Consider the following 144,179-nt stretch of genomic DNA (forward strand, 5'->3'; position numbering starts at 1 on the left):
CCACCTCCTGGGTATCTATGCAGAAGTGTTCACCCGCCTTAGTTAGAACTGCGCTGAGTAGTGGTTGGTTGTCTATAGTGGAGGCTACTACTGGAGGATCCTGATTAATGGGTGAATCCAAGGAGTAAATGTTGGCCTCCTGGTCTGGGTCTTCATTGTTCCCATCATAGAATTCGTCTAAGTCTTCATCCATAAATTGAGGATCAGATGTATCAAACAAAACATCCTCCTGTTCTTCTTCTGGATGGACTTCAGGGTCATACAGATCTAAAACGCTGCCCTGAGATTGGACATCAGTACAAACCCTCTTAGAAGGCAGTTGAGACAAAGGGGGTCAGGAGGTCCAAGGGGCTGAGGTGGGTGGGGTGGTCTGAAGGCTTAAAAGCTGTCCAGGGTGCTTTTGGACGATGTTTCCATGAAGGACATCCTACGCATAACCCTGTCGATGTCCTCCGAGGACCAATCTTTCGAGCTTGGAAAGACATCGGGCTCGGAGTTGGAAGGCCCATGTCTTCATTAGTGGGTGGGATAAGTTTAGGCTTAGGGTCTTTAGGTTTGCCCTTGAATATGCCTTCTGTATGGGAAGTTATGTGTCTTATGGCGTTTGTCCCCACCATGGGTCCCAGAGGAGAGTGAAACGGACTTCTTTGGGCCGGAGGTCTTGCTAGATGAAGAACGTCGAATTTTGGGTGTGGGGGCTGAGGTTTTGTCTGCGGACAAATGACCCTTGGGTGTTGTTATTCACGAGGCCCCTTGCAGTCTTTCGACCTCTTACTGTCTTTCGACTTCTTTGTCTTGTCATGCAGCGATCTGGATCGAGATTGCCCAGAGGACCGGGATTAATTCGACCGTTCACGGGGTGCCGAGCGTTGTCGAGTACTCGATTCCTCCATCGAGTGTCGACTAGGGGTTGTGTTTTGTGGTGTGTGTAACTGGAGCGCTACTGCCGCCGGGTGTGGTCCCCACAACATGGCCACCGGCCTGTCCTACGGGGTCGGGGGCTTTCGCTTGGGTAGCTACCGCTACTCGGTGCCCTCGCCGTCCGAAAGTGTGGCGTCGCTGCCATTGATGAAGGTGCCTTCCACTTCCATGGCCTCAAGTTGCCTGGCGTGGTGGGCCCAGCGCTTAGTGGAACGGTCTTTCAACGTATTAGGCTTGAAGAGCCTACAGGCTGTGATCTCTCAGGAGACAAAGGTTGCACACAAGATGTTGGTCTACCCAGGGGAATTTACGGTTGCACTTAGGGTAAAACTTAAATGGGTGTTCTCCATAATACTGGGTAAGGGTTATGGCAGCTGGGCGAACAGTGTAGGAAGGGGAGAATATGCATTCTACAAATAGCTTCCTAATAATAGCCTGCCCCCTCTCTCCCCAATGTCTGGGCACTGAAGCCCGGGGCGGCCTTCCAAGGCCGTTCGGTCTGTCGCGATGATATTCGACGGTAGTCTTCTTTCTGATTCTTCAGCGTAGAATTAAAAAGTCGAGGAAAGGCTAGAAAGAGAAACTATCTTAAGAAAGTCAATGGCTAATTTGCCTAAAGGAACTCTGCTATACGCGTCCATCTAGCATGGCATCTGAGGGACCTCGACGCGTGAGGGATCATAGGTACATTGGATGTCACACTAGGGATGGTATTACTGGCACGTCCTGTCGACGTCCCTTTTCGAATTTCAAAAACAACTGTAATACTCCGCAGCTTCCACTAGATGGTGGGCTATGCACAGCATGTGATCTAAGCATGTATATATAATATACATATATATAGTTTTGTTTTTTTAAATGGAGATTTACCATGGACTCAAAACCAAATGTATATAAGTAAACAGGTGGATTACAAAGATAACACTAACCCAAGAGTGCAAGTGCCTCAAACTAAAGTATTATATAAATATACAAATTACATTATTAAGTGTCAATGGAGGCAGTGGTGGTGCCAGGTTGAGGAGGGGGGGGGGGCGCACAGGAATTGCTCCCCGTTTAGGAAGAGAAGCTTAAGCCAAGCTTTGACGAGATCCATAGTTGGGCTTGCTTTGATTTTTGTAGGCAGTGGGTTCCAGTAGAGCAGGGCAAGTAGGAAGAAAGAGTATGCTAGAGCCGGCTCGGGGAGGGTATGGCACAGTGAGTTGGTGCAGAGGAGGATCAGAGGGAGTGAAATGGCAAGTAAACGGAGATAAAATCAGACAGGTACTGAGGAGCAATATTATGGATAGGTCTGTAGACTAGGAGAAGGAACTTGAAGAGTGGTTGTGCATAAGAACCAACCTGCATGTTGTTGGTTGGTAGAAGTTGGGGAGGTTGCAGACAGTATGGGTAGCAAAGTTGAGGCCTTTGTCTAGAGTGAGTGAGGAGTAGAGGGTTAGGCCAAGAAGTTGGATTGTACAGTACTCCAGTTAGCTGGTCACAAGAGTGGCGATTAGATTTTTTTTTGTAGAATGGTAAGAAAGGGACAAACTTTCTGACTGTTGAGGATGTTAACATGAACACTAGTGGTAGTGATGAATTTTTGCAGTTTGATAACATTGCAAGTCTAGGGTGTGAGAGCAAGAAGGCCAGGAAGGGTAGGGATGGGATTGGAAGGCAGGCGACAGAGGACTTTTTGAAGAGTTCGGCATGAGGCAGCGGAGAGCCATCCAGTGACTAATGCAGCGAGACCGTTCATAATCTGTTCCAGGATGGCTGGGGAAAGAAGACAAATATTTAAGTGTCATCAGCAAAAAGGTGATTGTGAAAGTCAAAGGATGAGATAATTCTCCCTAGGGCAAAGGTAGAGGATGAAGAGCAGAGATCCAAGGATTGATTCTTGCGGGATGTCAACAGGAATAAATGGTGGTAGGGGGCAGGGTCAGAGATTTAAGAGGTCCAAGAGATTTGAAAAGGACCAACCTTCTAGGTAGGAGGCGATACAGGCAAGAGCAGATCTGCAAAATCCAAAGTTCTGTGGAGTTAGGAGGAGAGTGGTCGACAGAGTCAAAAGTGACAGAAAGGTCCAAAAGAAGGAGTATAGAAGAGAGTTTAGAGTGGTGGGCATTAGAGAGAAAGTCGGAGACATGCATGAATGAAGTTTCAGTGGAGTGTTCACTATGGAAGCCAAATGAAAATGTATCTCCAAGGCCATTATCCATAAGGTAATTGGTGATCCGGTTGAAGACCATCCGCTCAAGGACTTTTGAATAACGAGGAAGAGAAACTGGGCGATAGTTTGCTGAGACATCATAGGGTTTCTTCAATAGGGGTAATGCAGTTGCAGATTTGAAGAAGGCAGTACAGAGTCCAGCAGGGAGAGAGGTTAAAGAGCCCAGAGAGAGAAGGACCAAGTGATTGAGACCAAGTCTTGGACCATTTGGAGGGCAAAATTGTTGATAGGAAGGCAAGATGGGTGCTACTTCAATAGGAGACGGGAATAGGCCAAAATTACCGACCTCACCAAAAGACCTAAAAACACACACCACGAAAAGTTTGAATGTTTTTTGTGGTTCGTGATTAGGTCTTTTGGTGGTTAGTTAAAAAAAATTAAAAAAGTTAAAAAAAAAAGGCTGCAGGGGTGACCCCCACAACACCCCGCTCACTACACTATACAGTATAGTGAACAGGGGTTGCGGGGGACACCCCAGCAGCACACCCGACTGAAGAAGAAAAAAAAAATTTCAAAAAAAAAAAAAAGACCCTGCGGCACCGGTTCGCGGCACCGGTTCCCAATCACGGAAGTGAAAGGGAACAGGCGCCGCAGGGACACCATGTGTCAGAATGAAAGGTAAGTAGTAGGGGGGGTGGGGGTGTGTTGGGGGTTTGTTGACAGTGGGGGTGTGTGCTTGTATGTATTTGGGGTTGTTTTACAATCGATAATGGCATGGGAAATGTACAAACATTTTTGTATTGCGTACATTTCCCATGCAGTCATTTCCGTCGCAGATTATTTACCCCCCGGTAAAATCACACAGATCCAGGAGACGTAGGGGAAGAGGTGGTGTACAGAGGGTGGGAGAGAGCAGGACTAGAAGAGGCTCACACATTTTAGAGGAAAAGTACTGAGCAAAGTCGTCACCTGAATTGGAGGAGGCAGTGGACATTGGCTCTGCAGGTGTAAGCAAGATTGGAGGGTAGACAAAGGTTTGCGGGGCGTTTGCAAAGAGATTAGGTTTTTGAAGGAGGAGGATTTGTCCAGTGAAGAGGTTGAGGCCACAAGGGATTTTTGTAATGTATCCATAATTTGCATCAGCGTTGTAGGTCACAGCATGTTTGTTTTGAGGGCCTGAATATAAGAGGTAATCCAAGGCAAAAGACAGGAAGGTGTGAATTTGAGAGCAGGATAGGGATGGTCAAATTGAGTCGTAAGTGTAAAAAAGCATGTCAGATGGAGCAAGCTGAGTGCTCGTTTCTGACATCTATGCCTAGCCTGCTGATGCAGGTTCAAATCTCAGTGGACAATGATATCAACTTATTACAACGCTTTGATGGCCTCAGGTGAGCTAGCGCTATGTAACAACTGGCATTATAGTAAGAATGAAGAAATCTGTCAACTGAAGAGGAATGAACATGGGAAGGAGGGAGTGCCTTACATCAAGGTAAGGGGCAGAAAGCCCTGCGTGAAAGTGAACAATGGAGTGGTCAGGAGAGTGAATTAGAAAGACAAGGTCAGCGGGTAGGCTGGTCATGGTCATTTAGGAGGGAATACATTCCAAGGCCGCTGGGTGCATAGGAAGGTTAAAAGTTACCCAGCACGAGCATGGGGATGTCAGTAGGAAGCGACGCAAGGAGAAGGGTCGGATCAGGGAAGGAGTGTAGAGGACTAGAGAACCAGAATTGAGGAGAAGAGTTGAAATGGCTGGCTGAGAAGCAGGTACAAGTTCTGAGTTGAGCTAGAAGGGAGCTATAAGTTAACCAAATGACATCTCCCTGACCCAAAACAGCAATGTTCCTTGGTCCTGTGAGGTAACCAGCTCTGTGGTGAATGGACAGTCAATGAGTAGAAGGCTCCATATGCATGGAAGCAGAAGTCTGATAAAGGGCAAGTTGTTTAAAGTCCTGGCTTAAGCATGGGGATCTGGCCGTATGCCCTTATACACCCCAACAGAGAGCTGCCCTTTGCGGCAGACTGAATAAGCAAGGCAGTGTGCCTCATGTTCTTCGGGGAGCCAGTCGCAGTGTTCCAGATGGTTTCCACACTTGCAGAGTCCTTGGTGTTGTAGACCCAGGAAGCATAAACAGGGCACTCGGATGGTGGAGAGAATGCAATGATGCATATTTATTAAATAGGTCAGTTTTTTTGAAAGACTGGACATCTTATGGATAGATATGTATTCTCTTGTCTCTTCTGTTGTCTTTTGCTCTAGTCACACATTTTTCTACTACTCATTGGAGGGGATACTAAGTTTTTGCCCAATGATCCTATATGGCTAGACAGACTTCTGCTGGTGCACAGGAGGAATTTGTTACAGGGCACCATATAAGCAGCAACATAAGAATAATTAGGATCTTGCCAAGAAAAGGATTACAGAGCGCTGTAACAACTAACCAACAACCAGGACCCCAAACGAAGACACCAAAATTCGGTACCCAAGGTAAGCAAGTTGCTTGCATGATCGTAATTGAGTACATACACTAAACCATGCACTTACTGCATTTTGCTACCTCCTGCGCACCAGCAGTTTAGACCAATCAATTTTCTCACATCCCTGACCCCTCAGAACCACATAAGTTTACTCACTTGTGAACAACAAAGGAAGAATCTTGAATTTGGACTTCAAGCTGATTAACATGTGTGTGCCAGAAATATGAAATGTATATACTAAAAGTGAAATGTTACTCAAACTGACATGCAAGAACTAAGTAAATAAAGTGCCTTGATAAAGACCATGGAAGGGTGAAACAATAGCACATGCAAAGAAATGTTGGCACAAAGGTTTTTATAAAGAATTACATCTCTCATTGGCATAACGCTTCTAAAAGAAATGATAAATCACTCACCAAGAAAAGTCACTGCAACTAACTGAATGACATGCACTAAGTGAAGTAACTTGTGTCTTTAATAATGTACGTGAAACAACTTGCATGAGCACTTTGTGAGGCAACCTGCGTTTGTGAGATGAACGTATAATATATTGAATAAAATCCAAACTTTGTATACAGAACACTAACAAGTGTGTACCTCACAATCATTACAAAAGTTGGAAATCTGTGAGGACAACGGAATTAGAAAGCACAAAGGCTTGCATGGGAACTAAACTTCTTACTCTTTTTACATTAGACCGACAGGTGAATATCGGTCCCTATTGAGCCATGCAGCCACTGACCGACTAAATTCGGATAAGCACGTTATTAAGCAGATCAACCAACAGAAAGAACCCCAAATAGATCAAAACCACGGGTAGGGCACACAGACCGGTACTATTCACCAAAAACAAGAACTACTCATCTTTAAAATTACCATTGGGCAAGTTAGGAAAGGGTTACAGAGCTTTTCACTGGGGCACATCGCCCATACATCAACATTGGCGAGTTCCACATCAGCAGAACTTTAAGCACAAATCACAAGGGAGGTACAGACACTGCTGATCTGGGAAGTGGCGTGAACTGGAACAACCCTGCAATGCTGTGTGGAAGTGCATCGTTTCCAGAGCAATCAATCAACATCAGTCAAGACGTGCTCCATCAAACCTGGCCAATAATACGAAAATTACTTTGGAATCCCTGAATGTCTGTCGCCCTGAAGAGACATTTGGACATATAGTGGATGGGGCTGTGAAAAGAGCATGCACCATCCAGACGAAAGGACCAGTGAACATGGGCCATACACCAATGTGTGGCAAGTGTGACCAAATACAATTCCTGAACGCTAGGCCCTTACAACAGCAACAACTGCACATCTTAGCTAAGAAGTGGCAAGGGCATGCAGTAGAGAACAGGATATCCTGGGATTAATTTGCAGCAGGTATCACCTTGCAGGGCACACTGCTCCTTCAAGAAAACAATAGTTGTGTTGAGCTAGCGTCTTTGCCTTCTGTAGCTATTCATTTTGTTTTGCAGACAAGAATAAAGTGGTACAATATCTCCTGGCCAGTGGTGTAGAAAAACGCTTCAATATTGCAGCTTGAGCAAGAAAGGACAGGAATGATTCCAAAAAGATTTCAGAATTTGTGAAGGCATACTGAAGGAAGTAGTAAGAATTACCGATGTACAGTGAGATTTGCATGTGCTAGAGGCTGTGTTTAGCAAGGACACCGTTTCAGATTACCACCTTACTACCACTTTGTGTACTTCCCATGATGTAATATGCTAGGTCACCAGTGAATGTTGATGCAGAAGACCTGACCAAATGGTGAATGCTGGACACTCCAGACCAGGAGAAATGTTTTATTATTCATCTACAATGCTACGGGAGAACTGTGATGAATCAAAAGGAATGACAAATTAAGCTAGATGCCCTGATGCACATTGAAATAAAGATTGGAATGTCTGGGAGCATTAAAGGCCTCCCTGTGTTGGCCCAGTTCCCCATGAAAACTTGGTTGCTTCTTTAACAAAGCAAGGGAATATGATGTGGTAAAAAACGATTTTGCATGGTTCTGATTGCACTAAAGCGCAAGGGAGTGTGGGGGATGAAAGGTCGCTTTTAAATGGGATGGGGCAGGAATTTCTCTTGCATGTGGACATATAAAGTCTCATGGCCAGGAGCAACAGAATACGTCACTACCGGAACAGAAAAGAAGGAAGGACTACTTGGGGATGAATGCAGCTTTTGTTTTGGCAAGAGGTGGGATAAAATGTGTCCAAAACTGTCCTTGATCATTCTTGGGTAGGTGATTAGTGCTCTATAAAAAAAGGTAAGCGGTCTGGAGAGTGGGTCAGGTCAGTCAGAGTCCCATTAGATGCAGGATGATGCAAGTCAGTTCATAAATACTGACGTTTGCAATCACCAGAAATTGCTGTGCAAGCCTGGTTCCCCCAAGAGAGGCCACGGTGTCCAAAATGGAGCGATTCTACAATGCATCAGCCTGGGTGATGGTATGCAAGTAGTCAGAGTTCGGTTTGTAGTCTGTTGGGGATGGGAGAGTTAGACAAGGTCCATGTGTGCATGGCATAGTTGGTGTGAGTATTCGTTTGTCAGAGTGGATGAAGAGGATCGGATTAGTGGTAAGAGGGCAAAGGCAATTAATATGGATCCTTCAGGAGATCATTTTGGTACATATTACACTTTCATGTAATGGTCCACAAACAGTTGACAGAGAAACCAGCATATATGGTGGGAATGACGGATCATGGTTGTGAAAGTTGTGTCGACCAACCCAATTTCAAAAATAGCAGATTCTAAAGATGTATGGTGGAGAGTCAGAAATCGTGTGTCAAGATAGCAGATGTTTGGTACCAATTTGGGAATGAAGAAAGAAACTGCAGGCAATGTTGGACGCTCCTTATCCATTTTACGTATAGAAGTCTAAAGAGGTTAAGAATTACCTACAAGAAAATACTACAAGAACACATATTGTGGCTGTATAACATCAGACAATCCTTTTATTACAAAAAATAAGCCTTTGGTCAATTAGTCAAATATTACATTGTGATGATTTCACAAGACATCTGGTCTCCAAAAAAAAAAAACACCTTAATTGCAACAGCCCAACGTTCACCAACAGAAAACTTTAGATTAGTGTCTTTTTAGCACTTGCATCCAGGTGGAAGCACCATTGGTAAGGCGTTGCTGGCAATGTAAAGTTCACTTGAATGCATTTGAAAACTAACTGCAGTCCACATTCTACATTATCTTGTGTTCACTTTTCCTCTTGGCCCTTTTTTGCATCTTCTAGGGCAGAGCGTATCCCCATCTTCTTCAGTTCCTCAACTAGGTCTCCATTCTGATGCATCTGGAGAAGGATATCGCAACCACCTACAAATTCCCCATTGATGTACACTTGAGGGATAGTTGGCCAGTTAGAATAGTCCTTAATTCCTGCAAGAAACAAAAGCCAAATAAGGTTGTTGCCTTTTAATTCTCAAGATGTGTCACAAAAGTTAAATTACTGTTTTAACGTTAACGTCACCAGTCAAATTAGTTTAATAAACATGTAACAAAGTTAAATGTGTGCATCCAAACTCTCCCCCTAACCTCCCCAAGATAACATACTATGCAGCAACCCACTGGAGGGAACCAATGTTTCAAGAGAATAAAAATTGTATAGTTCCCCAAGATTTCACGTTGTGAAACACTTGTGTACGAGCGCAATATAAAATAATATATCATACTTTAAAGAGCAATTTATCGCCAAGTTAGATGCCCAATAAAACTTCTCCACATTTCGAAGCCCCTCGCATCACCCTCTGCTCATGTACAGCACTGTTGCTTTCTAGGTAGGCATGCGCTGTAAGAATCTAAAACATACACAACCAAAAAAGTACAATAGATGCATCCCACTTACAAAGAGTCCACTTCCAATGTATTCGGATTTGGTAATTGTGACGTGGTTAATGGGTAGGGTGCTCGTTCTGGTATATTTAGTTTGGCCTGATGATGGTCGAATGACCATCTGGTAAACTGTAATAGTATTATACTTTAATGCAAACTGGAACACAAGTAGCACATTCGAAATATGGTGATGAGTATCGAATGAGTTCCCAATCCTTTTCAGGATCACTATGCAATTCCTCTGGTGTGTAAACCCTTTTCCTTCCACAGAATGTGGAATCGCAGGATGGATGGTATTGCAGTAAGGGTAGAACAGAGGTGGGTGGAGATTTGAATGAGTGGCACTAAAACCAATGACAGTGGAGTTAGGGGAGGGGGCCGGGGGGTGATATCAGTCAGCGCAGGTGGCCATACTACCAAAAGGTACATATTTTCATTCATGTTTACCAAGCACAGCAGTGCCACATGCAAGTATATCGAGACATGGTACCCTTCAACGCGGGAAAATAGATGCACGCAGCTCACGATCCAGGGAACCTTCATTTGTAGTGGTTGTCCACTTCAGTTGTTCCTACCACACGCCCCTGGTGGTGGCTTCAACCAAGGTTCCACAACCCTAACCTTCCTCCAGTACTAGTGGTCTGTCAATGCACAGCGAGCACTCATGAACCTCTGTCCCCCAGTTTCAGTTGGGACACAGGTTCTAGGTTAGCACAAGTACCTTTCCTCTCCCCACTCCCCTTACTGCATCCTTGACTAGAGATGGCACGAAATATGGACGGGACAGTATAACGTTTCAGGTGACTAGGAACGTTCCAGGACCATCATGAGGTTATGGCGAAAATATCAAATTAGTGACAGTTGATGCCAGTTGGGATGCCGGGTGACTTGAGAAACTTGGCTAAACATTTCCTCAACATCAGGGAGAAGCCTCAGCATTTCATTGAGAAGCATCAAACCGTGTATTCAATGTTGCCTGAGCTGGCACGACCAGCTCATGAAGAGAATTACACACCAGGTGGTTAGACAGATCGCCCTACAATGGCCAGCAGAAGATCATGGTATAGGGGATCCATTGAAACAAGTCCAGAATAGTTGAACAGCTATATATAAAATCTGCAAGGAGCTGGCCAACCCTGCTGCAGTCTCTACCCCTCGTGTTGCATCCCAGGCTCTTTGCAATGCCCTTGCCTCTCACTATCTCAAAAACCCAGGATATCCTGTCCACCCTCTCCTCCCCCTCTTCCTCCTCCTCTCCCATCTCCGTCTGTGCTTGCTGACCCTCCTTCAGCCACCCTCCTACCCTCCTTCTTGTGCTTTTCTCTTTTCTCCCCCGAGGTGGTCGCTAGACAAGTCCAATCTATGAAAGCCTTGTCAAAAAAGGTTCATCCCTGTTCCTCGAAAACCATCAAGGACCACATTGACACCCTTGCTCCGGCCCTTGCTGATTTTTGCAACCACTCCTTTGCCTCAGGATCCTTACCCTCCCCTCTGAAGCACTCCCTTGTGCATCCTCTTTTCAAGAAACCCACAGCTGATCCTTCTTGTCCGGCTAACTGTCGCGCAATTTCCATTACTCCCTTTCTGGGCACACTCCTGGAAAAGCAGGCCATCTCTCAGCTTAACCTTCATTCTGATTCTGTTGGCTGTCTCCATGACCACCAGTCTGGCTTCAGAGCTGCCAGAAGCACGGAAACTGCGCTCCTGAACATCCGAGAAGATCTGCTCTTCAACCTCGACTCTCTGACCTCACCCTACTCCATCTCTCTTCTGCCTTCGACACAGTGAATATCATCCTGCTCAACCGTCTCTGTGATAACCTGGGTATCTCACTGATCAGGCTCTGGCCTGGCTGACCTCTTCCACTCTGACCGACCCTCCCAGGTTCAACTTGAGTCGTTCATATCATCTATCTCCCTCTCTACCTGTGGTGTTCCCTAGGAGTCTAACCTCTTGCCCTGGCTTTTCAACCAAAGCCTGGCAACTCTCGCCCACTGCATTGCATTTTCTGCTCAAATTTCCAGTGCTACGCTCACGACAACTCATTTTCAGGCTGCCCTCGGCCACCTCCTCTCCCTCCCTCATCTCTGATTATTGCCCAACTGCTATTCAAGATTGGTGTGCCGCCAATGATCTTTGAATGCCAGCAAGATGGAAATCCTCCTCATCGGCACACCTTCACCATCCTTTCCCCTCACTCTCTGGCTGGCCTCCCTTGGCCCTCCTCCTACCCTCACCTGCGAGGCTAAGACCCTCAGGGTCATCTTTGACTCCACACTTTCCTTCTCCACCCTCATCTCTAAAAAAAAAGTAAAACCTCCTACTGCACCTCCTCAGAGGTACTCTGCCTTTCCTCTCCTTCCCCTAGAAGCTCATTGTCTAGGATCTGGTTCTCTGAAGGTTTGGACTATTGTAACAGCCTCTTTCTAAATTTACCTGCCTCTACTCTCAGCTCTCTGCAACTAATCCAGAACAGGACTGCGAGACTTGTCCTTGGCCTCACTCTCCAGCTCTGAAATTTCTCCATTGGCTCCCAGTGGATGCAAGGATTAAATTCACAACCCTCTGCATTGTCCACAAGGCTTTCTGGGGCCTGGGTCCAAAATACCTTCAGCTAACCCTCTGCAAATACCTCCCCTCTCAAGCTCTTCGTTCCTCTACATCCAACTCCCTCATGGTCAGTCGTTTTCCAAAGAAACGAGCTAGGGGTAGATCTCCGTCTTCGGCTGGGGCCTCCCTCTGGAACAGCGTCCCTGCCACTCTAAAACTTGAAGAAGAACAATCTCTGGTTCTGGAAGCACCTCAAGACCTTCCTTTTTGCTTCAGCCTTCGCTCCCCCTCTCGGCACTGTGCACCTGGCCACCCTCTGTCCTCTGGGCCCAGGTACCTCCTCACCCTGCCACCCTCCTGCATTGCCTCCGGGCCACCCCCTGCACTGGGTCTGTATCTGTACCCACAGACCCAGTTGGCTACCCTTGGATGTAGCAATAGTTGGGGACTTGTAATCAAACCAGTAATGTGGAAAAAACCATGTTTCTAAACATCTATCAAAGACGGTAGAAACCGGAAATATAGAAAAATACAATTTATTAAGAAGCAATGTAAAAAGCCACCAAATAGTGGTCTTCAAAAAGGGATCTGTATCTGTACCCATACAGTCCCCACCCCTTTTTCTTCCTGCACTAATCAGACCTATCCTGTCTGCTGCCTTAAACTCAGCACTTGCCACTTGTTGGCTGCACTACCACTGTTGGTTGCCTTTATTATTTATTTATTATTAATCGGTTTCTCCTTTGCTCCGCACTTTCCACTTCTCCCCCCTTGCACTTGCACATTCTCAATGTCACTGGGCCTAGTAAGATTGATGTTTTGTTCTCCCCTGTTGCCCCCCCTTGCCTTGCCGCGCTCTGAAACACTTGTGTACTAGAGATAGAAATAAAATATTAATTCAATCCAATCCCAAGGTATGTCTCAAAGACAGACTGGGGAAAAATAAGCAATTTCAGGCAGTAGGAGGGTGAATCCCCAGTTGGTCAGAGCAACTTAAGATAGCAGTCTCTGGCCTCTGCACTATCGCAGCTTGGCCCGCTACATCCAGTTTCATGAGGACTCCAACCCAAACTTGTTTAAAGATGCTGTGTGTGGATGCCTGGGCAAATCACTCAAGCGTGCCAAGAAAATGAAGAACATTTAAACAAACTCATGGCACTAAAGTTAGAAACATTACAGGGCCGGGGACCACTAGTGGGTAGGGATGGCTTTGAAGGGAGAGGGAAGAGGAACACCAACAAGGGCACCGAAATGTACACTAAATAAAAACACAAACTCACTATGTAACTCTTTATTCCCATAGACAAAGATGGATAATATGTGCAGTGTGAAGTTGATGAGCAAGCCATTTAGTTGACAAGGGAGCCAATTGATCAACCATTTGGTCTGACTTCTTCACTGACATTTCTTAATGCACAAAAAGTGAACGCAGGTGACATTTCAAAAACACCAGTTCCGCACTCAGTTTCTAAATCAATTTCGGTTACCCTAAGGCCAATCACTGAGAACAACAAGTTACTTACCCCTCGTAACATTCTTTCGCCTGGATGTTCTTCTCACATATTACTCATCTCAGATCCCCTATATCCAGCTTCAGCTGCTTCTGAACTTTAAAAAAAAAAAATCCCCTCGGCAGAGGGCGCTTTGTGTCGATGCAGTCGACTCGATGTCCCGCGAGGGCCTCCGTCTTGAGGATGACATTGAAGGTATATATGGACCGTGCAGCGCCCGTTGGCTCCAGTTCTGTTTTTTGGTGCTTTTCTTACAGTAGAACTACCAGCATTTATGTGGTTTAGATCATACCAGACTCTGAAGGAGCATAAACTGTAAATCACGAAATTCTACTGCGGGGTAGGCTGGGAGGGGCAATGAGGAATACGTGGGAGGAACATCCAGTCGAAAGAACGTTATCAGGGGTAAGTAATTTATTCTTCGAACAAATTGTGTCCTCCCATGTATTCCTCATCTATGATAAAACTCCCAAAGCAGTATTAGTTTTGGCGGAGAGAGTACGAATTTTGCAGAGTGGTTATGAACCGAATGAAGGACTGCTTTCCCAAAACTTCCATCCTGGCTTAAGGTGGAATCCAGGCAGTAATGCTTAGTAAAAGTGTGAATGGTAGACCAAGTGGCTGCCTTAAGAATATATATCTTTTATTGGAACCCCTCTTTGCAGATCAGAAGTAGCCATGCCCCTAGTGGAATGGGCTCCCAAGCTTTCTGGCGGCGGGGGGGGGGGGGGGGGGGTAACTTATAACAACCATGTAGACAAGGTTGTTATAAGTTACTCACTGTTGCGACTAACGTACTCCTAGTCCATAGTCCCCTTTCCTCCATACTGTATGGGCATCCCTCGCTAGGGACGGGAGACAAAACCTTTTTCACCAGAAATAAATCTTCTGCTTTAAATTCAGAGGGGGGCGCGGGCCTGGGAGCATGCGCTCTCCTGACTCCGCCCATCGGCGCCACGCCTCAGTCCCCATTGACACGTCAACAATATTACCATTGCCCAATGACAGAAGTTGTAAGGGGGGGGGGGAGTGGATGGTGGGATGTATGGAGGAAAGGGAACTTTGGATTAGGAGTACGTTAGTCACTATGGTGACTAATTTATAGTGACTCTTATGTCCCGTCCCCTTTCCTCCATACTGTATGGGTGATTACAACTGAATGTAGCCCCAGGGTGGAGAGGTGACCCTCCTTAAGAAAACAAGTTCCTTAATACTGCCTGCCCAAATGATGCGTCTGACCTGGAACCGGCATCCAAACATTAGTACTTGCAGAAGTACTAAGGAGTGGCCCGCGTGGCCGCCCTGCCACGGAATGTGCCTCTGGAACGCAACTGCTGCGACCTTAGCTCTAATAGCGTGGGCATGCATGTTCGCCAGAAGCGGTTTGTGCTGCTGCCCCCCTCATAAGCCTCCTTGATGGCTGAAAAGATCCACCTTGCTATAGAGGCCTTGGCAGCCTGATATCCTGGCCTTGACACCCCCCCCCCCCGAAGGTGACAGAGCCTCCGATTTGCGGAAGCTCTTAGTCCTGTCCAGATAGAATTTCAGAGCGTGCCTGACATCCAGACAGTGCAAGACCCTCTGAGCATCGTCCTTGGGGTCCGCGAAGAAGGTAGGCAACACTATCACCTCATTTCGTTGAAATGACGATACTACCTTAGGCAAGAATGCAGGATGCATTCCAAGGACCACCTTGTCTCTACGAAAGGTAGTGTAAGGCTCTGAAGCCACTACTGCTTGGATTTCGCAGACCCTGCGTGCAGACGTAAGACCTGATGTCCGCAGATGCCATTGGTTCAAAATGCTTGTGCGCCAAGGCGCCCAACACTACATTGAGGTCCCACACAGGGTGTGGCTTCTTGATGGGCGGGTAGAGCCTGGTGAGGCATGGCAGATGTCTTAACTACCGGGTTAGAGGATGAGAAGACATCTTCCTCAGTTTCGGCAGGCTCCAATGGCCACCCAATAGGTGTGGCATGGGTTAGTCTGCATCCTCCTCCTCCTCCTGCCCCAAACCCCTTTCCCCCCCACAAGTGTGCGAGGTGCACACAGAAGGATAGCACATCGTCCAAGTAAGAGGATCAACCTCCTTTGATTCCGCCCAGTGGCAAAACCTAGTCCATTTGCTCTTGGCACCCTGTATGATGTCTAGGTTATCCTGCGACAGACGCAGGTAGCTTAGTGTGACCTGCTCAGGAAACACGATGCGAGGGCCAACTTCTGCGGGCAGGGTGGATGACTCTGCCTTGCTGGTGCGATAGAAGAGGAGCTGGGCCCAATGGAAGGTGAATCGGCAGCTGGTCCGAGAGGCTGAGCAGTTTCAAGAACCATGGTCTCGCCGGCCACCACGGAGCAATCAGAATGATGCTGAGGTGTTGTGACTCCCTTATTTTGCAGATCACCTTGTGGACCGGGGAAGTGGAAGGAAATGCATATGCGCACATGCTGTCCGACAGTAGCTTTAAGGCGTCGCCCAGAGAACCTAGGCCCTGTCCCTGCCAGGACGCGAACTGAGGGCACTTCCTGTTGTGCCCAGTGGCAAACAGATCCACCTGGGGCTGCACCCATCTGCTGAAGATCCCCAGAAGGACTTGATTATTCAATTGCCATTCTTAATTGTCCGCTCCCAACCTGCTGAGCCTGTCCACCTACAGGTTTGACTCCACGGGAGGTGGATCACTGTCAAGTGTATGTTGTTGGCCAGAGCCCATTCCCACATGTTGACCACAAGGGAGCATAGTGAAGGAGACCTGGTGTCACCCTGCTTGTTGATGTAATACATGGTGGTGGAGTTGTCCGTCTGAATGAGGATCATCTTGCCGCGGATGAGCAGCAGAAAGGCTGGAGAGCCAGCCAGATGGCCTCCAGCTGTAGCCAATTGATATGGGCCTCCTGTTCCTTAACTGTGGATGCTGTGGTTGTCCAGAGTAGCTCCCCAGATCTCCAAGGAAGAGTCTGTGGTGATGGAGACCTGCGGTGCTGGTTGACAGAACGGTCTGCCTATCCTCAAGTTGCAGTACATGCTCCACCAGACAAGGTACTGGTGGAGAAAGGAATGCTGACGAATTCCGCACTCCTGACTCCATGAGTCTTCTCATTTTGAGCCGTGTGCAAGGCACTGCCAGTACACACGCCGCCATGATACCCAGGAGGTGCTGGTACTATCATGCTGAGGTCGCTGCTCGGCTGTGAAAATGATTTGTGGCCCTCTCGATGGCTGTGATCTTGTCCTCAGAGGGAAAAACTCTCGGAGCTCGTGTCCCAGATGAGTCACAGGAAAGCCAGACTGTCAGCTGCAGCAGTGACTTCTTGAGATGGAAAACCCCAATTCGTGCAACGTATTCATGAGCGCGGAGGAGGTGTGGTGGCCTGCCTCTGGGGAACTCGCACTGACGAACCAGTCATCAAATTACGGGTAAACATGGTGGCCCGAGTCCTGAGGACGGGCTGCCACTGCATTCAGCCTGGTAAAGACCATGGGGGCTGAAATGAGGCCAAAGGGTAGATCCTTGTATTGGAAATGGAAACCCATGACACCTCAGGAAGGATCGAGGAGGCTGCCAAATTGAGACGTGTAGGTACGTGTCCTTCAGATCCAGGGAGCACATCCATTCTCCCCTGCACAGTGTCTCTGCAGTAAGCACTGGCGTAACCATCTTGAACTTTTGAAGAGCAAGGGACAGGTCCAACACAAGTCTCAGGCCAGTCTAGTTCTTGTGTATGGCGAAAACCCTTGAGTAGAAGACCAAGCCCTGCTGGGAGGCTGGGACTTCCACTGCCTGACTCTATGAGCGATCAAATTTCCACCAACAGAGTTGTTAATTTATGATTGGTTATTTATAACGCGATTAATACCCAGAGGTATCCAAGTGCAGATTGTTGTCCCAATCTGTGGAGGAGAGGGAGGAACTGGTAGGCAGTAACCCGTGGACACTACGGATAGGATCCAGTGGTCCACAAACCTCATATGCCGATGAAGTGCGTGCAGGAAATCATGCCCCCCACCGGAGACACGCGGACCCCGGAGGGGAATGTCATGCCTTCTTTTCCCTCCGGGCTGAGGAGGGGGGACTGAAAGAATCCCTTGCTCCCCGCCTTGTGTTTGTAACAGTGCTGACTCGGAGAGCAGTCCGGCTGCCTGGACATTCGTTCCTGGAAGCCACGGGACCCGCCGAATGCCCACCCCTTGTTGGAACGCTGATGCGTCTCACTGTTAAGGACAGTTAAGGAGGATAGTTAAGGACTTCACAGATTGGGAATTGTTTTTCTTCTTATCCAGCTCCTCATCGGTGGTGGAATGAAAGAGGTTGCCACCCTCCAAAGGAAGGTCCAATATGTGTTCCTGGACGTCCAAGTTGAACTTGGTCGCCCGAAGCCAGGCCGTCCTCATGTCCGCGGCGATGCAGATGGCACGGCCCGAGGCGTCTATACGGGCAACGGTGGACTCCATGATGTCTTGCGCCACCATTTTAGCTTCTGCCAGCCCCATCTTGAAACGTGCCCAGCTGTGCACCGGAAGTTCTGGAAGAAGTTGGTGATTTCCCTCCAAAGCCTCTGATTTAGTATTTATTTATTTATAGTGCGCACCTAACCCTAACATCAAGAGGATTGCAAAGCTTGTTACATACAGAGGGATGAAATCCAGCTGAGGTTACATTGCTGGAGCATCATAGACAATTGAAGCCGGAGAGGCATAAGTTACAGATAAATATACAGATACAAAATGCAGGTTAGATCATGAATTGTAACTACGCAGATCAGTTGAACACCAATGTGTACAAGTTTACAGTCATAGTAGTGTGGTGCAGCAGGAGGGCGTTATATATCATGGTCCTTGAGCCACTGAATGGTCTTCGATCTGAATTGGCGGTAAGGGAGATCCTCCTTGCAGGTAGGTGGTAGGGAATTCCAAAATTGTGCTGCTTTTACAGGAAAGCTATTCCCACCCGACATTGTACGTTTAAAATCTGGGCACATGGAGGAGATTGGAGTTAATCTAGTGGGGCGGGAAGAAGCTGGTCTGGTGAATTTAGTTATAATAAGGTATTGAGGGGCTGCTTGGTGGAGGCATTTGTGGGTCAAAGAGACAGATTTGAGGAAGATTTTATCTTTCGTAGATAACCAATTGACAGATCTTCTGGTCTCAGAAATGTGGGCTTTCTTAGGGATGCTAAGGGCCGCTCTTAGGGCATTCTGTAGGATTTGGATTTTGTTTGTGATATATTTGTTGCAACCTACATATAACGCATTGCAATAGTCCAGTTTGGACAGGATCAAAGCCTTGGCTAGGGTGATATAGTTAGATGGTGAGAGGAATGGTATGGCTGCTCTGGTAAGTTTGCAAGTGTAAGATGTGGCGGAGGCCATAGCATTGACTTGCGTTTTGAAGGTGAGAGTGGAATCTAGGTAAAAGCCAAGGGTTTTGACTTCCTTGGCTACAGTGATCTTATTATCATCAATTACGAGAGAGGAGTAGCTTGGGTCTAGTTTGTTGAGGTTGTGCGAGGACCCTAGAATGAGGAGTTCTGTTTTGTCATCATTCAGGCATAGACCATGTAAGGCCATCCATGCCTGGATGATGAGGTAGACTTTATTGACGAAGGCCAAATCCTTGTCATAATCCCCCCGTCAACGGGATGTGGATCATCGGCATAGTTAGTGTAGGTGATACCCAGACCATCTAGATAATCGAAAAGGGGCTACGTGAAAATGTTGTACAGGGTCGGGGAGACGCAGGATCCCTGGGGCACACCACAGGTGATAGGCGATGGGTCGGCTGCTGCTAATGGGGAGAAGACTCATTGTGCGGTTGTTTAGAAAGGCTTGGATCCAACCGGTTGCCACTTGAGAGAAATGGGCTGCTTTTTGTAAGTGGTTGCATAGGATCTCATGGTCAACCAGGTCGAAGGCGGCTGAGAGATCAAGGAGTAGCAATAGTGCAGTCTTACCCTCATCTCTCAACTCATCAATCTGTGCCTTGAGATCTACGAGTGCGGTTTCAGTACCGTGTTGAGGCCTGAAGCCTGATTGTCGGACTCCAAGGAGATGGAAGTGTTCAAGGTAATGTTGGATTTGTTGATATGCTATTTTATTGAGGATTTTAAGTAGGAACGGTACTGTACTGCGATAGTAGGAGTAGCAGGGTCTAGATTAGGTTTTTTGAGAAGGGGGGAGGACCCAGGATTGTTTCAGGTTGTTAGGTACGGTGCCTGATGTGAATGACGAATTTATTAGTTTGGTAATAAATGGTGCGAGATCACAAGCCGCATCCTTTATAAATTGTGCAGGGCATAGGTCCCCGTGGCAATTCAAGGGTTTGATGGCAAGAATGACGTTTTCAACCTCTTTAGTAGATACTTTATGGAAGTTGAAGTGGGGATTAGGCGGCGCAGAGGTGTGCGACCGAGTGAGGTATAACGTTTTAGCGATCAGGATTCTAGATTTAGTGGAAGCGAGAAGGGAGTCTTTTTTAATGACTATCTTCATCTTGAGGGAGGTGATTTTGTTAGCAAAAGCATTTTGAATACCCGTGCACCAATTCTTGTCCTTGAGGCATGAGTCGGGTGCTTGGATAGGTGTTTCAACCTCTTAGTATTGTAAAGAGCTCTCTAGTGTTGGATTTCACTTGCAAGATTAGAGTGCTGTAGGACATTTGTTTGGCCAGGATAATTTCTTTTTTAATATTGGGAGGCTAGTGTACTGAGGTTTTTCGTTTTCTGAGGGATGTGATCTCCAGGTTTTCTCACAGCGTCGCTTTTCCTGTCCGAGGGCCTTAAGGTGAGGAGAGAACCAAGTGTTGATATGCTTTCGAGGTTTGCTCTTTCTGAACTTCAGGGGAGCTATGTCATCAAGGGATGAGAGCATGGCTTTATTATATAGGTCTACCATTATAAAGGGATCTGTGTGATCCGGAATGGCATTCAGTGTCGGTAAGATCAGTGGGAACAGGTTTTCAGGGGTGATGTTCTTTTTGTTTCTGGTCTGGACAGCTGGAGCTATACTGTCTGTTAGCACTGGTGTCGCCTCTAGTGTGAACGAGATCAGATAGTGGTCTGTCCAAGGCTGCGGAAGTATAGATGAGACCAGGACTGGGCAGTTATGCACAGCTAACCAGTCCAAAGTTCTACCTTTAGTAAGGGTGGGCTCTGATCTTCTGGGTGATTCCTAGTTCCTCTAAGGTATTATTAATTATTGTGGCATTAGCATCTGAGGGGTCACCAAGACCAAGGTTAAAATCTCCTAATAGGATACTTTGTGTGGTACTTTGTGTGGAGTTCTTAAGGTTATTTGATAGGAGGTTTGTAAGGTCTTCTTCAAATGATCCTAGAGGGCCAGGTGGTCGGTAAATGAGGTGAATGGAAATAGACTATTAGCTAAGGTAAGCTTAGCGGTTAGGGATTCGCATGATCCCGAGTTGGAGGGTGGCGAGAGTATCAATGAGAGTTTAGTTTTGGCTATAATGGCAAGCCTTCCACCTCGAGAGGTAGTACGATCGAGTCTTAGTAGGGTGTAGTCATCTGGTATGGCTAACATGATTGCGGGACCTGCTGCTGGATGGAGCCACGATTCAGTGATAGCTAAGAAATCAAGATCTTCATTAACTAGTAGGTCAGCAATGTCTGTTGCGGGGGCTACCATAGAGCGGGCATTTATAAGTGTGCCCTTGGTCCCAGGTTGTGCTAGTTTCAAAAGGTAGTGGCGAGCTTTTAGGAGTGCCATTCTTGACACGGATAGGCTAACGGAGATGTCTACTATTCAGTTGAAGAGGATGCTGAGAGAGGTTGCTAGTACTAGCCTTACTGTGGGATGTTTTGGTTAACGGGTCATAAAGCCTAGGGAGCCTGGCCCGTAATTTGAGGTTCCTCTGGAGAACAGGGTGAGGTGATCATATATCGGTTAGTATTAGGGGATTGGGGGTTGATTCATATATATGGAAGTGAGTTTGGTAGCATGGTGGGATATTGGGTGTTCGCAATATACAGTAGTGATCTAAGAAGAACAGTGTAAAGCGTTGGGAGGTGCATTGTCTGGGTAGGAAGGATCAAGTGCAGTGGAGATGCTGGTAATTAACATATGGCCGTGTAGCACCTAGGTTCAATTTTAGCACTAGGGCCTGAGACACAGTAATTCAAATGCACAAGAAAATCAAACCTGGAATCAATTGTAGCACTGGGGCCTGAGCGCAGTCAGAGTGATAATCTGGTACCGACACAATTAGCCAAAAGGTGGTGGCATAATGTCTAGCTCTAGTGCGAGGGGAGGAGAGCATAGGAGTAGGTGGCTTTGGGCGGCAGGTAGAACTGTTAGTGGAAGCAGAGAGCAATAACAGTGGTATACATCAAGTGTATGCGCAGCCTTAGGTTAGGCGAGGACAAATTAGTCAAAATAGGATATGGTGTATTTCTGTGACAGTAGGATGGACGTTTTTTTCTTTTACCTTGGCTTGGAGCAGATCCAGGGGGACTGGCAGACAGCATGTAACAGGCAGGGAACAGGCAACGGCCTTGTTGCTTGTGGGCCTTGCTGGCGGTGGGCTGGCTTTGCCTGCCGGCAACATATGGCAGTGAAGAGGGGTCGTTCAGCCAAGCCAGCGAGGGATGGGGCTGCAAGCTGGACCTGTTGCATTAGGTCAGGCAGCTGTCGGCCATCTTGTAGAGTCTACGGCCTTGTGTGCCGTAATGGCAGTGGATGGGCTCAGAAAAGGTATTTGCAGCCAGTTTCAACGTGGCTGATGCTATTTCGCCATAAAAATAAGGCTTTTTCCTAGGGTTCAAATTGCGGCGCGGGAGGTATCATTTTGAGCGTGCGCTCCTTTCAATGCGGTGCTCATCATAATGCACCCAGCGTCCTCGGGTGGTTTGGGCTCCTGTTGGAAGTCCGCTGCTCCTGATTAACAGTTGCGAGCATCGCAGCTGCATTAGACTGACGAAGGTGCAGTGAGGTGTTGGAATAAACCTTTCCATAATCCTCCAAGATCTTCTCCTCCTTTCCTAGAGGCGCCGAAGACGAGATAGCAGAGGATGGCTGAGGCTTGGAGTAGAGCGAGTCCACGGCAATCACCAACGTGTGTGGCTGAGGGTGTGCCGAGAGCTAGAGTGGATCCCCCTTGAATTGCCCGTACTTGGCGTTGAGGCGCCGATTAGTAGGCTGCACTGAATAGGGTTTAAGCTATCCCTTCTTGGCCAAGGCGACTATGTCCTTTTGCATTGGCATCCCCGTTCTGGCACGGGACGTAGAGAGGACCTCGGCCAGGCCGCCCACCTCAGGTTGTGGAAGCCTCAAGTATTTGGTCATACCTGCAAGTCTTTCATGGAAGGCCTTGGCTGAAGATGTGTCTGGGTCTCCCTCCTTGTTGGGGTCCACCAGGGTGTCTGGCTGGTGAGGTGCAGGAAGAGGAGTACTGGGTGCCAAAGGCTGAGGTGTGGAAACTGGAGCCATAGGCTGGTGTGGAACCGCCTGAACTGTAAATTGAAGGACCCGTAGTCCTGCGCAGGGGCCCGAGATGCTAGAGCCATGTGAGGAATGACTATAGGCGCAGGGACTGGAGGCAGCATGTCCCGGATCACATCCCGAAGGATGGTGCCCATCTGAGGGGACATCATGAGCAGGAGGAATTCCTCGAAAAACCGGTCTTCACAGGCCGGTGGGGTGGCAGGTGGTATTGATGGAGAAGCGGGCGGCTGCCGGGGCCTGTGCGTACTCTGCCTTGCTGGTTGTGGGTATGTCTGCCCAGCAACGCTGAAGGATAAGGAATGGTGTTGGACAAGCGTCCATTTTGTCGGGCTGCACGCCACGTGCCAGAGTTGTGGTGTATGCCTCGCTGGGCCCAGCCTCCTCCTGGACTCTTGGCAGTGGAGATTGAGGCCTACCCTACACCTCAGGACGAGGCCTGGTAGGCGTAGTGCCCTTGGCTGTGTCATCGGTAGTGCTGCGTACAGGCGCCCCCTCAGACATTTGGCCAGTACTAGGTCGTAGCCCCTCGGGTTGACACCAGGTAAAAACCTTGCAGTCCCTCAGCATGGTCTCCAGAAGGATCTAGCGACCCCTCGGCCAGGCGGCCGGTAGCTGAACAAGCCTCCGTAACTGTGCCGTTGTGAGAACCTGAACAGTCCCTGCCGCTCGGGGAAGTCATGGGAAAGGATTCGCCCTTGCGGGGTACAATGGAAGAAAGGAGCCCTACCCTGGGCCTTGACTTCTGCTTGGCAAAGTTCAAGTCCTCTGGAGGCGACTTCTCAAAGAGCTCTCTCCACCGAGCTGACCTGTTCTTCAGAGCATGTGGTGTAAACGAGTCACACGCGGTACAACCCTCCCAGCCGTGTTCAGGGCAAAGTCAGCGGAGGCAAAGAGCATGGTGGTCAGACGTAGGGAAAAGCCCCTCGCAGGCTGGACACCCGTTGAAGCCGGATGACGTCGACATGTGGCGGGGAGGAGCGTGGCACCAGAGGACCGAGTACTTGATTAAAGACAAAGACAGAATCCGGGAAAGAGCGCAGGGAATTACAAGGCCGAAGCCAAACCCAGGAGCGGTGGTGAAAGCGGTCCATTCCAGTCGATGCGGAAATGAGGACTGGGGAGTGGCGCCGGTGGGCGGAGCCAGGGGAGCGCATGCTCCCCAGGCAGCACGCGCACCTCTAAATTTAAAAAGGGGAAGAACATGTTTTCTGGTGAAAAAGGTTCTGTCTCCCATACCTGGCGAGGGACGCCCATACAGTATGGAGGAAAGGGGACAGGACATAGGAGTATGTTTACTTACAGCCTGTCCCAGTCTATGACCAGTGTATCCTATTAACAGTTTGTCATCTCGATAAAACTTTGACGTTCTTGAAATGTAGAAACTCAGAGCGCTTCTTGAGTCAAGTCGGTGTAACCTTTCCTCTTCCTTGCCAGGATGAGGTGGTGGGTAAAAGGTATACTAACTTTTGTACTAGATGAAAATCTGATATAATCTTGGGTAGGAATGAAGGTTTGACCTCAAGGACAAGCTTGTCCTTGTAGGTCTTAAAGGACATGAAGTGGTTTAAATGGTGCACACATGAGAAATTTCAAAACAAGTTTAAGGTCCCAAAAAGGAACCTGAAAAGGAGATGGAGGGAACACGTTAGTGAATCCCTTTAGAAATTGTACTAGCAAAAAGTATTTTAAAATATGGCTTTTCCTCAGACGAGCACTTGGAAGATGGCAAGCGCTGCCAAATAACCTTTAATGGTTCCAACCTTGGAGCCCCAGATTGGACAAATGTTGCACAAAAGATAACACCTTTGGTGTTTTGCATAGAAAAGGATCAACATTCTTATCCCTGCACCAGCTGCAGAATTTGTTCCAACGGCAGCGGTACAAAGATTTTGTTGCTGGCCTTCTAGCCGAAAGCAAAATCTCCATCAGTTCTTCCGGGAGGTCCCAATCCTTGTAGCTCAACCTCTCAGAAACCGTGCATGAAGGTTAAGCATGTTGACCTCTGGATAGAGAACCTGACCCTCCTCTCGCGAGAGAAGGTCCTCTCTTTGCGGAAGACGTTTGAGGGCAGATGGACATGTCCAGAAGGTCCGGGTACCACGTCCTCTGGCCCAATCTGGAGCAATTATGATCATGGATTTCCCGAACGTTCGGAACCTCCTGATCATGTGAGGAATGACGGGGACTGGAGGAAACGCATACAGAAGTGGAAACTCCCAGTCCACTACGAACGCGTCCCCTAGAGCTACTCCTGGGGAAAATGCCCCGTAGCAGAACAGTGTGCGCTTCAGGTTGATGCTGGTTGCGAACAGATCCACTTGAGGGGTTTGCCAAAGGATGAAGATTTATTGAAGGACTTCCTGAGTTAGACCACTCAGACTGCTCTGTCAGCTCAGAGCGTCGCCGCTGTATTCTCCACTTTGGCTAGGTGAACTGCCAATGACGAGATTCCTTCTTGTATTTCCCAGAACCAGAGCTGCATTGCCTCTCTGTACAGTGGTAGTGACCCTACTCCTCCCCTCTTGTTTTATTTATTAGTATTTATAGAGCGCGTTACAGAGGCGATACATGCTGGTTACATCTATACAAGACAGACGATTTAATGTTAACAGATTGTGCGTGAAAGGGACTTGGTTACATGTTCCATGTGCAATTCACAGAGTGAGCATAAACATAGCTTAGTTACAATGCAGGAGTGCTGGACGTAGATGGGCTGCGGGAGGTGGCAAGGTGGCATGGGGGCCATGCGAAGGCTAGTTTAACAGGGTGGGTTTGAGAGTTTTGCGAAAGGTGGAGAGAGGGTTCTGCTCTGAGGGCATTGGGTAGTGCGTTCCAAAGTTTGGGAGCAATGTGTGGGAAGCTAATGCCTCCTGCTTTTATTCTTTTGATGGGAGGAACGCCAAGTTGATTGGCATGGCGACTTCTCTTTGGGCGTGTGGCAGGGTCTCTGGTGATGGGGTCTGCCAGGTAAGAAGGAGCAGTGAGATTAATGCATTTATGCGCCAGGGTGAGTATCTTGAAGTTGATCCTTTCTTTGACTGGGAGCCAGTGGGCTGCATGTCTAGCCTGGGTGATGTGGTCCTTTTAGGGAAGCAGAGGGCAGCTCGGAGCACGTTGTTTTGTACTGTTTGTAGTTTGTTGAGGTTAAGGATTGAGGTAGTAGATGCCCATCGTGTTGTCAGTCATTATCAGGACATTCTTTCCCTGTACAGAGGGCAGAAAAGCCTTCAGCGCAAGTCTGATTGTTCTCAGCTCCAAAAGGTTGATATGTAGTTTGGACTCCGATGGAGACCAACGACCGCTGATTGTCAGATCGTTGGCTCCCCACCCCGCGAGTGAGGCATACAACTATTGTCATCTGCGGCCATGGTTGCCAAAAAGGTTCTCCCTTTAGAATGTGCAACCCGGTTTGAAACCTGAAGTAGCCCACTGAAGGGACCGCATTCTCAGGCGAGCCTCTGCCACCAGGAAAATGCATGATGCCATGAGCCCGAGCAACCTCAAGTAGTCGAAGGCCCGGGAGACACTGGGCACTCTGAAATTTGGTGACCATCTGCAGAATGTGTTGAGCCCTCACCTCGGATGGCGAGATTTTTCCCCCACGCCCCCAAAGATGTATCCAGTGCAGCACCAATGACTGCGTTTTTCAGATGGTATCATATGGACCTTCTCGTAATTGAGGGAGAAGCAAAGTCTGAAGACAGTGGCAGGTTGTTTGAGAGAACATGTCCATATCAGCCAATAGTCCAGGTAGGGGTAGACGTGAATCTCCACCACCGCCATCAGTTTGGTGAATACCCTCAGGCGGAGGTCAGCCCGAATTGCAGAACTCGAAACTGATAACGAGAAACGGCAACGGCGAACCACAGGTACTTTATGTTCTTGAGATGAATTGGCACATGAAAATAACCATCCTGTAGGTCCAATGACACCATCCAATCCTGGAGCTGGAGGGCCTGAAGGATCTGAGAAAGTGGGACCATCTTGAACTTGTCCTTCCTGAGGAACTTGTTCAAGCATCTCAAGTCCAAGATGGGTCTCAGTTCTCAGTCCTTCATGGGGATTAGAAAATCTGGAGAATACCATCCTTGGTTCCTCTCTGTTACAGGTTCTAGGTCTATAGCACCCTTCTAACAGGCTCAACATTTCCTGCAAAAGGAATGGATATGGAACCTTTAATGAATGGTTTACTGGTGGATCATTCTCTGAATGAAGAGGAGGCAGTAACCCCAGGTTATGGTTTTTAATGCCCAAGCATCTGAAGTAATGCCTTGCCATTCTTTCAGATACTGAGACAGTCTGCCTCCCAACAGGGTGTAGTGAGTCAAGACCTCAGAGGTTTTGAGGCGGGTGAAGCAGCATCTGATGGTAAAGGTGCTGCTGCTTGGACAGGGTTTGCACCTCTCCCTCCTTACACCACGAGGGAATCTTCTTTGGCCTCTTTGACCAGCCATTACTCTCACTCGTCCAACTGAGGAGTAGAAGCAAACGGATCTACCCCTCCAAGAAGGTCCAATGGGGTGAAAAGGTGGAGGCTGCCCGATGGCGGCACCTAGAGACTTGGCTGACGCCTTTGAGGTCTGCAGCTTCTCAAAGCTTCCATCAGCCTAGCTGGCAAAAATATGAGACCTGTCAAAGGGCATTTTAAGGAGTTTAGACTGCACGTACGGTGCAAATCCAGACTTCCTTAAACACGCAAACCTGTGAATCACAGTGCTTGCCGCCATGTCTCTGCTGATACTGTCAGCGGAATCCAACCCCGACCATAGAGACTCACACATTGCCTCTTACACATCTTTTACAATGGCCAGGAAGCAGTCTCTTTCTTCCCCTTTGGGAATATGTTCAGCCACCATGTATACACAGTCCCATAGGGTGAAGGTACATTTTGCAAGGGCACATGTAGAGTTGGCAGACTTGAGAGCCATGCTCCCAGCAGAAAAGACTTTGTCCAGGCGTCTATACGCTTATTATACCGATCTGATGGAATGGTCAGTTAGGCAGCTTGTTTGGGGGTACAGGTTGCTGCTTGCACTACCAGGCGTTCTAGTGTATGGTGTTTAGATAAATAGTTGGGGTCACTACTTGATGGTCTATACTTTTTGCTCAAATTTTTGACTGCCGGACTCGATTCTGGTGCTTCTCAGTTTGCACTTATTCTTTTTAATAGAGCAACATGAAATGCTAGGATTGGATCCCTTTGAGGACCTTTGTCCAGCATATCGGTGATGTCATCCTTTTTGAATGGGAGAGCAGGCCTGCTCCATCCCAGTTCATCAATGATGTTGGTCATGAATTGCCTGCAAGAGGCATCTGTGTTATCTGCCGGGTATGGCTTTCCAAATTCCAATTCTGGAATCGCAGTGCCCACCATGTAGTGGCTGATTGTTGCTAGTGTCAAAACATGATGCCTAAAGTAGAGAGCACTGCAAGTGGCCCAGGGAAGTTAGATGTCAAAGTTGCCAAGTTGGATACCGTTGAAAAGAAAACCCGGTGACAAAGGATCCAAGGGCGAGAAAACACCAGAGGGAGAAGAAACAGTCAAAGAAACTCCAGAAACAATCCTATTCGAGGAGTGACTCCAGTCATTTGTCTTCTTCCTCATCGAAGGAGGAGGAAGAGGAGGAAGAGGAGGAAGAGGAGGAAGAGGAGGATGCGGCGGCGACACTCCCCCCCCACAGTTTTGTCACCGGATATGCAGGTACACTTTTCCCCTCGAAAACCACTTGGCGGAAAAGTGGGAAGCTTTTCCCATCAAGATGCAGGACTTCAAGAAAACCGGTCCACCCGCTTCGGCTCCTTCGGGAGAGAGACCTTTGAGCCTGCTGGCTTTGGCAAAAGCATCTAATAAATACATTAATACATCCGTGAAGGCCTCGACAAGGGTTCAAGAACTATAGATGGCACTGACGTTCTAGTCGGCTCTGGCCATGAAGGACCTCCTCGACTTCAAAGTTTGCTCCAAAGTCAAGGAAAGACTTTAGATATTCCGTCCAGGGCATCTTCAATGAAGATGACGACCCCCGGTTCACTTCGGTTTTGAGCCCATGGGCCTCATGCCTGCCGAGTGAGTTTCAGGCTGAAACAAATAGGCTGGCTGACCTGGCTTTCATTTTACATGATACAAGTGTTCTGGATGCCTCCCTCAGGTAGAGTTTCCTCAAGGTGATACTCAAACCTACCCTAATGTGGCATATAGAAGGATGATGGCCAAGGTGGCAGACGCCTTAGGCTGGGCCCCCTCTGCAAGAGAAATTGTGGAATGTGATCTCAGACATTCTAGACACGGGCACACATGTTGAACCCATCCATCCCTTCCACAATGCCCTAAAAAATATATTTCTGGAGGATCTGTGGAAAACTTTCTGCTCAGGGCCAGCATTCCATAAGGATTTTACAAGGAAATAAGCTTCCGCCGACCGGAGTTCCTCACCATACATCCAACACATGACAGGGCAGCATGGCACTTCATGCTTCTTGCAAAGTAGACACACCTTATGGTCAGTTATTGCTGAGGTGGCAGAGCACATTCCTGAGGGGGAAAATGAGAGACCGGTTCTTAAATATTGTGGAGGATAGAAATGAGGCTATGCGCCAAGCCCTACAATCAGGACTTGACACAGCAGACTGTGTTGGAAGGCTATGGAGGAGAGTTCTGTGTTGAGATTTGCTGGCTATGTAAATCGGGTTATGCGCAGATGTGCAAGCGAAATGACTGCCTTTTGATTTTTTTTAGGTTTATTGGCATTTTCATCTGATACAGTGGATGCACAGCATAAAATTGCTCATGCATAACATCTTCCAGCTAATTCCAATAATCCAACAACTTTTTAGAAGAAAGGGAAATGGAAAAAGGGGAGTGAGGGGGGGGGGGGGGGGGAGGGGTCAGAACAGGGAAAGGGTAGAAAATAAAAAAAAAAATAAGAGGACCTGGTACCCAACCAGTTGAGCTAAGTTACTATGACAAATGTCAATTCAGAAATCAGCACAGCCTATTTCTTTAGGGGGTATAACGTATATCTGATTGCAATTCGCACAGCAGGAGGGATACTCTAGGCCTTTTGATGGGTCACATTTATTTGGACTAAAGGCAGATGATAGCCTGAGAAATTGCAGGACTCCCAGGCTGCAGCAAAATCCCTACGGGATACTGCAAGGTAGCCTGTTCAATCTTTTTTTGCAGTGGCAGGGCAAGCCCTTTTGGAATTACAGTTATAGCCCCCACCAGTCAAGGTCAAAGAGGTGTCTCTAGATTTTCAAGAGGCAGTGGCAGTAAAACAATCCCCCAGTGATGGTCTCCTCCCATATGGCCAGGGAAAGGCAGCCGCTACCCCATCCCGACCCTGACCCTGGGGGTGGTTTCAGGAGGGAGAATCATGGGGAGGAGATTAAGTAGCGTCACTCATCTGAGTCGCAGTATTTGTCACCTTTCTGTGAGGAGGCAACTCTAATTCCAGATTCTTTGATGGCATATTTGTATGCAACATCGGAGGTCGAACCCCATATGACCAACTTCTCCAAGTTTGAGCCAATTTGACGCATGAATGGCGTAGATTACGTAGCGTGAAGGCGCAAGCGAGAAATCTCAAGATGGCGGGTGCAAGCCTGGAACGACGGCGGCCTGGCAGCCCTGCCAAGGAAGAAAAGAAAATCTCAACCGAAACCCACCACAGGCCAACTGAGGGGGTCAGATTGGTGCCCCATATCACAATTGCTGTGCAACGAGGGCTCCCTGGTGGTTCAAGCTCACTGCAGGTCATGGTGGGCGCGATCATGTGAAGCAACAGAACCCAGTCAGGATCCACAAACATGGCTGCAGTGACTGGGCCCGCAGATGAATGGAGGTGGGCGTCGCGGGACATACGGAGGTGTGGAGTGGCAGTTTCCTCCCGCTCCCTCCCCCTCAACCCAGCCTGCGCTTGAGCGGCTGTTCAGGCAGACCCAGCACTGGTAATGCAGCAATCCACGGACAGTGGAGGAGGTCCCGGCAACAGCGGTTCATGGCTGGACAACAAGTGGTGGTTCCCCAGTGGAGCTGGGAGACAAAATTGCCACCTTTAAAGCAGAGGTCACGTAGGCACTGCTTGCCCATGTACAGGGTCCACAGAGCCACATGAGACAGCAGTGCCACCAATAGGGTGATGAGTGCAGCAGAATAGCGTGCAATTGAAATTAAGGCAGCTCTAGTTGCAGAAGGGGATAGAATGTGCTGGAAGAGTTTCCTGCCTGGGAAGACCGGTCAGTTAGTCTTGGTGCCCCCTGGATCAGAGGGGGAGGTGGGGTTGAAGAACTGGTTGCCCCTTTACTGCCAATTGGAGCATTGCCTGCCAGACAGCTCGCACTCACAGTTGAAAGGTAGCAGTGCTGCCGAAGTACTTCGGGAGTTGCAGAGACAGCCACAGGCTACCCCCCATCTGAAAGGTGCATGGCCTTCGGAGTAGGTTCCCGAGACTCTTAGATGACAACCGTCTGAGCGGGCTGAGGAGTGTGTGAAAGGCACTTGCACTGAAAGACTGATTTGTGGTACCAGACTGCACCTTTTAAGCTCCGTTGCACCTCACAATCATTCCAGGGCTAAGGAGTGAGCCTGAGCAGGTGCTGGGCCATCAGTGGTGGCAAGAAGTTGTGTGGAAACAAGGCGATTGCAGGGTGAAAGGAGAGCCTAGGAAACAGACGATGGCCAAGCAGCCAGGCACGCAAAAAGGGCCACTTTCAGGGGACACTAAAGCCATAATGCAGCGACAGGACACTCCGAACCGTTCGCAGCCGACTGCGTTAATTCTCCCCCAACTTCGAAAGCACCTCTGGAGGAGGTGGATCCTCCTACAAGGAGGATGGATCTTCAAAACAGGCTGGCAGAGAGGACTGTCTAGTCAACCATCTATCACAGGCTTGAATAAACGAATGCTGGCGGTCAAAAAGCGGGTCGATGAAAGCGGTCAACTGGGTCATGAGCAGGAGAAGTTAGCCAGCAGAATGGAGTCTTTGAACAGCAAATGGAATGGGTCGTAAATAAACAAGGACTCTGAAAACCTACAGCAATCTCAGATGCAGACTTGCAGGAATATGTGCTGGCCTCGTTTCAACATCTGCTGAATGACTCCATTACTGACAGCATCACACTGGATCGAACACACAGTCTATACCTCCTTTCAATAGAAGAGAAATCCGACTCCTGATGTGCTTACAAGGGTGCACTTCTTTCACACAAAAGATTATGAGGAGCCCGTCCGGTTTCTTGACTCCCCCATAACTCTATTCCAGGATATAGCACCAGCAACACTGATGAAACAAACACCTACGAGTGGTAATGAACTGGCTGCAAGATAAAAAAGGTATTCGCTGTACATGGACTTTCCCATGCGGTCTCAGGTTCAGCCAACAGGGCAAGGCATACCACATATCCAGGGAAGAACGGGCAGACTTTAGGGTGGGGGGGCGAGGGGAGGATGAAACACTGCGACTCTGAGGCGGTCTCCTCCTTAGAGACAGAAGTGTCCACCGCACATGGCCAAAAAGAAAGGATAGTGCCCGGGACGGCCTTATCCGAAGGGGACGGGACCTCGGGTAGCAGACGTAACCTGGAGGGTGAATCATGGAGCTATCTGGAAGGAATACGAAGAGGGGGAGAGGTATGAAATGTTTGGTCGGGTTCATGTTGCCAACGTAATTGAGGTTGTCTGGTCCACGAAAAGGGGTTAGAGGTGGTTGCACAAGGAAGCAGTGTGTGGGATGGGGAATTGGCGGGGTCTGGATTTGGTCCCTATAAACCCAGGGAGGTTTTACAGTTCCTGGTGAACTCGCAATGTTGCAAATTGTTGGGGATGAGGGAGTTATGGGTTGTTGGTTTTGAGAATGTTGGGATTTTGCTGGATCCTTAGAATCGTGGCATGGCTAAGACCTTATGAGGAGGCGGGACAGGTAAGGCTCCGTGGGGTACATTTCGCAGAGCTACAACACCTAGAGGATGGCTGATATCAATATAGTTAACCTGAATGTTCAGAGGCTCAATTCACACGCAAAGCGGCGCTCCAAATTAAGACACCTAGTTGAAGTTAAAGCCTTGGTAGTCCTTCCTTCAGGAGACCCATTTATTGACGATCGAAGCACGTATGAAAAAGCGTTCCCTCAGCAATAATATGCACTTCGAAGGAACAAAACAAAACACAGTAGCAATACTGATAGGGGCCACGCTTCGGTTTAAGAAGCAGTTCATGTCTAAGGATCCGTAAGGAAGATTCCTGGTATTTAAAAGGGTCATGGGGGTGTTAGGCAGAATCCTGTGCAGTGCCCTTAGGGACCACTACACACAATTAAGACTACAAGTGGCAATACAAGTTCACCTTTGGTACAAGCCTGTACTACACTGTTAAATTGGTAGCAGTAGTGGAGCAACCAGACTTATCTCAAGAGCAAATGAGCAGTAGTAGAGATTACACCAAGGACTACAATTACTGTGACTCAAGCAAACACTGACTCAAGGTTTTTGGTTAAAAAGTAAAAGTACATTTATTTTTAAACCATCATTTCACAAAACACCTCACTTCTATTAAATTAAAACCACACGCAAAATGCACTACACACAACCAATTCACTTTGTGCAGAACAAGTCAAGGTAAGTACCTTATGGTTTAACGGACCGGTGTTGTGAAACAAAAGACGTTACTGGTAATACATATGCGATCACTTTTTGACAGTAATGACAGTTTGGTCTTACTAAAGATACGCGTATCGGCAGAAAGAAATGTTAACGGGGTAAAAACACACTTAGCACCTGAGTTAGCAAAAGAAAGTTGGGGCAAAAATTGTAGGCAATACTTTTGTCAAGGCAGACAGAATCAGAGAACACTTGCTGATAGGAAGATAAAAGTCAATAGGCCTGTGCCAATGTCAAGTGGAACCGGGTTCCTGTTGTCGAGGATCACAAAGTCAGACAGTTCAAGATTCAACATTGCCAGGAGTACTTGGATATTGTCAGAGGAAGCAAAAGTTATAAGAGGGAAGGAAGACAAGGGCAAGCCTTGGGTGAGGAGAAAAGGGTTCACCCTAGTTCCTCGAAGCTGGACACAGTACCTTATTCTTTGAAGAAGCTGGTGCCACGGCAGTTGTTCCTGGTAGTTTCCTGCAGACTCACGGTTCCTGGAGCTTCAGTCGTGGGGACAAGGACAGCGTCTGGAGTGAGCTGCACTACGCAGGGATGAGGCCAGCAGCAGCGACAGTGAATAAAAGGTGCGCTCCTTTAAAAACAGGAGAGACCCTTCAGATGGCTATCCGGACCACTACAGCAGGGTGCAGCGATTAGCGATTTCGACCACAAAGAAAATCCTCTGGCTGTGGAAGATGAGCTGGTTGACCCCCACCAGGCTCAAGGGAAGAAGACTCGGACTGGATCTTCTCTAGTCGTTGAAGGGTAGATAGCTCTGGACTGCAGCAGGGCTTCACTGGGACTCGGTAGTTGCAGCAGCCGTCTTCTTCTCTTCGGTTCCTTGTAGTTCCAGTGGCGACTGACTTCCAGCCAGAGTCCTGCCTTTTATGCGAAAATCCCCCATTCACTCATCCTGGCTGTCAATCACGCAGCAGGGGGGGGGGGGGCTGTCCGGCCCGGACAACCACCTCAGCCAATCATGGCAAAGTGCGACTTGGGTTTCCTAGGATACCCTGTGCAGGGGGTGACTACACCCCTCCCTCACATACAGCCCACCTAGACACGCAGGCGCCAAGAGGGGGGCTTCTTTTCAGAAGCCCGCCAAAAGACAGTGAACAAAGAAGGCAAACCTGGTTTGCTGCGCAAAGTAAAACACAAGAGGGACTAACAAAAAGAAATGGCGAATAAACCCGACCAGAGCCAAAAGAAAGAGTATTTGGTCAAGCAGGTTTATGTTTGAGGCCAATATAATAGCCTGGAACAATACCACGTTTGTATAGTATAATCGTGGTAGAAGTTAGTGAAGATACCACTGCCACCAGCCAAGTCTAAATGTTAAAAGAGCAAAAACAAAGCTCAGAGAGGCACAGACAAAGGGATAGGCATTAACCCTTTCCAGTACTCCATGTAAGATGGGGTGTATTGGGTCTGTAGTTTTAAATGACTACATAAAGTAAATTACACTTTACCTGTTTCTGGGGGACAGTAGTGAGCCCCAGAAGAAAATGGAGTCAGTGGGAAGTCTCAAAGACAACCCTGTGTCACTGCACTGAAGGTGCAGTGTAACACACAAAAAGGTGGTTCTCATGGAGTGGTGTGCTCCAGAGCCCAAGATCACACAGACTGTAAAGATACACATGGAAAAACACATGTAACAGTGGGGAAAAGGCTCTCACTTACCAAGTGGAAAAAATAAACTCCAGAAATCCAGCAAAGCTGCTGGGTGACTCACTAGGTGAAGGAAATTATCCATAGAATGAGAATTCTCCCTAACAGGGGGTTCAAATGTTCACATTTGTCGCAGTCTATACCCCGAATTATCATTTCCTGGCTACGTTACTTCTGAAACTTAGGAGCTGGTGTGAGGGTCAGTTGGTACTGGGAGGTGACTTTAAATTGTTATGGACCCCACACTGGACAAACATTTGCCCCCACGAGCAATGATAACAGATTTAGGCCAGCCTTTGGTACCCTTTACTGACTTGGGATGAACAGAAACCTGGAGATTCTTTCATCATACCGAAAGTGACTACAGATTACTCAACTGTGCACAGGGGCTCCGAGATGTGGTCTTACTTTCAGCTACGCTCACACCCAAAGTTCTTGCGATAGAAATAGAGGTCCATTATCTTTCGGATCACGCACCTGTGAGCCTCCAGATTGAGGTAGCCAAGCCGGGGAAAATAAATAAATAATTAAAAAAAACATTGGGGGGGTGGATTGGTGAGTGTTATGGGATGCTGGTAAGGCAGTGACCCGGGACGAGTTTCCCCAAACAGCCTACCGGCATAGCATAGGACTACGACACAGAACTTGAGAGGGATGTTGGATGCAGAAACCCTACACACACAAAAGAAAATAATAAAAAAATTGGCATGGCTGTAAACACTACTGGTCCTGCCAAAAATTAGAGCACAATTAGAAGCCCATGTAGTGGACCGTTCGGCAAAGATGTTATTACAGACCAGGTAGACTTGCTATGTGTAAGTGGGCAAGACCAATCTTCTCTTGCCCTCTAAATTGCGGAAACAGAGGGCTCGTAGCTACATAACAGTTCCAGGAAACCACCGGAACATTGCGATGTGCTGAGTCAGACAAATTAGCGCTGATGGAAACATTCCATGCAGGCCCGTTGAAAGGCGAGAACATCAAACTGTTGTGCCAAAATACCCATCCTAAAAAGGTGGTGTTGACACGCATATTGGAGCAAGATAGGGCCTGTCTGGAAGGCCCCATCACAGCAGAGGAGAGGAAGTGGGTCTCGCTATAAGCTCCCTCCCGACCAATCAGGCTCCGGGTTTGGATGGTTCGGGAATGGATATTACAAAACCTTTAAGGAATGACCAATACCCCCTGTGACCAAGCTTTTTAATAGGATTAGAGAAAGCAGGATTAGAGAAAGCAGGACAATATCGAAGGGCATGGGAATATCCACAACATCACTGATAATTAAGCCAGGGAAAGACCCGATGGATCGTGCCAGCTATGTCCCACTTCTCTGCTCAATGGGGTTGCTAAGATATATGCCAAGGTCCTAGCGGGCAGATTGATGAGGGGCCTACCAAAAATTATTAACGTAGATAAGTCTGAGTTTATCCTTGGGAGACACGCACAGGACAACATACGATGCGCCTTAGATGTTATTGATTGGGGGGGCCAGGCAAAGGCAAATATTTTCCTTAGCGGCCTTTGATGGCAGGCAGGCTTCAAAAAGCCTAGATTGGGCGTTCCTGAGGCACATGCTGGTTGCGTTTGGCTGTGGTGTGGAACCTACACAGGTGGTGCTGGGCAATTTTCAAATCTCCAAAATTTGTGATCAATGGGCAGCTTACAGCAAGAGTGGAGATCAGACTTGCTACAAACCAGGTATAAATAATAATTTGACATTTATATAGCGCTACGAACCCTCGGGTATCTGAGCGCTGCTTATTATTACCCACGGTGTGTGGTGATCATTTATCGATCTCGGAAGGATGAAAGGCTGAGTTTGACCCCGCCGGGATTCGAACCTGCGTTAGCAGACTCTGCAGGATGTCAAAGCGAGCGCTCTACTCGCTGTGCCACTTGACCGGCTGTGAAGTATGCCCATTTCACTGTTAATCTTTTTCATGGCACCATGGGCAGCCCTAGTTTGACAGGAAGGGGTGGGGTCTTGGGGTGGATAGTAAGGGCGTGCTGCACAAAATCGTGTTATACGCAAATAACATGCTGTTATTCATGAAGGACATAATGCATACGTTACCCTGGGTAATCACGGCCTTACAGGATTTCGGGGAGGCATCAGTATTCATCATTAACTACACCAAATCAAAAGCCTTTAATATAACGGACGACTCAGGAGAGATAGTTCGGTAATAGTTACCTGCTGACCTAGGAAACCACATGGTTGGGCTACTTGGGGATTACTCCAACAAGGGTATATACAAGAAGTTTTATGGGGCAAATATTCCCCCTCTATGGAAACCGTTGATGGAAGATCTTACTAGATGGGATGCACAGGCGTGATCATGGTTCACCCGCATAGCAGCATAAAAGATAATCCTATTGCCCTGTCTCCTGTATGTGGTGAACTCTCTCCCGGTGGGAAATCCGTCCTAAAAGCTGAAAACATTGCAGAAAGAAAGCTGCTCCTTCATTTGGAATAAGAAAAGACCTATGGTCCCTAGGACAGTTTTCTTTCAATCACCACTGATGGTGTGGGTTGGAAGTTCCCAACTACGATATGTTATGACGGCACAGTTAGCCTCAATGCGATCAGGACGGAAGAGAAGGGCTGGTATAAACTTGAACAGGGAGCCACAACCATTCAACTGGGTGTGCTACACTCGATAGAAATGCAGTCATGAGTGCGGGGCTCCATGCTGGAAGCGACCAACAACAACCTGAAAAAAATTGCTGCAGGCTTGGAGCCTTACAGGATTCATACAAGGATGGCGTGCCGTTGCTTTTTTAGGAATGTAAAGACATTTCCTGTAGGGGAGGGAGAACGGTTCAGGTATTCAGAAGGTAGTGAGAAAAGCGTGCACAAGGGCACCATTGGGATTAGAACAGACTAAGAGAGGGAAGGACAGCGAAGGGCATCTCACAGCTTTATCAGCTTAGATAGGGTGCAACTGACTGACTTTCATATGTGGACGGATGGGACAGGGATCTGGGAACCACAATTCCGGTGGACGAGTGGGGACAGATTTGGAAGAGGGCCCATCAGGCGTTGAAATGCACGACTATTAAAGAGTTGGCCTATAAAATCTGTTACAGTTGGTACCAGACCCCACAGTGTATACATAAAATGAACCTGCAGTTAAAATCCCTATGTTGGAAGAAATTTGGGGGAAATAGACGATCTACGCGTTGTAGTCCAGCCTTAAATCCCAGTTCTTTTGGAAAGAAATATTGGGGCACATTAAAGCGATAGCGTGGGGAGCAGGAGTAGAGGATATTAAGGAATGGCGAGCTACAAGGGTCTGAGGTTATGCCACACTTGTTCTTTTGGGTTTCTAATTAGGTGGGGTGGGGGGTTAATTTGTTTACGAAAACCTTCATTGTCATTGAGGAAATATATGCCGATAGGTAACATGCAACCGTTTATTGCTGTGGTCTTTCTATTAATTGGTCTTCAGGATGTTTATGTCACTGGAACTAACTCTCAAATGGCATTGGTAACTAATAAAAAAGGTAAAAAATAAAAAGACAACAAAAACCAACACACTTCCAGGCCCGTCCCCTCCAGTGCAGCCCTTGTGGCAAAACCTCTCCCATTCGCGCCGGTAAGGGGTCGCACACGATTTTCAAGAATGGTGAAATACTACCACAGATGCATGGGCACAGCAGGTGGTTTCTCAGGTATACTGTCTCACCTTTTTAAAGTGCCTTCCAGATCACCTCCTGTTCCGGACCCAAGACTCCAGAAAGATGTTACATCTCTTCTGGAGAAGGGTGCCATAGACTTGGTACCACTACAGACGAGGAACTGGGGGTGGTATACTCATCTACCTTTGGGTGCCAAAAAAGGACAGAGGTCTGCAACCCATATTGGACCAGAGACCCTTCAACAAGTTCCTCAGGAAAGCAAGTTCAAGATGTTAACCCTCCTGCAGATCCTCCAGGGCCTGACATTCAGGATTGGGTGGTGTCAATCAACCTACAGAACACTTACTTTCATGTGCAGATTCATCCACAGCACAGGAAGTACCATAGGTTCGTCATAGGCAATAATCATTACCAGTTTAGAGTTCGGCTTTGCCACCGTCCGAGGGTTTTCACCAAGCTGTTGGTAGTAGTGGCAGCCAGTCTCAGGAAAGTGGGAATTCACGTCTTTCCCTACCTGGACAATTGGTTAATCAGGGTACAGTCTCCGGATCAAGCCCTGGATCATTCAATCGCACCAGCTTCACAGACTGGGCTTCTCCCTTATTTTAAAAGAAGTCACAATTGACACCTTCTCAAATGCTCCAATTCATGTGATCCTGGATTCTCCCACGGGCAAGGCTTTTACTCCCATGGACAGGGCTCAACGCATCCAGCAGATGGTCACCAGATTTCAGAACGCCCAGTATCTGCCAGCCCTAGACTTCAGTTGGTTGCTCGGCCACATGGCATCCTGCATTTTCCTGATGCCAGAGGGTGGAGGAGATTGCTCCAATGGTCCCTCGGATCTCAATGATTGCAGTTGTCTGACAGCACGGAAGACTTAATTCAAGTCCCGAACAGAGTCGCCCAGGATCTCCTGTGGTGGACTTGCTGGGAGACCGTGATAGGCGGAGAACCGTTTTTGGCAACTGGCCAGAGACGACCGCAGTAGCGGATGCATCTCTGAAAGTCTTGGCCACTCACCGAAACGAGTCAATGGCGAGCCGGGAAATGGTCCCTGGTGCAGACAAAGCTTCACATAAACCGATTAGAGCCGAGGGCAATCAGTCTGGCGCTGATGGCCTTTTTGCCCGCCATATAGGTGAAGACTGCCCGGATCATGATGGGCAACAGTGGCCATGCACTACATCAACAAGAGAGGCAGTGTAGGGTCACTTCCGCTGTGCAAAGAGGCGATGCATCTCCGTTCTGGGTGTTCCAGAACAAAATGTCTTGTCAACAATTCATCTTGCCAGGAATAAGACGACAGGCGCCCTGAGCAGGCAGGGCTCGGTCTCCAAGTTGAAGCTGTGCCAGGAAGTCATTCTGGAGATTCCTGCCCCCGCCCCCTCTCACCCGTCAGATCTGTTTATCCTGTATGGACAGTAAGTGCTGCCTTTGCTTTGCCAGGGAATTTCCCCAGAGAGGAGCGCTGGGGGACGCATTTGTGGTAGACTGAACTGCCAGCACCCCTATGCATTCCCACAGATTCCTATATTCCACAAGTAATCAGTAGGTTGAAAAGGTACGGAACAGCCATGATCCTGATTGTCCTGGACTGGGCCAGGAGAAGAAACAGAAGGGAAGACAAGAAACAGGAAATTAAACGATCAAACACGGAAAAAGTATTTTGATTTGATATATAGACCACATTTGTGGTCTCAAAAGAAATCGTTAACCCAATTAGTTTTTCACCATGCATACCAGCAGGAGGGAAATGGTGCAATTGGTTTGATCCAGTTGAATCAAGTGACTAGGTCACGGTTAAAGGAAGGTCTGTTTTGAGTTTATTTCAGGATGGAATTAGGTTGCTTAAAGGCATGGTCTAGTAAAATGTTTTATTGTCCCTACGGATCGGCCATGTTTTTTTAAGCCTACGTGGCTCGATTTTAGAAAACTTTCCTATGGACCTTACCCGAGTTTTCGTCCATTGAACGCACGCGAAAACAAGCACCAGGGAGCCGCCATTTTCTGATAATCCTATCTTTTCCCCGATCGCCCTGGCTGACCTGCTTTTGCGGCACTAAATCAATTCCCCCGCCCCTGACCCTGTCATCAGCAGACTCGTAACGCCCATTTCCCAACGCCAAAGCACGTCTCGTGTCAACATTCGCTGCGCTTCAGCTAATGACGTGTCGCCATGGAAATGGCAGGACGCCTCTCTCCTCAATAAGTATAAACAGACCGTTTCACAACACAGCAGCCGATTTTCGATTCCATTCCTCTCTGTGTTACTTAGAGTATTCTGTGACTCGTTTCAGTGCTCTGGTCAGCTACTTTCGCCGCTTGTAGCCCGTGTGAACAGATACCAGTACCACCGCTATAAATTATTTTAGTTTGTTTAACACACAATGGCTACAGTAACGCCCTACATGTACGAGCCCGTGTATACCGAGGAGGAACTACTGGAAAGGGAAGCACGCGAAAACGATGGGGATTCGGACGGCAGTTGGCAGGACAAATCAACAGATGAAGGGATGCCTGGCCTACATTTCGGAAGTCGAGCCACGACCGCAATGCATCACCGAGCTGCCAGACTTCAGGGCAGCCTGCCTCACACGGGCCGTGTTGAGAATAATGATGGTGCTTATGCACGAACTTCGAGCAACTGTTCGTCCTCGTAATCCGAGTAACGAGTAAGTATACTCTGCTTGTCATGCCACTCCTATTTCATGCTCTTCTACTATATTCAAAATTACATCTACATATCATTGTAACGCATGTAAGTCGTTGAATAGTGTGCATTGTCTAGATAGCATTTGTCCGTGTAAAATGCCATTAGTTACAAGAATTGTCATTGACAACAAACGTTTATTAAACCTATCTTGGTAATTTAAAAACAGTTTGTTTCATTCCTTTTCACAGGTGGTACAGGCTGGTGGCCTATCGTTCCTTTACACGGTGGCTTCACGGGAGGCTTGGACACCGCGTTCGAAGAGTGATACCCGCCTGTGACGTTCGTGCCATTAGAGAAACGTTCCCGAGTGACAGCGGTCAGTACAGGGGATTTTCTCTTGCTGTGCTGTAACCTGACCTGTATAATCTTTAAAGTCTTGTATTTTTGTGTCATGAAAATAAGATACAAAATAAAACACCACATAGATTTTAACAACGGTTGTCTCGATTTTTTAAATGAATCCAGTGTGTCTCCATTCAAGGATGGACGTCAGACATCTGTGCTCCGAATGGGTGAAGGTCTGGTTGCTGTGAAGCAGGGTTCTCACTATCAATCTAAACTAACATAACATATTCTCGATAATGCATGCACTAAAACACTTGTTCAAAGTCTTTCAGTAGGTTATGTCTCTATAAAAGTCACACATCTATACTAACATTTACCATTGGATTATACAGTCTTGACCACTGTAATACACCGGTTGAAGTGTGGGTCTGTGCTCACAAGAATCTCCGGTATGTGGCATTTGTTAATGATAAGCAACGATATACTGATGCGCGCTGGCATGGGGGGCTGTGACGGGCGCGAACGGCCAAGGTGCCAAACTACATGTACACTTCAAAAGGTGTCCCACGCCAAGGGGCCATCGGTCACATGGTCTCCTCAGACCCTGTGTCTCCAGGCAGGCCTCCCCTGAGGCAGGCCGCCCCCCTGCAATCCACATAAGTGTGTCTCCATTCAGCAGTCTTCCTGTGCCTTATCTGCACGCCCCAGGCCCATCCATCCCACCCCCCTCTATCAAAGGCGGTTCACACCCGGGGATGAGCGCTGGCATCGGGGGCTGTCAGGGGCGCGAAAGGCCAAGGTGCCAAACTGCATGTACACTTCAGAAGGTGTCCCACGCCAAGGGGCCATCGGTCACATGGCCTCCTCAGACCCCATGTCTCCAAGCAGGCCTCCCCTTCAAGCAGGCCGCCCCCCTAATACCACGACATACATACGTCATTCATTCACAAACACACCCCAGTTTCTAATACTTTAAAAACCACTCGATATGTCTCATGAGAACATCTTTGTGCTTTGCAAGTCAACTCTTGAACGTGCTACCTGGGAACCACTGAGATCTATGCTAATCTGCTCGTCGTCGTGCTATCCGTGAACTTCTGTGACCGCTTCGAGCATACCCATCAGTGCGCTACCTGTGGCCATCCACCTATTCTCCCGCAACATACTGCTCTGCTTGCTGAATCCAACTGTTTGTTGGTCAAGGTAAGGCCATGTATCCTGGTATATTTCGCAGATTTTTAAATTTCTATCTATTTTCGAGTAGAGTACACAATAGTGCTATGTTCATTGGTCTCATTGGTATTGACTTGAGTTTCCATTGCTATGCTATCAATAGATCTATTTATTTTCATCTGCGACTATTGTGATTGAATTGCATCCTTCGGGGGTCCAGTCAATAATGTTAGCATGTTTCCTTCTCGTGCAAGACAGAACATCCAAGGAACGAGTCACATGTTCAGATTTCAGTCACATCAATTATACATTTCTGCAACTTATGCAAATACTAAGCAGCACATAATGAACTGGTATAGTTCCTGCGACCAAAACAAACCTTGCATTGATCATTGTATGATTCATTTACTTTTGTATCAAATCTTTACTCTTGAAGATTGTATAATAATGTCGATATTTTCTTTTCAGATTTATCAACAATGCCTGCCTGTTCGATTAGCGGTTGCCCTTCGAAGACCCATGCGAAATCTGAAGGAACTACAATGCATGTATTCCCGGAAACTGTTGATCGAATAAGAGAATGGGTCAGACATTGCGGATATCCACTGGATGAGCTGGAAAGTAGAGTCCAACAAGTCTTAGAGGACAAGAGGGGTGATCGATACCGCATCTGCAGCCGGCACTTTTCCTTGGACATGTACACAACTTCTTGGGTAACAAAGAAGAATAAACGGCGAACGACACGGAAATTGCGCAAAAACGCTATTCCCACTCTATTCGTCCACATTCCGCCACCGGTGAGTCAAGTGTCCGGATTTAGCTTTCGGCCTTGCAGTAGTGTGTAACCGAATGGATTAATAGATATTGTAGGCGTTCTATCCCTTGTAATAATTTCGATAATGATGAGTGTATAGTTTTTTTAATATTGACATTTATCAATATATTCTTTTTCGATTTCATAACCCACAAACGCAATGTATGTATATATATATGGGGACAGGGAACTGTGCTGTATTGAGCATTTTTCAAGTATTCTGTCGGCTTACATGGCCATTTTTAATATTGGCATTTCATTATCAATCATTAATTGACCTTTACAACTTGACTATCCCTTGAATCTGAAGCAAGAACATTCTACATCCTTGACGTGGCCGCAGTTATCAACCACTTCTAGCGCATATCAGGTAATCTTACTAGGCTAATCCGCTACATACTTGTTTTATTCATGTCAAGTAATAGTTTTATTCTATCGTGTAATTATTTTACCGAATGTTTGGTTACTGCTTTCCAATTGATATACACCTTAGTTATCGTCCACTGGTGTTTGTTTTTAGTTATAATTAGTGTTATCCATACTAATGCAAGTAGTGTCTTTCAGGGAGATGCTGAAGCGTCCGCCACATCTACAACATTTCTAGATGTTTTTCAACATCAGGAGGTATGGATACTGACCGCTCCATCGAGCGTCATCATCAGAGCTGGAATTCTTGTCGTTTGATTGTTCTACACAATGTTTCATTCGTGGTTAGCCGTTGATAAGTACCTGTGCTGTCGACCCCAGGTGTGTGTGTGTTATGTTTTCACAATTGTAATCCTCACTAATGCAAGTACTATGTTTCAGGCAGTTGGAGCGTCAACCCCTGCACTTGATGCAGAGCCTGACATTCAAGTATACGAATCGGCGCAACAGCTTTCGGAAGTGCGCACTACATTTGCAAAATCCATAGATATTCTTCAGCAGCACGAGGTATGGGTAATGACAGCTCCATCATGCGTGATCATATAACGTGATTCCATTTGCTATACTTTCTTCCCTATTAACGCAATTGCTGTGTTTCAGGGAGACGACGGAGCTTCCACCACAATCACAACATCTCATTTAGATGATGCAGATGTAAAGGAATCGTTGAAATAAGTCGATGAAATGTGATCATATTTGGATTTTCCTTGATTCTTTTGGACAATGCATCATTTGCGGTTATCTCTTTATATGTACCTGTGCCGTCGACCCCAAGTGTGTGTTGTGTTTCCAATATTGAAAAGCATACTAATGCAAGTACTGTGTTTCAGGGAGATGCGGATGCCTCCTCTCCGATACAACCATTCATTGCAGTCCATGCAGAGCCAGAGGTATGGATACCGACAGTTCCATCGAAATAGATCATCACTGGTCGAATACTTGTCGTTTGATTATTGCACACAATGTTTAAATCGTATTTGGCTATTGAGATGTACATGTGTGTTCGTTCTCACGTGTGTTTTATGCTAACAATATTTTGATACATAGTAATGAAAGTACTATGTTTCAGGGGGACGATGGAGCCTCATTCCGTGCTGTCTATGCGGATACAGAAAATATAGTTGTTGCAGCGCAAGAGGAAGGGAGGACATGCAGAAACGAATCGGAGCTACATCGTGCAGATGTTGAAGGTCCAGTCAAAAAAGTTGCAAAGAAAAAAAAACAAAAAAAGGTTACAAACAGTTCATAACTTTAAAAACATGTTTATGCTGGGGACTATTTTATGTCTTTTTCCAGTCAATTCTACTACACTCTATCTTGTGTCTAAACTGAACATCCCTTTTCCAATCTCTCCTCCAGTTACCCGTGGGTGTCAGAACTATACACACACAGACAGACAGTGAAGCAAATGAGAGATGTGGCTTGCCAGACCGTGAACACTATGGAGGAACTAATAATTGAGGTGAGGCGTGTTCAGGCTCCAGATGCTCATGTCCAATGGCCAGAACATGAATTAATTGTGTTTGGAGACTACAGCAAAGTTGCATTGGACCATAGCTACAGTGCGACCGCACCACCACAAGAAGATGTTATTGAATGTATTGAAGATGGCTCTGAAGTAGTTGCAGATCAATTTACACAATCTACACCTGCCAAAAATTTGCCACCAAAAAACTTGTCGACATTGTCGTGTACTCCCATCAATGTCGAAGTAATAGATGTTGAAATGACAGAATGAACCAGCCGCAGCATCCATAGACGCATCAGAACTTGATATCAGCGATATTACTTACCAATGTGTTGAAATCTCCACAACGTCAAACGCCGAAACAACGTTGACGCAGGATGACAGTCTAATGAAAGAGAGCAAATACATTGTATTCGACAGTTGTTTGATGGAAATTATAAGTATGCTGAAATGTGTGCATTCCATTAGAGGGAAAGTATGTGGGAAGCCATTGATTAATGTGACTCGTCAAATAAAAGGCAGTAACGTCAAAATAAATGCCGCCTGTAGATTAAATCATAGGTTCTCATGGTCTGCACAACCGATGCTGGGGAAACTGCCAGCAGGCAATCTACTGTGTGCAGCTGCATCACTTTTTAGTGGCTCCAGTTTTAGAAAGTTAGAGGCTTTCTTTCAGTTTGTGGGACTCAATTTCATTTCTAAAGCGCTGTACTACACATACCAATGTGATTATCTGTTTCCGGCCATTAGTGATGCTTTGAAAATTGAACAATTGTCTCTAGCAAGTACATTCGAAGGCAAACGATTCAGGCTAGCCGGCGATGGACAGTGCAACAGCCCTGGATTTTCTGCCAAGTACTGCACCTACCACTTTCAGGACATGGATAGTAAGAAAATTGTGAGTTCGGTGGTCGTGCAGGTAACACAATGTACAACCTCAGTGGCCATGGAGAAACTAGGTTTTATAAAATCAGTGGAATATCTACAATCGAGGGGAATGCACATCGACCTCATAGCCACGGATAGACACGTTTCAATTGCCAAGACAGTGAGAGAGCAGTTCCCACATATTAAACATCAATTTGACGTATGGCATCTTGCTAAAGCAATCAATAAGAACATCTCGGCTGGAGGGAAAAAAAAAGGTTTTGAAAGTATTTTGCAGTGGTCCCAGTCTATCACCAACCATCTTTGGTGGAGCTCAAAAACGTGAGGGGTCAGTGGAAATACTACTTGAAAAATGGCGGTCACTGATGCACCACTGTACCAACGTTCACCGCTGGACAGCAAATGAACATTTCCACCAATGTGAACATGGCCCTTTGTCCCCAGAGGAGGCACGGAAGAAGAAGTGGTTGATTCCATCTTCACTGACACACAAAGCCATTGAGAAGATTGTTTTAGACAAAACTCTATCAAGAGATATGAGAGGACTGACAGAATTCTGCAACACAGGAGATTTGGAGGTGTTCCACAATATGTGCCTAAAGTACAGGCCAAAGCGCTTGCATTTTAGCTTTCGGGGCATGAAACATCGCACTCTACTAGCGGTCTTGGCCCATAACAGCAATGTCGAACGTGAACAATCTAGGACTAGGGGTAAAGTAAGGATGCCTCGCTACACTAAGGTGTTTTCAAAATGAAGTAAGCAATGGGTGATCAAACCAGTTTATGATGAAATGCAGTTCGACTTTGTGAAAGGCCTTATTGTTGCTGTGGTAGAGAAGCACAGATATGGAATTTTGGACGTTTCTGTGCAGAGCAGTGATCCATTGCCACCGAACATTGCGACTGTGCCATGCCCACCCGAAGCACAGCTGATTGTGAAGTACAAATCCTGGTTTAAATAATTGCAATACGATTGTCTTTTTGTAAATAAATGTTATTGTACAGTGTACCTGTAACCCTAACCCCTACCTTCACCATCATGGGTGGCGAACAAGCTGGGTGTCATCTTTGAATTCTCTCTATTCACCTCATATATGTGTATGTATATATTTTTCTCACGTCTCATCTCATGTAAATGTAAATGCTGCGCACTGTTAACAGAGTGGAGGCTTGCGTATTGCAAATAATAAAACAAACAAACAATAAATCTCACTTTTAACTCAACTCCTGTGGTACTTTATACTTTCCCTGACCTTCCGCCAAAAATTAAATGTCTCAATTTGGGCTGCAAAGCTCGCAGACAACGGGGACAAAATTGGGGCACTTAGAACGCGCCAGCCAAGCGGCCTGTGGCATTTGGGAGAGAAGCCAGTTCGCATTTGCACATTGAGGCGCACTACATAGACGGATTCTAAACTTCAAGTTCTCACAGATGCCTATACTACGTGATGTTGCAAATAAAGAATGCGAAGGACAGCGCCCAGATGAGGCCCACAAGTCGCACTGGAAGTATAAGGGTCTATTGTTTTTTGACCTTGAGACAGGGACCATGCTGAAAGAACTACATTTGAAGGGAGTGCGCATTAATTTAAGAGACGATCAGGCAGAAAATTCAGAAACTAGACAGAGTTTCAGTTTTAGGTCATTATACGAAAAATCATTGTCAAGAGCACGGTCCGTTTTACAGATTGCATTACGAAGAGAGACAATGGAAATTTCAAATATAATGTAAGTAAATCTTTACACGCTTTTATACCGGAATGAAGATTTAATGAATGGATGCATGAATAAATGAATGAATGAAGAGCTGGGAAAAGCAAGTAAAACTGTTCGTAGTGGGCACATGGGCATGCAGGTCCACTGGTCTCACCGATCTCGGTCCTTGGTCCAGCCACTTTTCCCTGCACTACGGGACTGTCTCTATCCTTCAGCCACTTCTCCCGGCATTTACCTTGCACTTGCCACCAGCTGGCCCCATTATTTAATTTGTATTCAACTAACCATGTACAGCCCTTCCCCATGCGCGATCAGAAAGACACCTGGCCTAGTAGGATCGTTGTCTGTCTGCCCTTGTTCCCCACCTGCCTCGTCATGCCTAGAAACACTTGAGTATAGGCGCGTTACAAATGCCATATCATATCATTCCTCACGCATGTAGACTAACTGTCGTTTATCATTGTGTGTTGGCCTTGATTTATCTCGTTACTTTTCGCATTGATTTTAGAGACGATCATACTCCATTGAACTATCCTTGCAAGCAAATAGTTTCTGATCGGCTGTAATAAATAAAATGAGTAATATTAATGAGGTTCGGCTAGCGAACTAATTATCATTTTTTTGTTTTCATAACAGGTATTTGATCCCTTTCTGCCACTGCCAACTGTCTGAGACACCGGCGGATGGATTCTTCAGCAGACACCTGCAGCTTTGTGTCAACAACTGGAGCAGGATCACCATATTATGGGACAATCGCCAAGGGCCCACATGCCCTTACGCTGTACTAGTGGCTAGAAGCAACATATCAACCTTTAGGTTGGACTAGTGCCTAGTTGATGGAACAGCCTTGCGGTTCACCGTGCTTCCAAAGTGATTCTTTTTACGAAAATGACCCTGTGTACCATAAAGGAACAGCGCATGACTCAAGATGAAACCGAACAGTTATTGCGGATACAGATAAAAGAAAATAAATGGCTTCCGGAGTTCATATGTCAATTGCTGAATATTCTCTAAACATTTAATGTCAAATAAATGTACTTTACCAAATGTACCGTGTTGCTGTTTGATTTTAAAGTACAATTCCGAATTGTGGCGCGCTGTGTTGTGAGTTGATCTGTGTTGGTTTCCGGGTTCTGTGTGGAGTCGCGCAGAAGACGACTGGGCGCGTTTGCCTACGCAGCACAGTAACGTCACGGGGAGAGGCGGGGAATATGAATGTTTTGATAATGTCAGGCTCAGGGGCGGGGGAATTGATTCAGTGCCGCAAAAGCAGGTCAGCCAGGGCGATCGGGGAAAAGATAGGTTTATCAGAAAATGGCGGCTCCCTGGTGCTTGTTTTCGCGTGCGTTCAATGGACGAAAACTCGGGTAAGGTCCATAGGAAAGCTTTCTAAAATCGAGCCACTTAGGCTTAAAAAAACATGGCCGACCCGTAGGGACAATAACATTTTTTTACTAGACCATGCCTTTAACACCATTGCATGTGGATTAATAAGGATGAGGTGGTAATGGGTATCTGATGGGCGCACAGAAGATCTTGTTTGTGACATGATGGCATGAGGTGAAAGGAATTTTTGATTAAAGTCTCAAGCACCACTAACTCTTAACTTGCACCATGGCACGCATGCTGCTATGCATGGTGAAAATGTTTGGGTAAACAATTTGTTTTAGACAATTAAAACTTGATCTATATAACAAATCAAAATATTTCCCCACCTCCCCCCGTTTGATTTATTTCCTGTTTCTCTCACTCAATCTCATTTTTTAAATAATTTTAATAGTGAATATTTGGGGCAAAATTGTAAATGCCCGTATGGGTTGATAATATTGTCATTTGTGCTCATTGCATTCTCTGTATGTGGAAATTATTTATACGATTATATAGGTTGTCATTATGCATTACGGCCTTGGCAATAGGGAATCCTTTTCCCTTGTTCTATTTTGCGTTTTCACTTTTCATGTAATTATATTGCTCTCATTGCATGTCTGACATTGGTGTTTGACAAATGTGTATTGTGTTTTGTTTAAAATATATCTGATACAGCCCTGAGAAAGGCCAAGTGGCCAAAACATGTGTTGGCTATTGCAATTTCTGAATTTGTTGAATAACCAGCCTTGATTTGTAGATTACATTTGAACATTGGTCCGATTTCCATCAGGAGGGCTGATGGGCGCAGGTACCATGGGTCCACTTTGATTCTTATTAGTTTGAGCTCAAGTCATAGACTAAGCCAGAACATTGCAAGGCCACCCCGGAAACACTATATACAATATATTTGTGAAGAGTGGCCCTTGATCGTAATATTTATGGGAGTTAGCTCAACTGGAAATAGCCCAAAGCGGTTTATTTTCTACAAAAAAAAAAAAAAAATTATATATATATATATATATATATATATATATATATATATATATATATATATATATATATGATACATTACTCACCGTAATCGTATTTCTGATGCTTGTATCTGCTTAGATTCACATGCTGTGCATAGGCCGACATCTAGTGGAAGCTGCGGAGTATTACAGTTTGTTTTTCGAAACTCGAAAATGGGCGTCGACACAGGCGTGCCAGTAATACTATCCCTAGTGTGACGTCCACTGTACCCAAGATCCCTCACGCGTCTAGGATCCTCAGATTGTATTTTTTCTGACATGAGGAAGCATGAGGAGTAGCGGGAGTACAGATAATCCAAGCAGATAGACAGAAGGTAAGACTACAAGCAATCATGCGCCTTCTCTCGGAGGGGAGGAAGGGTGGGTCGCATGTGAATCTAAGCAGATACAAGCATCAGAAATACGATTACGGTGAGTAATGTATCCCTTCTGAGGCTTGTGGAATCTGCTTAGATCACATGCTGTGCATAGATTAGCGAGCAGTACCAGAAGAAGGAGGTGGGATGTGAGAAGGGTCATGAGCAAACAGGTGTCTTAGAACCGCTTGTCCCACTTGTGCATCTGTCTTGGAATGAGTGTCAATGCAGTAATGCTGAGTAAAAGTGTGAATAGAGCTCCAAGTAGCTGCTTTGCAAATGGTGTCGAGGGGAACATTTGCAATGAAAGCCAGAGTGGCCCCAATGCCTCTAGTAGAATGGGCTCTTGGCGTAAAAGGCAGAGTTTTTTCAGAAAGAGAGTAACAGCTGTATACAGTTGATAATCCACTTCGAGATCGCGCCTTTAGAGACGCGATCCCCTTCTCTGCCTGTAGCTACGGAGACAAACAGTTGATCTGTTTTCCTTAGCGGTCTGGTTTTATTTACATAGTAGAGGACCGCCCTACGCACATCAAGGGTGTGTAGTTTCACATCAGCTGAGCTTTGCGGGTTCTGGAAGAAAGCCGGAAGCTCGATGGACTGGTTTACATGGAACTTAGATATAAATTTAGGTGAGAACCTAGGGTGTGTGCGTAAAACCAGTTTGTCTTTGTGGATAGTAAAGAAAGGATCCTGCACTGACAGAGCCTGAATTTCACTGACCCTTCTTATAGAGGTAATGGCTACTAAGAAGGCCGTTTTATAAGTCAGGTGTTTGAGACTACTTTTATGCATGGGTTCGAAAGGGGGGCCCATGAGCTTAGCTAGCACCACATTGAGGTCCCATCCTGGCGGTGGGTTCGAAATAGGAGGGTGAAGTCTCTTTACTCCTTCCATGAAGGCTTTAACTACTGGTACTTTCCACCACGATACTTTGTTATGGGATGTGGTGTAAGCCGAGAGGGCTGCCAGGTGTACTTTCAGAGAGTTAAAAACCAACCCTGCGTCCAGCAGGTGGAGCATGTATGTTACAACGTTGGAAGGAGTGCAATCAACTGGGTTGATTTGTTTATTCTGGCACCAAATAACGAATCTCTTCCACTTGTCGAAGTAACAGTGCCTTGTGTTTGGTTTCCTGGATTCTTTTAGGATGTCCATACACCTCTGTGGTAAATTGAGGTGGCCAAACTCTATGACCTCAGGAGCCATGCTGCCAGGTTCATTGAGTTGGGTTCCTGGTGCACTGTTTGACCTTGTTGCTGGGACAGTAGGTTGTACCAGGCTGGGAGTTTGATGGGCTCGCACACCGCCATCCTGCGTAGGTGTGGAAACCATGGTTGTCTCGCCCACATGGGAGCAACTAGGATGAGCGTCATCGATTCCTTGTTCATCTTGTACACCACCTTCCTGATGAGAGGAGTTGGTGGAAAAGCGTACGCAAAGATCCCTGACCAGTTCATCCACAGGGCGTTCCCTTGGGAGTCTGGCTGAGGGAACCTGGATGCAAATCCTGGGCATTGTTTGTTTTCGCTTGTGGCGAATAGGTCTATATTGGGGAAACCCCACCGAGAGAAGAGATCTTCTACGATATCTCTGTGAAGGACCCATTCGTGTTCTTCTGGGAGGGAGTCTCTGCTTAGGGCATCCGCTAGGGAATTGAGCTCCCCTGGAACATGTTGTGATGACAGGAAGATGTTCCGTCTGAGTGCCCATATCCAGATTTTCTGGGCAAGCTTGGACAGATTTGGCGAATGAGTCCCTCCTTGTTTGTTCAGATAGAACATGGCTGTTGTGCTGTCCGTCTGGATCTGCATCGACAAGTTTAGCAGATGGGGCTCGAACGCCCGAAGCGCTCGGAATACTGCCAGAAGCTCTAGCAGATTGATGTGGTTCTTGGCTACTGAGTGAGACCAGAGACCCTGAGCTGTGTGGTGGAGATGGTGAGCTCCCCACCCAGTCAGGCATGCATCTGTAGTCACCACTGCCTGTACCTCTGGATCGTAAAAGGGTTTTCCCCTTGCGAGATTCTCTCTTGTCCACCAGTGTAAGCTCTGTACGAGTGTTGGCGAAACGACCACTAGATCGTCCCACTGACCACTTGCCTGAGACCACTGTTTCGCCAACCATTCCTGCATGGGACGCATGCGCAGACGCGCGTGGGGGACCAGGTAAATGCATGACGCCATCATGCCCAGTAACCGCATTGCTTTGCGTACCGTTATTTGTTGACCTGACTGATAAAGCGGAATTTGTAGCAGTATATTCCGAATTCTTTCTTCAGAAGGGAAGGTCAACCCTTTCTGAGCATCTAGGATTGCTCCTAGGAACTGTTTGGAGGTGCTTGGCACCAGACTTGACTTCTTCTCGTTGATAGAGAAGCCTGACTGCGCATGCGCGAGCATCGCATGGGGACCTAAACTCTCTGGCTCCCGGCGGCCGCGGCAATTATCCTTTGAAAATACCCCCTCTTCTCTGACATCAGGTACCATACCTCCCCAAGACCGTTGGTGAATGCACCTGGGCAACGGTCGACGCACTACTGGGCCAAATCGGACCCGTGGGGCCCCAACGCCGACTTGGAAAACCATCGGCCGGCTGGCGGGCGCGCCACGGCCCACGCAGCGCGACTGGAGACGGCTCCTAGCCCCTCCCCCCCTCCGGGGCAGGCCAAAGCATCGCACCCGCGATACAACGAAACACTCCCTTGGGAGCTCCGCAGTGATCGCCGGAGTGTCGCCGGAGGGGTAGGCGTGAAGCGCTCCGACACCCCCTCGCCTGGAGGCGGTCTCCCCTCCCCCCCCACCCATCAACGAGACAGCACCACCCAGGGTCGAGCTGCGGCACACCGGGACGATCGAGTGCTGCGCTCCCCATCCAGAAGGCATCACGGCGACGGGGGCCGGGGCGTGACCTGACGGGGGTGTGTGCTAGCCCCAGGTCCCACCTTGCTTCCGCGCATCCCCTTGTGGTCCTGATCCGGCGCCGGGGCCCAGGCTGCCTAGGATCGGAACTTTCGTGGCCCGCAACAGCGGCGCGAGGGGAGGCTGCTCCTCGCCCCTCCCCCCCCGGGACACACCAACGCTGGGCAGCCGTGCTACGCGCTGGAGGGGCGCCCACGAGACAACGACGCACTCTCTGGGGAGCTCCGCTGCGATCACCCTAGTGCCGCCGGAGAACTACGCGGGAAGCGCCCAGTCGCCTCCCCTCCTGGACCAGCCACAAGCCTTTCATCGGTGGTCTCTCCCCCCCCCCCCCCATCAGCGAGACCACCCAGGGTTGAGCCGCGGCACACCGGAGAAGATCTAGTGCCGCACTCCCCATCCGAAAGACACCACGACGGCGGAGACCTGATCACGGCCAGGTAGGGGTGTGAGTGTGCCCCAAGCGCCAACCCCGCTTCCCCCCCCCCCCCTGTTCTCCACACGACCCCTTATAATCTTGGTCCGGCGACAAGGCCCTGGCGGTGACTGGAACTCCCATGGATCGTAGCAGGCAATAACTGCCCTGGGAACTTTGTGGGGGCAAGACATCTCCCTCGGATCAGGGTTTTACTACACCGGATCTGCGATGGGGGCACGGATGTGAGGGTCGTCCTGCGAGACAGCTCCCCCTGGACATCGTAACCACGAGGTGAGCTCCCCCCCACCAGCCTTACCCGCCAGCCGGTACGAGAACCACACCCCGCTCTCCTTGAGGCCTGAACGCACCAGGGCCCCCTCGTGTCACTCCTGGCCCAACTTAGTGTTACACCCGTGCCGGTTGCCACACTGGGCTAGCCACCCACGACATGGGGAAAGAAAAATCCAAACGCCAAACCCTCCAAAGTAAGATGGACTTTTACACAACTGGGCCCCGTCAGGGAGCGCAGACCCCGGAAGAGGATATTGCCAGTGAGGAGACTCAGGATCCCCCAATCTCTCTCTCCGATCTCATGAAGGCGATTGGGGACTCGAGAACGTCGCTGGAACTCAAAATCGGCGGCCTGTCCTCAGAGGTCTCCCTCATCCGACAGGATCTACGCAACCTCTCCACCAGGGTGGGCGAGGCGGAACAAAGGGTGTCTGTCACAGAAGACACCGTCCATCGCCTGGAACAACACCTCGCCGCAATCGCTCAGAAAGTCTCCCAACTGGAATACCGCGCTGAGGACAATGAGGGGAGAGCGCGGCGCAACAACCTGAGGATCCTCGGAATACCGGAGAAAGAGGAGGGCCCCTGCGCCGAACTGTTCCTGGAGGACTGGCTGACCCACGTCTTTGCCCCTAAAGTTATCCAAATTTTTCTCCATTGAAAGAGCACACAGGGTACCCACCGGCCCACCTACCCCTGGAGCCCCACCCAGAACAATGATCGCAAGGCTGCTCAACTATCGAGACCGAGATACGATCCTGCAAATGGCAAGGGCCTCCGGCCCGATCACCTACAATGGATATAAGGTTGGATTCTACCCCGATTACACCAAGGAAGTCCAAAAAGCCCGCCAGTCGTTCGACTCGGTTAAGAAGAAACTCCAGTCACTATCAATCAAATACGCCCTGTTCTTCCCGGCACTACTCAAAGTCTACTACGAGGGCACCACCTACCTCTTCCACAACCCCAAGGAGACATGGGACTGGCTTGAAACTCAAATCCTCTCGGGCCCTGGAACGAGGCGTACACCACTGGGCCCGTCCATACAGAAACCCTGGCCTGAGCGACCCTCGCCCCCTCGACCCCTGACTAATGCAGGCGACGGCACGACTGGAAACCCTACAGAAAAGGGATAAACTCTACGCAATGTGGGGACGATTCTGCAACACGTCAATGTGGGATTGCTCACTTAGCGGCCGCCACACCGAGTGCGGTGCGAGCGCTATCGCAGTCCGGGCGACCCCGAAGAAGTTCAATAAGTTAGAAGTTTGATGTTTGGGCGACAGGTGCTCCCAGTTGGGGGGGGGGGGAGTACAGGGAGGGGGGCGTTTTAGGCATATAAGGAATCCGATTTATGGATCGAGAAGGCATGACACCGGCGGACACTGGCGAGGGGGGCACGCACGGCCTCCGGGCGAAATGGCTACTAACACTACTGCTCTCCAAGCGACTGGCGGGTCGTCATGGATCGACCCACGGGCGTCTCCTCTGCGGGAGCACCCCTGCGCTCCCCTGACAATATGCACCTGCCATTGATCCGTCCAGACGACGAGCCACGGCACCCACGCAGATAGGATGACCTCCAACAAGATTTCCTTACTATCCTGGAATGTTAATGGACTAGGCTCCAGCATAAAGCGAAGGCTGGTGCTCCAATATCTTAATCGCTACTCGCCGGACATAGCTCTTTTAAACGAAACACACCTGATCGGTACGAACTCCAATTTTTTCAAAAGGTCCAACTACCCACACACCTACCAGGCCGGATTTACGAAAGGCGCCAGGGGCACGATGATCCTCGTCCACAAACGCGTCCCCCTACAGGTTAGGAAGGTCAGAGCTGACCCCCGAGGCCGTTATGTGTTGCTGCTCGCCAATGTCTGGGGCGAAAAATGGGGCATCGCAGCGATCTATGCCCCTCCCACGCTCACGAAGGAACTACTGTCTGAACTGCGGCATGTCCTCCTGGAGGAAGAGGCCGATCTGTGGGTGATAGGAGGGGACTTTAACGAGGTCATGGACACCGATCTTGATAGATCTCATAGGAGACCCGGAGGCCGCCCCGCCTCCACGCCACTCGCCTTGTTTGCCGAAGCCCTGGGAATGACGGACACTTGGCGTTCACTCCATGGCGACGAGGCCGGTTTCTCATTCTTCTCTGGCGCGCACAAATCGTTCTCCAGAATCGATTATGCCTTCATTCCTAGTAGCATAAACCACAGACTCCTGGTGGCTGAGTTCCTCGCAAGGGGAGTTTCGGACCACTCTCCACTCCTCTTGACCCTAAAGAGCGCCTGCCCAGGTCCGGATCGCAACTGGCGTCTGAACACATACCATCTGCGGCTCCCCGAGATAGCGGAGGAACTGGAAAAAAAGACAATAGAGTTTTTTGACCTCAATGAGGGCTCAGTGGATTGCCCGATCGCGATTTGGGAGGCATATAAGACAGTCCTTCGGGGAGAAGCTATCTCGGCGGTTTCGGCCCACCAAAGAAGACAAACCCAGAAGATCAGAGAGACAGAGGCATATGTCCTGGAGTGTGAAAAACAGACCCTGGAGCGCAACGACCGAGAGACAAAGGATGCCCTGTCCACGGCACAAGATGCCCTCAGTAACTTGGCCCTGGACACAGCACGAACTGCTCACCAGCTCGTCCGGAGTCAAATCTATGAACGTGGCGACAAAGCAAATAAAGCACTGGCCTGGCTGGAGAGGCGGCAACAAAACAGGGGACATGTGCGCGCCATCAAGTCACTGGATGGCACACTACTCACGGACGACCCTGACATTGTCGAAGCATTTGCCGCCTACTATGAGAAGCTCTATACCCCACCCGCCGAGAGCTCGCCGGCCGCACCCTCCCATTACCTCGACCGGATCGAGATCCCGAAACTCTCGCTACGCCAGTCGGAACTCCTGAATGCGGAACTCACAGAGGCCGAGGTGCAAGAGGCGCTAACACAGCTCCAACCCGGGAAAACCCCGGGCCCCAACGGCTTCCCCACAGAAACATGGAAATACCTCGGAGGTGGGCTATCGACCCATATGCACCGCATGTTCCTACGTAGCAAAGAACTCGGGGCGCTCCCCCCGGACCTCAGGAAGGCATGCATCATAGTTATACATAAACCTGGGAAACCTCCGGAGGAGTGTGCCTCCTATCGCCCCATCTCATTAATTAATGGGGAAGCCAAGGTCCTCGCCAGAGCACTCGCCAACAGACTCCTAAAAGTAATAGAGACCCTTATTCATCCGGACCAGTGTGGATTTATGCCCAACAAGTCCACTCGTATGAACCTACGCAGGGTCCAACTGGCGCTGTGCAGAGCCAAGGAGATACCGGCCCCACTAGCCCTCCTGGCGGTGGACTTTGAAAAGGCATTTGACTCGGTGGGGTGGGACGCTCTGTGGGCGATCATGGACCGGATGAACCTGGGACACGCTTTCATATCCTGGGTCAGGCTGCTATATGCATTCCCAGAGGCCACGGTAAGGGTAAATGGTAGATCCTCCAAATCATTCCCACTGGGTAGGGGTACGAGACAGGGGTGCCCGCTGTCTCCGCTTCTCTTTCTCCTGGCGATCGAACCACTTGCTATTGAGCTCAGAGCTAACACCAACTGGACTGGGTTCGCCTGGCCGGGGAGGGGTGAAGACCGCCTTTCGCTATACGCGGACGATCTCCTCGTCTACCTTAGTAACCCTTGCATCTCATGCCCTATTGTTTCCCACATCCTTAGGGAATATCAGAACTTTGCGGGTCTGAAAGTGAATGAAACCAAAACTATTTATTTCCCAGTCCAGGGTGGTCATTCCGCGATCCCTGAGTCCTGCCCATACCACATCTCTATCAGGGAATTTACATACTTAGGCATACGACTCGATCCGACACTTGAAAGGTTCCCCCAACTGAACCTACAACCTGTGCTTGAGCGGTTCAACAGAGACACTTCCCACTGGCAATCACTCCCCCTATCGCTGTTGGGTAGAGCCGCACTATTTAAGATGATGACCCTCCCCAGACTCCTCCACGTCCTCCAGAACGCCCCATTCACCATCTCCAAGGAAACCTTTGCACTTATCGATAGGAATCTCCGCACACTATTATGGGGAGGGAAGCAATCCAGAATCGCCCTTGATACGCTCCAAAGATCGGTCTGGGAGGGGGGGGGATCGGCTTGCCCTGCATACGTACATACTACCTTGCAACACAGATCGGCGTGGTAAACGATTGGCTGCATGCAGACCCCACATTACCGCACATCCGTATCGAGCTGGAGACTATAACCCCGCTATCCCCACTCCAGACATTGTATGCCACCCACGACCAACTCCCGAGGCTTCCCAAGACGATTCACCACGTCCGCCGAGCTTGGCGAGAGGCACACAAACTGGTCGGCTGGAAGGGAATCCCAACACTGTCCCAACCTATATGGCACAACGCACTCCTCCCAGAAGTAGTGAAAATGGGTGCTTTCGCTCACTGGCACACAAAAGGGATACATACACTGGCACATGTAATACAGGGGGGGCGCCTCCTAGACTTCGAGACTATGCAAGCACAGTTTGGTCTGACGCCCATGGACCGGTTTCGACACGCACAGCTGGCCCACGCCATCCACGCCCAATTCCCAGACACGACGGACATACCCCCGTGCTCTCCCATTGAGACCAACATCCTCCCCCAAGGCATCCCTTCAAAGGTCACCTCCACTCTCTACCAGGCTCTCAATTCTTTCGGGACTACGCAACTTGATGAGCTCAGGGCGAAATGGGAAAGGGATGTGGGTCAACTGGAGCCGGAAGACTGGGTAGATGCGTTGATGTCCCCCAGGGAAATTGGGATAGATAACAAACTCAGACTAATACAATTGAGAATTCTCCACCGCTCGTATCACTCACGGGCTGCGATGGCCAGGTGGGGGGGACTAGATGATGGGACATGTATCAGATGCCAAATCGAGCCCGCCACCTTCTACCATATGATATGGGAATGCCCAGTGTTACAGCTCTTCTGGGGGGACTGTATTAGTAGGATCTCGGCTGCCATGGGAACACCAATCCCTAGGGACCCCAAAATGGTACTCCTGGGCATCTGGGGAGAAGTAGACCTGACAAAACATGGGAAAATGTTCCTGTCAATAGCGCTTGGGGCCGGTAAGAGACTTATCGCGGCTAAATGGGGCTCTGCTGACCCACTGTGCCTGAACCGATGGAGGAATGACCTAGACAGGTGTGCGGCCTCGGAACGCCGGATCTACAATGCGCGGGGTTGCCCCCGCAAATTTGAGAAAATATGGGCAAATGGCTAGATGCGCAGTAAGCCCCGCCGGTCGATACAGCTCAACATCTTGCTCAACTTCACCTGCCTGCCTTGACATGCAACTGCCTTTGGCCCCTGGCCTGGTGTTGCCCCTCTTGCCTTAGATATTGTTTTTGCTGCTGCTATGCTATGCCTTTCTCATTTATTGAATGTCGATGATTCATGTTGCTTGTTATGTTGTTATGCTGTAAAACTCAATAAACAGAGTTATAAAAAAAAAAGATAGAGAAGCCTAATTCGTGGAGGAGGTCGATAGTCCTCTGAATGTTTGACCTGCAAATTCCTGGGGTTTCCCCAGTTATGAGCCAGTCGTCCAGATAAGGGTACACTGGGATTGCCTCCCTGCGTAGGTGTGCAGCTGCCACCGCCAGTACCTTGGTGAATACCCTTGGTGCTGAAGCTATCCCGAAGGGCAGTACCTTGAATTGGTAGTGGCGACTGTCCACCTTGAAGCGCAAGTATTTTCTGTGCGCTGGGAGCATGGAAATATGAAAATAAGCATCTTTCATATCCAAGGTTGCCATGTAATCCCCCTTTTTTAGGAGGGGGATTACCTCTTGTAACGTGGTCATACGGAATTTTTGGGGCTTGACATACTTGTTGGCAGGCCGTAAGTCCAATACTGGGCGCATTGTCAAATCTTTCTTTGGCACAAGGAAGTAGGTTGAATAGATACCCTTGTTTACCTGGTGTCCTGGGACGAGTTCTATCGCGTCCTTTTCTAGCAGAATGGCGATCTCCTCGAGAAGGATCTTCTGATGTTCTAAGGAGTGTATTCTTTGTCGTGGAGGGTGGTTCCGGGGACGCTGTAGTAATTCTATACAATATCCTGTGGACACTGTTGACAGCACCCATCTGTCTGAGGTGATCCCTTCCCAAGCCTGGGTGAAGTTGGAAATGCGTCCCCCTACTGGGGTTGCGTGAGAAGGGACCCTGAACTGAGCGTCACTGCTTTGGTGGAGGCGTGCCACCTCCCTTGTTGGGACTGCCTCTGCCTCTTCCACGACCTCTCTTGTTACCCCTGCCGTAACTTTGGGTAGACTGCTGGTTGTTCCATTGTGTACCCTGTCCTTGGGCATAGTTGCCTCTTTGTGAATTTTGGCCGCGTGGGCGACGAAAATTACTGTTCCCCCTCTGGTTAGGGGGTTTGTTGGTAAGCTGGCCAAGGGATTTGAGAGTCTCGTATTCGTCCTTGGCATTCTTAAGTGCGTCTTCGACCGCTTTCCCAAACAATAGATCGGGTTCCACCGGCTTGTCTATTAATGAAGCCTGGGTTTCTGTTTTGAACCCCGACTGCCGTAACCATGCATGTCTCTTGATAACAGTACCTTCTGCTATCAATCTTCCTGCGTTGTCCGCGGCGTCGAAAGTTGCTTTTAATATGCAACCAGACACGGCTCTTCCTTCTGCCGAGATCCGAGCCAACTGGCCCTTTAACGGTTCAGGAGCAGAGGCTATGAGCGCCGCGACCTCTTCCCATTGATGGCAGTTGTAACTTGCCAACAGGGTGGTGGAGTTTGCAATCCTTGCCTGGTAGGCGGACGTTGAGGCTACCTTCCTGCCAAACCCGTACAGTTTTTTGCTCTCCTTGTCGGGAGGAGCTTCTGACGACGATAAGGGTGTCCCAGCCCTCTTCCGAGTGTTGGTAACCACTAGGGAGTCTGGTTTAAGATGTCCTCTTATATAAAGAGGGTCAGACTGGGCTGCCCGAAAAAGTTTTTCGACTCTGGCGTTGACGGCTCTGGTGAGGTTAGGATTCACCAGGGATGGATCTATTCTACGTTGGATGGATTTAAGGATAGGGATGGTCTGAGCGACCGGCCTCCTCTCTCCCACCAACTCTTCTGCGAAGTCCCTTTCCTCCTGTACACCGTGGGTGTCGATGTGAAAATGTTCTGCTGCGCGAGCGAGAACTTCATTAAGGAGGGGCTGGTTATCAACTGGCGAGTCGGTAACTGGGGCTTCGCTCTCTACCGGGGAATCTACTCTGTAAATTTCCTGCTCATCTTCTACCTCCTCCAGGTCCTCATCATCCGCATAGTATTCAGTCCCGGCCTGTTCCTCCATAATTTCAAACTCCTGGAGTGGAGTAGAGTATGGAGTAGAGTAAGGCTGCACCTCGAAGGGTTTAGGTCTTTCGAACCGGGCCTTTTTACTTAGGGGGATAGGATCAGAGGAGCCTGAGGGTGTGGCCGCTTGAGGGTCATACGAAAGGAAATGTTCTGGGTTTTTGTCATAAAAATCAGCTAAGGAAGACATCCTTGACATGACCCTGTCTATGTCTTCACTGGACCATTCTTTGGAACAGGGTATGACTTTAGTAGGCAACTTATCAAGGGTACCCTTGCTGGATGTTGATGTCCCAGTAGATTTGTGTTTGTCTGTCTGCTTAGGCTGGAAGGATGGTCTTATAGGAGTGGAAGGCTGTGCTTTCCGCTGTTCCCCCCCCCCCCTCCCCATGCGTGGAAAAATGTTTTCCCTGCCCCTTGGAGGCCCCAGAGACTTTCGACGGCTGGCGTCGATGGTCTGGGGAGGTATCTGTGTGTTTCGAGCGTGGGGCCTCGTTGGTGTTAACTGCGGCCTCGGTCTCCTGGAGCGCGGCCTGGGGTTGGAAGTCGTCTTCGTCTTCCGACGATCGAACTTCTGTTAATCTAGGGAGCGAGGCACTCTTGGCAAGAGTGGATGATTGCCTTGCGTCATGAGGCGATCTCGATCGAGAGCGCCCAGAGGACACCGAGTCGGACCGTTCCATCTGTGCCTCTTTCCGAGAAGTCGACGTCGTCGAGGTTCGGTTGGACTTAGTGTGCTTAGTGTGTGTAGGGTGTGTAGCGCTTGCGTCGCCGGGGGTCTTCCCCATAGCCGCCCTGCCAGACAACCTTCCGAGGTCGGGGACCAGCGCTCGGCAGTCTTTCGACACCGTAATGCCCTCGCCGTCCGAAAGTACGGCGTCGCTGAAGGCGCCCTCCGCTGCCATGGCCGCCTGCCTGCCGTGGTGGGCCCAACGCTTTGTCGAACGGTCCTTAAGTGTCTTAGGCTTAAACCTACTACACGCTCTGCAGTTCGCTTCGGGGTGGTCCCTCGGCAAGCAGAGATTGCACGTGACGTGCCTGTCGACCCAAGGGTATTTGCGATTGCACTTGGGGCAGAATTGGAAAGGGGTACCCTCCATACGCACCTTGAGGCAGCGGGCTGGTAAGTGTAGTAAATATATAAGGTGTACCTATAGGGTGTACCTATATACCAAGAGTGAAGAGTATGTGCCACCCCCCACTCTCCCTACTTGCAGGGCCGAGGCCAGCGGCCTACTAGGCCCGGGCCGAGGCCAGCAGCCTTCCGAGGCCCAGATCCGTCGTGCAGCAGCCGACGGTCGATGTCTTCTCCAGCCGTCGTCGAGTGTCGACGTTGGGGTGGGGAAGGATGTTAATAAATAATTTTAAACTTAAATAATAAGCAAAAGTATGGCTAAGGCCAGGGGACTCCGCAAGATGCTTCCGACCAGTATGGCGGAAAAAAACAATCTGAGGATCCTAGACGCGTGAGGGATCTTGGGTACAGTGGACGTCACACTAGGGATAGTATTACTGGCACGCCTGTGTCGACGCCCATTTTCGAGTTTCGAAAAACAAACTGTAATACTCCGCAGCTTCCACTAGATGTCGGCCTATGCACAGCATGTGATCTAAGAAGATTCCACAAGCCTCAGAAATATATATCTATATATCCACTTAAAAAACACCCATCTACAATAACTACATGGAAACACACAAAACCCACCCCTGTGGAAATAACCAACAATGCAAAGTTAGAAAGATGCAGCACTCTCGGTAGTAAAACCAGGGGGGAGGGAGGGGTGTAGGGGTGGATCAGGAGCACCACCAGGATCAGTTCTATGGCAACGATGCTGCTGATTGGATCGCTGGTAGTCAGGCAGTTGGAATAGCGACCATAGAAACTCAATGGCAATGTCGATCAGCAGTTTGAATGCTGCAGCGATGGACTTACAAGTTTTAGCCGTGGTAACATGGCGCTTAGCTGGCACAGTGAGTCAGCGAACTGGTCCGAGTGCATGAGATTGTGCGAGTGCCAAAAGCAGCTGCACCGGGTCCTGTTGGTTTGAACAGGGTTAATCGATTTGCTGGCAAAAGTGCAGGATTCCTGGCTGTTTCGGCTCTTAGTTGCTGAGAGTTCCACTCCCGCGGTCTCAGAGACCAGTGTAGTCCTTGTTCTCGGGCTCCCAACGAAAGGGAGACTGGTGTACACTTTCAGGACGTCCTGGGAAACAGAGTGCCTGGCAGAGATCAGGTATTGTTCCAGCAGAAGGTCCCTCCCCCCCCCAATGTACCCTGGGGATGGGTAGGGAACAGGGCTCCCCTCAGCCTGGGACACTCAGTCTTCACCTCACTTGCAGACGACTTGGGAGAACCCTTCTTTTAGACTTTCCAACTCCAACGAATTAGTGGCGCAATTTCAACTGGTGTTGGTAATGGACTCTTGCTCCAATGCACCGGAAAACAATCAAAGTGAAAACAAACAAAACACCTAATTCGGTAATGAAATCATTACATGTAGGAGGGTTAAGAGAGCTTGTGAAAGGGTCTGGCGAAAAGACACTTGGAGACCAAACTCAATAAGCAAGCAATATTTTCAGTTAAGCAAGCCAACTACAATTCTAGAATAACAAAGGCCAAATCTAGCTCGAAAGAACTGCTCACGATCCTGAGAGAACTCTAAGTGACAGCAAAGCAGAAGCCTGAAATTGACATTTGCAATGCATGGTGTCAATCTGGCCAAGTTGAGTTTACAAGAAAAATAGCTAACAAGCTATTAACTCTCTAGAATCCTTGCGGGGCGAATCCAGACTCTGATAAATCTGCAGCCTCGTCAAATGTTCCACCCTCTGAAGAGCAGCGTAGATTCACCTTTCGCCAGGTGACAAAGTGAAGTATTCACAACTGAATATGAAACCCACCTCCTGTTTAGGAGCGGTTTGTCCAGCCAACATCTTTAAGGACTGCTTAGATTTTCTTGTTTCATCGATAGATTGAGAAAGCTTCCTTTGTGGATTCCAGCGTACCGGCCTGCCTCAAGGAAGCCTGGATTACCCCTCTCATGAAGAAGGAAAACTTAAACCCTGCAATTGTGAGCAACTATAGGCCCATCACTAATGTTCCTTTTCCGTTTAAGATTCAACAGAATTGCCTACTTACTATTTTTGCAAGAGTTTACGATAGACACAACCTTCTTGGGGTCTGCCAATCCGGCTTCCATGCCAAGAACGGGACAGAGAAGGCCTTGCTGGACCTCAAATACAACATGGTGGACACTGACAAAGGTCACACTGCTCTTCTGTTTTTGGACCGGTCAGCTGCCTTCAATCCCGTGGATCACACTGTATTAACAGAAAGACTGGTTGAAGTTGCTAGATGCTCAGGGAGTGCCGCGGCCTGGATCAAGTCCTTTCAGGGGCCCCTGGTCTGCGAGAGTCGCTCTATGGGATTTTCAAGACTGCCCTCTCCAACTCACTTGTGGGGCTCCACAGGGCTCTTGCTGATCCCCAAACCTTGTCATGTTCTGTGTTAAGTAAAATGGGGCATTGTTGGATAGACATTTATGCACAGTTGAGAGAGGATTTTGAATATAATCCTCCGACGGCGAGCCAGTGTACAGATCTCCGAGCTTCAGCGATATGGTCAAATTTGCTTGTGTCCAGTGCTACCCGGAGGAGGGTGTTTTGTATGAGCTGAAGCTTTGTTTTTGTGAGATGAGCCGCAAGGCATTACAGTAGTCCAGCTTTGAACTTACAAGGGCTTGTGCAATGGCGAGGTGGTTATCAGATGATAGGAATGGCTTGCTTGCTCACATCAATTTGGTATCGTAATGTGGCTGATTTGGCATGACGTGCTTAGTGAGGCATCAAGTTAGACTCCAGGGTCTTACAGATGGCGAGACTGGAATTTTATGGCCTTCAATGGTGAAGAACCTGAATGCTGAGTTGAGACGTGCCAAGGTGGGCGAGTCCCAACTATGTTGAATTGTTGAGTAGATTTTGTCTACGCTCAAGAGTCCTATAATCGCCCAGAAGGCGAATGAGGATCTGGGTATCGTCGGCATAGATAGTGAAGGCGATACCCAGAGTTTCAAGGTGGTCAAATAATAGTTTAGTGTAAATGACAAGTGGGCAAGACGCATGAACCTTGGGGCACACCAATGGGTATGGCTGACGCTTCATCAGAGAAGACTCTGGAGGATAGATTGGCCAGGAAGGAATCAACCCAGTTGGCTGCTTCAGGGGAGAAGCCTGTAACCTTGGTGAGGTGGCTACAGAGGGTTTAGTGGTTGACTATGGCGAAGGCCGATAACAGGTTCAGGAGAAGGAGTGAACGTTTTCCTGCATCGTTGGCCTAGTCAAGATGATTCTACAAATCAAGCAGTCCTGTTTCTGTCGCATGGCCAGGGCGGAAGCTGGACTGACGAGGTTTGAGTATATGGTAGGTTTCCAAGAAGGCTTGGATTTGGGGAACAAGCTAAGATTTTCAGAAGAAAGGGCACTGTGGTGATGTAGCATGGCAGAGGCCACCCACTTCTTTACCAGAGTGGCAGGGCAGATGTCACTGATGCAGCAGGATGGCTTGAGGCCTGCGATAACGGTAGCTAAATCAGGCTCTGAAATAGGTTTCAATTTGAAAGGATTGGGTGATGGGGGTCGGATTGTTCTGGGATGGCCTGTGGAGTAGTTGGCAGGTTTAACTTTCATTTTAACATGAAGTTGTGTGACTTTATTTGTTACGGTTTCTTGAATGATATTGTACCAGGTAGTGTCTTTAGTGGCGTGAAAGTGGCGGGGTTGAGAAGAGTAGAATTCTCTTAGGATGAAGAACAATTCGAGTGTTTTCAGTAATTCCTCTAGTTGTATTGGCTCAATATTCCCAACGTCCTGGATTTGTTGGATAGTAACCGGTTCATGTAGCGGATCCCTCATTCCATGAAGCTGTTGAAATGGTTTTCCAGGAACTAGGGGTTATCTCTGTCACCACTCCCCTATCATGCACTAGTGAGTTCCTGCTTGCCATTCTCCAGAACGCGTAGGAATCTCCAGATTGGGAGGCTTCCTGCATTTTATCCCATTCTTGCCGTACATAAACTTTTTTACTTTAACCAAGGTTTGGTAATATGCCCGATCTCATCTGGGCCTTGCCGTCTTTTTAGGCAATTCAATATATTGGACTTTGCCAATCTACATTCCTCATCGAACCATGGATGGGATTTAATTGCACAGTTTATTCTTTTGCTTGGTTTTGTGACGTAGGGTCGAATAGTTTGGGCAATTTTATTATATACGGAAAAGGTATCCTGGTCCCAGATCGCCATCATTAAAAGGTGTTCTAGTTGGGGCAAGATGGCATCATAAATATGAGGTTTCATTTGGTCCAGGTCAAGATCTGTCCATTTCATGCGCCATTTGGAGTGGCCCTGGATATATATAACCTTGCTTGGGGTGCTAGGGTGATCTTTCTCGTGGCCTCCCATATTGGATAGTTTCAGGGACAAGGGCTTATGGTCGCTCCCATATATACGCAAGACTTCAAAGCCTTTTATTTTGGCCCATAATTTAATTGATAGAAAGATGTAATCGATGTGGGGGGTACAGTTAGTGCCATCAAATGTTGGTTTTGGCGGCTGATCTTTTTTTAAGGCAGCCATTGCATGCCCTCAACCCTAAGACTAAAAGCATAGTGCCATGACGAAGAGTCATCGAATGAATGCTAATCCTTGTGGGAGATGCAAGGGGGTGGTATATCCCATGCCTCATCCAGGTCGTCCCAAGCCCCCTCAAAGTCTAAGAGAGGTTCTATATGGAGGTCTAAGTCACCCACCAATATGATGATCTGGTGATCCAAACTGTCCTGGCACAATCTGGATGCCAAAAGATCCTCTGATAATTAAAGAGCTTTAGCAGAGTCCTTATTGGTGACTCGGTTGCACACGTTACAGATAGATATTGGTGGAAGACCCACACAGCTCAGTACCTAGTACTGTACATCAGGAGACTCGGCTTCTATGTTGATTATTTGATAATCAAGAGTTGTGCTAATCCAGAGGGCAAGACCAACAGAGGGCCTGCCTTTGTCTCCCTTTATAGCTTGCACTCGGAAGACCTCATAGCCCTGGAATGTAGTCGGCTCCGAATCCCAGGTTTCCTGAAAGAACATTTGTCTCCGGACAAAATCACACCAATCAGTGTCTACCAGATGTTTCCTGAGAGCAGCTATGTTCCAGGAGATCAAGCTAATTTCTCTCTCGCTGGTCCATCTATCACCTCTAGATCCATACTGGCCCAACTATGGATTGTATTTGTCCTCCCTGCATAGATAGAGTTAATTAGTGGGGGGCGGGTAATGGATGAATGGTCGGAGTACCAACCACCATCCATTCGGTTGACCACCGATGGCCTAATTGATCTCGAGTCTAATCAGTGGATATGTTCTAGCTTCTATGGATAGCAGGCCATTCATCAGCTGTTCGTTTTTTTAGGAAGACCACAATCTCGTCACCATCATTAGGGGACCTCTGACAGTTTTACAGCTTCTCGTTGATCTAAAGTGGGTCAAATTATTTATGAGAGCTTCTTGTGTTTCATAGACCCAAACTGTCATTTTCCCCCATTATTCAGAGTAATTGATGGGTATATCTGTTGGCCCATTACGCCATGTGGCTTTGTGGATACACCAGTGGTACCCCCTCCCTGGTTGTAGCAATACTACGCCTGCATCGTGGGCCCCAGTGGAATGGTGTTGGGTTCTGAAATCCAGGGGTGTGTGCTTGTGGAGCGTTTCTGGTTATGATTCAGCGAGTAGCCCAGCCCATGGTCCCTCCCCTTCCTATGCCCACATGGCACGCCACTAGCCACGTTCAAAGGGACATTCGGGAAACAGGGCCCACCTCGCCCATAACCCCCCCCCCCCCATCACTACTCTCTCCCTTGTTATGTTTACCAATAGTATAACTCTTTGCCGATGAGCGAACATTTGCCCGTCTCGTTTTTTTATTTGGTCAGGTGTAGTATTGCTACTTGACAGGGGCCTTGTTGGGTGTGGAGGGGGGAGAATATGGTCAGCCTTTCTTTAATAAATGCTATATTAGGGCTGTGAGCAGTTTGAACTATTCCTTACAGAATTTTTCAAATTTAAGACACCAGTGTTCAATAAGGCTACAGGCTTCCCCTGGGGGGGGAGGGGGGGTTCCACCGGGCTATCTTGATGCCCCATGTCCCCTCAGTTTGCGTTCCTTTGGGGTTTTGGCACAGGGGCAATATTATTCGTCCTTTTCATGAGTTGCTCAAACTCCAGGACCTGGAAACGATTTGAGGTGGGGACCGTATCTTCACTTTCCTTTCTTCCAGTTCAGGGTTGTCCACATTCCCCCTCTCTCCCCCAAGACATCCCCAGCTCCCCCCCCCCCCCACGTTGGTAATCGGCGTTTTCTTGTGGCAGTGGGGCTAGATTTTTTTAAACAATTTTATTGGTTTATTCAAACCAACAATACAAACCAGGCAGTGGGGCTCGATAGTATTAGAATTAAAAGGTCCTTGTTGGTTGTGGGTAATTCAATAACTTGGGCACCCACTTCCCCTTGCATAATAGGAAGGGCATAGTTCCCCCTCACAGGGACCCATTTCATATACACTCATGTGGTAATTTCCTACAGGGTCTAAACCGGTGAGATTGGGCTTGCATTGTAGGTTTTAGTTTGGTTGCTACACTTTCTGGCAGTATTTCAATATCCTCCATGGCCAATGTACAATTTGGAGCTGCCGCAGGTTTCCCATTCAGTGTGTCTTTTAGTTTCTTGTTAGGGGGGCCTTCAATATCATTCAGGAGACGCTTTATTTCCGTTATCAAAACATTAACGTCATCCAGGGGTTTGAGCAATTTGTATGCCCTCTTACAGCCCCCCCCCCACTCCTCCAACCCCACCAGGCGAGATGGCTTGTGCTTACATTTTGATATATTGGCAAGGTATAATGGGTTAAAGTGAGCATGTGCACAAAATTAAGAACAATAAAATGACCAACAATCACAGATAAGATAATACACAATGATATCAAACCTTGTTAAAACAGTCACCAATTTAAAAAAAAAACTAGAATTTTAAAATCTTGTCAATTTCAGGCTTATCCCTAGGATATTAGGAACTTATGTACACTACAAGATAGAAGTACAAGTGGGGACTGATGAAGACAGATCTAGTAGGTGGCCCCGTTCTTCTACAAGTCTTTAGGGACCCCAAGAAACTTTGTGAATGGGTCCACTGGTCTTGGGAGGGTGATAGATCAAAGATTCTACCCAGGGTCCTATACATGTTTCAGGCACTACCTACCCGGGATCCCCCAGCCTTCTTCCAAAAATTTAACAGGGCGATCACTTCATTCAATTGGAATAACAAATCTCCACGGCTAGACTTGAGCAAGTTAATGATCTCTACAGCAAGAGGGGGGGTTTGGGTTTGCTGAATTTTTTGCATATATCATTAGGCCACACAAATCCGGGTCATGAAAGATTAGTGCACAGGAAAGTCTGGGAAAAGATAGGTTCAGATGGGGCCACAGCTCTGAGACATGCTATGGCTGCCAAAACAAGATTGACCCCTGAATATTCATAAAAGGGCGATCATGAAGCAAGTTGAGGAAGTATGGGACACAGCAGTTGAAATACCATCTTATGACTTTTCCTTCACCTCTTACACCCTTCTTACACAACCCACAATTCACACCAGGCCTGGAACCTCATGCCTTCGCAGATTTGAAGTGGGCGGGCTGTACTAAAATACGGGAAATGTTTCAAGATAAAGAACCCAAATCTTTTACGCAATGCAAGTTGGAACTGGAGATTCACGAATCTGCCCGATTTCAGTACTTTCAGGTTAGGCACTGGATACTAGCTCTCCCGTACAAGAAAACAGCAGTTTGTGATTTAACCCCTTTTGAATAATTTGTAACTACCAAACAGGGTGACGGAGCTCTTATTTCCAATCTATATAAAACCATAGACATTATCCCCATGACACCTCTGAAATACACACTACGGTGGCATCTGTCCCTAAGGGAGTTGCTATCGGAAGCTTAGAGGGAAACCCTTTGGAAGGATATACCCAAATATACCATGTCTATCCAAATTAGGGAATTTTGGTATAAAGTATTAACTCAATGGCATTATACACCAGTTCGTATGCACAAAATGAAGCCCTCTACCTCAGACAGGTGCTGGCGGTAATGTGGAGCGTTAGGGGATAGGGTGCATATCTGGCGTTTGTTATTATTCAAAATGCCAATAATAATCAAAAATAAAGTTTCGAAATGCCAGCTGTCTCGGGACCTATACAACGGTGAGGGGTACCAAGGGTGGGTCAGGTTAGAGTGGTCAGTTCCCAGTAGACCTAGGAAGCTAAATATTTTACCCTGGTTTGTAATCACCTGAAACCGATAGGCGAGTCCGATTAGTCATGCACTCTTGAATTTCATCCATTAAATTTTACTTTTAGTCTATTCTTCTGCAGACAGAAGCAGAGCTGGTGCGTTTCTGGTAGGAACAGATGGGCCTCAATCAACAGCGAGTGGATGGATGCCGTTGCCAAAATAAAAATGCAGTTATGCTTTTTGTGGACTAAAGGTCTGGGGAGCTATGAATGACAGAACTCCAGTGGTGTCCTAAAATCAGTCTTGAATGTCAACAGTCATCAGATTTAAGTACAAGTGCACACCTAGAATAGTACTACAGATGAATGCAGCAAGTCAAGTATTTATATCACTTGGAGGGACTCAGGAGGATTCCTTGCAGACGTTCCTGCACAGTAATAGACAGGAATATTGTTCAGTTGCATCATTTGCTATACCAAACCCTCTTCAAAGTAAAGAAATTAGCAAAAACAGACATGATCACAAAGCCTCTACAGGAGAAAACAGCCAGAAAGCTTAGAAAACTAGTGGTCCAAGATGAATCAAGAGTGGCGGGGCACCACTAAAACAGAAGAAAAGCTTAAATTAAAACTTCAATCTTCATTAATGAAATTGGCTCCCACAGAAATGTTTTGGGCGATTTTGTGACATGAAGCAGCATACTACATTCCAAATAAATTCTAAAGACCAAAAAGGACCCCCCCCCCCTAAACTTTTTTTTTAAACTAAACCCCAAGGCACATTCCCGGATTCCACTGGTCTGCCATTTTCCTTACCTTTAAGAAAGGTTAGAAATACTCCCACCAGCCCTCCCTAGCCACACCAAGTACGAGCTGGTTCAGTTTACTCCGCTTTCAAACTTGCCCACACAGCAACTGCACCGATTTTGTTTCCTGCTGCTCTAGAACTCAGAGACACAAATATTATACAAATGTGGGTCTCTGCTGCTTCAGTATTTAGCCACATAAGGACTGTACTGGTTTGGCATTCTGTTGAATTGCACAGATTTTGGTTCTTTGCTGCCTTTGAAGTCACTGCACTTAAACTGAACTAGCTCAAAATTGACACCGCTTTAGAATCTAGCCACACACAAACTGGTTTTGGTTCTTCTGCCTTGGAATTTAGCAACGCACAAATTGAACAGACCAGAATTCTCAATTTGCCCATAATTGTTCTGAACTCAAGCCCACTGGAACAGCACTGGTTCAGTCTCTGCTACCTCTGAATTTGGTCACACTAAGGCAGCACTGGCCTCAATCTATACCATTGGAGACTCCAAATCCTGAATAGAGAGCCACATCCCCTCCATAGAAAGTTATAATTAATCTAGCCTCCAATAATGGGCAATAGGTCCAAGATAAGAGGCTACAAATGGGGCAGCAGAAATGACAAGATCAGTCAGACACCATACTTACTCCTCCATCCGCTCCACCTACAAACATTAAAGCGACACTAGCAGCACTTTCTACCTCTCCATACACCCCCCCCGCCCTCATCCATTCATCACCCCAATTCTCATGTCATCCTCAACACAGACCGTAACCCTGTAGCATAATTTATTGCGTTTTGGAGTACAGCTCCAATGAATGTGATAACATTATTGCCAGCAATAATGTGGCACATATAGCCAGCCCTATGTTAGCATAACATATGGGTATACAAATGGAGACAGGCTGCAGATTTAAAAAAGTACACCAGAATATTTTTTTCTCTTACTTGAAATGCCTCATTCACAGGAGACTACATTAGCTGTCTAATTGACTGACTTAATGAACAAATACTAATATTAGTACTAACTCAATAACATTATAATGTAATCTCTATGTGGAAAAGAGGCAGAAAGACATGCTCCGAGATTCATTTTAAACGTGCATTTGGATTTTCCTCTCTCTGTTCACTGTGTTTGCATGAAGTAAAATCTGCATGCCAGGAAATGAGTTTAGCTACAGTTTCTTACTGTAAAAATGGAGCTATTGTGGAAGGAAGGATGATACGGTTTTTGTAATTGGATTGGTGCAGAGTGTCTGCAGTGATTCCACGTAAGCATAGGGGGATGAGATAGAGGTTTGCTGGAAGAGTCTGACAGAAAAAAGTTCAGTTTTTGTTTTTGCTGAGCTGCTGACACGGACCATCAGAAACTGGGCATTCCTAGTCTCACTTCGCATCGGCTTGAGAACTGCATGTTCTCGCTGTGCTCTTCAAACTTCAAGATTACGAGGACAACCTTGGGCCCATTCCTCGGAGCCGGCGAGTGAAGGGAGGTCGCGTGTGGAAGAGCTACAGATAGCTGGTAATTATCCAAGTGAATTGATGTTGTGTGCTGTACGGATGATCTTCTATAAATATCATGCAGGGAGAGTAGCAATAGGGAATCCCCTGTGTTTAATTGCCACGTCATAATGTTGCAAAGTGAATATTGTTCTATCGCTGTAATTTTTCCTTCTTATTGTTACAAATAATGTGGAGTGAATTTTGTTTTATTGCTGCATTTGTTTTCTCTTCCGTTTGTTAGATAAGGTGGCAGCAAGAAGGGCAAGGTGTTATTTTGAAATGCAACTGTTTAATACAAATGTTATGGACACGAACCGTGTAGAGTGTTTTTGCTTTTGTCTTTTCTTGGTGCATTTAGGATAATATTTCAGGAGAGGGGGAAGATTTTTTTTTCTTTTTTTTTTAAAAAGGGAATACATGTGCCATGTTTCCCATGCAGATGGAATAATAGCACTAGCAATAATACATAGCTGTGTGCATGTTTCCACTCAGTGTGTGGTGTCAGAGTGGAATTTAATACAATAGACATTGCTGGGCGCACATGAACCAGCAAAGAAGCCTATGGAAACATAGTTCACTAATGCATATAAATTAGTGATAATACCAAAGGTTATTGAGAATGCAATACGTGAAGCTGTGGTGTTTCTGAATATAAGCCCGAGGCCTCTATAGATCACAAGAACAGTCAAAGAAAAGAAGAGTTTGTGTATATTGGGGCCACAAATAAAACAGAAATTATGCTCACCAAAATACCACTAACTGATCCCATATAATGTAATAAGGAATGGTCACTGAAAGAAAATAAGGCCAAACCCAATCTAAATGCAAGGAGTAGTCATCACCAAATTACCATTATTTTTGGCGGTAAGAAAATACTGCCAGACCCCAAATCTACACAAAATAATCTACACTCCCCCCCCACCCCCACCAGCCACAGCAATGCACAATTCCACCTGCCCTGCCTTAATAAACACTCAACCTCCTTCATCTTACACCAAACACCTTTCTTTTATAAAAAAAAAACTACTTTCCTGCCTCCAGAATTTAAGATCCTTCTCCAGTTAATTGCTGCCAACATATTCCATCTCTAACCCACCTATGCTACACAAGCACTGCAAACAACTTGGCATCACCTTCTAACCTCTCCAGTCATACTCAATTCCCCACTGCACTAACACCTTACAATTCTTCCATTCCCCCATCTCCACTCATGGCATTTCCAAGAACACCCCTGCCTCTTCTCCAATCCTGTTCCTCTACCTGGACCAGCACCCATCAGGCTCCCTCTCCTATCCACCCCACCCCATAGCCCAACAACTACCTCCTCCCTGCACCACTTACCCCCCCCCCATTAACCCAACCATCAGTGCCCCTCTATGTCAACCCTTCACTTGCAACCTCCTCCAACAGCATAATGAGCCCCCCACCCCCCAATCCATGGTGGACAGCCTCGACACACCTCATACCGCTCAGTCAACCGCTCCCACACTCCTTTTGCTCACCCCCCCAGCACCTAGCACACCAGAAGGAACCGTTCCTGCCCACTCGACACCTCCTGCCCCGATACGTGTCCTGCACACTGACCAATAACCATCTCCCCCATAGCCTATCAGTCCACCCCTCACCCACCCACCCACCCACCTGGTCTGGCCTACCACAAACCACATAAACCATCCCCGCTTACCACCCCCCCGGCCTGACTAGCATTACCCTCCAAGCTGTAGCTCAACCTGCACAGACACATCTTTGAGAGCAATTGTTGCCGCCACCCCCATCTAATCCACCTACTCATTGCACACCCCTACTGCCCTCTAAAAACAGAAGCAATAGGCGCCTCACTTCCCTTGCTTTACCATAAGACCTTCCTTCTCCCTGCCTCCCACCAAGACAAAATAAACATCTACACCCAGTTCCTTTCCCTTACCCCCCCCCCATTCCAGTAAAATCACTCAACCTGCTAGACACCCTCCAAAACTTGCAAGCCAAGCACTTCACCTCCCCCGCTAAGATAAGGTCTCCTGAACCCCCCCCAACCCTCGAGCCAACCCCTCCGCAGACAACCTTCCACCTTATCTATCAAGTTCCCTCCCAGCCACTCAAGCCCCCAGCCTGAAAGAAACAAAAAGTCTCTTCAAATGCACTCATCGATGGCAGATCGGTCAAAAATATGACTCCCTAAGCGACTCCATTGAAGCAATAATGTCTCCCACCCCCATCGAACAGTATTGGGGAACTTCAACATCTGATTTGACATGCTTCTTAATACACTTAATCCAATGTCCCACTCACTAGTAGATGCTAATCTCAGTCCCACCACTCCACTGATCACACCTTAGATGCAACCTTCAAAGCACCCCCCCCCCCCCAACTATATTACTGCTTTACCACCATGCGTGCCCCCCCACCATTTCGTCAACTCGGGGACATGAAGGTACGGTCCACCAGGCCGATTGAGTTTGATTTCAGTTTCAGCCGCCTGGCATCTGGCAATAGGCATCGCAGGGTGCATAGGGTAGCATAAAACCTGGTTGGAATTTCCCCCTTCCCAAGGACCAGTCAGACAAAACTCACCCAGGCTGGGAAATGGGCATTAGGGTACTCTGTGGTGGGTGGGTCAACAGAGGAGGGAAGGGGGGGGGGGGGGGGGGATTCGGGGGCGGGCGCTAGCTAGTGTCTTGTTTATAGAGGCCCGGGTGTCTTGGAGACTGACGAGTACAGTCCCCCTCCCCTCCCCCCCAACAGGCGACTGAGCGTTGCCGCCTCTACATTTGGATACAAAGCATTACATTTTTACTACAACAATGAGATAGTACAGACAAGTGGACTGGTGCTGGTGACAACTTTGTCTTGTGCATGCAATTTTTCAGGTTGACTGAAGGCTATGTATTGGTGCATGCGTTGCGCATGTAATGTATGGCAGAGAACTCAAATGTAGTTTCTCTAGTGATTGATAGACCACTCAATACCCTTGACCCTCTCGTGCCGCAACCAATAGAATACAGCAGAATCCAACGAAAAATTCGGTCCAGCTGTCACAGTCTCCCTTATGCCTTCGAATTTACAATGCACGATTTAAAATGCTTTAAACTAGTCACCTCCGGTTACCACCGAACGGCATTTCCCAATTCCCTTTACATGTTTGCGCAGACTACGGTCTTCCGAAGGGCACTCAACCACTGCAGCACTTCGAAGCCATAATTGCATTAGGCGCTGTATATAAATATCAAATAACATAACACACACACACACACACACTTTTCCGACCTGAACACTTCAAATTAGAGGATTCCCTTAAACATGGGGGGAAGGGGGGGGGGGAGAGTACACTGCTCCAGGGTGTCTAGGATGACGCTGCATACAAATATAACGGGCAGGGAAATAGTGAATGTAATTGAGAACTGCCTTGTAAATCCTATTGGAACGCAAACTATTTCATGATTCCAAGCAAAAGCACTTAATGTCCGAGTGGACATTGGTCAGTGAACATGTACCGACCCATTCTAATAATACCATAGGATTTCGAGAGAGCTGTGTTTTTAGGCAGAAATGCAGTCACTTATTAAAAGAAAAACCTTTTTAAGAGTAACAGAGGACATACCAAGCTCATTTCTTTTTTCTTCCTGTAACATTTTCTTTGATAAAAAGTGATCAAGTAAAGAAAACTCTGACAAATCCCCTGCTAACCAGGTAGAGGCGACACCTGCAACTTAAAGGAGACCTAATGAAACAATTCCAATAGCGAAAGTACGAGTATCGTACCAAATGGACCCATTGGGAAAGTGAAAATTATTGGTTACGACAAGACAAATGTTCGAAAACGTTGTTGCTATCTCGAGATAACTAGCCTAGTCATTCTGCTAGGAACGTTACATAAGGCTCCATTTAAACCCCCAGAAGAGATACCACGTGAAGCAGGTAAGCAACAGTGATCTACGGGCAAAATAAGATCTCCAACAGCAAAGGTGTCTGGAGGCTCAACTGTTAAACTGGGTGTTTCCATTTGCCTCACTCATTTGGGTTTGTCACACTGCTATGGCATAGAATACATAAATCATGGTAAGTTTTATTTTAAAAAAAATGTCAAGCAAAATGCTTGACAGGATTTGCTTGGAACAAAAACCGTGGGAATTTAAAATGTGGAGAAAAAAAAATAGATACATTATATTTGGTAGCAAGTAAGCAATGGCGTTTCGAGAAAGGCAATGGGCCAGGGTGTCGAAGAGGGAATTGGCGCTGTAGTGGCAGGAGATAAGGTGTTCCTGCGATGGATGGAGCTCACGGAACATGGATTCTGAAGAAATCTTAAAACTCATTGCAACAATGTGTAGGCTCCATTTCTTACAGATAGGGATTTACTTGCCACAATTTTGGGAGGGTTGAACACCTCCTTTAAAATAGCACCAGAGATTCACACCAAAGTCACTTTGAACTCCCAGAACCCCCCCGCCCCCTCCCTCCCTCCCTCCCTCCCTCCTTCCCAGGGGAGCATAGGAACTGGACAGTGTGGAGGTAATGGCCTTTATCTTCAGCTTAGTGGGTGTGCATGAGCCACGGTGGCAATTACGTTTAAGCCATGGCCATGCTAGGCATGGTTCGAAATTCAGGGGACCTGGGAGCCATTTAGCTCAGACTTCTATATTAGAGCCTGTTAGCTTGAGACCAACAGCCAGCAGGAGCTACTTTTAGATCCTAGGGCCAAATGGTGCCTTCCAAAACATGTAAATGTTAGATTCACTGAGTATTTGAGAAGGTTAATAAAAAAAGAATTAGAACACATGTAATAATTGTAATTGTTTATTCATTTATATAGCGCACCGAGCCGAACGGCAACTGGGCGCATTTGCAAGTTTCATAGTTACAGATGACATGGACATAAAATACATAAGCATGCAAATAAATTTGGTAGCAGAAATGTACATATTTACAGTTAGAAACATTAGAGAACTATGATATACAGGATTTGATGCATGCACATGCACATGTGGTCACAAGTCTCGGGAGTGCAGCCACCTTTTAGTATTAATCGTAAAGGAGTGGAAGGGAGAAGTGGCTCTTAAAGAATCAGGCATAGAGTTCCATAAATACACATTTAAACAATGGTTCATACAAAATAGACAGATTTAAAGGAGCATCTCTCGTAGCTCCTGGTTCCCCTGCGGTAGCTCCCGTCTACTGGAAGATGTCCGACACCCAGGAGCTGGATTTAGCTCCTTCTCATCAAATCACAATTTCGAACCCTGCTAGAGGTGGTGTGGTTTGAATAGGTATTGGTTGGAAGCACTTGAATGGAAATAAGGCTGTGCGAGGATGAAGTAAGCCACCATCTGAGGGGCAGGTATGCCTACCTACACGCCTCACATTACAAGGACGACAGCAGGTTTAGCTCCCGGAGAAACGAAATGCTGACCATGTAAAAGCAGAGTCCACAGTTTCTTACTGTTAGGTGACATGGAAAGCTCCCAAACAGGAAGGGGTCTGCATTACATGGGTGGACCGAGAAATAACCAACTGAGTCCGGATGGTCCTGCAAAGCCATACTCCTGTGATATATTTAGGAAGTCCATTGTTAAAACCAGTGGTAGGCATTTCAATTAGCAAGCTACTATCAAGCCATAAAAGGTCACTTGCACCTAAATTCTACACATAATCACAACACATTTCTTATTCACCACAAGTCAATTGACAATGTGGTGACAGACTAAATGGATCATAGTGACTTTTGCATCAAGTCGTTGAGATTTCAGAGCTTGGGCCCAGCGGGCATGGGGTTACTATGCCAGTTTCCCCAACTGTTTATACACCGCTATAGTGAATAAACCTGGTCTCTGTCTATCTCCCGGTTGGATTATTTGGGGAGGGGCTGCTGGTTTCTGCAACATGTAGCAATCAAAGATGAGAAATAAGGGATTAGAAAAGGAGGTTAGCAAGCAAGAGGGGAGAAAGAAGAGGATAGTTAAGAAAAACAGGAGAAAGAAAAGCAAGGGGAAAGGAATCAAAGGGGAGGGAGAAAAAAATCCGACTTTTCAAAGGCTGAAAAGCATGAGAAAGTAAGGGAATGAAAGAGCAGAAGACGACCATGGTGATAGTGGTAAAGAAGCGATGGGAAGAAAAAAGATCCACAGTTGGGCAGACAAGGTGGGGAAACAAAAGGCAAGAGATGGGAGAGTGATTGAAAACCCTAAGCTAGAGCCAAGTAAAATAAATGGGGAGCGATGAGAAAGATACATTCTAAGAGAGCACCCACTATTTACACAAACGTGAACTTAAACTGGGTGACAAAAGTAATAAGCAGACAACAATATTTAAGTAAAACAAGTCAAAAAAGTATTAAAATATGTTAGCGAGGGATTGCAGTGCAGGGTTAGTGGAGTTAAGGAAGGGATGCAAGGTGTTCGGGTTGCATTGCACAGTTTCACCCGTTGCACCATTTAGTTTAGAAAATGTCCCGAATGCAAGGTTTTCTTTCCCTGCAGTCGGGCGAGATTATATCCAACCCATAAGAGGAAGTCAATGCAGATAAAGACCATAAAAATAGGTATGGGCTAATTTAATAGCAATCTGTAGGTGCTTATATGTCAACAGCACCCATGGGGAAATATAAAATACTTTTAAAGCTAGGTTTGCGTTACAACAATCAAAATGACATATTCTAAACAAAAGTGGAAAGCAACAAAGTTTTATTTTAAAAAATAAATAAATAAAGTAGCCTCGCACTGCATCCCTACCTTAGTAAGGCAAGGCATTGGACAGATCACACCTAATAAAAAAGAACATAAGTCACATGGAGCAGAACACACTGGCATAGATCCCACTACAGATGCTCGAACACAATGGGTGCAGATAACGAGAAGTGCAGGAGGAGAGAGGGCAGGGTTGTGGGAAAAGGAGAATTTCACATATTTTTGCAAAAAGTGTACTAGACATAAGCGACAGAAACGCTCGATTTGTACAAAATGAACACGGTCGTCGGTCTCTTGCCCTGCTCAAGATTTCCCAAGAGTTGGAAATGTGTAGGAGACGACACTCCAAACTGAAAGGTTTGGCGTAAGTTTCAAGCTCATGTAGAGTAAAACGGTCTCCCCCCTACACAAATCTATATTAGGTCAGGGAAAACCGCTTGACAATAGCTGAAAGCGTCAGAGAGGGTCCTTGATGGGAAATATTGGAACTACGGTGTATGGGGTAATAAACTAGAAGAACGTCTTGTTCAAAGTTGAAAAACACGTCAGCACAAAAACGGGGCAGTCTCTATTCGCATAGGACGGTCATATTCGTCGAAACAGATGGACTAGGGGGCTAAGATGCGAAGAACATTTGCTTATCTCTTCTGTACAGACCAAGACATTCTCGGAAATAACTGAGGTACTAGTGTTTGGAAGCATGACATTATTCAAGTGTAAAACCCACACCTTATCTCTTTCACACACACTTTGCCAGCACAAACACGTACATAGTGCGGAGCAAAGTATGCAGCACCTCGATCTAAGCGCTTCGGAGCTTTACAGCTTATTTGACTTGATATACACGAACAGAAGTGAAATACCATTTGATTGAGTTGTAAAGCTCGAAGCTAGAGATTAGGTCACAGTTTTGCCAAGATTGGTGAGGTGGGGGCGGCGGCTCACTAACCCACTTGATCACATCTTTGAATTTGGGTGGGCAGTAGTGCTGCCACTTCACTGGAGGTTAATGCTCAGCGCGATTATGTCCGTTTTTTAAACTTTTAAATAGCCCTTACTGCCAACATATAGCAGGCTTCTACAATGTTGGAAGGAAAGCAAAGTCGATATTGAGAGTCACTTTTGTTCTTCTGCACCATTTAGCAAAGCGGAAAAGCTGCAACTGATTATCCAAAAAAAATATATTTAATTTAAAGTTCCCTGACGCAGACATGTTAATCTAGCTAGCATGTATTGCAACATTTGACACAGTTGCTTACAAAAGTCTGTAGTAGGTGCCATGACTGACTGCTGTCTTGAGGCTTATGTTTTCTACACCAAAGTGTTGGACAGCAAGCTTTGAACTAGTATTTAGTATTTATTTTAATTTATATAGCGCTTTAATCCAAGGCACTTTACAAGAGGAACAATCAATTACAACAAGCAATACATGACAATTGAATCAAACCAGAAAATGAACGATTTACAAAGTTGAGGAGGGTAAGCACTATTGGAAAGGAATAATAACGATAGAAGGGGTATGAGGATTAAGTTGAGGGAGATTCAGTCAAGAAAGAGGAAGGAAAAGAAGTTAGGGGTGAGTGGAAGAGATAGGATTTGAGAGAAGTGCGGAATGAGGGTAGGAGGTGATAGAGCGGAGGGGAAGGCAATTTGGAAGGAGCGAGAGGGGGCACAGGGTGGAGGAGGAGAGAGAAGGAAGAGATCAGCTGAACGGAGAGAACGAGAGGGAGTATGGAAAGTAAGAAGGGAGGATAGGTAGGAAGGGGCAAGACCATAGAGGGCTTTGAAGACAAGACAGAGGAAATTAAATTTGAGCTGAGTGTGGAAAGGGAGCCAACCTAGTGAGTTAAGTGAAGTGAAGAGGAGATGGAGTTGTGAGGAGACAGGAGGCAGAGGGAGCGGATGGCAGAGTTGAAAGATAGATTTGGGGGGGGGGGGAGAGGAAGGGAGTCCAAAGAGAAGAGTGAAGCAATAGAAGAGTCTGGAGAAGATGAGGGAGGAGATTAGGAGTTTTGTAGCATGAAAGGTCAGGAAGGGATGCATTTTACGGATATTCTAGGTGGCAGTGAGAGAAACGTGATGAGAGAAAGAGAGAAAGGGAGAAAGAGAGGTCAATGTGGAGACCTAGATTGCGGGCATGGGAAGAGAAAGGGAGGTGGGAAGAGAATGAATGGAGGAGGGGAGGGGGGGGCGGCTAGAGTGTTAGCGGGGAATAATAGGACTTCGGTTTTGTCAGTGTTAAGAGTAAGGAAGTGAGAGAACATCCAAGATTTAATGGCAAGAGGAAAGCTTATCGTGAATGTCAGGAGAGAAAGAGGAGAAAGGGGAAGAGCTGGGTATCATCAGCATGGAAGTGGTGTGAGATACCAAAGGAGGAGATAATGGGAGCTAAAAGGGAAGTATAGATAGAGAAGGGAGCCAAGGACAGAACCTTGTGAAACACTGTGGTTGAGAGGAAAGGTAGGGGAGGTGCAGCCACCCCAGGAGACTGCAAAAAGGAGCAGTTAGTAAGATAGGAGGATAACCAATTGAGAACAGAGTCTTTGAGGCCAAATGAGGAGAGAGAGAGAGCGCGCTAAGGAGTGGTCGACAGTGTCAAAGGCAGCAGAGAGGTCGCAGAGGATAAGAATAGAGGAATGCTTGGAATAACAGGCAGGGAGGAGAGAGTTGAGAACAGAAATGAGAGCAGTTTCAGTGTAGTGTATAGAGCGGAAGCCAAAATTGGGGGAGGGGGGGGTAATGGTTGGAGATGTAGGTAGAGAGTTGAGAATAGACAATGCGTTCTAGAAGTTTAGAAAGGAAGTGTAGGAGAGATGGGGTGGAAATTGGATGCGAGATGGGGATTAGCAGAGGGTTTTTTAAGAATGGGGATGATTGTAGCATGCTTGAAAGGAGTGGGGGAAGGTGAATGTGGAGGGACAGGTGTTGAAAAAGGAGGTGTGATAGGGTATGAAAAGAGGGTAGATTTTGGGAATGAGGGAGGTAGGAATAGGGTTAGTGGGATGAGTTTTAGAAAGGAGGAGTGCAACTTGAGAAGACAATGAAAAAGGAAGGGGAGATAGTTTGGCGGAGATTAAGGACTTTGTTGGAAAAGAAGTTGGCAAGATCGTCAAGGGTAGGTGGAGAGAGAAGTCGAGTTAAGGTTTGAAAAATACAGTGAGGATGAGAAGACAGAGTGGAGAAGGTCAGAGAAGTAAGTGCGCTAAGCAGAGTTAAGACAGGAGTCTAAATCATACCCACTAAGCATCTTTCCATCCCTTACCATTTGTGCCATTACAGGAATTACAATCATGAGCAAATCAGTTAGGCAATGACCCCAATAGAAGCAGTCCACGCCAAGCTACCCCCAAATAGGAGGGCAAACTACCAAAGGATGGAACTAGCTAGCAAACAAGCCAACATTTCAGCAGAGGAATATGGCGGGTCCCTTTGCTTGCTATGCCTGGGGAAATCAAGCAGCAACTACTTGATGCAGCAAACAAGGCAAAAACAGTTTGCTTGGGCTCCCAAGCAGAGTAGCCATTGCTATCTCAGTATCCCTACACGAGGAAACCAGCTCGGTAGATGTGTGGGCTCAGGCAACAGAAGGCCCTGCTGTCTCTCCAGGCACCATTTTACCTTTAGGTTGTGCTAAGCTTCTAGAAGTCACTCCTGACCAGCTAACTAAACCAGAAGAAAAAAGGAGCAAGTGCTGTTGCCCATGGTCTCCCTCTGTGGAAGGAGTTTGTTGTCCTTGCTAAAGTGCACAAACTCCAATGAGGAACAATGTTGAGATGCATTGGACAAATTAGGGGGACTTTATTGTGTGGTCATTCTTCTGTCTGCAGTCTGTGAGATAGCTCCCTTGGAGACCTAATGCACAGCAAACATGCTCTAGTCAGATCCACACATGTGCTGCTTGGACTCTAATGCCTAGCATAACATGGTAACTATACAGGAAGCTGGAAGAGAACAGGCATGATTATCTGAAGACCTTTTTTGTAGAAACATTTACCCTTGTCCTTGAACAGGTATGCCTACGAGTTTTGTTTGGAGTTTTTAAATCGAGTCAGATCTCAGATTTAAAGGTCCTTAATCATCTTTTAGTTACATCTATCCAGATAGATTCTTGGAAGGACACAATTGAAAGCAGTGTCCGATATTATTTTCAATCAATGCATCTCTTGAAAGAGGCTTAGTATCTTAGTGTCTTAAGGACGTCTAGACATCTTCTGAAAACAACCTCCCTCGATCCGACACGAATAATACATTTCAGACCCATTTCTAAGCTCCCTTACAATGGTAAGATTTTAGAAGGGGGAAGGAACACCTCAGTTGTCAGATTACTTTGAGCAGGCAACCTGTTGGCAGATTGCCAATCGGGTTTCGAAGTTCAGAAACCACTTTTTTCTTTTTGAGAGGAAAAACTGCTCGATTAGATTATAGAAGTTACCTGGCTGCCCTGATTTTACAGGATATATCAGCAGCATTTGACACTAAAGACAATTAACTATTGTTCCACTGGCTGAACTGCTGGAATTAGAAGTACAGCTTTTGTTTGGCTCCAATCCTATTTAATGAGAGAAAGGCCAGTGGGTAGCATTGGGCAAATATATCTTCCCCCAGATCATCTGGCTTTGAGCAGAGTTCAAGACTCTTGCTTTCTCCCGTATTACTGAAGATCTATATGGCCCAAGTTATGGTCTGAGGGGCCAACTGTATGCAGAGGATATGCTACCGATTGTGCCAATTTTGACAGCAAGTTGAGCTTTGCCACCCGATTGGAGACAGTGGTAAAGGGAGAACATTTTCATGTATTGAAAATAAACTAGAGGAGCGAGGAAAATCATTGTAATGTTGGTTCATGCAACAGTAGTGCATGTCAATTTACCCACGTATAGGAAAGAAGGCCATCAGTTAACTTCAAATAGCCGAGAACAGAGCCATTCATACCACCAATGCATATTAGTTTTAATACAGAAAGTTCTTCATGGTCTAGGGCCGGAGTACCTTTTAAATTTGGTTGAATGCTACATGCAGTCTAGGCGTCTGCCGTATAGTTCAATTACCAACTTTAAAAGTAGAAGCTACCTACGGGAACGCATGGATGGGCGCTCCCTTAGTGTTATAGGTAATAGTCTATGGCGTGCAATGCCACAGTATATTAAAGACATTTCCTTCCTGCGAAACACTAAAGCAAAGCCGTAACACAAATTTGATAACAGGATTACTTGAAAATGTTTGAGGTTACATCTTTTGTTAGCTTGTTTATGATCATTGTTGAACTGAATGATTCTGGCTTGCGTTTATAGTTTTATGTCAGGATGTTGGTCATGTTTGCTGTATTTCTTTGAACTATAGCACCTGAAAACTAGTTTTTCCAGCTAAATGTGCTTAATAAGTTCTTTTTTTATGTATTTGCATTATTGCTAAGACTTGGACATAGTTTGCCAAATTTTTTGATTTGTCAGGTTTATAAAACTTTGTTTTGGCCATATTGCAAATTTTTGCCGTCACCTTTTGAGACAAAGTTAAACGCAAAAATAACAATTACTAAAAAGGTTACATTACAAGCAATGAGCAAGTGAGGAATAATCACCAATGAGAACAAAATCAAAGCCAGTTAAAGGATAGTTCCGGGACTTTTTTTTTATTGTTCCTATGGTTCGGCCATGTGTTTTTAAGCATAAATCGGTAGATCGTAGAAAACTTTCCTATGGACCTTACCCGACTTTTCGTCCATTAACGCACTCGAAAACATCCGCCATTTTATGATAATCCTATCATTTCCCCCCATCGCCCTGGCTCACCTGCTTTTGCGGCACTAAATCAAATCCCCCGCCCCTGAGCCTGACATCAGCAGACGCGTACCGCCCATTTCCCGTTTCGTGTCAACAATCGCTGCGCCTCAGCTAATGAAGTGTCGCCATGGAAATGGCAGGACGCCTCTTTCCTCAATAAGTATAAACAGACCGTTTCACAACACACAGCAGCAGATTTTCGAATCCATTCCTCTCTCTGTGTTACTTTGAGTATTCTGTGACTCGTTTCTGTGCTCTGGTCAGCTACCTTCGTTGATTGTAGCCCGTGTGAACAGATACCAGTACCACCGCTATAAATTATTTTACTTTCTTTACCACATAATGGCTACAATAATGCCGTATATGTACGAGCCCGAGTACACCGAGGAAGAACTACTGGAAAGGCAAGCACGCGAAAACGATGGGGATTCGGACGGCAGTTGGGAGGACCAGTCAACGGATGAAGAGCCTGGACCATGTCGCATGGACGGCGTCTCCACCTGGTGCACGTGCAATCGGTGCGAGCTAATGCCAACTGAGGAGGAGAACTGCTGCTGCCGAGAAAACTCGGGATGCCTGGCCTACATTTCGGAAGGAGAGCCAAGTCCGCAATGCATCACTGAGCTGCCAGAGTTCAGGGAAGCCTGCCTCTCACGGACCGTGTTGAGGATGATGATGGTGCTTATGCACGAACTTCGCGGCACTGTTCGTCCGCGTAATCCGAGTAACGAGTAAGTATACTCTGTTTGTGATGCCAGTGATGCCACTACTATGTCATGGTCGTCTCCCACATATAAAATTACATCTACATATCATTCGAATGCATGTAAATTGGTTCCATATTGTGCATTTTCTAGATAGAATTTTTTTCAAAGCAGAATGACATTTTTTACCTGAATCGACAGTGATAAGAAAGTTTTGTCATTTTAATACAGTTTGCATCTTTCATTTTCACAGGTGGTACAGGCTGGTGGCCTATCGTTGCTTCACTTGGTGGCTTCACGGGAGGCTCGGACACCGCGTTCGGAGAGTAATACCTGCCTGTGCGGTACTTGCCATTAGACAACATTTCCCCAGCGACAGTGGACAATACCGCGGATTTTCCCTGGATGTGCTGCAACCGCAAATTTACAATGTGTAATGTTTATTATTTATGTTCAATTGAAATTAAGATCCAAAATAAAACCCAATATATATTTTCACAATGGTTGTTTTGATTTGTTCAAGCGTTGGCAATAAAAGGAAGGCCGTTGTATTTTATTGATACAAAACATGGTTATAGGTAAATATGGTTGATCATAATAAATCATCCTTTTGGGCACCGGGTACAGAGATGACCACCTCTGGCCCGTGCCGCCTTGCCACCACAGGCCAGCCTGCTGCTGACTAACTGCCTAGGCATCCAGGGTCTCCAGGGTGAACTGCACCCATATATTCTCCTGGGAGGGTGAGGTATTTATAAACTCACCCCCCTGCCTTCCATGTACTAGATCCTGCAGCCAGCCTCTTACATGCAGTTAGATGGCCTCTCCTTGGTGAGGCCCTGCGGCAAACGAGTCTTGTCTGCACGACCACCGCCCCAATCCACCCCCCGCCCTATCAAAGGCAGTTCGCACCGGGTACTTGTGCTGGCAACTGGAGCAGTCAGGGAGCGATAAAGGCCAAGAGGTGCCAAAGGGTGCCAAAGACCATGTACACTTCAAAGTGGTCTACAGAGCATGGGTTGTTGTTCCCATGTCTACCTCCAGACCCCGTGTCTCCTGCCAAGCATCCCCCCTCACGCTGGACGGCCCCCTGCAATCCACATAATGCCACGACATATACACGTCATTCATTCACAAACACACCCCTGTTTCGAATTCTTTATAACCCACTTCATATTTCTAATGAGTACTTCTTTGCGCTTTGCTAGTCAACCCGTGAAGGTGCTGGTTATCTGCTCTTCGTCTCTGTGAACTTCCGTGACCACTTCGAGGAAACTCGTCAGTTTGCAACCTGTGAACTGCTCCCTGTTCTACGACAAGAAACTACTCTGATCCCTGCATCTAACTGTTTGTTCGTCAAGGTAAGGCCATGTACGATAATCATTTTGCGTCCAATTTCTTTTCGTTCAAGACAGTACATGCAAGGAACTAGTCACACGTTCTGAGTTTACATTGGTATTCATAGAGAATTGTTGATCTTTACTTTTCAGAACTTTCCACAATGCCTGCCTGTTCCATTGGCGGTTGCCCTTCGAAGACCCATAATAAATCTGAAGGTACTATAATGCATGTTTTCCCTAAGACAATTGATCAGATAAGAGAATGGGTCCGATATTGCGGATATCCACCGTCTGAGCTTGAAAGTAGAGTCCTAGAGGTCTTTGCGGACAAGAGGGGTGATCGATACCGCATCTGCAGCAGGCACTTTACCTCTGACATGTACTCCACATCATTGCTAATAAAGAAGAACACACCGCGAGCGAGGCAAAAATTGCTCTCAACCGCTATTCCCACTCTATTCGTCCACATCCCTACACTGGTGAGTCAAGTTTACGTATTTATCTCTTGGCCTTGCGGTAGTGTGTAGCATTAGCTAACAATAATTTCCCATTTATGTATCCACTCAATATGAAGGCGGAAGATTCTCCATCCGTGTCGTTATTGCAGTCATCAGCCACTTCAAGCGCCTATCGGGTAATCTTACTTGGCTATTCTGCCACTGACTTGTTTTAGGCATGTAAATCAATAGTTTTAATTTATCGTGTAATTATGTTACCTAATGGTACACCCTTGTACTCGTCCTCTAGTCTTTGTTTTCAGTTATAATTATTGTTATCCAAAATAATGCAAGTACTGTCTTTCAGGGAGATGCTGAGGAGTCCAGCGTATTGACGACTACCGTTGAAGTCACTCAGATGCTCGAGGTACGTTTCAGGACAGTTCCGTCGCCCTCCTATGTGTCTTCTTTTTTCAATTTTGTGTTCATTACTAATGAAAGTCCTATGTTTCAGGGAGTCGATGGAGCATTAGTCCAAGAAGAAGGGGGAGCATGCAGTTACGGGTCGGCGCAACAGCTTGCAGAAGTGTGCACCGCAGTTACATCGTCCCTTGATGTTCTTATGCATTTCGAGGTATGGATACTGACAGTTCGATCAAGCGAAATCATATGACGTGATTACATCCGCTATACTTCCTTCTTTATTAACGCAAGTACTATGTTTCAGGGAGATGACGGAGCTTCTTCTACAAGATCATCACCCCTAGTAGTTGATGCAGATCTCTGGGTGGTGACACTTCCAACGATCAAGCAAATCGAATCATATTTACATATCCATTATTTATTTTAGACAACTGATCATTTGTGTAGGTCTATTTAGATGAGCCGTTCACGCCTGCACAAAGTTTCTGTTCTTTTTATCAAAATAGAAAACCATACTAATGCAATTACTGTGTTTCAGGGAGTCACTGAAGCATCATCTTCAATAATATCATCAATGGAAGTCTATGAGGAGCCCGAGGTATGGATCTTGACAGTTCCATCTAACTAGATCAACAATGCGTGAATAATTGTTGTTTGAATGTTCTACACAAAGCGTTCATTCGTGTTTTGCTATTGAGATGTACGTGGGTATTGGTCCCCAAGTACATTTTGTGTTTTCGATATTATTATACATACTAATGAAAGTTCTATGTTTCAGGGAGTCGATGGAGCGTCAGTGCGTGATGGATGTGCTTATCATGAAAATGTAGTCGTTGCAGCGCAAGAGGAAGTGGAGACATGCACACACGAGTCGGAGCAACAGCGTCCTGATGTTGAAGTTCGAGGCAAGAAAGTTTCAAAGAAAAGAAAGCAAAAGAAGGTTAGTGTCCTGGTCACTATATTATGTTGTTTTTCACTGTTAATAGTTCAATACTGTAAGTTGTGTTTAAACTGAACATCCCTTTTCCAATCTGTCCTCTAGTTGCGAGTGGGTGTACGAACTAGATCTACACAGACAGTGAAGCGAACGAGAGATGTTGCTAGTCAAACCTTTTGGCAGGGACTTGAGACTGGAGATGCATCGTGCCAATGGGAAGAATATGAAGTGATTGACAACGGAGCTATACCACCACCAGCCATTGATAGTGAATGTCCTCCTGGTAGTTCGGATGCAGTTGGAGATAAATTCACAGAATCCACACCCGCAAAAACTAAGACCGCGAGAAAGTTGAAGAAATTGTCCTATTCACCCATTGCCGGAGAAGGAACAGATGTTGCAATGGAAGAGAATGAAGTGGACTACAATGAAACACCTTCAATATCACTGAACATAGCGGAAGACGATATCAGAGATTCTACCTTTCATGTGAGTGACATGTCCTCAACGTTACAGGCCGAACCAGCTGGGATGCAGAGTGACAGTATAAGGAAAGAGGCCAAATTCATTGTATTCGATAGTTGTTTGATTGATATTATTATTCGGTTGAAATGTGGGCATTCGGTAGGTGGGGAAGTATGTGGGGAGCCATTGATTAATGTGACTCGTGCAATTCGAGGCACTAACCTTAAAATACATGCCACCTGTACAAAATATCATCCTTTCTCATGGTCTGCACAACCCACGCTGGGACAACTGCCAGCAGGCAATCTACTTTGTGCAGCGGCTGCACTTTTTAGTGGTTCAAGTTTTAAAAAATTAAGAGTCTTTCTTTCAGTTTGTGGGAATCTGTTTCATTGCGAAAACTCAGTTCTACAAATACCAAACCGATTATCTATTTCCAGCCATTAGCGAAGCTTGGAGAATGGAAAAAATGTCTATTGATAGTACATTCGCGGGCAAACGGTTCAGGCTAGCCGGTGATGGACAGTGCGACAGCCCAGGATTTTCAGCCAAGTACTGCACCTACCACTTTCAGGACATGGAAAGTAAGAAAATTGTGAGTTCGGTGGTTGTGCAGGTGTCACAAAGTACATCCTCAGTGGCCATGGAGAAAGTTGGCTTTGTAGCATCATTGCAAGAACTACAATCGCGGGGAATGGTGATCGACCTGATAGCCACGGACAGACACGTTTCAATTGCCAAGACAATGAGAGAAGAGTACAAAAATATAAATCACCAATTTGACGTTTGGCATCTTGCAAAAACAATCAATAAAAAATTGTCGGCTGCAGGTAAAAAAAAAAGATATGCAAGGTATTTCACAGTGGTCCAAGTCAATCAGCAACCATCTTTGGTGGAGCTCAAAAACATGTGGAGGGTTGCTGGAAATTCTACTGGAAAAATGGCGGTCAGTAATGCTACACTGTACAAACGTGCACAGCTGGAACACGAACCAACATTTCCACAATTGTGAACATGGCCATTTGTCCACAGAGGAGGCACGGAAGAAGAAGTGGTTGATTCCTTCATCACCCACTCACAAAGCCATTGAAAAGATTGTATTTGATAAAACTATAACAAAAGCTTTGAGGGGACTCACGGAATTCTGCCACACAGGAGATTTGGAGGTGTTCCACAATATGTGCCTAAAGTACAGGCCAAAACGATTGCATTTTGGCATGGAGGGCATGAAAAATCGGACTCTTTTAGCGGTCTTGGCACATAACCATAATGTCGGCCGTCAACAAAGTAGGACGACCGGAACTTTAGGGACGCTTCGCTACAATAAGGCCTTCACTAAAAGAAGTAAACAATGGGTGATCAAACCAGTGTTTGAGGATATGCAATATGAGTTTATTGAGAGACTTATTGTTGACGTCCTAGATAGGCACATAAATTGAGTTGTGAACGAACCTGTGCAGGTGACAACTGCATTGCCACCCAACATTGCCTCTGTTCCATGTCCACCTAAAGAAGAGCTCATTGAGAAATACACATCACGGTTTAAATGATTGTAATTTGATTGTCTGTTCTCTCGAGTCTCCTCATGTCGCAGGCCCATTGAATATGTTTATATATCCAACCTTGTTCATTTGCGCATTAAATTAAACCAAACAGTAATATAAATTATTTTTCCAAAAATATAGAATGTCTCCGTATTTATGGTTCTGTGGGGCAGCAAAGCAAGCAGACAAAATGCAAAGATGGAGTGTAAATTTCAAGTCCTGTAAGACGGCCTTACACTGAATGTAGCTAACTAGGAATGTGTGTTCGTTCAAAGTGAAGGTCAGCTGCTTTGATTTTTTCTCGGGTGCCAGAATGGCCCACGACTCAGTATAAGGTTCTATTGTTATTTGACCTTGACAGGCCGGGACCACGTGAGAAACGATAATGAATATAATTTCAGAAACGAAAGCCATTTCATGTTCGTTCATTAGAAGAAATAAAACGTCGGCATAGAAGGAGTGGTATTTCGGGGCTGCCCTACGCACAGACACAATGGAAAATGCAAATATAATGTAAGTAACTCTTTAGATGAGTTTATACCGCAATTTAATTACTATACAGTAGCTTTAAAGACGGGTTAAGTTGTACTTGTTCATTCTATGTGGCATATTGTTTTGTACCGCGCACTATCTAACTTGTCCACTGTCTGCGACCTCGGTCCTGGGCCCTTCCACTCTCCACCTGCACTCCCTGTCAACCCCTGCACTGGGGGGACTGTCTCAGTATCCTACAGCCCCCCTTGACGTATAAAACCCAGTTGCACTGTCCTAGCTATGAAATAATTTCCAGACCTAATATATAAAATGAATAATTTTAATAAAGATCTGATGGTGAGACTAATTTCCTTTTTTTATGTTTTTCAAATAGATACATCGTCCATTATTGTCTGTGTCACGAGTACCAGACACCGGCGGATGGCTTTTTTAACCGCCAGCTGCTTCTCCGCGTGAACTACGTTAGCACCCTGACCATTTTGTGGGACGATCGCCAAGTACAAGTATGCCCTTACGCGGTACTAACGGCTAGATGCAACATACAGACCGTTGTGGTGCCCTAGTGCCTCGTTGTTGGAATAGCCATGCGATTATCAGTGCGACCGAAGAGCTTATTTTATCGTAAACCAACACCCTGTCTACTGCACACGAACATCGCTTGCCTCAAGACGAAATATTTTGGATCGAGAGCAACTAAAAATGCAAATCGCTGAATATTCTCAAAACATTTGACGTCAAATAAATGTACTTTGCCAAATGTACAATCTTGCCGTTTGCTTTTAAACCACTGTTTCATATTCCGAATTGTGGCGCTGTATTGTGAGATGATCTAAGACCCTGTGTACAGCAAAGGAACATCGTGTGCCTCGAAACGAACTTTTTGGAACGTGAGCAAATAAAAATGCTAATCGCTGAATATTCTCAAAACATTTGATGTCAAATAAATGTACTTTACCAAATTTACAATCTTGCGGTTTAATTTAAAAGTACAGTTTCATATTCCCAATTGTGGCGCGATGTGTTGTTTGAGCTCATCTGTGTTGATTTCCTGGTTCTGTGTGGAGTCGCGTAGAAGACGCCTGGGCGCGTTTGCCTACGCAGCTCAGTCACGTCACGGATAGAGGCGGGGAATATGAATGTTTTGATCAAGTCTGTTTCAGGGGCGGGGGATTTGATTTAGTGCCGCAAAAGCAGGTGAGCCAGGGCGATACGGCAAGTGAGAGGATTATCATAAAATGGCGGATGTTTTCGAGTGCGTTAATGGACGAAAAGTCGGGTAAGGTCCATAGGAAAGTTTTCTACGATCTACCGATTTATGCTTAAAAACACATGGCCGAACCATAGGAACAATAAAAAAAAAGTCCCGGAACTATCCTTTAAAGGTGGTGGGGTTGAGATGAGGAAGGCGAAAGGCCTCCAAAATCCAAACCCCTGCAGATCTCAGAAGCAATACAATTGGCATGTTCTGCAACACTGCAAATATTTTCCCAGCCTATGGAATCTAGACTTATTGAAAAAAAACCTGCAAACCATTTTTCAAACTGACAAAGACTTTGAACCTGGAAGTACTGCCCAGCCTTGTGCAACCAGGGGGGGGGGGGGGTGGAGTGGGGGGGGGGGCGCTGGGTCCGGAATGTCTTTTGCAAAGCTTTCTGCAGCTTCTGGGGAAGTAAAAAAAAAAAAAAAATTTTAACAATTCTGCCCTTGTGCACCACCCTGTTTAACCAGAAAAAGCATTGAATAGTACACTTCTTACCGTTGCAGGACACTTAACGGCTTGAAATGATTTTCTCTGGTCTTGCACCTGGGGACAGAAGTCGGCAAAGAGACGGATAGTGGCCAACCCGCATCGTAGCGCTCGCTTTTCCCTGGCCACTCGAAGTAGTATATATCTGTTGCGGTAACTGGAGATCCTAGCTCTTTTCAGAGCCCCTGGGGTTTCCAAAGACTTCCATGAGCAGTTTTTCAACAAAGGACTCCATATTGTATGGGTGGACTCCGCTACACCAGTTATGCAGATGTTATTTCTCCCGGACCTGCCCTGGAGGTAGTCGTTCTTGGCCACTACTTTTATGATTCACTGCTGAAGGGAGGCCACCTCCTGTTGGTGAGTCTCCACTTTGTGCCCCCCTCGCATATTCTCGGTTCCACTTCGGTCATACAGCCACATAGTTTATCCATCTGAATTGCAGAGATGTCAGGGAAAGGTGTCAATTTTGGCCCCAGGTTGTCGGTGCTATTCTTTAGGGCTATTAACATTTGATAGAGGGCAGAAACAACCAGTTGGACCCGGCATCTCGGAAGGGAGAGGTGGCGTTTGGTCGTACTGGTTCATCTTAGCCTGCTTTTTGGGGTTGCCCATAATGATATGTCGGGAAGCAGGGCTGATAAGTTATTGCCGCGTTAGTTCTGAACCAGCGCTTGCTCCTTGGGGGCCCTTCCGCCACCCGACAGTTGGTGCCTATATCTGTTAAGCGTGCTCGAGGTGGGTTCAGGGTCTCGGCTTATGGTGCACATGTTGAAAATGTCGTATACATAGGGCGGGCACAGGCCAGATCACCCTCAGCGTGCAGTGCCTCAGGGGCCCAAAGCGTCTCAGGTCCACGACTCCACAGGGTCAAGGGGGAGCGATGAGTTGGTATCACAGGAGGGGTCCCGTCATGGTTCGTGCACCCCCAGCAATCACCAGTGCCTGTTTGCTGAGCATGCTTCAGTAGGCTCCGGGGTCTCAGCTTATATTACGTATATTGAGCTTGCTGTACACTTGGGGCGGGTGCAGGTCCAGGCCGCCCCCAGCATGTAGAGGCTCAGGGGCCCGGAGCGACCCTGGCTTGCAGAGCTACAGAGCAAGGAGGAATGGGGGAGCAACAGACTGGTGTGGCAAGAGGGATGTTGTGGTGCATACACACTCCCCTCTCCCCTTTGTACTCACGAGCTGCGTCAGATGGAAAACCTGGTTCTCACCGGCAGCCGCGGATCCCTCCAGCCTGATGTTTGGTTGTCAGCTCGCAGGCAAGGTCGCTAGTTTCTGGGCTTGGGTCCCTCGCCCCGGGCAGAGGCTGCATGCAGCAGGCTCCCTCACGTCCTGGTGCCCCAGAGGCCGGCGCAGGCCAGGCAAGCGTTGCAGGCTCCAGGACCCAGGGATTACAGGGGCAGAGGAGAGCCCAGGCAGCACCACACGCCAAGTCGGGCCATTCAGCCGCAGGGAGCCGCCCCGTAGCTCCAATGCGGGGCGCCGAGGCGTGAGCTCCGGGACCAGAGCCGGCACAGGAACCTACAGCGGGAAGGGCCTGAGGGCACCAGGTCCAAACAGGTCGCAGCTGCGCTTTCCAGAGACCACCAGATGCTTCCCCCAGCGCAGCCCGGTAGTAGGAAGGATCAAAAAGCAGGATAACAGCAGCGGCCCTTTTCCAGCCACGCAGCTGCGCCCCCACCCCATAATGCATAATTTTCAACATCTATAGATCATTTAGGCTTTAACCTACCACACAAGTAAAATTCGAATTCGTACTTGCGTGCAGCATTACCCAACTCCTGTCTTGGAAACGTACCACTAACACCAGCCTTAAATACCAGAGAGGAATCCTCCTAATAACCTCACATCACTGAACCTCACAAAATTAAATAATCCTCAGGTACCAGGTGCAAATCACAAAATCGTTTTTTCTTTACCTGCGGTCTGTGAAAGTTAGCACCCACTAATTTGTGTTGGTTATCATTATATGGTTTACACTGGCCAACCGTAAAATATGACCAGAACCCATTATAACAGGAATGATCTGCATAGCATGAGCAATGATATGGGGGCTCTCTCACTTCTTATACTGATCAACATTCGTGGATCAGGAATTGAATAAAAAATGTATTTAAAAAAAAAAAGGCAAAGAGTAGGCCTTTGAAGGCACATTTAGCTATACTTATCACTGTTAAAGCTGCCTTGCTAAATACCAGCTCTGTAGTGGCACATGCCACAGAGATTAACCTGTTATATTTGAATCCTATAAATTAGATCTATTGTTTTTGAGAGAAACATGGTTTCTGGATACTTTGCATGCTAAGTTTCATCGTCTAGTTCCCGAGGGCTACGCTGTTCAAAACATGAATAGACAGCAGGAGGCATGCAGTCATTTATGGATCACATTTAGAGATAGCCCACTTCGAATCCATTCAATGGGATAGCTCCTCTGAGATTAGTTAAATGACGCTTACCATCACCCCAAATTACTCAGTTAAAATCTTGTTGGTTTACAGGCCTGTGGGGTCGGCAACAACATTCCTAGAGGGCTTTGATGATTTCCTTGGAAATATTGGTATCAAATACTAAGAGCTACTATATTTAAGTGATTTGATGTCTGGAAGATCATACCAAGTCAGATTCTAAACAACTCTGGGAAATACTTAATCAACACGAGTTGTTAGCACCAGCTCAAACTGGCTCACATAATTCTAGCCACTGCTTGGATGCAGTTCTGGCCAGGGGGGAGGGGGATTGCCATAACTAACACTGTACCGATGTTATGGACAGACCATTACCTTAGGCTTTTTATCTATCAAGACAGCCAAACATGATCGCTGTGCTCCAGGAAACAGATGGTACTCCTCAAAATTGCCCGAACACGCCCCGTCAGGGAAGATAGCGTTGAGCAATTACAAAAAGCTATTTTCAGAGCAAAATCTAACTTCTTAGCGGGAAGGATTACAGCCCGCCCCACCCCCCCGGAGCCATTTCACGTAATCGCACACCGTTAATCCTAACAACTGTTCCAGTGACAGTTCTATCCTCAGACCATGTAAATGGCCTTAATACGTTCAAGGACAATATTTCAACCATTCAGGATAATATCAGGTGTCAAAATGAGTCACATAGCATGACCCCACTGACTGGTAGTACTGAAACCACCGCCCCACTGGAAGGCGTAACCAACGGCACTACCTCTTTTACATTTAAAACAGGTATCAAGAGGACGAAATGTGGAACCTCCTTTCAAAACTTAAACCTACCAATAAGACACTCTTTCCTATTCCTGCATTTGTGGCCAAGCGGATCTCGTTATGAGTTAACTCCTTTTATAACAAGGTTTGTTAATTAATCTGTTATGCAGGGGGTGGTCCCAGATCTCCTGAAATTATGAGTAATCTCACCAGTGCTTAAGAAGCCCAGTCTTGATCCTGAGGACAACCAGAATTATCTCTCTATTGCCGGCCTTCCATGACCAGGAAAAAATCTGGAAAAAGGTGGCTACATGCCAGCTCCAGCGTTTTGTTGAAGAAAACTGTCTCCTTCATCCCTTACAATCTGGTTTCCGACCCAAATTCGGTACTAAGGCTGCACTGGTGGCGGTATGTTACAGGCAGGGGATGATGGCAAACTTTTCCTGCTTGTGATGCTCGACCTACCCGCTGCATTTGACACAGTGGACCATGCCACTCTGTTAGATACCTAAAGAAATATAGGGAATGTCGATGCATGTGCCCTTAACTGGTTTGCCTCATTCCTGGCAGGGCGCAAACAGCGGGTACACATGGGAGGTTTTATATCTGAATTCCTTGCACAATGTTGCGGTGTACCACGGGGCTCTGCACCTTCTCCCCTTTTATTTAACATCTACCTTCATCCATTAATGGACATCTTGGAGAAATATCATCTCAGGTTCCACTCTTACGCTGATGATACACAGCTGTACATCGGACATCAGACTTGATGTGGAAAATGCTCTCGGTAAGGTAGGAAGGTGCCTGGAAGAAATAGGGGTATGGATGGCACAAAACTGGCGACAGCTCAACCCCAAGAAAACATGAGGCAATTCTCTTCGGACCAAAACATCTATTGGAAAGGAGCAATATACCCAGAGCAAAGTCGCTGAACTCCACCTGCAGGAGTTTTGGTGTAGATTTATCACTGGAGAAATTGCAGCGACCATATGACCAAGGTGGGATTTTGAGGGGTATTTCGTGGCGTGCCAGCTGCAGTTTGTAACGCATTGGCTATCGGATCAACAGACCCAAGAACTAGGGTTACTTCAACCGGCATGCGCCCCTTTCTTCCTGAAAGAGATGGTATGGACCACGGTACCACAGGACCCCAAGCATTCCCTGTTATTGATGTTGGGTATGACACTGAGGCGCAGGGCTTGCCGATTTCTGGGCAAGGATACACCCTACACACCCAAAGACCCCTTTGTGACACTTAAGGGAGATGATGGGCAACTTAGACTAAATATCAGGAAATATTGGGAGCCTAGAGGGGTGGCGACGCTGGGAGATATACTGAAAAAATAAAAAGGGCAGCCGATGACCTTTAGTGAGGTCGCTGCGGAATCAGGAGTTGGGATAGGGCAACACATAACCCATGTCTCACTTCTACATACACTGAAATCGAAATGAGCGGGAACAGAGGAGTATTGGTGGAAGACTAGACAATAGAAACTTTCTACGATATCCCGGAAGGGGGACACGCAGTATCAAGATTATATGATATTCTGATGGCAAAGCCAGATAGTAATTTAATACAGCTTAAGCAAAGCTGGGAGGTCGATGTGCAAGAGCAGCTATCGGATGACGCTTGGTGGAGGACCATGAGGTATTACAAAAGTGTCCAGAAACTACAATTGATTCAATTATGTGTTACAGAGTGTACTTCACTCCGAAGAAGATAGCGAAATGTACACTCCGAAGAAGATAGCGAAATGTAGTAAGGCGGCAGAACAAGTTTGCCCACAGCGTGGCCTGATCAATGCAGACTCGATACACATGTTTTGGGCGTCTGCGGACATACGCCTATTTTGGGAGAGCGTGGGCCAGACCCTAGCCAGGATCGGCCTATTGGCAGATTCGACCTCCTCCCAGGCGTGTCCGCTAGGTATCTTCCCAAGACCAAAGCAGACGAGACATGTCAGTAAACTGGGAGACTTAGCATACATATTGGCGAAACGCACCATTGCAATGGGGTGGAAGCCGCATAAAGGCCCAGGTCTCTAGTGTGTGGTTGAGAGACCTCCAGAAACAGTTGCTGGCAGAAACGGCGGTCTGGCAAGAAGCAGTACACACATTTATTGGCTTGGACACCTGTGATACAAGAACGGTTTCCCTCTGTACAAGATGATACGCAATCACAGACACATGCAATACGGCTTACAATGGGACAGAGCGTGGGTTAGGAGTTCAAGCAGATTAATACATAGCACTGGTAGAGAACATGAGGGGAACAGGCTGGGGGAGGGAAGGGAGAGGGGTGTTGAGGGAGTTAAGTAGATGCATAACATGATGTGTCATTCATGTTATTTACATGTTTGTATGTTATTTGTTCCAAAAACCAATACAAATCGTTTTAAAACAAAAAAGAATCTATAGGATGGGAGCATTAGTCTACCTCCACCCCAGTTTCTGGGTTCCACACTTCCAATATGCATCAATGGGAAAAAACCTGCAATATATCTGGCAGAACGTCCTCGGCTGTGCTAGTCAAGTATCAGCTAAAGTGCAGTCAGTCTTCTATAACATTTGGTTGCTGCGGCAGGCGCTTCCCTATGTACCTAAATCAGACAGTGCAGTGGTTGTTGGAGCCCTAGTCAATTTCAAGTTGGATTATTGTAATGGGCTCCTTGCCGGTGTCCCGGTTAAACAGATCCTTCGCCTACAAAAAGGCACAAAATGCAGGAGTCAGATTAGAGTTTGGTGCACCAAAAAACACCTGGCCTTCACAGCTCTCTGCACAGTCAGGGGTGGAGGATCACGTAAAATTTAAGAACAGGTGTTTGGTGTTTAAAATGTATCAATGGACTTGCACCTAGCTACTTAAGGGACAAGCTCAACTTGCACTATTCCGCCCGGGCCCTATGGTCAGAAGACAAATTGTTGCTTACTATTCCAAGGACAAAAAGGGTCTCAAGAGGAGACTGCAGATTCTCAGTTGCTGGCCCCAGATTGTGGAATAGCATACCCCTGAACCTAAGGAGGGACAACACTTTTCTGGCATTCCGAGCAGGCCCCAAGAATCATCTTCCTTCTTCACTTTATTACTGGGCGATTAATTGCAATATTCTGTTATATTTCCATCTACGCCAGGATTCGATTTAGTTTGCTGTGTGCGTGTTACAAATAATCACATTGGGCAGACCAATACATCCTCTGCAATATAGCCTTTTCAATAGCAGCTCATCCAAGCCAACTAAGAAGTAAATATCTGCGACAACCATCTTGACGCTCTCCCCCCACCCCTCGTGGCTCACAGCGGAAATCAACCAAGTAAAAAAATGACACAGATCCGGAGTCTTTTTGCGATTAATCAGATCTGAACTAAATCCTATTCTTCATTGAATTTCAAGGGGTGCGTTATGTTAAATCTTCTCCAGTGTCCACAAGCAATCGCCTTCAGCCGTGGCCACCGTCTGCATTGCACCAATTATTTAACACCAACTGGCCATCAGCCTATATACCCTGCCAAGTAACCAACCAGATCCCACCAACCATGGCCAGAGGCCACAGGCGTATCCACCGTCCCTGTTGCACCAATTCGGTTGAAAGACCATGCCCACTACCAGTGACCTAGGCCTACAGCAGTGGCACATACCAGCCATGTGTGCTGTCCCGGTCGCACCAACACTGCTAAACGTACATTGTCCACTTATAAGCCCATGCCCCTTCCAACTTTGTCAGTGTAGTTCCCCCCCCCCCCCTACCCCTCAGGAAACTCCTGCTGGTAACATAGCACAGTCATCTGGAAACAGCTTTGTATTATTGTGGTAATCTTTCTTGGGTAATCGTTCCCACGTTAAACAAATCAGTTGGCGATTATCGCCATAAGGGAAAACACAATGCATCCCCATAGCTAGCAGAAAACCAGTCACCTCAAAACTCCATCTTCCCTTCTTGACAAACTCAAATCAACTGGTACAGTGGTCTGCTTAAAATTGTCTGAAAAAGGAACTCGTTCAGCTAGGCCAAGCAAAGACCATTGGGTGCTCACTCATGGGGCAGGAATCTGGGGGATAGAGGTACTGGAGCAAGTTAAGTTTTAGGAGCGGTATTCTCCCTTTATCAAAATACACTACCAAGGTACTATCGGGAGCTTGCAATGTCTCCAGCCATGGTTAGGGGGGAGCCAGATCTCCTCCCACCCCCAATCGAATTATGGGGGAGGATTTGGTGCAACCTAAAAGCGGCTTTGATGGAATACAGAACTAGGAAAATCTCTCCTTGGCTAGGCTATATAAAAAGCAGCAGCACGTGGCTTTGGGTCACATGCCTACATATCAATGGTCACTAAAATCAAAAGTAGTCTTATCAGTTTTCTAGCTGCCAGATTGAGGGGCTTTGTTTTGGCCAATGAAGGGGGGTAAAGTGGCAGTGAAGTGTATTTGCCGTACAAGAAGGTGCCTGGCTCAGAGTTGCATTAAGCTTGGTAATTTATGGTCTGACTGGAAACCAAAGATTTGGTCAACTTCGAACAAAGAATAACACCAGCCAGAACCAAAATCACCATACCACAATCAGTATTTGTGATGTTATGAGATGGGCAGACATATTACTGATTGTCTTTTATTTTTTTATTATGCAACTTTTTTTATTGGATTTTAAACCGTGTTGCATACTCCTGATATCCACCGGTATAACAAAACATCGTAAGACAAATATGGTATTCCACACTCTGCCCCCCAGGAGTTACTTCAATTCTGTTAAGATATACACAACATTGCTAACTGTATAGCACATTTTACAGTTCAGCCATTCGGGGCATGTTCACCAACTTCAGTGATCTCAGTCAGATAGGGCATGAGAGCGCGGTGCAGTCTTTTCACATATAGTTCAAGAATGGAGTCGGTGTGGCCATTTACAAATGGAGGGGGGCGGGGTGAAGGTTTCTGTCATAGCTGGAGGACAGATAGCCTGGCGGCTAGCAAGCGTTGAGTCAGTTGCTTCATCTCCATGGTCATAAAAACCTGTAGTATAGACTCATGAAGGGCCAGGATACAAAGTAAGGGGTAGCTAGGTATGTCAAATTCAAATGGATCCTTCAGTCTAGATCTCACATCTAACCAGAAATCCTGAATTATCGGGCATCCCCAACATATGTGTATTAGTGTGCCCTCCTGGTTACAGTTTGAGTTGTTGGGATGGCTGTGGTGGAGTCGGAAAGGAGTTTTGTACCACTATCTGGTCACGAACTTCGCCTGGTTTCAGATAGATTGGGACAGAGACCCATCTCCCCCCCCCCCCTGCCCCAAAATCCCCTTGTAGATTTTGTCCTAAGCCTTCTCGGCTACAGAATCCCTCAGTTACTGCGCTCATCCCTCACAGTAGGACCTGCAGTGTGTCATACCTAATGTGTTGATCGATTTGTAAAGGCTGGAGATAAGACGCTCAGCTATCCTCTGCCTGAAACAAAAAAAAAAAATCTTTTTTTAAAAAACACTAAAAAAGGAGGAGGGGCACTTGTTTCGTTGCTGGGGTCACATGGGGTGGTGCGGGTCCCAGTGTCTGCCCTATAAGTATTGGAACAGACCAGACTCCTCAAGCCCCAAAGAATCTTTGCAGTCCTCGAAATGTTTGGATCTGGCTGTTTAGGAAGAGATCACCCATCTTGCTCACCCCCCCTTGTCTATCTACTGAGTGAAACCCCCCCATCTGTCAAGCCAGGTTTAAAGTCCTCGTTATGAATGAGTGGGGTGAAAGGAGATGAAAATGGGAAGGATACTTGCAGCCTACCCACACTGCAGCAACGGCAGCGCGTGTTATAGGGTTGACTTACAGACTTCCCACACTGGTATGTAGAGGTACCCATGGCTGAATCCATAAGTGTCACCCCGCCACGTCCATGGTCACCCAGACCTTTTCAGAATCCCTTTGCACCCAATCAATCATTGGTCTAATCTGTGATGCTCTGTAGTAGTTCAGGACCACAGAGTCTTGCCAGCATATAGAGTGGGTTTGTTGACTCTGTTGGCCCCTTTCCACAAAAGGTGTACCAACAGCAAGTCCCACCGGCCAATAGTACTAATGAAGTCAGGTATGGGGATCGATTGGAAAAGATTGTGACATACACTTCGTCTAATCACGGGAGGAGAAGGGTCCCCCATCGATCAAGGTCCCTTTTTTTAATTTGTTTTTATTTCCCTTACTAGCAATGGGTCGTTAGCCCCAACCAGGTCCCCCAGGTATATTTTCTCTGAGATATCTCACTGTTTTGGAAGCCCACAAGTAGGAGAGTTTTCACCCAAGTTCCTCCCTCAGTGAGGGAGGAATGTTGAGACCCAGTATGCCTGGCTTTGTTGTGTTTACCTACCGACAAACGTGCTGATCCATCTCCTGAAGGAAGGCGATGCGGTCCATGATGGAGAGAATAACGTCAGCAAAGACATTCATTTTATGCTGGATTCCTGCAAAAGATATGCCCTTAATTTTATTTTTTGCACCGACATATGCTGCAAAGGGCTCCAGAACCATTGCGAAAAGCAAAGGCAACAAGGGGCAACCCTGCCGCGCGCCTCTGCTTTAGGGGATGTAGACTCTCTGTTAATTAGCAGTCGCACCATTGGGTCTGCATAATTAGAGAGTGTCGTGTGGCACATTCTGGGTCCAATATTAAACTTGCCCAATACCTCCCTCAGGAACCCACACTCCACCGGGTCAAAAGCCTTTGTCGTCGTCCAATGCCAGGAGGAGGGGAATGAGATTAGTTTCTGCCAAATTTGTTTCCTTATGTTGTCCGCTGTACTTCTTCGCCAGATAAAGCCCGATAGATCAAGGTCAAGAAGAGAAGGCATGACCTTCTCAAGCCGGTTGGTGAGGATCCAAGTTCAGTATACCTATAGGACAAACATTGTCTGGGATTGTTGCCAGGTTTAGGGATCAATATCTCCTGGGCCTATCAAGTCGGACAGTTTGCCCCCATTCCTCCGCTAGGGGGTTCACAAGAACCCGATTAAGGGACCAATAGAAAGTGTCCATGAAGCCATCTAGGTCTTGGGATTTTTTTTTATTGCATTCCAACAACTAGACAATAGGCCTTTCGTAAAAATGAAGAGAGTAAAAGCAATGTATACATACATCTTACTCCATGCACTCATGGGCTACAGAAGGTGCTCAGTCAGTATCGTTGGATTAATTGTTGCTACAGTCTCCTTTTGTAGATTCCTGGGGCCCCCCTCCAGACCGCCAAAGTCCCCCTGGGCCCAGTGTCGCCCACCAGTGCCTGGATTTTAGTCTTCCTCTTTTACAAATACAACTAAACTATGCATGATTCTCATGCCACCCGACACCCAGCCTAGTTCCCGCCTTGTCTGCCACTAAGGTCTTACCCCCTTGCTGGTCTCAGGGTGGCATGTCGTCCTGTGGTGCAATAATCATTTGCACTAATGTGTTCCATGCCACAACATCCTTACTAACCTCTTTGTCCCCTGTATACTGTACTGTGGCTCGGTCTCAGCCTCTGCCCACTTATTTAAGTCCCCCCACCATGCTTCCATTCGGGAGCCCTGCACAGACTTCCGCGCTAGCGCGATCGTACGTTTGGCCAGGACGCAAAGGAGGTCCTTCATCGTGGCTAGGTGTGCTTCTGTACTCCATCTCAGGAAGAATCCCAGCAGGCGTGCCTCCTGCAGCCACTCGTGCATACTGATCCCCTCCCCTAGTGACCCTGCCTGCTAGGTCTTGCCAAAAGGACTAACCAGACACAACCAAAACATGTGTAGCATACCCACCGTATCACCTGCACATCTAGGGCATTTCTGCTCGCCCTCCCCAAGGAACTGAGAAATGGCTTGTGGGGTCATACACAACCTGTGTGGGATCTGCAGTTGCACCTGCTTGAATCTAGCCTTCCTGGATACCCTCCTCATATAGATCAGCGCTTTAGCTCATTCCCTGTATGAAGGGTCGCCCAATGTCTTTCTCGCTCCAGGCCTTAGTTCTGGAATGCCCAGTCAATCTCGCAGTATCTAGAGATCACGTTAAATGCCCCTCCCACTGCCGTCCGGCAAGTCATAGAATGTGTCCAGCAAGGCATCTCCCCCTTTATGCCTGGCCACCTGGCTTCAGCCATTTTTATCAGCCTGTGGTATGTCAAGAACTGGCCTATGGGTATATCATCTCTCTTTGTCAGGTTAGGGACACCCACCCATGCACGGTCCTGGTACAAATCTCCTAAAGTTATTATCCCATTTGGCTCCCAGTTGTGCCGAAAGTTACAAACCTTTCCTCACAGAACGCCCTCAGGGATATGTTCGCACAGTGCTGGTCCTGCTTCCCCAACATCTTCCGCAGTCTGCACCATAGTCTCTGCCTCGTGCTATTAGTGCTGGTGCCTCCAGCAAGCTGGCATCTCCCACCCAGAGGACCTCTCTCAGGCAGTACGATCTGACTTCACCCTGTAGTAGCCCACCGGGATGCCCGCATCTTGACATCCACCCTGAGGAAGGCTGCCAGGAGTTCCAGCATCAAAGTAAACAGCATGGGGGAAGAGGGCACTCCTGCTTGGTTCCTCTTCGCAATTCCCAAGTACCTGAACTATATTTCCCCATCCTCACCCGGGTCATCGGTTTCTCGCAGAACAGGTGCGCCCACCACGAAAACCGGAGGCCCACGCCAAAGTGCTTCAGTGTTTTGCCAGTAGGTAACGAGATTATAGTAGTCTTCAATTACTCCTCAGTAAGCGGGGTATCCAGCACCTGTCTGCTCTTGAAAAACATTTTCCGTTCCGGAAACTTCAAGACCTTCCTCTTTCCCTCTGCCCCCCTTCTCCCCTGTTGATCTGTTTCTTCTCTTGGCACTGTGCACCTGGCCACCCTCTGTTCTTTCAGGCCCAGGTACCTGCTCACCCTCCTGCACTGCCTCCAGGCCACCATCTGCACTAAGGTTCTGTATCTGTACCCATACAGTCCCCCTCCCACGTTTCTTCTGCACTTATCAGATATACCTTTCTGACTAACTTACACCTGCCACTTGCTGGCTGCACTACCATGGTTTATCGTCCTTATTTATTATATTTATTTATGTTTTCTCTCCTCTGCCTCGCACTTTCCACTCTGCCACTTCCCATGCACTGCCCCCCCCCAATTTTCCTTTCCCATGCACTTGCGCTTTCTTAAATGTCACTGGGCCTAGTAAGATCGCCGTTTTTTTTCTGTTCTTTCTCCCTTGTCCCCCTCCCTTTTTGTCTGGTCACGCTCTGAAGCACTTGTGTACGATCGCAATATAAATAAAATATTGCATTTCATTTCAAACCGGTAACCATTACTATAATCAGGGTCTCCTCCTGCCATCCATTGCTGGTCTGCTGATGAGGGTGGTCCATTGTCACTCTCAAGGGCCAATGTTTGGCACTGTAGTAAGACCCTCGCATAAGTCCATGAGACGTATATGTGTCCACAGGGTGTCTGGTCTGGGGTGTAGTTTGTGATTGAGCCCATATGACAGTACTGCTCGAACACAACGGTGCATCTTGTATAGTTGTGCCCTGTAGGGACCGCATATGGTGCCATTGTGCGATCGTCAGTCCCAATATAGGGTGCAACCTAATATGCGATGGAAGTTTGGTTGGAGGGATAGCTATGATGTCTATGGGGGATAATTGGGCAATCAAGGCCAACTCCACGACCTACCAGCTAGTTCTGTCATTGGGATCCAACTAGCGTTGTACCCAGCAGACCTGAGCTGCTTGCTTGTAGGCCTCCCATATTGGTACTGCTAATCCACCCTAGCTGCTTGTCATACCTTAAATCAAAGCTGTGCTCCCCCCCACCCTCGCCAGATGAGTTTAATGGTCGGGAGTTCCATTTCAGGGCTTGATCCTGCCCGTCAAGGAGAGACAAATTATCCCATCTTTCCAAGTCTGAGCGGATCTAATCCAGAATATGCGAGCAGTTCAGGTCTAAGAGTTCACCAAGGGAAGCGCTAATGTTGACCAAGTATTTAATATGGTGCATCTGGAGGTTGAAGGGGGCCCCCCTCCGGGATCCCAAGGAATGTCATGCCTCAGAGAGAAGATCTCAGACTTACCCCAGTTGATCTTGTAGCCCACCATTGGGCCAAACTCTTGCAAGAGGGATCTTATATGTGAGAGGGTAGTGAGGCTATTACCTATACACAGAAGTAAATCAACCGCATATAGAGACACTATGTTCATCTGTACCCTGGTGGATGCGCGTCCACCCGGGATCAGCGCGCAATTTAACAGCTATCGGCTCAATGGATAACGCATATGAGGGGTGATAGTGGGCACCCCTGATGTGTTCCGGAGTGAAGGCCGAATGGGGGAGGGAGTAATCCCATTGGTAAAACAAATCCATAGGTCTGGCATATAGCAATTTGATTAGTCTGATTTGCGAAGGAAAGCTGTACTTAAAGGCATCGAACATGAACTCCAACTGGACTTTAATCGAAAGCTTTCTCAGAATTTAGTTAAAAACACATCCTCCGGATCTCTGTCCCCTGCCAAAATGTGCAGCAATCTGCGTACATTAGCTCCAATACTTGGCAAATGAGCCCAAACATGGGGTTGGTGGGCACAGACCAAACGATAGTCACCCATCCCCACATATTCTGGTGTTTCCATGGATGGGATCATGGGAAATTTGCCAGCAGAGGTCATAGTAGGCCGCAAATGATCAGTAATGCAATTATATGGTCCCCTTCAAGCAGCTCTGGACAAGGTTCGAATAGCACCGCCATTGTCAAAGATATAGAATATATTTGTAGTATTCCTGTTTGGTAATCACAGGACATGTCCTGTAGGTATAGAGAGCGAGGATTGGAGTATCGCCATTCCTATGATGATGTAGACATCATGCGCAGTCAGGTCTCAGCTCAGATCCGCCATGATCACCTAGCTGCCCTTTTGCGTCTAGGATGCAGGCCTCAAGGCCCCATGCCTGCTTTCTGACATTTCCCCCTTATCTGAGAGCGGCGCTAGGGGAGTGGAGAGGAGAGGTCTGCCTGTTTATTTTCCACTCCTGCATGTTCGAAGTCTGTAGTCACCAAGTTGTGTTGCTGTAAGAAATGCCATGCTGCCTCGGGTTCATCAAAGTGTGCCATTGTTTATCCATTTGCATGCGCCACACATGCTGGGAATTTAAGGTAATGTCTACATTTGGTGCCCTTGAGTGCTTCAAAAATGGTGTTAAAACCCTTTTGCTGTCTATAGCCCGACTGAGTAGTCATTAAAGATCCTAATGTTCATATTATGAACCCTCACTGAGTATGCCTTCAAGACGGCTAGTTTATGTTCAAAGTTCAATAACCTCATGGTAATACGTAGTCTTGCGAGTGGTCCATGTGTAGAGCATCGCGTAAAAAGTTGTACATGAAGGTTTCCGGATATATACCCTCTGTGTTTTCTGGGAAGCTTACCAGGTGGAGGTCGTTCTGGCGAAACCTATTTTCTTGATACTCAATTTTCTCGCCCAGCCACTGAGCCTCCTGGATGACCCCACTGAGATCCTTCCTTGCCGTCTCACGGTTGTCTTCCATGGTGCAGATACATTGTTCGTCATCATTGGTTCTTTCTGCTTGTGTGGTCAGGCGGATCTGGACATCCTGTACGTCCTGCCTAGTGTCCTGAACAGTGTTATTCGTTTCTTGTGCCACTGACCAATAATTCTCATCTGGGCAAGTATGACTTTGAGTGGTGTTTCTATGTCCATCTCGGACCAATGTTTGGCAGATCGTCGTAGCAGAGTACTCAACTGGCTCACATCCAACACGTGATCTTGGACCTTGTTCTACTTCAGATTGTTACATGCCTTCAATGCACCCCCTCCCGTATGTCCACGATGGGCAGGTGAGGCGCAATGCAGGTATACACAAAATATACTCATCTCAGTGCGCTATGTAAATTATGAGCGGTGCTAAGTGCAGTGCTCTCAAAGCAGATAGTCAAGATTATTAGCGTGCAGCGAGGTGGCCTTCTCTCCTCTCGGACCACAATTCACCTCCAAAGGGGCGGGAGGAGGGAGCTAGCATGCGCTTTAATAGAGCACGTTTAGGAGCACCACTGCGCCAAAACTTACAGATGCAGCGTTATACTATCATGCGGCTGTCCAGCAGTATGGGCTTCAAGAATATGGTAGTGTCAACAGCACATTAGGTCGGTAGACGTCTAGAAACTACTCACAATATCAATTGTCTTTTGCTGCTTTACAATGGCATGTGTGCTTCCCTCCATAGAGGCCGTCCTCACAATCAGGCAATGTCTCATATTGACTCACTGTGTGGTGTTTCCAGGCAGAGCCTATCAAGGGTCCTCACCTGCCCCGCCATCAAGTCCTGCCGGCTGCCTGGATCTCTCTGCCCTGATGTGAGGTCAATCGCAACATGGGGGTGGCTGGTGCACCAGCAGCCTCTCCGGAGCGGATGAATCACCTGGGCACCATCGTTCTACGTGTGGGCGGGCAGAGTCTGCCGGGTCATCCAAGTTCACCAGGACTCGGAAACTCCACCATATGGCCTTGGTACTTCAGTATTTAAGGCGCCCGCTGCTGTCAGGCTCTGTTGGCCACACAGGAGGATTCCGGCTTCTCCTCTCCTCTACGCCGATTATGTGCATTGGGACGGCCGCCCTTATATCAGAGCACCAATCTGGGCCATAACTTGCCGTCCCATCCCTTCAGCTCCGAGGCGGTGATAGTGCGGGAGCAGGTGGGTGAACCTCAGCCTTCATATCCTAATTCGCAGAAGACACCACCGCTTTGTTTATTGTGCATCAGCTCTCCAAAGCTAGACTGGGTATTCTTCTCTGCATAATGTTTCAATACCACTCAACAAGAGAGTGGTTAGCACATTATGAAGGGGGACTGCGTTGGTAGTTTGTCTCGTCTATGTTGGAGCCTTGTCAGCCCGCGGCTGTGGTGTCACGTGCCCAGATACTTCCTGGTCACGTGATAGCCGGAAATAAAGGAATCACCGGAACTGGCGTTAGAACACCAGTCCAGGTTTATGCACCCTAACGAGTGGTCGTGCCTTTATTGCCCGCGCCGCGATATGCCGCGACCGAGCCTGGCCTGCACATGAGGTCAGGCCCTGAATGTTACCCGAGGCCCGACATCACACTGGCGACGAAGGGGAAAAGAGGAGCCCCGCGAGCGGAAGCCGCGTATCAACACGCGCGGCATCTGAACCTCATTTTCACCCCCCCCCCCCCCCAACGCTCAAAATCAACACGTGAGGCCGTACGAACTTCTCAAAAGCCTCGTTCTCAGCCCCCCAACACTCCAGGAACATCGCACTAGGGACAAAGTGGCTGATGCACGTTCTGCCCCATCCAGAAACAATTTGGATTTTTTTCAAAGGAAAAACTTTGGACAATTAAAACATCAGGAAGCCACAACCCAGTCCCCCAGGATAACAGAAGACGACACGGCAAGCCCAAGGCCACGACTCATGCACCCAGCCCCTGCACCACAACACCAGTGAGTGAAGCCCAGTAAGCCCGCACTTTGGCTGTGCCCCAACCCCGGTACCGCAACATGTCCAGTGGAGGGTCAAGCCCCTCCAGGGCCAACACTGGCTCGTCAACCAGAAGGAGCCTCACCGCAGATCACCCCGACCCAGCGCTCACCACGCTCATGCCTCCGTTTGATCCATTCACCACTGGAGCAGCCATTCGCTGGGAAATCTGGCTACAACAGTTTGAAATGCACCTCGACGCAAGAGACATCACGGTAGCGAAGAAGAAGCGCACCTTCCTCTTGCGCAACATCGGGGCTGCCGCCCTACGCCTGTTTAACACCATCCCAAACCGCGGAGACGACAACAACTAAGACGCCGCAAAGACTGCGCTCACCAACATGTTCAAACCAGACCTCAACCCGGACTATGAACGTTTTCATTTCTGCATGGCTAAAAAGCGAGAAAATAAAACAGTTGATGAATTTCATGCACGCCTATGCGAAATGGCGGTCGGCTGCGAGTTCCCTGACGAAGAGTTTGCCATCCGCCTCCAAATAATCAACAGCATTTCCTCGGAAAAACTGAGAAGAGCCATCCTCCCAGAGAAGAATGTATGCCTATCCCGCATCCTGGAAATGGCGCGCCTTCGGGAGCTGATGGAAGACCAGGTAGCAGTAATCAAAGCGGCGATCCAGAGACTTCCACTCGACAGCCCAAAACCAACGGAAGACATTGCAGCCATATCCAGGCACCGGAACACTCGTGTGAGGCACGAGCAGAAGGCCCACATGTCGCAAGGGAGAGACAAAGCCTGCAAACGGTGCGGCGGCCCTTGGCACAAAGGAGAGTCCTGTCCCACACGGGGGTCAACCTGCCGAAAATGCAACCGTCTCAATCACTATGCTGCAGTATGTCTAATCCCGCCTAACCGAAATGACAGAGCAAACTCCGTGACCAGCGCAAGAGCGCCGGAAAAAGTTTGCACCCAGAGACACTCTGTATCAACCCGACAAGAAAGGAAAGGCCAGAGCCGTTGATCACTCCCAAAGATCCCCAGACACTAGCGATAGTGACGACAGCGAATCCCCTGACAGGAGGGACAAAGATAGACGGAGAAGATGGAACAAGCGGATACATAGAGTGCACCTCATCTCGGCCGTCGAACCGCATCGATCCCGACAACGGAAGAGACCTTCATGCGTAGTCATCTCCAACGGAGAACCACTAAAGGTAGTCATTGACACGGGCGCAACAGTGAATGTAATGCCAACGACAGCATTCAGCAAGCTCCGCCCGAAGCCCAAACACCATAAGGTGAAGGTCCGATATACACCTACGGTTGCAAGAAACCCCTACCTGTGCAAGTGTCCTTCAAATCAGACTTTTCTCACAATAACACCAAGTGCCGGGCACGCATATAGGTCGTAGATGCTGGCTGCGAAACACTGCTATGCTGTAAGACAGCGGAAAAACTGAAACTAAAACAATTTGCTTTCAGCCACCAAAACAAAGAACTCGACGACCTATTGGAACAATACCAGAAGATATTCCAAGGCATCGGATGCCTGAAAGGCCGAACCATCAAGCTCCACATAGACCCTACCGTCGAGCCGAAAGCCGTACATCACCGACGGATACCATTCCACTTGAGAGAAGCAGTGGAGAAGGAACTAGCCAAGCTCGAGGAAGCAGGTATAATAGAGAAAACATCAGGTCCGACCCCATGGGTGTCCCCCATGGTAGTTGCCCAAAAACCCAAGCAACCCAACGCGGTACGAATCTGTATCGACATGAGACTCCCCATGCAGCCATTGGAAGCTAACGCCACATAACTCCAACGATAGATGAACTCATTGTGGACCTCACAGGAGCAACAATATTCAGCAAGCTTGACCTCAGATCTGGCTTTCACCAACTCAGACTAGCCAAAGAGTCGAGATACATCACTCCATTCTCCTCTCACCTTGGTCTGAGAAGGTACAAACGGCTAAACTTCGGGATATCATCAGCCGCAGAGGTATTGCAACACGAAATCCGCAAAGTTCTCACCGGCCTAGAGAGAACAACGAACATCAGCGACGACATTCTTGTGTACGCATCCAATGAAAAAGACCACCACAAACGCCTGGCAGCAGTCCTAGGCAGATTGGAAGAAGCCGGTTTGACACTAAACGCAGAAAAGTGTGAGTTCGCAAAGGAAGAACTATGTTTCTTCGGATATATATTCAACGCACAAGGAGTGTCGCCAGACCCCTCCAAAGTAAACGACATAAAGAACACCAAAGCCCCTCAATCTGCCACTGAGGTGAGGAGTCATGGGGATGGCGACATACTGCGCGAGGTTCATCAAGCCTCCAGGAGGACAGAGAACCCAGAACCCATTGTCAGCACCCCAAGAAGCAGCAAGCGATGGGAGGCAGTCAGCATGGACCACTGTACTATTGCGGGCGAAGGGTACCTACTCGTGATTGAGTTCAGAAGGTATCCTGAGGTAGAACACGTGGCATCCACCAACGCGGAGACAACGATCCTCACGCTGGAAAAGATCTTTGCAACACATGGGATCCCGACAAAAATCAAGAGCGACAACGGACCATCGTTCACCAGCCAAGAGCTGCGCACATTTTTCAAGGATATAAACGTAAGACACAAGCGGATCACCCCAAGCAAACAGTGACGCCGAGCGGTTCATGGGGTCACTCAAAGTCATCCGCATTGCCAAGGAACGAGGACATCGTGGCTGAAAGCAGTATATCGGTTCCTAAGGACCCACAGGCAAACTCCACACTCCTCCACAGGCATCAGCCCTGCTGCCCTCATGTTTGGGGTACCCATACAGGCAGAGCTCCCCATATACCCACAATGGGTAGCCCCTGAACCTGACATCCCAGCCATAGACGCCATGAGACTGAGGCGCAATGAGCAGGAGAGCATTACCAGGCGAGCCAGCCACCGAGATCTAACACCAGGAGACACCGTCATCGTCAAGAACCGGGCGACGCCCAAGAAGATGTCCCTCAATTATTAATTCCAACCGTGGACAGTCAGTGCCGCAAACCACAGCATGATTACCGCCACCCGAGGAAGTGAAACAGTAACAAGGAATGTGTCACACTTCAGGAAAGTACCACCGGAACTATGGGAAGAGAGCCCGGTGTCCCCAGGAGGAGGGTCGGCGACACCTTACACGCCCGAGACCAAAGTACACCCAGAACCTATGCCACACCAAGAGAGCCAGAGGCACCCCACCAGCAAGAAGATAGGACTGAACCCGAGCCCCCAGTGGCGGACAAGCTGGAGAGGGGAAATCCCCGATACCTCCTGCTGAGAGAGAGGCCCAGGCAGTCGTCCCGCCTCCAGGGATACGTGGTGGACGGAGTCTACCTACAGAAAACCCGGCCAAGATGAAGTCAGGGTTGTTTGGATAGTACGGTACCCGTTATAATGTGTTTGTTAACTGTTGTGTAAACACCTGGAGAGGAATGTGGTGTCACGTGCCCAGATACTTCCGGGTCACGTGACACCCAGAAATAAAGGAATCACCGTAACTGGCGTTAGAACGCCAGTCCGGGTTTATGCACCCTAACGAGTGGTCGCGCCTTTATTGCCCGCGCCGCAAAGTGCCGGCACCGAGCCAGACCTGCACGTGAGGTCGGGCCCTGCAGGTTACCTGAGGCCCGACATTACAGCGGCCATCTTGCTCCAGCTCTCCCATTCGGCAGTACTTTGACAGGAGAGAGGGCTTTCTGCTGCATTTACACAGGCTGGGACCACCAATGAAGTGTCCCCAATTACAAAAACATTATTTCTATTGTGCCAGGGAAGCAGAGCACTGGGTGATATTTTAAAAGCAATTTCAAGCACTTTGTGCACCGCTTTCAGATGGCGCAAAAATAGATGCACACCAATCAGCAAGCAAAACGAGCCTTTTGTTTCACCTGAGCAAAACTCGTCTCGAGACGGTCAATAAAAGGGAATTGCTTTTTTTTAATTACAAATAATGCTTCGCACGTACACAAATGTTTATTTTCGAAATGTAAGTTCATATAACATACATATGAACTAGACCCTAGCTGAACATATGAACTAGAAATAGCTGAAGGAGTTCATATGCTAATTTTTATAATGTTGCTAAAAAAAAAAGTTTTTGGTTACAATAAACACTTCGCTAACGCCGTCAGCAGTCCCTAACCAATGATTACCATTTCGAAAGCAACCATTCGGTGCTCACTGCCCCTTCTCCCAACAATCTGTAACTACGCCCCGTATCTGTTCCGTTTAACCTTTTATTCATTATAGTGCACTTTGGTAGGTGCGGCACGCATTTACCTACTTAATGGAATAGAAACCAAGCTCATATTTCAAGGGCAGGATATGCCGCTGACCCGTTCCTCTTCTCAGGTACCTTGCGCACACCCAAAATCCCACATCAATACCCTAGTTTCACCAGGGCATGGCACGTGCGTACCGAAATTTCGAGGGAGACCCTAACTTTAAAGCCCAAAACAACGCGGGAGAGAATGACATGCAAGTCAATGGGCGGGGGGGAGGGCAAACCTCCCTTGGAGTCAAATCTCCCGCTTAACTGTTTACAAATGTGTGATGGCCCCACTCACCCTGCCGCAGGTCCTGGTTCTCCAGCACGTTATGGGCTCCGTACTCCTGCACTCCATGCATGCGTAAGATCTGCACTACAGCGTTGCTGAAGCCGCACATTGGCTGGGCCGGAGTGCCCTTGATGAAAACCACCACCTTGTGTTGTTTCACCAGTGCCTCCAACTGCTCCTTGGGCATAGGAGAGCCATCGCTGCCCAGCCAGCGGCACCAGAGGGGCCTTAGGGAAACGCTGCGGAATAGCCCCGCACGGAGAATAGAGGTGGTCATGGTCGGCAGTTGAACCTGACAAACTAGAAAACAACAGTCATCGAGTGTCACAGTAGGACTGTCTGTAACTCTGACCTCAGACTCGCAACCACATCCGCCGCCCTCCTATTGGCTGCCACAAATTATACCACACATTGATTGGGGAACGTGAACTGTCAATCTACACACGAAGCCAATCCAGACTAAGCACACATGTATCTGCTACCCCTATTTCATGTGTAGTGACATGTAAAGCACCGCCCACTTGAGCGCTATAAAGCGACTTTATAACGTTCTATCTTAGCAGAAAGTGGGGTACCTTTGAAGGTCACGTTGTCGGAACATGGACACTGAACTATCAATGTTTAGCATGGACGAGGCTTCAAAGCAATATAAAATGAACATCACTTACTGCGGTTTAAAACTAAGCTGAAATTGGACCAACATTTTATTGATACCGCCGTAAATGACTTTCAAAATATTTAGCTTCTATTCAGGGCAGTTTCAACACACTATTGCGTCGCCGAGTTCGCCCCACCAGTTGCTCCTCTAACACCCCCACGCGGCACTCCCTCTCCAAAATCATGAGCTCATTTGTTGTCACTTGTCCCCCCAATGAACACTCTGGGCCAGGGGAGCCGACTTATGTGGGGGAGGGTGCCCAAATATAGGAAGTGACATCACCAGCAGTTAAATGACCACAGTTGCACGCAGTGGCCAACTTGCTGCGAGGGGGCTGGGGAGAGTGGGGGTGCTGAACAGTGGAAACATTGGCTAGCATGTACTGCATATACTAAAGTCAAGTAAGAATGAGGTTTAAGCCTTCCAGTTGCATTCCAGTAGGCCAACACTGCCCCTATTCCACCCCTCTATAATCATCCAGGTTATAGTAGCCCTCAAAAGGCAGAGCAACGCAACTAGGATGGGAGAACGAAATGCCATCTGTGATGTCCTCACTTCCTTATCTAAGGACGACAGTCCTCTGTTTATGTTTGATCCGCGGGCTGCGACCCGCGTATGTTGAAGGGCGGGGTTACCGCCTAGAAGTTAGTCTAACGCCAGATCTTTAAGAATAAAGACATGTTGCACCCCAGCTCCTCGTGCCGCCTCTCCTTTCTGGTATGCATGCATGAAAAGGGCGACACTTGAGTATGAGCGTGAGGAGGTCCACGATTGACTACACCACACCATCCCATCATGTGAGTGTGTCAAACCTCAGAGCAAAGACTGTGCGTGTGCCTCCTACCTTGGAGCACAATCTCACTAATTTAGTGGGAATCGTACAAAAATGTCCACCTGGGAAGTGCGACGGCCGAAAATGCCGACTTTTTTTTTCTTTTTAACCCCTCCCTTACACCATATATATATGTGGGGGGGGGGGGTTTAGAGTATGATATTAATATGAGGGGGACTGCGGGGGTCTCCCCCGCATATATATGTGGTGTAAAGGGTTAAAAAAAGCAAAAGTCGGCATTTTCAGCCATCGTAGTGATCACATAGATCCATTTAGTGCAAATCTCGCAAGTGGGTGCGTGGGAATCCCATGCGTGTGTGTGCGCTGCAGACCCTGGATCACATGCTCACTTCTTCAGTGTGAAACTCTGGCCAAGGCTCTTTGGGCAAGCATTCAGGATGGGTCTCACACCTGTAAACAGTGTGATATATTCAGTGGGCACCTCACTCCTTGGAGCATAGTATACCCGTTGCTGAATCTCACAACTGAACGTACAGTTTCACTCTTGGTCATCTCAGTGACCCCATGTATATTAATGGAGTCAGTCTCCCATCTGGGAAGACAATTATATTTCTGTTAAAACACTCTGAATGCTCACTCCACTTTTCTCGATCTGTAGATCCATACCATATTCATTCATTGTGTGTGCAGGGGTGATAACTTGTGTCTGAGAGAGCTCATTCTTTCATTCAGGAGAGATAAAGAGGTAACAACCCCCTGTATGTGGGATCAGGCTCATTTTGCCCCATGGCCCCTCACTCCAGATTGAGTGAGCAGGTTTTAAGACCCTGCTGATTCTGCTATCCTACGGGCTCGAGCCTTCTATCCCTTGCCCCATTACGGCTTCCAACATTCTGAGTGGCAGCTTTTTTACAGCAGGCAGCTTGGGACATGCCTGTTGCTAATTGAATGTAGCCAGATCTACTATTTAGACACTGGGAGAGTGCCATGAACCCACATTGGTGGTGAAGAAGCACTCAACATACAGAACACAATGGTATAGTGTTGCAGTCCTACTGAGAAATAACAATTCAGTCTGTTTAAATGTATAGCAGAGTGGCTGAGAAGTACACACAGTGTGCCATTAAAAATAAAGCAGCTGTGGTGGAAGGAAGTGCTGCTTCGGTGGCATCAAGAGTATGCAATTCCCTGCGGGGTAGTGTTGGTCATTTCCTATTGAAGTATAGCAGTCCTATTGAGAAGTGCCATTAAAATCTACAATCTACTAGGGACAAGACAATCAGGATTTAGGCCAAGACATGGAACCGAAATGGCTCTCCTTGATCTTAAAAACCAGCTAGACGAGTGCAAAGACAGAGGAGATGTGTCTATTCTCCTACTCCTAGACCTATCAGCTGCTTTCAACCTGCTAGATCACAAGGTACTGTGCAATCACCTCAAATCGGCAGCCAACTCCTCTACAAAAGCCACGGCATGGATAAATTCATTCCTGGACCAGAGAACCATAAGAGTTTTCTCACCCTCATCAGCAGCGGATCCAGTCCCCATCACCTGCGGAGTCCCTCAAGGGTCATGTGTCTCCCACACGCTATACAATATTTTTACAAAGCCTCTCTTTGATATATTGGACAAACTAGGGGTCTCATATACCAACTACGCCGATGATACCCAGATCCTTATCCCAATCCAAGGTGATTATGAAAAAGACACCAGATTCATAAACAAAATTTACCAAATCATCCAAACCTGGATGGCCACTCATGGCCTATGTCTTAACGACGATAAGACCGAGCTCTTAAGCATTGGTTCTACCAATAAACTGAACAAACTACCCCAGCTTTACAACTCCATCACGATCGATGGCAACAAAATCAAGGTAGCTAAGGAAGTTAAAACCTTAGGTTTCTACTTAGACTCAGCTCTCACCCTTGACAAGCAAGTAAATGCTACAGCCTCAGCAACCAGTTACACCTGCAAACTCATCCACGCCTGCAAACCATACCTTTCCACAGACAGCTGCACCACTATAGCGCAAGCCCTCATCCTCTCTAAATTAGACTACTGCAATGCACTGTACCCAGGCACCAGTAAACATAACACTAACAAACTCCAAACCCTACAGAACAATGCCCTCAGAACACCCCTAGGCATCCCCAAAGGGCAACACATATCTTCCCATTGAAGAGCCATCAACTGGCTGGCCATCAATGACCGTATCAAACTCAAAACTCTAAACATTACACACAATTGTCTGAACAACAAAGCTCCTGCATACCTGACAGAAAAATTAACTAAGCACACCTCTGAACGTCCCATCAGAAAGGCCCTCTCAAATAGCATCAAAGTCCCTAACTTTAAACTGAAAAGAACTGGTGGGTCCAGCTTCCCAGTTCTAGCAGCGCAGCTCTGGAACTCCATCCCAGATGCACTTAGAGCCACCCCCTCCTTCCATGTGTTCAAAGCCAACGCTAAACTCTGGTTTAAAACTAACAACTGCTAAATGCCCCAACTGTACCAATTACTCTGTATATTTATTGTAAACACTGTAACTATAACTTATCTTTACTGTAAGTCATCCGACAGGGCAACACAAAAAGATTTTGATATATGTAACATACCCCTCCTGTAAGTAAGAAATGCTTGATATATGAGCTTGTAATATATGATCCTGTAACCTAAGAAATGTAACATATTCATGTACCTGTAACCCAAGACTTATTTTCTGCAAGCGCCCAGTTGATTAACGGCCAGGTGTGCTCTATAAATAAATAAACAAACAAACAAAAGTGAAGCTGTCCAGTAGGCTAGATCAGTGCTGCCCCATAAAAGGTGTAGAAGCCTCTGAGAGAAGTGGCAGTACTGTCCCAAAGGTGAGAAGTGTCGTATTTTCACATTAACTATGCTTAAGCACTTATTGGGTTATTGAATAGTGCTACTACATTCTGAGTAATTCCATTGCTTTAAATATATTAGCTCTTGTATAACCACGACAATGTTGAGTTATTCTGATGATGATGAAGATCAGGTCAGACTTGCTCAATAGTTCTGGTTCTGTATCATTAAATGTACTTCAGATCTTCAGAGTCTCGGGAGGATAGCTCAGGGGCTACGTGCTTGCCTTGGAAGCAAGACGACATGGAGCAGCACAGGTTCGATCCCTTGGTTCGCGCAACACAGGTTCGATCGATCAGTCCGCGCTTAGAAACTTCTGGGTATTACGCGCATTATAAATAACAAATAACAATAAATAAATATGCTGAGAAGTGCTGGGGCCTTGTCAATAAGAGTGTAGCAGCTCAACTGAGAAGTGCTGATGCTGTCCCATCAAAAGTATAGCAGCCCCACTAAGATTAACTAGCATTAACTCAACAAAAGCATAGTATTGCAATTATAGAAGCCCTGTTTAGCGAGCTGAGGAGTTCCAGCATTGCCCCATTTCAAATATGGCAGCTCTAGTAGAAAATAGATTACACAACCCTGCTGAGAAGTGCTGTTATTGTCTCTTTAAAAATATAGAAGCCCATTAGCTCTGCACTTTTAGGCCCTGCAAGTACTGTCCCATTGAATGCTATTACACTGAACAAGGTCAACATTATGGCAAGGTCCATACTGGGTTCTATGTGATAATTCTGCATTTTGAAGAACAATTACAAAAAAGACCGATTTATTTTGGCTGATTTGTGTGGTCTTCAAAAGGCGGAATTATCACATTCTACTGCTCTCCCACCCCGCTAAACCCCCCCAAGACGTTGATCCCACCTCATCCCACACTCCCACCCTCTCCCACACTGTTACCTTCCTTAGAATTCAGGGGAGTTACCTCCCTCAACGCCTCTTTCGCGGCCCATAGCATAGCATTCACCCTCACCACGTACACACTCAGCGACATGTAAACATTCTCATTTGCCCTCTCCCTGCCACCTCTCTCCGCAGATGCAATGCAAGAGGGGTGCACAGATGTACAAATACATCCAACCCAAAAAGATTTTTAGAAATTGAGGGACAGACTTGCTTTGCATCTGTGTCACCATTTCAAAAAATTGTTTTGGGTTGGGTGTACTTGCACATCTGTGCACCCCTCTTCCCAAGCGAGGTGCACAGATGTACAAATACATCCAACCCAAAACGATTTTGCACAGATGTACAAATACATCAAACCCAAAACGATTTTTAGAAATTGACGGACAGACTTGCTTTGCATCTGTGCCTCCATTTCTAAAAACCGTTTTGGGTTGGGTGTACCTCTACATCTGTGCACCCGGGTACTTGGCGCACCTGCTCCCACCCTCTCCTATGCTGTTACCTTCCTTAGAATTCAGGGGAGTTACCTCCCTGAACGCCTCAGTTCGCCGCCCATAGCATAGCATTCACCTTCACCACGTAAACACTCAGAGACATGCAAACAGTCTCATTTGCCCTCTCCCTGCCACCTCCCTCCGGAGATGCAATGCAAGAGGGGTGCACAGATGTACAAATACATCAAACCCAAAACGATTTTTAGAAATTGAGGGACAGACTTGATTTTCATCTGTGTCACCATTTCTAAAAATCGTTTGGGTTGGGTGTACCTCTACATCCGTGCACAGGTGTAGAAGTATACCCAAACCGATTTTTAGAAATTGAGGGACAGATGCAAAACAAGAGCCTCTTGCTTTGCATCTGTCCTTCAATTTCTAAACATCGTTTTCGCAGCCCATAGCATAGCATTCACCCTCACCACGTACACACTCAGCGACATGCAAACAGTCTCATTTGCCCTCTCCCTGCCACCTCTCTCCGCAGATGCAATGCAAGAGGGGTGCACAGATGTACAAATACATCCAACCCAAAACGATTTTTAGAAATTGAGGGACAGACTTGCTTTGCATCTGTGTCACCATTTCTAAAAATCGTTTTGGGTTGGGTACACCTCTACATCTGTGCACCCGGGTACTTGGTGCACCTGCTCCCACCCTCCCCCACGCTGTTACCTTCCTTAGAATTCAGGGGAGTTACCTCCCTGAACGCCTCAGTTTGCCGCCCATAGCATAGCATTCACCTTCACCACGTATACACTCAGAGACATGCAAACAGTCTCATTTGCCCTCTCCCTGCCACCTCCCTCCGGAGATGCAATGCAAGAGGGGTGCACAGATGTACAAATACATCCAACCCAAAACGATTTTTAGAAATTGAGGGACAGACTTGATTTGTATCTGTGTCACCATTTCTAAAAATCGTTTGGGTTGGGTGTACCTCTACATCCGTGCACCCGGGTGCACAGGTGTAGAAGTATACCCAAACCAAAACGATTTTTAGAAATTGAGGGACATATGCAAAACAAGAGCCTCTTGCTTTGCATCTGTCATTCAATTTCTAAACATCGTTTTTTACCCGGCTTTCACCTGGGCTGCCAGAGAGAGACACAGTACGGATGGAACAAAGGGCCATCCATACTGCGTCTCTTCTCTCTGGCTGGGGGGGGGGTGGCTCAGCCCCGACTTCATTCTGCCGGTGGGTGCCCGTGCCCCGGAGCACCCACATACTTGGCGCCCCTGCTCTGGGCCACAGTTAGGTTAATCTCTTTATTAACATAGAACACAGGTAACTGGTGTTGGACACAGTTGCTTCACTGAGTCAGCAATGCCATCAAGGCATAACGCCTTCTCAAAAACACATCACCATATGTACATAAAATGTCTGAGTCCTCTTTATGTCCTTCTGTGCACAGCCTGCACTCGGAATGGCTCAGCACGGAGTGCCACGCACACATGTCATTTCTGGTCCCCACATACCTCCTTTTGTTGAGCAGCATGGTTCTACTGCATGATGAAGCCTGCAACCCTTGCTGGTCTCTCACTCTCACGTTGAGGTCAGTTCTCTCTGCTCTCCTCAACCTGTGGCATCATCCCTGATTCACCTCTCTTCTCATCCTGCACCGCACTTCCTTCATCTTGTACTTCTCCTTAATCTCTCACATTCTCCGAAGCTTCGTCTCTCTCCTGTTCAAGTGCATCCTTGCTACACTTATCGAGGCCCTTTTGTTCCTTGGGTTTTTCTCCCTCTCTGAGCACCTGTTCACGCCCCTCCGACTCATTGACCTCCTTGAATCTCTTCTCGAACAGGTGACTCGCTCCATATTCCATTTTCTCCTGTCTTGGGTCATTCATGGTTGGTACCCCTTTGCATTACTCTGACGGGGCTGCTGTACTTGAATCTAGTTGCAGCATCCTTATGAGGCAACTTAATTTTGACCAAGTCGGCCTCCTGAACTTTCTTTCCTTGGACTGCTGTTCTCCTGTCATTCCATTCTTTAATTCGGTCTCTGCTTTTCCCTATCCTCCAGATTACATCCTCCCTGTCTACAGTGATCCTCTCTCACTTTTGACAACCATGGAGGTACTAACGTAGATGCTGCTCGAAACATAGACACGTTGGTGGTCCTGTTCGGGGTAAAACGATGGGCAGATATGGCTTTTTGACCATCCGGTATGGGTCCATTCTTTGACGCTATGGCTAGCTGTACGCTCCTTTAATGAAGCTATTGGTTCTCACGAAATGCCCATTGGCCTGGGGATAATATAGTGAAGCCTTTCTTTGTTTAATGTTGTTATCCCTCATGAACTCTTCCATTCCTTGGGATACTAATTGGAGGCTGTTCTCTGTGACAATTTCATTTGGCAGGCTCTCCCTCTGGAATATAGCCATGAGCACGTCAACGATGGTGGATGTCGTGATGTTGTGATGCCAGGTACAAATTCAGCTTGTACCCATTTGGAAGGGTAGTACATCATGACTATCCCATACCTGTGTTCCGGCAACTTTGCTTCAAAGGTACCAAAGTCCAGCCCAGTTTGTGCCATACTGCGTCAGGTATCTCAGTTAGAATCAGTGGTGCTTTAATTTAAATTTATTTTATTGGACATTTGTATGGCGCCTATACACAAGTGTTTCCATGCGCCACAAGACAAGAAAGTGGGGAGGGGTAAACATGGGATATCAAACGAAAAGCATCAAAAGGAAGAGATACTGTTATTTTGGCCTTGTGGCAATCCTACTGTGCAGTGCTAGAGGATGAATGCCGGAGAGAGGGGTAGAGGGAGAAGTGCAATTTGGTGTGACCCCCCCCCCAGGTAGGGGCAAGTGCTGTACAGGCCAGGGTAGCACATGCCATCGGAGGGAACGGGGGGGGGGAGTGAAGATCTGTGGGCAGGGGGACCGGGTAGAGATAGCCTGGGAAAGGGAGCCCAAGGGTAAGTGCTGGTGAAGGATGCTGGTAGGGACTGGTAGGAGGGTGGTCTGGTCCCAAGGCTCAGAAGGGACCAAGCCCCAGTCAAAGCGGCAGGTGGAGAGCTTAGCAAGGGAAGAGGAGAGGGAAGGCAGAGGAGAAAAGGAAGGTCTTGAGAAGTTTCCGAAACTTAAGGAGATCTGGCTCAAGTCTGATGGGGAGAGGGGGGTTGTTCCAGAGGGAGGCGCCAGCCGAGGAGAGGGATGTATCTTCCACTCTCCGCTTGGAGAAACATCTGACCTGCAGAGAGTTGGAGCCAGATGACCGTAGGGTTCTGGCTGTGAAGTATTTAGGGATGAAGAGCTGGATGTGGAGAGGTCCCAGGCCCCAGACAGCCTTGTGGATGATGCAGAGGGTTTTGAATTTGATCCTTGCTGTCACCGGGAGCCAGTGGAGAGACTTTAGGGCAGGAGAGATGCGGTCCCTGGCTTTGAGGCAAAGGATAAGTCTCGCAGCCCTATTCTGAATTAGTTGGAGGGGGCGAAGAGAGGATAGAGAACGGTTGAGGAAGGGGCTGTTGCAGTAGTCAAGTTTAAAGAGAACCAGGGCTCTGCAGACATTGAGCTTCTGGGGGAGGACGAGAAAAGGTAGGATGCCCCTAAGGAGATGGAGCTGAAAGTTGGACTTCTTAGCAAGGTCCGTGAGGTGTGGGGAGAAGGAGAGAGAAGAGTCAAAGATGATCCAAGGTGTTTTGCCTCACAAGTGGGCGAGGGGAGGGGACCCAAGGAGTCAGGCCAGAGAGTGAGCGGGAAGCTGGGAGCAGGCGTTCCAATTAGAAGGATGTCAGTCTTGCTGGCATTGAGCCAGAGATCTTTGGCAGAGCACCACGCCTGAATAGCAGTCAGGTAGTCAGGTATAATGCAGGAAGAGGAGGAGGTATGGTATGTAGGGTATTTTGTGTAGATTTGGGGCCTATCAGTATTTTATTACCACCAAGAATCAAAGGAATTTAGCAACAATCACTCCTTGCATTCAGATTGGGTTTGGTATTATAGTGGTATTGTGGCTGTGCATTATTTCAGTACACAGATACATTTAGTTGGTATGCATTTTGTTGTAATATAGTGATGAGCATAATTTCTTTGTTTTGTTTGTGGCCCCAACATACAAAACCCCTTTCTTTTGTTTAGACTGTTCTTGTGATCTCTAGAGGCCTCAGGCTTCTACATTATTCGAGAACACCACATTTTCATATGGAGTGCCACATATGGCTGTTATCACTGATTTATCTACACCAGTGAGCTATGCTTCCATAAAGTATTCACAATAACATGTGGTATAATCACTAATTTATTTACATTAGTGAAACTATTTCCAGAGGGCTCTTTCTCTGTCGACTCATGTACGTCCAACAGATTGTGTTCCACTCAGAAGTCACACACACATACACTGAGTGGAACCACGCACACAGCTATTTATAATTACTCATAACATAACTTTTTCCACATGGGATGCTTGACATATATTACCTAATAACCTCCCCTTTTATCAGGTGATATGGGCTAACTGTATCAGAGAAAAACAGAAGCAAATAGAAGCCTTTACACGGTTTGTGATTTACATCAGTTTCATTTAAAAAATCATACATTACCAGTTTTGCAAGGCAGTCTTTTCTAGAATAAATATAAGAGAAGCAATTGCAAAATACATGGCATTTCATAAGATTCTTTGCAACAATAAAAAGAACAGTTCATCAGTTGACTTGCATTTCTGAGTAGCAACATTAGAATGCAGCTATCGCTACGCTGCCTTACTGAAATAGCTTTCATTCACACACCGCATTCTCGCTTTGTGTAAGATAATTACCAGCAAAATTGACGCGGATCAGCACACGAACTCTCTGGACAGGTCGCTTTCTTTAAATGGCTCAGGGCTTCCTTTTGGAGCACCCGGCGCGGACATGCAGTTCCAATCTGCACTCTTTGGTCCTCAAACCGGTGCCAATTGACTGGAATCTCCAGCCTGTGAAGGTCAGCAGTACACTGGAATGACGCCCCTCAATCAGGCAGCCCCACAGAAACTCCCCTCAGGCTTCTCACCGAAGCTGTGTAAAAATGTCCTCTGCCTTTCTCTCTCCCCGAGATTCTTCAGGAAACCTCCGTTACAGCCCCTAAGGTGACGTGTCACCAATGAAAATACACAATAATCTATCCTCCTCTTTCAACAATGGCTTGGCTTATACGGTTTAGAAACTGTATCTACTCATTTCCTGGCATGCAGATTTCACATCCAGCTAACACAGTGAACAGAGAAAAAAATGAATCCAAGTGCACGTTTAAAATGACTTTCAGAGCCCATCTTTTCTACCTCATTTTGCAATGGAGAACACATTATGATGTTATTTGATTAGAATCATGTTAGTACTGTTAATTATATTAGTTTATTAATCCTCTAATGTGTCTCCTGCAACAGAGGCATTTCAGGTGAAAAAAGAAAAATAAGTGATGCGTTTTTAAATGTGAAAAAAATGCTGTGTTTTTGGCTGAGTAGCCTGTCTTCATTTACATATCCATATGTTACACCGGCAACACATAGCTTGCTGTATCACGTTATAGCAATACATTGATCCCATGCAGTGGTGCTGCACTCCAAAAACACGCTATTTATTGATCCCATGTAGTGGCGCTGCGCTCCAAAAACACGCTAAATAATCCTACATATCCCCTCCTTTTTCTGAGAATTTTGGCCATGGTCCAAGCCACAATTGGAAGAAATCCAACTTGCCCCTTTCTTCGTTTAACATGTAGCAATCCAACAAAATCAATACTCATATGTGAAGAAATGAAACTGAAAAGTCACTGTTCAATCATCATAATATCAAAATTCATCTTTATACATTTCTCTTCCCAATGGAAGTGTCCATAGTCCAGTGTTTTAACTTTATACTTGAAGTTAATCACAAAACAATAAAATAAAACAAATAGTTAAAATAAATAATTAACATAACAGATTAAAATAATTAATTAAAATAATAAATATGTGGAACTCCATTCTCCGGGACACTTGTCTGCCTCTGATATGTCCCAACTGGCGATGTCACATCATTTGGTTCATTCGGGTGCTCTTCCATCTTGGCACTCTTGGTCTTTTTCCATAGAAGTCATCTTTTCTTTGGCATTCCGGTTATTTTGTCTTCACCTCCTCCCGGAGGCAGGCATCATTTGATCTTCTTCCAGGGGACTCCAAGATTCCATCGCCTCCCGTGTCCTCTGGTCCTGTGTCCTCCAAGTACAAATATATTAATATTCTAAATCAAATAGAAAAGAAATAAATTAAGTACATAGCACAATACTAACTTCACCCTTTTGCCAAAAATAAAACATGCTTTGTAAAATATTTCGCCCTTTTTCCTCTTGCTTTCTGAAATTAAACATAGGTTAAAGAGAAACCAAACATACATAAAACAGCATTCAATATTTAATACATTTTCATTTTGCACACCAACTCCATACATTTTAGCTTCCATTTTTATATATATATATATATATATATATATATATATATATATATATATATATATATATATATATATATATATATTTACATATATTACAGTGTTTATGTGCCATTATCATAATCAACCATCTTCATTCAACTTCTCTGCCACTACTATTGACTAGACCCATTTACTTTACCTTTTTATGTTCAAGGGACTTTATCTGTTTCTACACGCTCAAGTTGTTTAATCTCATGTTTGGGGTGACATGGTTTAATTTGATTCACGTGAATGAACTGTTCTGTTGCTGTTTCACCTTCAGTCTTCAAAATTTTATAGACCACAGGAGAGACCTTATCTATAATTCGAAATGGTCCCTGCCAGGCTGCTAGAAATTTTGAATCTTTCTGTTTACCTTTTCCAAAATGAAATTTATACACCTGATCGCCCACACAATATTCCTTTACTGACGTCTTTTTATCATAATATGACTTTGCACTGTCAGCAGCTCTTTCTAAATTTTCTGTACAAAAGCAAATGCATGTTGTAAATGCGTCCTCAGTGTATCAATGTATTCATGAACTGTGGATGCGCTCACAAGTGTTTGCTCATGTGTCCTGTATAGCAGGTGTTGTTGTAACAGCATTTTCCTACCTGTTAAAACTTCATGAGGGCTAATACATGTTGCTTTGGCAGGAGTTGATCTGATTGCCATCAGAACCAAAGGTAAGCGTAAATCCCAGCTGGAACCTGCTTCTGCCACGAATTTCTTTAAAATGTCCACAACAGACCTATTGCTGCATTCAATTCCACCTGAAGAAGCCGCCCGATATGCGATACGTAGCTTTCTCTTCACACCCAGTATTTGCCATACCTTACTCATTAGAGCACTTGTAAAATGACTTCCTCTGTCTGATTCTATTCTTTGTTTCAACCCAAACCTTGAAAACACATGGTTCACCAGCAATGTGGCTGCTGTTTGCACACTACAATCTGGTGCAGGAATACACTCAATCCACTTCGACATCAAACACACCACACTTAAAATATAACGGTTCCCCCTGCTTGACCTCTTTACAGGCCCTACATAATCTATTTGCAAATCTGACCATGGAAGAGTTAGGCCTCTTTGCATTAATGGAGCTCTATGCATTGGTGAAGCAGGTTTAAATTGGGCACATACTAGACATCCTCTAGTAAATAATTCTACATCTTGGGACATATGTGGCCAATAAGCATAATCTTTTAGTATTTCCATTGTTTTCTGTGAGCCTCTGTGGCCTGCAGTTATAGCATCATGCGCATGGTGTAGCATTAACCCTCTGAATGAAAGGGGTACCACCCACTGTATTTGGCCTGTTATGGACTCTCTAATCATGAGTCCATCTTGTAGTCTTATTCGTTTTTTTTATTCTTTAATAGCACCCTCAACTCTTCTTTTCCCATACAATCATTTTCTGTTAAAGGGTTTTGTTCAGGATCTATCAAATGATTATAATAGATTCCCAAAATTCAATCATTCTTTTGTGCCTCAATCAGCTCTTGGTCTGGTGTATCATAACTCCACTGTACCACTGATTGATCTGTCTCCTTTGGTGCTTTAGAACGTGTTTCTGCATCAATTTGTATTTCACCCAGTAAATGTTCAATAGGTAGAAATTCTCCAATCACAGCCCCAATTTTAGCCAGGTGATCTGCCTTATCATTTCCCTCCTTATCCTCTCCTGGAGTTTTCAAATGCCCACAAATTTTCCTCCAGTATATTGTTAAATCATTTTCTGACACCAAATTGTCTATGGCTTGTATCATTTTTCCATGTTTAAGTTCCTTTTTGTTGTATGTAATCATGCCTCTCGCTTTCCAGCCAGGTAAATATTCCACAAAGCTATACCGTGCGTAATCAGAATCAGTCACCAGGACAATTTCACTGAATTTATGATCAACTGCAGTAGCAATTGCTTTATAAATGGCTGCCAATTCCACTACCTGACTGCTCCTAGCACCAATTCTCATCCCTATACTCGGGATACCTTCACACTTCAACCAGATATTCCCTACTCCTGACACTAATTGTTTATCACTGTCATTTTCAATGTGAAAGGCACAACCATCAACATATACAGTTGGCAAGTCCTTGCATGTTTTTTCATCAAAAGCTTTGTGTGGTGATTGTTCAAATTCCTGCAAATTAGGTTCCATTTATATTTCATTTGATACTGGTTCAGCTGCACAGTCATGTAAATCTGCTAAACCTTGAGCAATTGGGCTTCTTTTATTTTCGCCATATCTTACTTCTACAGGAAAGTGATTCTGGATTGTGCTAGATTACCTGACCTAATTCTTTTACTCTCTAAAAACTGCAAAGGTTGATGATTTGTCTCAATAATCACCTTTTCTCCCTGAACAATGGGACGGAAATGTTGTAGCGCCCACACAGTGGTTAATAGGGACTTTTCACATTCATTGAATTTCATTTCAACTTGGGAAAATGCCTTACTTGCATATGCAATGGTTTTGTGATTCAAATCATGTTTTTGTGATAACACTGCTGACATACAATGTTCAGAGAAACCTATTTCTATAAAGAAATCCCTGTCCTTTATGGGATATGCTAAACATGGTGCCTTTACAAGACATTCCTTTAATTTAGCCACTGCCTCAGACTGCTCTTTTTCCCATTTCCAGGGTGTATTCAATTTAAGCAGTTTGGTCAATGGTTGAGTGATTTCAGCATAATTTTCAATGAACTTTCTGTTATAGCCTGTCATTCCTAATAAACTTTTTACCCCTTTCACATTTTTAGGATCTTTTAGTTTCTGTATGGCCTCTACTTTCTTCTTTTGTGGATTTAGTCCATATTCAGTCACTTAATGGCCTAGAAAATGTACCTTTTTCTTGCACCATTGTGCTTTTTGTAAAGATACTTTGGCGCCTGCTTTCTGCAATTGGCCAAGAACATGTCTTATTTCATCAAAATGGCTTTTCAAGCTTTCATTTTTTATGAGGACATCATCCACATAAATTATGGTTCCTCTTTCTGCTGCATCAGGCATAGCCTTCCTCAAAAATATGCCAAATTCACTCCCACTATTGACGTACCCGAATGCAGTTCTAACCCATGCGTATTGAGTCTTATCAAATGAAAAGAAAAATAAATTCTATATCTCCTCTGCCAATGGCACACACCAATATCCAGAGGTGAGATCTAATGTGGTGAACACTTTTGAACCATGTACCTGAGCTAATCCCTGATCAATGAATGGCAGTGGCCATCTGGATACTGGCACTCTTTTATTTAACTCTCTCAAATCTGCACATAGTCGCCATTGACAGTTTGGTTTTAACACACCTAAAATAGGTGTATTGGATGAGCTATGAATGGGCCTGATGATTCCCCGCGACTCCAAATTTTTAATAATCTCTGCCAATGATTCTAAACATGCCAGCGGTAGTCTATACTGGTGTACAAATACTGGGCTTCTGCTACACCCTTCCAGAAGTGTGGCCACATGTAAATTAGTTAGCCCGCAATCATAAGCATCTTTTGCAAGTACATCTTTAAAATCCATAAATATCTTCCTCAATTCATTTCTATCCTCCTCGTTGTCACATGCATCCGCTAACAAAACTTGCACCTCTACCATTTTGGAAAATTCTGGAAAATGTTCTGGCATGGGAATCTCGGCGCTTTCCTGTAATTGTGTGTCTGTGTCTCTTTGTAAAGCTGCCACATTTAAATGTTTTGGAATATCAGCTTCCACTTCAATGGGCTGATTTTCTATTTAATTTTCAATTAAGTTAAATGTTATGCAATCCTCTTGATGACAGCACACTGTCTCGCTTGAATCATAAGGGTACACAGAATGAATTTTAAATATCCCTTTGGGCTGAGAGTCCAGGTATTCTGGCAATTCACCCTTAGCATCTACATACTTTTCAGGTAAATTTCCAATCACCATGTTATTTAGATCTGCTGTGTAATGTGATTTTTGTATGGCCATTCCTACTGGGGAGTTTTCCTCTAAATGAATATTCCGATAACCTTTATTATTCACCATAATTTTTACAGACCCTTCATCCACATCTACCAATGGAATCTATTCATAATCCAGGCCTTGCTGTTTTATGGATTCATTCAGACACACAAATGCATCAGAATCTTTCATCTGCTCTCCATTTTTGCATTTCAGTTTTATTGCAAACTGCTTTGTGAATGCAGGGATAACAGTATCTTTCCTCATTTGTAATTCAATTGCATAAGGGACCAGCTGTGCGCAATGATAAGCCCTTCTTTTGTCTTCAAATCCAGGTGCCGACTCACCTATGCGTGACCATATCTTTTGATTAAGGAGATCTAGCACCATACACATTCTGTGCATGATGTCATTGCCCATGTAAAAGCCATTTTGCGTTCCACACAATATCCAAACATTATGGTAAATAGTTTTTTGTCCAATGCTAATTTTCAGCATGCATCTACCTGCAATTCGGTTTTCAAAGTCTGGACCGTCCAAACCAGAGACATACTGGTTTTTAATCCTAAATTTCGGGATCTCCTTCCTTTCCATTATTTTTTGCAACAATTTCTCATTAATGAACCTCCTTTCCTGTTTAAGCGCTAAAGTGGCTTTTATTGTTTTAGAATAGTCATTTATCCCAAGATGAATCCATGGTTGTTCATCTTCCATGTGTATTTCAGCAGGAGTGGTAATGTGTTTTTCTGAACCTGCTCTAGGAGCAGTATTCTGTTTGCATGTCTTCTCTTTTAAATAAAAACGTAAGGTGTGCTCATCTATGGCAGTTGGCCATTCTTTCCTTGGGTCTAAGTATATTTGTACAGGTAATTATTTATTCTCACTCTGCATCTTGTCTTGACATATTAATATAACAGTGACGCTAGGTATGCAACTATTCTGGAGATACACCTCCACTGCATCATTTGTTTTTGCAATGGTGTGACATTCATTTATATTGCTGTTTTGTGATTTTAGTTTCTTAGGTCTCAATGTTTTTTTGGTTAAGGACCACAGTACTCCATTCACCCCATCTATGAGCGGAGATAATCTTTTCAGGCAATCTGCTCCCATCAGAAATGGAATATCACAAATGGATGTGACCAATACCTCCTGTTTCATTCTGTGTTTACCTATCTTTATGTCACCCTCGGTGGCGCCTATAATAGGCACCTCCTCCCCGTTAAAATTATACACTGGACCTTGATTCTCCTTTACTGTGATCTGATTCTGCGGGGATCTCCCTTCATTGATACTCTTTACTAATTCTTTAGACATAATTGTGGCCTGTGCGCCAGTGTCAATCATTGCAAATGTATGGCATTTTTCTTCCACAATGATGGGAGCATAATACCTGTCTTCAACCTCCTCTAATACACATAGGAAATGCGAATTCTTACTGATTTCAGGGCTCACCTTTCTCAGGCCTTTTTCACTTTTGGCTAAGCACATCGGTAAATGAAAAGACATTTTTCCCTCCTTTTTGCTCATTCCTGTGTGAGAGACTTTATTCATTTCCCCATGTTCAGAGGTTTTTTGGAGTGTGGCCACCTTTCGCCCATCCATCCAGGTATCATCAGAGGTCACACTACAACCCTCCAACTGAACATGTGTAACAACATCACTTGGCAATTTGTCATTGTCTAATTCGGTGCATTTGTGAGTATTCAGTATGGTACCAGCCCTTTTAACCTCTTCAGAAATATGTGGTTCAGAGAATTCTTCAGGTGATTGACCTGTACCCTCCTTTTGAGCATTTCTTTTACCTGCCTGTGTTTGGTCATTGTTTGGATTGCCCAGGGAAGGAGCTACAGCATCGCCACTTACTCCTGGTTCACTGGTATTCCCCATGCATGAGCCATTTTTCTTAAACCTGTCTCTTTGTTCTTTTGGATTTTCAGGTTTTCCTATTTCATTTGTACATATCGCCAATGTTTGATTTAGTTCTAGGTTAAACCGTACCTCTCTTTTAGAAGTATTTGCATTTTCTGTTGCATGTTCATGTACTGGTATTTTCACTTTTAAATCATTAGGCATCTCAGAGTCATTATGCAAAATTACATCAGAGCAAACTGTCTTTTCGATGCTGCAGGTATCATAAGTGCTTAGTCACTTTTCAGATGCCCCCCGATCATTGCTATGGCCTTCTGCCCCATCCTTTGATGACTGTTTTTGTGTTGTGCAGAGCTTTCCTATTTTCTCAGCCAACATTTTCACTTGGGCCTCGAGGCACTGGAATCTTTCCATCTCTCTAGAATCCTCTCTCTGTGGCCTAGATCGATATTGGTTGTTTTCTCCCTGATTGGATCTATTCTGATACCTCTCAGGAGAATGATTTCTATTGGGATGGTTCCTGAACTCTTGATTCATTTGCGGAGGGGAGCGGGGTGCACCCATCCTTTGGTTGTAGTCCACTGGTGGGGAATCATTGTACTGACGTGAAGTGTAGTTCATGTTCTGTCTCATGTCTTGTCTCTCAGGTTGTGGGTACTGGCCCCTATGTTGATTTCCATTATCATCAAATCAATCCACAAATCGGGGTCTATCCTGATTACCATATATCATGGTATTGGGATCAAATCTGCTTTGTGTCCCAAATGTCTGATAAGGACCATCATTTCTTTCATCCTGATTTTGTCTCTGGTTGTTGTTCATACCTGACATATCAGGCCGATAGCCTGCCTAGCTCCTAAGTACCTGGGGCTGATGTAACTCTCCCTATTACTAGGATCATGTGATTGGAACATTGGTGCAGTGTGTGATGACCTTTGTTGATTACCCCTCTGTTCAGGTGCCAAATTATTTTTACTTGGACTTTGAGCAGACTCAAGGGACATTTTGGCTGATCTGATTTCCATCACTGTTGCTGAGGGTTCTTTAGATTTAGGTCTAGTATCTCTCATTTTCTCACTTTCTCTACCCTGACAATAGAGTAGCTCATATAGTTTTGTGCTTTGGTGTACAATCCATTCCAGGGACTTGTCACAGTGAAATTCACGGACCAATTGGGATATGATATCTTTCTGCAGCCCATAGAAGTAGGCAGTTTTAAACTCATTGGAATTGGGGTCAAAAGATACATCAAAGCGAGAAAATGCTCTTTTTAAGTCTTGTAAAAACTGGTGAGGGGATGTATTAGGCCCAGCAGTGATTGTGTAAGCGACTTTCTTTGCCTCCTGCAATGACTGGAAAGGAGAAAAATGACACCTAATCTCTTTTTCGAACTCCGCTCATGTCATATTCTGCTGTTCATTCAATCCTCTTATAATACTGGCCGTCGGGGCATCTAAAGTTAAATGAAAATATTGCCTGTACTGTTCCTTAGGTATCTGGAGTGCTTTAAAAATGTCATGAACCGCTTCTAAGTGATCCTCAATGCAGCATTCTCCTCCTTTTTTAAATGGCTTGATCAGGGCTTTAATGGATTTCATTATGTTTATGGGGCTACTTGTTGCAATGCATGGAATTGCACTACTTGGTGACTCAACCCTGGTTCCAGGTGTATGGGATTGGTGGCGGCCCCCAATGGGAGCATCAAATCCCCCAAGGGCGCTGCAACCAAGTTCAGTCACCGGCCCAGTCACTGGAGCACTAGCTCTTTGGGCAGAGCTAGAATTCACCTCCACTCCATTGAATGTGGTACCCTGCCGCCTCTCCTGTGACCTGGGAATGCACATTTGCTGTTCTAAGTCCTTACACTTTTTAAGGAGTCTGTTTGCTTCATTTTGCAAATAGTTGTTTTCATCACTCATCTTATTAATCACCTCCTGCATGTCGCACAGTTGCATTTGGCATTCATTGAACTCTTTATTTCTCTTGTCTCTTTCTTGAATCATTTTAATCATTTCTTGTTCTGCACTCTGGAGATCACATTCTTTTTCACAATGTTCTTTTTGTAAAATCTGCATTTCTGAAACAACCTCATCTTTATCTTGTCTAATTTGGTCCACTAAGGCTTTTAAGTGTACCAATTCTTGCTCACTATCCTCAAATTGTTTCTTGCTTTTGGATAACTGAGCATCAAAGTCTCTGCATTTTAATTGCATGTCTTTTTGGCATACATCCAATTCTGCTCTTAACATTTCCTGATTTTTACTTGCCCCATCTAATTCAGTCTTTAACCTGTTAATTAGCTGAGTATCATTCTCCTGCATTCGCAGGGACTTATTCAAAATAAACCATATTTTGCCGCATAGCCGTATTAAACAGTCTTTCTCTGCACTTTTATCGGCTGCATTCAATAATCTTGTAAGGCAGACCTGAATTATGCTGCCTTCTGCAAAAATATTGTCTAGTTTTTCTTTCTGCACCTCACCCTGAATGCGTTCACGCCATTCTAACGTGCTGTTCGACGACCAAGTCCCATGTGCAAACAACTTTGCCTCTAAATATTGCACTAGGTCTGAGAATGTGGTTTCCCTTTGAGACATTCTGAAATTCGTTTTTAGTGACACACTGCTATTATGAAATGGGTTCCCTTTAATGTACAATTGGCGGTGTGAGACACACTTGCCACGCCCAGTAGGTGCTCTATGATCACTTTCCCGCCCTGCAACGCACCATAAATATGTGGAGTATTTTGTGTAGATTTGGGGCCTAGCGGTATTTTATTACCACCAAGAATAAAAGTAATTTAGCAACAATCACTCCTTGCATTCAGATTGGGTTTGGTATTAGAGTGGTATCGTGGCTATGCATTATTTCAGTACACAGATAAATTTAGTTGGTATGCATTTTGTTGTGGTATAGTGATGAGCATAATTTCTTTGTTTTGTTTGTGGCCCCAACATACAAAACCCCTTTCTTTTGTTTAGACTGTTCTTGTGATCTCTAGAGGCCTCAGGCTTCTACATTATTCGAGAACACCACATTTTCATATGGAGTGCCACATATGGCTGTTATCACTGATTTATCTACACCAGTGAGCTATGCTTCCATAAAGTATTCACAATAACATGTGGTATAATCACTAATTTATTTACATTAGTGAAACTATTTCCAGAGGGCTCTTTCTCTGCTGACTCATGTACGTCCAACAGATTGTGTTCCACTCAGAAGTCACACACACATACACTGAGTGGAACCACGCACACAGCTATTTATAATTACTCATAACATAACTTTTCCACATGGGATGCTTGACATATATTACCTAATAACCTCCCCTTTTATCAGGTGATATGGGCTAACTGTATCAGAGAAAAACAGAAGCAAATAGAAGCCTTTACACGGTTTGTGATTTACATCAGTTTCATTTAAAAAATCATACATTACCAGTTTTGCAAGGCAGTCTTTTCTAGAATAAACATAAGAGAAGCAATTGCAAAATACATGGCATTTCATAAGATTCTTTGCAACAATAAAAAGAACAGTTCATCAGTTGACTTGCATTTCTGAGTAGCAACATTAGAATGCAGCTATCGCTACGCTGCCTGACTGAAATAGCTTTCATTCACACACCGCATTCTCGCTTTGTGTAAGATAATTACCAGCAAAATTGACGCGGATCAGCACACGAACTCTCTGGACAGGTCGCTTTCTTTAAATGGCTCAGGGCTTCCTTTTGGAGCACCCGGCGCGGACATGCAGTTCCAATCTGCACTCTTTGGTCCTCAAACCGGTGCCAATTGACTGGAATCTCCAGCCTGTGAAGGTCAGCAGTACACTGGAATGAAGCCCCTCAATCAGGCAGCCCCACAGAAACTCCCCTCAGGCTTCTCACCGAAGCTGTGTAAAAATGTCCTCTGCCTTTCTCTCTCCCCGAGATTCTTCAGGAAACCTCCGTTACAGCCCCTAAGGTGACGTGTCACCAATGAAAATACACAATAATCTATCCTCCTCTTTCAACAATGGCTTGGCTTATACGGTTTAGAAACTGTATCTACTCATTTCCTGGCATGCAGATTTCACATCCAGCTAACACAGTGAACAGAGAAAAAAATGAATCCAAGTGCACGTTTAAAATGACTTTCAGAGCCCATCTTTTCTACCTCATTTTGCAATGGAGAACACATTATGATGTTATTTGATTAGAATCATGTTAGTACTGTTAATTATATTAGTTTATTAATCCTCTAATGTGTCTCCTGCAACAGAGGCATTTCAGGTGAAAAAAGAAAAATAAGTGATGCGTTTTTAAATGTGAAAAAAATGCTGTGTTTTTGGCTGAGTAGCCTGTCTTCATTTACATATCCATATGTTACACCGGCAACACATAGCTTGCTGTACCACGTTATAGCAATACATTGATCCCATGCAGTGGTGCTGCACTCCAAAAACACGCTATTTATTGATCCCATGTAGTGGCGCTGCGCTCCAAAAACACGCTAAATAATCCTACATATCCCCTCCTTTTTCTGAGAATTTTGGCCATGGTCCAAGCCACAATTGGAAGAAATCCAACTTGCCCCCTTTCTTCGTTTAACATGTAGCAATCCAACAAAATCAATACTCATATGTGAAGAAATGAAACTGAAAAGTCACTGTTCAATCATCATAATATCAAAATTCATCTTTATACATTTCTCTTCCCAATGGAAGTGTCCATAGTCCAGTGTTTTAACTTTATACTTGAAGTTAATCACAAAACAATAAAATAAAACAAATAGTTAAAATAAATAATTAACATAACAGATTAAAATAATTAATTAAAATAATAAATATGTGGAACTCCATTCTCCGGGACACTTGTCTGCCTCTGATATGTCCCAACTGGCGATGTCACATCATTTGGTTCATTCGGGTGCTCTTCCATCTTGGCACTCTTGGTCTTTTTCCATAGAAGTCATCTTTTCTTTGGCATTCCGGTTATTTTGTCTTCACCTCCTCCCGGAGGCAGGCATCATTTGATCTTCTTCCAGGGGACTCCAAGATTCCATCGCCTCCCGTGTCCTCTGGTCCTGTGTCCTCCAAGTACAAATATATTAATATTCTAAATCAAATAGAAAAGAAATAAATTAAGTACATAGCACAATACTAACTTCACCCTTTTGCCAAAAATAAAACATGCTTTGTAAAATATTTCGCCCTTTTTCCTCTTGCTTTCTGAAATTAAACATAGGTTAAAGAGAAACCAAACATACATAAAACAGCATTCAATATTTAATACATTTTCATTTTGCACACCAACTCCATACATTTTAGCTTCCATTTTTATATATATATATATATATATATATATATATATATATATATATATATATATATATTTACATATATTACAGTGTTTATGTGCCATTATCATAATCAACCATCTTCATTCAACTTCTCTGCCACTACTATTGACTAGACCCATTTACTTTACCTTTTTATGTTCAAGGGACTTTATCTGTTTCTACACGCTCAAGTTGTTTAATCTCATGTTTGGGGTGACATGGTTTAATTTGATTCACGTGAACAAACTGTTCTGTTGCTGTTTCACCTTCAGTCTTCAAAATTTTATAGACCACAGGAGAGACCTTATCTATAATTCGAAATGGTCCCTGCCAGGCTGCTAGAAATTTTGAATCTTTCTGTTTACCTTTTCCAAAATGAAATTTATACACCTGATCGCCCACACAATATTCCTTTACTGACGTCTTTTTATCATAATATGACTTTGCACTGTCAGCAGCTCTTTCTAAATTTTCTGTACAAAAGCAAATGCATGTTGTAAATGCGTCCTCAGTTTATCAATGTATTCATGAACTGTGGATGTGCTCACAAGTGTTTGCTCATGTGTCCTGTATAGCAGGTGTTGTTGTAACAGCATTTTCCTACCTGTTAAAACTTCATGAGGGCTAATACCTGTTGCTTTGGCAGGAGTTGATCTGATTGCCATCAGAACCAAAGGTAAGCGTAAATCCCAGCTGGAACCTGCTTCTGCCACGAATTTCTTTAAAATGTCCACAACAGACCTATTGCTGCATTCAATTCCACCTGAAGAAGCCGCCCGATATGCGATACGTAGCTTTCTCTTCACACCCAGTATTTGCCATACCTTACTCATTAGAGCACTTGTAAAATGACTTCCTCTGTCTGATTCTATTCTTTGTTTCAACCCAAACATTGAAAACACATGGTTCACCAGCAATGTGGCTGCTGTTTGCGCACTACAATCTGGTGCAGGAATACACTCAATCCACTTCGACATCAAACACACCACACTTAAAATATAATGGTTCCCCCTGCTTGACCTCTTTACAGGCCCTACATAATCTATTTGCAAATCTGACCATGGAAGAGTTAGGCCTCTTTGCATTAATGGAGCTCTATGCATTGGTGAAGCAGGTTTAAATTGGGCACATACTAGACATCCTCTAGTAAATAATTCTACATCTTGGGACATATGTGGCCAATAAGCATAATCTTTTAGTATTTCCATTGTTTTCTGTGAGCCTCTGTGGCCTGCAGTTATAGCATCATGCGCATGGTGTAGCATTAACCCTCTGAATGAAAGGGGTACCACCCACTGTATTTGGCCTGTTATGGACTCCCTAATCATGAGTCCATCTTGTAGTCTTATTTGTTTTTTTTATTCTTTAATAGCACCCTCAACTCTTCTTTTCCCATACAATCATTTTCTGTTAAAGGGTTTTGTTCAGGATCTATCAAATGATTATAATAGGTTCCCAAAATTCAATCATTCTTTTGTGCCTCAATCAGATCTTGGTCTGGTGTATCATAACTCCACTGTACCACTGATTGATCTGTCTCCTTTGGTGCTTTAGAACGTGTTTCTGCATCAATTTGTATTTCACCCAGTAAATGTTCAATAGGTAGAAATTCTCCAATCACAGCCCCAATTTTAGCCAGGTGATCTGCCTTATCATTTCCCTCCTTATCCTCTCCTGGAGTTTTCAAATGCCCACAAATTTTCCTCCAGTATATTGTTAAATCATTTTCTGACACCAAATTGTCTATGGCTTGTATCATTTTTCCATGTTTAAGTTCCTTTTTGTTGTATGTAATCATGCCTCTCGCTTTCCAGCCAGGTAAATATTCCACAAAGCTATACCGTGCGTAATCAGAATCAGTCACCAGGACAATTTCACTGAATTTATGATCAACTGCAGTAGCAATTGCTTTATAAATGGCTGCCAATTCCACTACCTGACTGCTCCTAGCACCAATTCTCATCCCTATACTCGGGATACCTTCACACTTCAACCAGATATTCCCTACTCCTGACACTAATTGTTTATCACTGTCATTTTCAATGTGAAAGGCACAACCATCAACATATACAGTTGGCAAGTCCTTGCATGTTTTTTCATCAAAAGCTTTGTGTGGTGATTGTTCAAATTCCTGCAAATTAGGTTCCATTTATATTTCATTTGATACTGGTTCAGCTGCACAGTCATGTAAATCTGCTAAACCTTGAGCAATTGGGCTTCTTTTATTTTCGCCATATCTTACTTCTACAGGAAAGTGATTCTGGATTGTGCTAGATTACCTGACCTAATTCTTTTACTCTCTAAAAACTGCAAAGGTTGATGATTTGTCTCAATAATCACCTTTTCTCCCTGAACAATGGGACGGAAATGTTGTAGCGCCCACACAGTGGTTAATAGGGACTTTTCACATTCATTGAATTTCATTTCAACTTGGGAAAATGCCTTACTTGCATATGCAATGGTTTTGTGATTCGAATCATGTTTTTGTGATAACACTGCTGACATACAATGTTCAGAGAAACCTATTTCTATAAAGAAATCCCTGTCCTTTATGGGATATGCTAAACATGGTGCCTTTACAAGACATTCCTTTAATTTAGCCACTGCCTCAGACTGCTCTTTTTCCCATTTCCAGGGTGTATTCAGTTTAAGCAGTTTGGTCAATGGTTGAGTGATTTCAGCATAATTTTCAATGAACTTTCTGTTATAGCCTGTCATTCCTAATAAACTTTTTACCCCTTTCACATTTTTAGGATCTTTTAGTTTCTGTATGGCCTCTACTTTCTTCTTTTGTGGATTTAGTCCATATTCAGTCACTTAATGGCCTAGAAAATGTACCTTTTTCTTGCACCATTGTGCTTTTTGTAAAGATACTTTGGCGCCTGCTTTCTGCAATTGGCCAAGAACATGTCTTATTTCATCAAAATGGCTTTTCAAGCTTTCATTTTTTATGAGGACATCATCCACATAAATTATGGTTCCTCTTTCTGCTGCATCAGGCATAGCCTTCCTCAAAAATATGCCAAATTCACTCCCACTATTGACGTACCCGAATGGAGTTCTAACCCATGCGTATTGAGTCTTATCAAATGAAAAGAAAAATAAATTCTATATCTCCTCTGCCAATGGCACACACCAATATCCAGAGGTGAGATCTAATGTGGTGAACACTTTTGAACCATGTACCTGAGCTAATCCCTGATCAATGAATGGCAGTGGCCATCTGGATACTGGCACTCTTTTATTTAACTCTCTCAAATCTGCACATAGTCGCCATTGACAGTTTGGTTTTAACACACCTAAAATAGGTGTATTGGATGAGCTATGAATGGGCCTGATGATTCCCCGCGACTCCAAATTTTTAATAATCTCTGCCAATGATTCTAAACATGCCAGCGGTAGTCTATTCTGGTGTACAAATACTGGGCTTCTGCTACACCCTTCCAGAAGTGTGGCCACATGTAAATTAGTTAGCCCGCAATCATAAGCATCTTTTGCAAGTACATCTTTAAAATCCATAAATATCTTCCTCAATTCATTTCTATCCTCCTCGTTGTCACATGCATCCGCTAACAAAACTTGCACCTCTACCATTTTGGAAAATTCTGGAAAATGTTCTGGCATGGGAATCGCGGCGCTTTCCTGTAATTGTGTGTCTGTGTCTCTTTGTAAAGCTGCCACATTTAAATGTTTTGGAATATCAGCTTCCACTTCAATGGGCTGATTTTCTATTTCATTTTCAATTAAGTTAAATGTTATGCAATCCTCTTGATGACAGCACACTGTCTCGCTTGAATCATAAGGGTACACAGAATGAATTTTAAATATCCCTTTGGGCTGAGAGTCCAGGTATTCTGGCAATTCACCCTTAGCATCTACATACTTTTCAGGTAAATTTCCAATCACCATGTTATTTAGATCTGCTGTGTAATGTGATTTTTGTATGGCCATTCCTACTGGGGAGTTTTCCTCTAAATGAATATTCCGATAACCTTTATTATTCACCATAATTTTTACAGACCCTTCATCCACATCTACCAATGGAATCTATTCATAATCCAGGCCTTGCTGTTTTATGGATTCATTCAGACACACAAATGCATCAGAATCTTTCATCTGCTCTCCATTTTTGCATTTCAGTGTTATTGCAAACTGCTTTGTGAATGCAGGGATAACAGTATCTTTCCTCATTTGTAATTCAATTGCATAAGGGACCAGCTGTGCGCAATGATAAGCCCTTCTTTTGTCTTCAAATCCAGGTGCCGACTCACCTATGCGTGACCATATCTTTTGATTAAGGAGATCTAGCACCATACACATTCTGTGCATGATGTCATTGCCCATGTAAAAGCCATTTTGCGTTCCACACAATATCCAAACATTATGGTAAATAGTTTTTTGTCCAATGCTAATTTTCAGCATGCATCTACCTGCAATTCGGTTTTCAAAGTCTGGACCGTCCAAACCAGAGACATACTGGTTTTTAATCCTAAATTTCGGGATCTCCTTCCTTTCCATTATTTTTTGCAACAATTTCTCATTAATGAACCTCCTTTCCTGTTTAAGCGCTAAAGTGGCTTTTATTGTTTTAGAATAGTCATTTATCCCAAGATGAATCCATGGTTGTTCATCTTCCATGTGTATTTCAGCAGGAGTGGTAATGTGTTTTTCTGAACCTGCTCTAGGAGCAGTATTCTGTTTGCATGTCTTCTCTTTTAAATAAAAACGTAAGGTGTGCTCATCTATGGCAGTTGGCCATTCTTTCCTTGGGTCTAAGTATATTTGTACAGGTAATTATTTATTCTCACTCTGCATCTTGTCTTGACATATTAATATAACAGTGACGCTAGGTATGCAATTATTCTGGAGATACACCTCCACTGCATCATTTGTTTTTGCAATGGTGTGACATTCATTTATATTGCTGTTTTGTGATTTTAGTTTCTTAGGTCTCAATGTTTTTTTGGTTAAGGACCACAGTACTCCATTCACCCCATCTATGAGCGGAGATAATCTTTTCAGGCAATCTGCTCCCATCAGAAATGGAATATCACAAATGGATGTGACCAATACCTCCTGTTTCATTCTGTGTTTACCTATCTTTATGTCACCCTCGGTGGCGCCTTTAATAGGCACCTCCTCCCCGTTAAAATTATACACTGGACCTTGATTCTCCTTTACTGTGATCTGATTCTGCGGGGATCTCCCTTCATTGATACTCTTTACTAATTCTTTAGACATAATTGTGGCCTGTGCGCCAGTGTCAATCATTGCAAATGTAT

At 46.2% G+C, this 144,179-nt stretch overlaps 1 protein-coding gene across 1 annotated transcript; it reads right to left on the reverse strand.

The window, feature by feature from the left end:
- Positions 1-8,479: 8,479 nt before the first annotated feature.
- On the reverse strand, positions 8,480-116,038 carry GLRX5 (glutaredoxin 5). The gene is made up of 2 exons (XM_069637669.1): positions 115,586-116,038; positions 8,480-8,944 (listed from the first exon to the last, which is right to left on the reverse strand). Exons 1-2 carry the CDS (start codon positions 115,851-115,853, stop codon positions 8,766-8,768), a joined length of 447 nt encoding a protein of 148 aa, XP_069493770.1. The 5' UTR covers positions 115,854-116,038; the 3' UTR covers positions 8,480-8,765.
- Positions 116,039-144,179: the final 28,141 nt, after the last annotated feature.

Source organism: Ambystoma mexicanum, chromosome 14 (genome assembly GCF_040938575.1).
Source record: "Ambystoma mexicanum isolate Mex_15411 chromosome 14, UKY_AmexF1_1, whole genome shotgun sequence".
Lineage (NCBI taxonomy): Eukaryota > Metazoa > Chordata > Amphibia > Caudata > Ambystomatidae > Ambystoma > Ambystoma mexicanum.

Coding starts and splice junctions, on each gene's coding strand:
- GLRX5 (XM_069637669.1), bottom strand. CDS start 115,853: ATGACCACCTCTATTCTCCGTGCGGGGCTATTCCGCAGCGTTTCCCTA. Junction 8,945..115,585: donor GAACCAGGACCTGCGGCAGG/GTGAGTGGGGCC, acceptor TGTTTCTTGCAG/GAATTAAGGACTATTCTAAC.